Here is a 144,179-nt window from a genome sequence, read left to right as displayed (position 1 = left end):
AAACAATACTATATAGCTACTGAGATTAATACAGATTCCTAATGCAAAATAATTTGCGCGAAGACAAGTGTGAAAGCTGGCTCAAACATGGTCATCGGATGTTTTTACAGACCCTCAGCCTAAGAGGCAGTAGTGACGGAACATTAGAGGGGAAATTTGGAGAATATTTCAGGTAAATTTCCTAGTCATGTTCTAGTAATATTCACCAGTTACAGACTGAAAGATTCAATTGATTATGGCGGGTAGTAGGGGCAGGGATTCGTGTTTTAAATGCTTTATCTGAAAATTACCTTGAGCAATTAATCAGAAAAACGACTCGTGAAGGTAACTTTTCGATGCAGCGTACAACAGAGAATGAGTGATCATAAAGCTATTACAGCCTCACTGGATACTGGTGTAAATGAGATTAAAAAGAAAGGTACGAAGATCTTCCTGTTTAGCGACAGTGACAAGAAAAACATTTCAGTTTCAGATTACCTGGGCGATTAGTGAGAAAATTTAATATCCAGCACTAACTACGTTGAGTATAAATGGACAAAGATCAAGAGCCTTGTACAATAGTTTTAGACAGTTAAGTGCCGAGCAAAGTTGTGAGGGATGGAAAAGACGACGTGGTTCGACAGCCAAGTCAGAAAACTGTTACGAAGACGAAAAGAGCTTCACTGCAAATTTAAACGTAGCCAAAGCCCCACAGACAAATAGTAACCAAAGGAAGTCAAAATTAGCGTAAGGAAAGATATGGGTGAAGCATTCAACGAATTCGAAAGTAAATTCTGTCTGTCGACTTGACGGAAAATCCTAAGGTGTTTTGGCCTAATGTTAAATCTGTAAACGGATCGAAGCCATCTGTCCAGACACTCTGTGATCACAATCACTTGAAACGGAGGACAATACAGAAAAGAACGACATAGTGAATGTATTTTTCGGAAACTGTTTCACACAGGGGGATCGCACTGTAGTACCTCCTTTATATCGTCGCACGAACGACAACATGGCCGATATTGAAATAAGTGACTACGTAATAGAATAGCAACTGAAATCGCTCAGCGGGCGGGAGTCACTGAACCTGACGGGATACCAATGCGATTGTACACGGAGTCTGCCAAAGAACTTGTCCATCTTCTACCATCAGTGTACCATCGGTCTTTAGAGGAGCGAAGTGTTCCTGGTGATTGGAGAAAAGCAGCAGCCATTCCCGTTTTCAAGAAGGGTCGTCAAACAAACGCACAAAACTGTGGGTCTATATCTCTTACGACGGGCAGTTGTACAATTTTGGAATGTGTTTAATCCTCGTGCATTATGAAATTTCTGAAGACCGTAAATCATCTCTGCAGCAATCAAGATGGGCTCCGAAAACAACGGTCGTGTGAAACCTAGCTTGTCTGTTCGTCCACGGAACCCAGAAGGCGGTAAATACCGTCGTCCAGACAGATTCTGGGTTCCTTGACTTTCATACGGCATTCAATACGGGTCCTACTGCCACCTAATGAAGAAAAGACGAGCCTCCGAAATATCAGATCAACTGTGTGACTGGACAGAAGAGTTTCTGGCGAACAGTACAAAGCATGTTATTCTCAATAATAAGAAATCTTCATACATCAAGGTGGCTTTGAGCGTATCCCAAGGGAGTGTTATACGTCTCTTAGTTTTCACCATATATATAAATACCTAGGAGATAACGTCAGAAGTTGCATGAGGCTTTTCTCGGATGATGCTGTTGTATACAGAGAAGTTGCGACGCAATAAAATTGTAGCGAAATGCAGGAACACCTGCAGAGGATGGACATTCACTTATATTTACTCCAAGTCTCACATTTGTCGATTTAGTACTTTAACCAGTTTTCTGCATCTACTGTTACATAAACTCCGCTGTTTTTAGGAGTGCTTTCAGAATGGTCTTCATTTAGACCTGTGGAACACTGGATAATACTGTCGAAGACTGGACCACTTGTAGAGCTACCTATCATACAATGTATGAACGTCTACTTCGGACGGAATACTAATCCAAGAATTAGTACACCGATGCAAGATGGCGAACCATACGTTAAATTATATGCTTGGAGCTAGTTAGGTGGGTAGAAGATAATCAAGACGTACAAGGGACAAAGCAGTTAGCGTCCTCGTCTAAAAGTTTCCTCTCTTGCTTCGTTTTGTCAGGGTAACGGGGGAAGAAGTTCCAGCTGTATCAACCGTAGCAGACGATCACATTTGTCGACTTACTGTGACTCAAGTCACGTAAGTGAGACCACCGCAATGCAGGTGCGTTAATTTATTGACTATGACTGCCGACGATTATTCTTCATATGGAGGCTTACCAACAATGGTTCTTAAAGCGCATCATTCGCTATTGGAACAGTAAATGCGATCAGTGACAGTAGTACACAAAGTACCCTCCACCAAACACCATGAGGTGGCTTGCGGGCTGCACAAGATGTACCAAAAAGACACCGACAACGTTTAGCGTGGGGAAGGCAAACCTCGGTTTTCCAGCAGGAACCCATATCTGGAAACACCCGGTTTGGACGCTAGCGACCGTCGAAGGCTGAGAATGAGCGGCAGTGACGGTTTGTTCCAATTCGTTTTGACTCCTGAATACGGAAGATATGATCCCTTTAGTTATCTGTGAACTGCGGATGGACGAGCTGAGCCTAATGCCATTCCTGCGCATGAGCTTCATTCTTCCACACAGTCATTGTGGCACCCTTCAGCTGACCTTGTGTGGTCTGGCAGTGCAGTAAAGTTGCTGACAGCAGTGTGGCATGTACCAGCACACAGCTGCGGAAACGACCGACATGGTGTTCGCATATAGCAAAGCGGATTGCTATTGGAGACGTGCTACAAGACAATGTTGAACGTTTCCCAACATCATTCCACATTCGTGGCAGTCCAGAGACGCCTCAGAGAAGCCGGAAAGGAGTACGTAGGTATTTTCTGTCTGAGATGCGCCCCTTGCACAGTAAAGTAGCAGCACTTTGTGCATGGTACTTGCGATTAGCATCCCCAGTCTTTGCTAAGTGCCGAAACGTGATAAGAGATATCCACCCTCGGCTCGAACACTATAGCTGGAGGAGGACGGTCTGACAATGTTCAAACAGAACTCAGTCACCAGCTCTCGGCAGATACCACAGGCGGTGAACACGGATAAATGTGCCGTGTTGTCCATGAACATCGGCTCCATCCATACCATCTGCAGAAAGGCCAGGCATTACGGGAGGAGGACCCCTCACGACAGGTATAGTTTGCGCAGTGGTATTTACAACAGTGATGTCCTAGCCACAATTCTCGAGCTTGATGCTATTCACGGATGGACGCACGTTTACTAGAGATGTCGTATTAAACTTCGCAATAAGCAAGTTTGGGTTGACGAAAATTCGCGTGCTCAGGAGATTCGAAATCACTATATCTACTGCCAAACAGGTCAACAGGACCGATCTACCTCACATTTAACAGATGTTTTACCTACCCTATTGGATTTAGTGCCTCTAGATGTTTGGATGGACACGGGGGTGGAAAACGGCGGAGCTCCAGCACACCTTGATGTCGATGCGCGGAATCATCTCAACGTCGCATATTCCAATCGACTGGTAGAGATCTGCACCTCCCGATTATTTTATGTGGGGTAGTATGAAGAGTATGGTATATGGCACACCCGCAACATCAACAGAGGACCTTCTTGCTTGAGTCCACGGAGACAGCTAAATGCCGGCTGGAGTGGCCAAGCGGTTCTAGGCCCTACAGTCCGGAACCGCGCGACCACTACGGTCGCACATTCGAATCCTGCCACGGGCATTGAAGTGTGTGATGTCCTTAGGTTAGTTAGGTTTAAGTAGTTCTAAGTTCTAGGAGACTCATGACCTCAGACGTTAAGTCCCATAGTCCTCAAAACCATCTGAACTTTTTTTTTTTCAGCTAAATGTGTTGGCTCATGTGCATGAGACTCAGCACTGCCGATGCAGACTCTGCATTGATGTAGTGGAAATGTAGTTCGAAGCACTTCTGTAATGTAGACAGCATGATGCGCTACTCATGTTGGGTTTATTTACGTAATTTGGAACGCAAGCCATCTCAGACTTCGACGATCTGCAGTCCCCTATAACTTAGAACTACTTAAACCTAACTAACCTAAGGACACCATAAACATCCATGCCCGAGGCAGGATTCAAACCTGCGACCGTAGCGGTCGCTCGGGTCTAGACTGTAGGGCCTAGAGCCGCTCGGCCACCTCGGCCGGCTCAAATATATCCCGAGAGTCTCAGAGACGTGATAAGTTAAAAGTACTCACACAGGAATATACACTATCTGATCAGAAGTACCCGGATACCCCTATACAATGCGGAATTGACCACAAGATGTGACAAGAGGCGGAGCCGACGGAATAAAAGGAGATGGGGAGTATCGTGTTGTCAGTAGAAAAGCAGTAACAGCATAATGGGTCGGTCAGAAAAGCTCAGTGACTTGGAACGTGGACCCGTCATTGGATGTGACCTGAGCAACACATCCATCAGGGACATTTTAACACTTCCAGCGCTGCACACGTCGGTTGTTGGCGATGTTACTGTGAAGCACCTTCCCATAAGGCAGCATTTGTGAGGCAGTGGTTTATGGACGATAATAAATCCTGAAATTGTCTGCCTTGCCCACAGTTCTGAACTTAACCCAATGGAACACCTTCGGGATGACTTAGAAAGACGACCTCGCTCCAGACTCCAGCGCCTCACATCACTACCTTCTCCAGTTTCGGCTCCTGAGGAAGACTTCGCCAACAGAGTTCGAGCCGTCATAAAGATGTACGGTGGCTACTAATAAACGTCTGGTTACTTTTGATCGGATAGCGTAGCGCGAATGGCTGAGCATGAGAAACTGCCGTAGCTTCGGGAATCAGGGAAAACTACTGGAGAGCAGACTATTACAGTAACGACTCTTTTGGGAATAAGAAACTGTTGGAGCAAGAGCGAAGCATTGATTTGAATTAGTGATGACGTTGTTTGCAGAAGCGTTCACCGGAACGCTTACAAATCCCCGTTGACAGTGATGGAGAGGTTGTTTTTACCTGTGACCTATGCAGACAAGAAAAGATGGATTCTAAGGACGCACGTCGCCAGAGTTATCTCTGCCGATTTAAAAATGGATTCAGCTAGGCCGCTGGGAGCAGGTGGTTGAGCAATACTTGCAATATCATGAACGAAGGAGAATTGGTGGAGGCTAACAGCAGTTAATAGACTACCGGGAAGAAAAATTAGTACACCCTTGAAGAGGTTTGCATTTGGCTCAAGATTTATTGTGGTGACAGTGCTTATGGAATACATTAAATGATTTCATTTACAGATCCATAGCACAAGCGATTCAGAGGTATCAGGTATCACCCATACTGAAACACTCATAGTAGTACGTGCTGTAACCTCCATGGGCGGCAACGCTGGCTTTAACTCTGGCATTCAGTTGATAGTATAGATGGCGAATACTGCCCTAGTATACATTATTCCACGTCTACTCCACCTGTGCACGTAGTTCTGCAAGAGGAGTTAACTGACGAGTGGCACGAGTGGCTTTTCGTCCCATCATATTCCACGCGTGCTCGACTGGAGACAAGTGCGGGGATTGTACTGGCCAGGGAGGTTGCTGAGAGTCTCGCAGAACACGTAGAGTCTCACGGGCAGCAAGTGGGCGAGCATTGCCCTGTTGTAACAACCAAAAGACCTGCGGTGGTGCAAGTGTGTCTTGGACGAATGCAATCTACGTGACAGCGCTCAGCAGGTCCACGTCGTACGCACAAACGACCATCTCTTGTGTGCGGGCATAATCTGCTATCTTCGCTGAAGGCCGCGGCACGCCATTCCATCTTCCAAATGATCCACTGACGGCACCAAGCGAGCAGTGAGCAACGATGCTGCGGCGTGAATGGAAGACGGGTTACACGTCTACGCGCCCCTAGTCCCACTGCTAACAAACGGTTCGCAACAGTTCGTGTCGACACGTCTGGGCTCACAAGCCCTCTTACCTGAGCCCCTGTACCATCTGCCACTGCTGCCCTTACAATACCACGATCACGGGAGGCGTCTGTGGTGCGCAGACGTCTATAGGTGTGAGAATGCCCACGGGACCATTGATACCAGCATCGTTGCACAACTGACGCCGTACGCCCAGCTTGTGTGGAAATTCTACGAAAGAACGATCCCACCACTCGGAAGACCACAATTTGACCCCTTTCAGATGCTTTGGGTTGGCTATAGGAAGAACGAGTGCGTCTCCGTGCCATGGTTGCCTGGTTGCTTCACACGTCTGCACCACACTGAGCCTTCTGGCTTTTCCACTTCCTAATAAAGGCCAGACACATACGGCGCTCTGGTAGCTATATTTTCAACAACACGAAAACCTCTCTTGTTTATCATCCTCAGTGTCACAAGATTTTTTTTTTTGTCATAAGTCTTCTGACCTGTTTGATGCGTCCAGCCACGAATTCCTCCCCTGTGCTAACCTCTTCATCTCAGAGTAGCACTTGCAAACTAGGTCCTCAATTGGCTGCTGGATGTATTCCAATCTTTGTCTTCCTCTACAGTTTTTGCCCTCTACAGCTCCCTCTAGTACAATGGAAGTCATTCCATCATGTCTCAACAGATGTCCTATCATCCTGTCCCTTCTCCTTACCAATGTTTTCCATAAATTTCTTTCCTTTCCGATTCAGCGCAGAACGTCCTCATTCCTTACCTTATCAGTCCACCTAATTTTCAACATTCGTCTGTAGCAACACATCTTAAATGCTTCGATTCTCTTCTGTTCCGGTTTTCCCACAGTCCATGTTTCACTAACATACAATACTGTACTCCAGACGTACATTCTCAGAAATTTCTTCCTCAAATTAAGGCCGATATTTGACATTAGTAGGCTTCTCTTGGCGAGGAATGTCTTTTTGCCATTGCTAGTCTGCTTTTGATGTCCTTCATGTTCCATCCGTCATTGCTTACACTCCTGGAAATGGAAAAAAAGAACACATTGACACCGGTGTGTCAGACCCACCATACTTGCTCCGCACACTGCGAGAGGGCTGTACAAGCAATGATCACACGCACGGCACAGCGGACACACCAGGAACCGCGGTGTTGGCCGTCGAATGGCGCTAGCTGCGCAGCATTTGTGCACCGCCGCCGTCAGTGTCAGCCAGTTTGCCGTGGCATACGGAGCTCCATCGCAGTCTTTAACACTGGTAGCATGCCGCGACAGCGTGGACGTGAACCGTAAGTGCAGTTGACGGACTTTGAGCGAGGGCGTATAGTGGGCATGCGGGAGGCCGGGTGGACGTACCGCCGAATTGCTCAACACGTGGGGCGTGAGGTCTCCACAGTACATCGATGTTGTCGCCAGTGGTCGGCGGAAGGTCCACGTGCTCGTCGACCTGGGACCGGACCCCAGCGACGCACGGATGCACGCCAAGACCGTAGGATCCTACGCAGTGCCGCAGGGGACCTCACCGCCACTTCCCAGCAAATTAGGGACACTGTTGCTCCTGGGGTATCGGCGAGGACCATTCGCAACCGTCTCCATGAAGCTGGGCTACGGTCCCGCACACCGTTAGGCCGTCTTCCGCTCACGCCCCAACATCGTGCAGCCCGCCTCCAGTGGTGTCGCGACAGGCTTGAATGGAGGGACGAATGGAGACGTGTCGTCTTCAGCGATGAGAGTCGCTTCTGCCTTGGTGCCAATGTTGGTCGTATGCGTGTTTGGCGCCGTGCAAGTGAGCGCCACAATCAGGACTGCATACGACCGAGGCACACAGGGCCAACACCCGGCATCATGGTGTGGGGAGCGATCTCCTACACTGGCCGTACACCTCTGGTGATTGTCGAGGGGACACTGAACAGTGCACGGTACATCCAAACCGTCATGGAACCCATCGTTCTACCATTCCTTGACCGGCAAGGGAACTTGCTGTTCCAACAGGACAATGCACGTCCGCATGTATCCCGTGCCACCCAACGTGCTCTAGAAGGTGTAAGTCAACTACCCTGGCCAGCAAGATCTCCGGATCAGTCCCCCATTGAGCATGTTTGGGACTGGATGAAGCGTCGTCTCACGCGGTCTGCACGTCCAGCACGAATGTTGGTCCAACTGAGGCCCCAGGAGGAAATGGCATGGCAAGCCGTTCCACAGGACTACATCCAGCATCTCTACGATCGTCTCCATGGGAGAATAGCAGCCTGAATTGCTGCGAAAGGTGGATATACACTCTACTAGTGCCGACATTGTGCATGCTCTGTTGCCTGTGTCTATGTGCCTGTGGTTCTGTCAGTGTGATCATGTGATGTATCTGACCCCAGGAATGTGTCAATAATGTTTCCCCTTCCTGGGACAATGAATTCACGGTGTTCTTATTTCAATTTCCAGGAGTGTATTTTACTGCCTAGGTAACAGAATTGCTTAACTTCATCTACTTCGTGACCATCAGTCCTGATGTTAAATTTCTCGCCGTCCTCATTTCTACTACTACTCATTACCTTCGTCTTTCTTCGATTTACTCTCAATCCATACTCTGTACTCATTAGACTGTTCATTCCGTTCAGCACACCATGTAATTCTTCTTCACTTTCACTCAGGATAGCAATCAGCAAACCGTTTCACTGATACTTTGAATTTTAATTCCATTCCTAAACCCTTCTTTTATTTCCATCATTGCTTCCTCGATGTACAGATTGAACAGTAGGGGCGAAAGGCTACATCCTTGTCTTACACCCTTTCTAATAAGAGCACTTCGTTCTTGCTCGTCCACTCTTATTATTCCCTCTTCGCTGTTGTACATATTGCATATGACCCGTCTGTCCCCTACAGCTTACCCCCACTTTTCTCAGAATGTCGAACAACTTGCATCATTTTACATTGTCTAAAGCTTATTCCAAGTCGACAAATCCTATGAACGCGTCTTGATATGTTTTTAATCTTGCTTCTATTATTAACCGCAACGTCAGAATTGCCTCTCTCGTGCCTTTACCTTTCCTAAGGCCAAACTGATCATCTAGCGCATCCTCAATTTTCTTTTCCATTCTTCTGTATATTATTGTTGTAAGCAACTCGGATGCATGAGCTGTTAAGCTGATTCTGCGGTAATTCTCGCACTTATCAGCTCTTGCCGTCTTCGGCATTATGTAGATGATGCTTTTCCAAAAGTCAGATGGTATGTCGCCAGACTCATACATTCTATACACCAACGTGAATAGTAGTTTTGTTGCCACTTCCTCCAGTGCTCTTTTAAATTCTGATTCTAATACTGGATCCCCTATCTCTCCTCAATCGACTCCTGTTTCTTCTTCCCCCTCATAGAGGCTTTCAATGTAGTTATTCCACCTATCTACAGGTACTCTCCCCTTTGCATTTAACAGTGGAATTCCCGTTGTTCTCTTAATGTAATCATTCTTGCCTTAAATCTCACCGAAGGTTGTTTTGACTTTCCTGTATGCTGAGTATATCCTTCCGAGAATCATTTCTTTTTCGATGTCTTCACATTTTTCCTGGAGCCATTTCGTCTTAGCTTCCCTGCACTTCCAATTTATTTCATTCCTCAGCGACTTGTATTTCTGAGTTTCCAGGAACATTTTTGTACTTTCTCCTTTCATCAATCAACTGAAGTATTTCTTCTGTTACCCATGGTTTCTTCGCAGTTATCTTCTCTGTGCCTATATTTTCCTTTCCATCCTCAGTGATGAATCTTTTTACAGATATCCATTCCTCTTCAACTGTACAGCCTACTTAATTATTCCTTATTGCTGCATCTGTAGCCTTAGAGAACTTCAACCGTATCTCTTCATCCCTTAGTACTTCCGTATCCCATTTCTAGGCGTATAGATTCGTCCTTTACTAATGTCTTAAACTTCAGCCTACTCTTCATCACTGCCATATTGTGATCTAAGTCTATGCCTGCTCCTAGATAAGTCTTACAATCCAGTATCTGATTTCGGAATCTCTCTCTGATATCTTCCCTTACCATCCGGCATTTACCAAGTATACCGGTTCCTCTTGTGATTCCAGAACAGAGTATTCGCTATTACTGGCTAAGACTTGATACAGAACTCATTTAGTCTTTCTCCTCTCTCATTCTTTGCCCCAAGCACAAATTCTCCTGTAACTTTTCTTCTACTACTTCCCCTGCAACTGCATTCCAGTCTCCCATGACTATATTCAATCTTTCAGTAACCTATTACAATTTCTCTATCTTTTCATCTTCAGCTTTGCAACATCCGCATCTATACCTGAACTACCACTGTCGGTGTTGCTTTGCTGTCGATTCTGATAAGAACAACCCTATCACTGAACTTCTCACAGTAACACACTCTCTGCCCTACCTTCTTATTCGTAACAAGTCCTACTCTCGTTATACCATTTTCTGCTGCTGTTGATATTACCCCATACGCATGTGACCAGAAATCCTTGTCTTCCTTCCACTTCACTTCACTAACCCCTGCTATATCTAGATTGAGCATTTGCATTTCCCTTTTCAGATTTTCTAGTTTCTCTATCACGTTCAAGCTTCTGACATTCCAAGTTCCGACTCGTAGAACGTTATCCTTCCGTTGATTATTCAATCTTTTCCTCATGGAACTTCCCCCTTGGCAGACCCCTCCAGGAGATAGGAATGTGGGACTATTCCGGAATCTTTTGCCAATGGAGAGATCATCACGACGCTTCTTCAGTTACAGGCTACATGTCGTGTGGATACACGCTGCGTGTCTTTAATGTTGTGGTTTCCATTGCCTTCTGCATCCTCACGCCGTTCATCATTGCTGATACATCCGGCTTTAGGGGCAGTTTCCCATCCCTAGGACGAGAGTGTGCCGTGAACCTCTGTCCGCTTCTGCGCACTCTTTGACAAGGCCGTTGGCAGAATGAGAGGTGACTTCTTACGCTGGAAGTCTTCGGACGCCAGTACTGATTATTAATCAAAATATAAGCAGCTGCGAATTCGAACCCGGGACCGAAGACCTTTTGGTTATGAATCAAAGACGCTACCCCTTTTATTTTATGTCATTTTGTCATTATTGTTCGTTGCATTTGATGGTAGTGGACGTCCCATGACACCTGTTCAGATTCATCGTTGACCTGTTCACTCATTTTTTTATTACAGAAGGCAGCTAATCCTCTGAACGAACACGCTGAGCTACCGTGCCGGCTCCCATAGACCATGAGTGTATATTTATATTAATTATTTACTCTATATAGCCTTGGGTAAAATATTCCAGAGATAAAATATTCCACCATTCTGATCTCCGAGCGGAGGTTACTCGGAAGGATGCCGTCATCAAGAAAAACAAAATTGGCATTCCACTCGCTGGAGACGCTGAAGTCCGCAATGTTGAGAGCCCTAGCGATGCAACAATAACAAACCACTCGTTGCAGTGTAGAATGTTAGTTCCCTTAATCGGGCAGATAGGTTAGAGAAATTAAAAAGAAAAATGGAAACTTTGAAGTTAGATATAGTGGGAATAAGTGAAGTGTGGTAACAGGAAGAACAGGACTTCTCGTCAAATCAGTAGAGATTTATAAATGCAACAAATAGGGGTAACACATGAGTGGAACTAATCCTCTACTAATATTATAAGTGCAAAGTAACTCCATCTGTTAGGCTTTCACGACTAACACGCTTTGCGACTTTGATGAAATTTTGTACGAAGATAGTTTGAACGCTGAAGACTAACATAGTCTACTTTAAAAATTGCGCAGCTCAGCATATTTATTGATCTGAATAACATAACGCTAAGTATGGAATAGTAATTATGATATGAAAAAGCTGATTATTCTTTTACTTTTGAACTTCATTACGTTTGCGAAAATCCTTTTCTTCTTTGATATGGTCTACATAACACGATAATACGTTTCGACGTAATGAACACAATGCTTATACAATCCTCTAAGGGTTTCATGCCTAATATCAGTCGCAAGCTCTTCGCATTTTAGACACTGAGCGTCATGCGTCTCTTATAAATTCTAAAACGCGTTCAGATTTGTGCGATCTGCTCGTGATCATTCGGTTAGCTTTACTGCTTGTCGGTGTTCGTTTCCTGTCCTAGTCGATTTTTTTCCTCTCGTAGGTGGGTGTGTGTGAAGCCCTCATCGTAACTGTAACATCAGCGACGCGCAAGTCGGCGAAATGGCGTCAAATAAAAAGATTTGCACCAAGCTCAGCAACATCCCGATCAGGATTTCTTGGACATTTTCTGTTATGCGAGCGCGGCCGAAGATAACAGCTTAAGCCGGCCTGTGTGGCCGTTCGAATCCTGCCTCTGGCATGGATGTGTGTGATGTCCTTAGGTTAGTTAAGTTTAAGTAGTTCTAAGTTCTAGGGGACTGATGACCACAGATGTTAAGTCCCATAGTGCTCAGAGCCATTTGAACCATCTTTTTTTTTTTGGTAACAGCTTAAAATAGATCCTCAACGTGTTTAATCCATACCAGTCCATACTCCCATACTAATATTAAAAATGCGAATGTAATCCTTTCTGTTACGCTTTAACGACTAAACTGCCTGCTCGATATCCATGAAATTTGGTATGGAGATAGTTTGAACAGGGAGGAAGATCATAGGCTTCTTTAAAAAGTTTTATCTTTTTGAGCATAATTAACATTTTGAAATATGGAATGCGTGACTGGAATGCAGATACGCTGGGGCAATGATCGGCTACTCTGTGTTTATACACTTCAAATGGTTCAAATGGCTCTGACCACTATGGGACTTAGCATCTGACGTGAGCAGTCCCCTAGAGCTTAGAACTACTTAAACCTAACTAACCTAAGGACATCACACACATCCATGCCCGAGGCAGGATTCGAACCTGCGACCGTAGCGGTCGCGCGGTTCCAGACTGAAGTGCCTAGAACCGCTCGGCCACACGGCCGGCGTTTATACACTGAAGAACCAAAGAAACTGGCGCACCTGCCTAATATCGTCTACAGCCTCTGCGAGCACACAGAAGCAACACGACGTGGCATGGACTCGACTAGTGCTATGGGGGGCTGACTCCATGAATCCTACACGGCTGTCCATAAATCCGTAAGAGTACGAGGGAGTGGAGATCCCTTCCGAATAGCTAGTTGCAATGCATCCCAGATATGCTCGGTAATGTTCACGTCTGGGGAGTTTGGTGACCAGTGGAACTGTTACATTCAGAAGAGTATTCCTGGAGCCACTCTGTAGCAGTTCTGGACGAGTGAGGTGTCGTACTGGCCTGCTGGAATTGCCCAAGTCCGTCGGAATCCACAATGACCATCAATGGATGAAGGTGATCAGAGAGGGTGCTTACATACGTGTCACCTCTCAGAGTCGTATCGGGAGTCCCATACCACTCCGTATGCACACGCCTGACACCATTACAGAACCTCCACCAGTCTGAACAGTTCCCTATTGCCATGCAGCGTCCATGAATTCATGAGGTTGCCTCCATACCGGCACACGTCCATCCCGACGATACAATTTGAAACAAGACTCGTCCGACCAGGCAACATGTTTCCCGTCATCATCAGTCCAATGTCGGTGTTAAGGGGCCAGGTGAGGCATAAAGCTGTGTGTCGTACAATCATCAAGGGTACATGAGTGGGCTTCGGCTCCGAAAGACCATATCGCTGATGTTGCGTTAAATGGTTCGCACGCTGACACTTGTTGATAGCCCAGCATTCAAATCTGCAGAAGTTTGTGGAAGGGTTGCACTTCCGTCACGTTGAACAATTCTCTCCAGTTGTCGTTGGTTCCGGTCTTGTAGGGTCTTTTTCCGGCAGCAGAGATGTCGGAGATTCCTGATATTCACGGTACATAGGTGAAATGGTCGTGCGAGAAAACCCCCACCTCATAGCTACCTCGGAGATGCTGCTGCATTCTATCACTCGCGCACCGGCCATAACACGACGCTGAAACTCACTTAAATCTTGATAACCCCCCATTGTAGCGGCAGTAACCGATATAATAACTGCGCCAGACACTTGTTTTATATAGGTGTTGCCGACCGCAGCGCCTTATTCTGCCTGTTTACATATCTCTCTATTTGAATACTCATGCCTTTACCAGTTTCTTTGGCGTTGCAGTGTAGATTATTCGGCGACGTGCAAATCCAATGTTGTTATTCATGATATTGACTTGTTACACCACCTGGCATAGGTGGAGAGCTTTTTTTGTGGATATACGACAGCAACATGCAACGATAAGCCTGAGAACAATATTCAAAACTATTACGATACACTTCGCAAACGTAAGTCTGATTTAGCCCATAGTTTGTAAAGACATTGCTTTCCCCGAAAGTCGATAAATTTTTTTTCTTTTGTGCGTTACTTTGTCATAGTACGTATGTATAATTTATTTCAACTATTCTTTATTTGTTAATACGTCACATTGTTTCTTCATTCATTTTGCTACTGTTTGATATTTTATATTGTACGAATACGAATGTTCTGGTTTTATATGCTTTGTAAATCTTTGGTTCGGCTAGAAAAAGTACTGTATCAGAGAGAGAGAGAGAGAGTGAACGACTATCGATATAGAGCGTGCGAGTTGTTGTGGTATCGTGTCCGGTTCGTGGGTGGAGAAACGTTGCCAAGTTCGGCGTGAAAGACGGTGATACGCGGAGGAACAATTAATTACAGTGCATCCGCTATGTTAACTGGAGATTGTGCATTATTAAGTGAACAGATGATGTTCAGATGTGTGTGAAATCTTATGGCGCTTTACTGCTAAGGTCATCAGTCCCTAAGCTTACACACTACTTAACCTAAATTATCCTAAGGACAAACACACATACCCATGCACGAGGGAGGACTCGAACCTCCGCCGTCAATGACTGCAGCGCCTTCGACCGGTCGGCTAATCCCCCGCGACCATTAAGTGAACAGTAAAACCTGAAAAGTGTATCGAGTGTTTCGGTGACAATTTTACATACTGTGTGAACTTGTGACAACTAGCCGTGAACCAGACACCATTGTCGTGTGGAGACACTAACTGTTCGAATTGCATGAAAGTGGAACAAACCAAAATGTTAAGTAAAAGAACAGTGCTGTGATTTGATCAAGAAACATTTATCGTATCATCCAAACTCTGTTAAAGACGACGACGTAAATTGAACTGATGTTTAACGTACTGTTATAGTGATAAATACATGTGACTGTTTTCCTGTGGCAATACGGTGAAAGAACTGTGCGAAGTATTGGCATTAACCGGCTTTATATCGTAAATACTAAAGAATTGTATAATTCCGACCTACCCGCACAGCGTGATTAATAAACTTTTAATAATAAAACGTCGCCCTTGTAACGACAACGCACACACTGGAACTATTATTATCGCGCCAGTACTGCCAGCTGATTGGACTACAACTGAGACGTGGACCACGGCCGTAACTGGAATATTAATGAAACAGGAGGATCCGTCATTATCTTCGCGCAACGAACCAGGATTCACTTCACACATCGTCCGCGCGAACCACCGATGACGTCATCGCACTGCCTGCAGCAACAGTTAAGACATTAAAAGAAAATTATTAAGCTCTCTCTCATTTCAAAATTAAAGACAATTGCAGTTAAATTATTTATTTTAAAAATCCTGTCGCAATATCAAGGTTCAATTTTGATTAGTTCCAATAAATATGCTTTCCATTATTTCGTCTTGTTGACAGTGTTGAAAACCCGCCAAATTAAAGTTCAATTAACAATTTTCTTTCAAAATTCTTCTCAGACTTTTGCTGCTCATCATAATTTTATTTTTATGTATGTGTGTAACTTCTTTTGGAGGTAGTACATATTTTATTTTTTTGGAGTAAAATTAGCTACCATAAAATTACGTATATTAGCAGCTGATGCTGTCCGCCATTACATCTTGAAAACTGACCAATAGTATTTTTGCACCTACTTTCTCATTGGCTGTCAACTTCAAAAAAAAAAAAAAACGTATTTCGTGGGCATCTATCAGATGCGCGATGTCTATGTAGGCCCCCTACAATATTTTTTTCTTTTTTTTTTTTTTTACTTTTGCCGGTTTACTGGAAATATATTGACTTTAATTGTTCATTTGGCACCCGTTAAAGTGATTTATCCCATCTATATAATAATTGTACTGAATTACCTAATTTATTTTTAGTATGTAAACATTGGCTTACCATATTTAAATTAAAATTGATATCTTATTGGTCCCACATAATATACTGCACGTTCTGACAAAGACTATGCCAATTTTTTTTGTCCATGACTAACAGGGGTAGTCATATTCCTTGTATGGTCATGTTTTATTGTTTAAAAGGAGTTTTTTTTCAGAAGTAGAGAACCAGTTTCTTTACAAGTTCTAAGAAAGATCGAACACCGAAAGTTACTCAAATCCAACAAGCTTCGGAGCAATCTTAAGTCAGCCGGAAACTGGATGCAGAACTTTAGGTGACTTTAAGACCTACAAACCCATTAGAGCAGTGACAAGCCAGTCGAACTTTGATGCTGAGCGTTACACGTCTGTTATAGCTGCCGAAATACTTAAGACTCACAACGGCGGCGTCATCTAAAGCTGTACGACAAACATAAAGAGTTGTACCTCTGCATGTGAAACGTGGGAGGATTTTGGTGAGGCTTCATTTGATTATAATCTTTTAATTGACTATGTTAATCATAATGAGATTTTCACTCTGCAGCGGAGTGTGCGCTGATATGAAACTTCCTGGCAGATTAAAACTGTGTGCCCGACCGAGACTCGAACTCGGGACCTTTGCCTTTCGCGGGCAAGTGCTCTACCAACTGAGCTACCGAAGCACGACTCACGTCCGGTACTCACAGCTTTACTTCTGCCGGTATCCGTCTCCTACCTTCCAAACTTTACAGAAGCTCTTCTGCGAAACTTGCAGAACTAGCACTCCTGAAAGAAAGGATATTGCGGAGACATGGCTTAGCCACAGTCTGGGGGATGTTTCCAGAATGAGATTTTCACTCTGCAGCGGAGTGTGCGCTGATATGAAACTTCCTGGCAGATTAAAACTGTGTGCCCGACCGAGACTCGAACTCGGGACCTTTGCCAGGAAGTCCCGAGTTCGAGTCTCGGTCGGGCACACAGTTTTAATCTGCCAGGAAGTTTCATATCAGTGCACACTCCGCTGCAGAGTGAAAATCTCATTCTGGAAACATCCCCCAGGCTATGTTAATCATAAATTAGTCATCTTAGGGGGATGAGCCAAAGAGTAGGGATTAAACTGCATTGAAATGGAAGGAAGAAATGGTTGGCATATGTGTTTCTCTGTGGACAAAATCTTAAATCCACTATTAGGTGAACCAGAGGAACGGCTGTAAACGCTATTTCTGTGCGAATCTGATGAATAGAGATTTTTTTAAATATAATTAGAAAATACACTGAAGAGTCAAAGACAATCTGAAACGAGACTCATCCGACGAAACAACATGTTTCCAGTCACCAACAGTCCAATGTCTGTGTTGACGGGCCCAGGCTTCGCGTAAAGCTTTGTGTCGTGAAGTCATCACGGGTACACGAGTGGGGCTTCGGCTCCGACGTCTCGCTGAATGGTTCGCACGCTAATACTTCTTGATGGCCCAGCATTGAAATCTGCACCAATTTGCGGAATGGCTGCACTTCTGTCACGTTGAACGATACCATTCGGTCGTCGTTGGTCCCGTTCTTCCAGGATATTTCTCAGCAGGAGCGATGTCGGAGATGTGATGTTTTACCGGATTCCTGATGTTCACGGTACACTCGTAAAACGATCGTGCGGGAAAATCCCCACTTCATCGCTGCCTCGCAGATGACGTGCCCCATCGTTCGTGTTCTGACTATAAAACCACGTTGAAAGTTACTTAAATCTTAACCTGCCACTGTAGCAGCAGTAACCGATCTAACAATTGCGCCAGATTCTTGTTGTATTATATAGGCGTTGCCGACCGTAGCGCCGTATTCTGCCTATTTACATATCTCTGTATTTCAATACGTATGCCTATACCAAATTTTTTGGCGCTTCAGTGTGTAATGTTATCTTTCAGATTCGACATGCAGCAAACTAGTAGAAACACATTCATTATGTACCTGCAAACCGCCAGTGCATAACGTTTTTAATACAATCTCTACACCAATATATACCGAAACATACATAAACCACAGGCCAACGGCCTTGCTGCAGTGGTAACACCGATTCGCGTCAGATCACCGGAGATAAGCGCTCTCGGGCATGGCTGGTACTTGAATAGGTGACCATGAGGGTGTACTGAGCGCTGTTGGTAAGCCGGGTGCACTTAGTCATTATGAGGTAAATTGAGGAGCTACTTGCCTTGATGTAGCGGCTCGGGTCTCGTAATGGCCGCGAAAGTGGTGTGCTGGCCACATGCCCTCCAGTCCGCTTCCAGTGACTCCCATGACACAGCGGCCGGTCGGTGGCGTTGGGCCTTCCGAGACATCCTCGGACGGAATTTTTATATTACTACCATCACTCATCATAACTACTGACATGAGAGCGCAGCCGCAGTTAACAGTCAGTAATTAATAAGAAAATAGGAAAGCGGGTAAGCCACTATGAACAGCATTGTGGACGCATTATTGTAGTCAAAGACACGAAGCCAACACCCACCACTGTAGTACGCCAACTAGCTGCTCAGAAAATTAAGACACTGAAAGAATGGATCTTACTACACTCCTGGAAATGGAAAAAAGAACACATTGACACCGGTGTGTCAGAGGCACCATACTTGCTCCGGACACTGCGAGAGGGCTGTACAAGGAATGATCACACGCACGGCACAGCGGACACACCAGGAACCGCGGTGTTGGCCGTCGAATGGCGCTAGCTGCGCAGGATTTGTGCACCGCCGCCGTCAGTGTCAGCCAGTTTGCCGTAGCATACGGAGCTCCATCGCAGTCTTTAACACTGGTAGCATGCCGCGACAGCGTGGACGTGAACCGTATGTGCAGTTGACGGACTTTGAGCGAGGGCGTATAGTGGGCATGCGGGAGGCCGGGTGGACGTACCGCCGAATTGCTCAACACGTGGGGCGTGAGGTCTCCACATTACATCGATGTTGTCGCCAGTGGTCGGCGGAAGGTGCACGTGCCCGTCGACCTGGGACCGGACCGCAGCGACGCACGGATGCACGCCAAGACCGTAGGATCCTACGCAGTGCCGTAGGGGACCGCACCGCCACTTCCCAGCAAATTAGGGACACTGTTGCTCCTGGGGTATCGGCGAGGACCATTCGCAACCGTCTCCATGAAGCTGGGCTATGGTCCCGCACACCGTTAGGCCGTCTTCCGCTCACGCCCCAACATCGTGCAGCCCGCCTCCAGTGGTGTCGCGACAGGCTTGAATGGAGGGACGAATGGAGACGTGTCGTCTTCAGCGATGAGAGTCGCTTCTGCCTTGGTGCCAATGATGGTCGTATGCGTGTTTGACGCCGTGCAGGTGAGCGCCACAATCAGGACTGCATACGACCGAGGCACACAGGGCCAACACCCGGCATCATGGTGTGGGGAGCGATCTCCTACACTGGCCGTACACCTCTGGTGATCGTCGAGGGGACACTGAATAGTGCACGGTACATCCAAACCGTCATGGAACCCATCGTTCTACCATTCCTAGACCAGCAAGAGAACTCACTGTTCCAACAGGACAATGCACGTCCGCCATGTATCCCGTGCCACACAACGTGCTCTAGAAGGTGTAGGTCAACTACCCTGGCCAGCAAGATCTCCGGATCTGTCCCCCATTGAGCATGTTTGGGACTGGATGAAGCGTCGTCTCACGCGGTCTGCACGTCCAGCACGAACGCTGGTCCTACTGAGGCGCCAGGTGGAAATGGCATGGCAAGCCGTTCCACAGGACTACATCCAGCATCTCTACGATCGTCTCCATGGGAGAATAGCAGCCGGCATTGCTGCGAAAGGTGGATATACACTGTACTAGTGCCGACATTGTGCATGCTCTGTTGCCTGTGTCTATGTGGCTGTGGTTCTGTCAGTGTGATCATGTGATGTATCTGACCCCAGGAATGTGTCAATAAAGTTTCCCCTTCCTGGGACAATGAATTCACGGTGTTCTTATTTCAATTTCCAGGAGTGTATATAGAAAATTATGCATGTTGTTACCCCTCGTATGATTTTACACAAAACATGCTTCAAAAATCGTGAAAGGAGACTGTACACTTGGAAGAGTCCTGGAGAGACGGGTAGATTTCAGATTGAGCACATAATCGTAAAACTCAGATTTGGGAACTGGATTTTAAGCTTTTAGACATTTTCAGGGGGGAAATAGACTCTGATGACGATTTTTTGTTATGAACTGTACATTATAAATAAAGAAATTACAAAAAATGGGGAAATGAAGAGGCTTGGACCTGGATAGATAGAAAGAAACGGAGTATGTGGACAGTCTGAAAGGTAGCGCTAGGCAGCGATTACTGAAACGGGAGAAAAGAATCCACTAGAAGAGAAACAGAAGACAGGAATGCAGTAGCAGACTAATGGGTAGCTTTGAAAGATGAAGTAACAAAGGCAGCAGAAAGCGAAGTATGTAAAACGACAAAGTCTAGTAGAAATCCTTGGATATCATAGATATTAATTTATGAAAGTAAAAAATATTAAAATTTAGCAAATGAAGCAGGTGAAAGAGAATAGAGACATGTGAAAATGAGATTGGCAGAAGGTACAAAATGGTCTAGCAGGACCGGCTAGAGGACAACTGCAAGTCTATAAAAGCACCTTTTGCTGTGGAGAAGAAGAAACCGGTTGTAGGAAAATTTAAGAGATATTTGGAGAAAAGAGAAGCAGCTATATGAATATCAAGAGCTCGGAAGGAAAACCAGTTCTAAGCAAAGAAGGGAAAGCTGAAAGGTGGAAGGAATATTTAGAGGGGCTACACATGGAAAATGACCTTGAAGGTAATGTAATAGAAAGGGAAGGTGGAGTAGATGGAGATGATATGGGAGATACGATACTGCGAGAAGAGTTTGAGACAGCACTAAAAGACGTAAGGCACAGAAAGCCACCTGGACTAGACGAGACAGCTGATATCCTTGGAGAGCCAGATATGACAAAATTATTCCACCTGCTGTGCAAGGAGTATCAGAAAGGCAAAATATCCTCAGACTTCAAGATAAATGTAATAATTGCAAATCCAATGATGGCTGACGGGTTTAAATGCTACCGAACCGTCAGTTTAATGTCATAGTTGCAAAATATTGGAACGAATTATTTGCAGAAGAATAGAAAATCTATTTGAAGCCGACTTTGGGGAAGAGCAGTTTTTATTCCGGAGAACTGTAGCGTCAATCGAAGCAATACTGACCTTATGAGTGATCTTAGAAGATAGTTTCAAGAAAGGCAAATCTACTTTTATAGTGTATAAAGATCTAGAGAAAGCTTTTTTCAATGTTAACTGACCGACATTCTTCGAAATTTTTAAGACAACAGGTACAAAATATAGCGACCGAAAGATTATTTACAACTTGCAAAGAAACCGGCCGGCAGATATAAAAGTTGAAGGTCATGAAAGGGAAACCAGAGTTGTGAAGGAAGTGAGAGGTAATTATAGCGTATCCCCGACGTTATTCAATCCCTACACTGAACAACCTGTGAAGGAAACCCAGGAGAAACTTGAGAAGAGAATTGAAATTCATGAAAGGGAAATAAAAATTTTGCCGCTTCCAGTGACATTTTGTAAATCTGCCAGAGACTTCTAATGTGCTTAATCGAACTGGGGAGAACTAAATTTATGACGCAGCTTAGATAAAAGACAGGTTAGATAGAAGGTTGAATAAAATAAAGGACGCATCTTGAGACATCACGAAACTCTCAGTTTGGTAATAGAAGGAAATGTGGGGGATAAAAATTTAAGAGAGAGACCAAGGTGTGAATACCTGGAGCAGGTTCAAATGGATGTAGGTTGTGGTAGTTATGCGAATATGAAGAGGCTTCCACAGGATAGACTAGCATAGAGAGCTTTTCATTTATCGTGGCTTTTGCAGTCTGGTTTGAGAATATCAGAGAACAGACAAATAATAATAGATAATGACAGTATTATGTGATCAGAGTATGTTAATACAAACTTTGGGCGCTTGACAATGGCTTTTTGCGTAAGGTCCGTCCATTGTAAGTTTGACCGTGAGTGAATTTTCTGAAAATATTCCTTTATCGGACTTCATAGAATAATTCCAAAATTTTGGTTCGTGCTGGACCATTGATAATATATGTGACACGGAATCTTTAGCCATGCCAAGACGCCGTTAATTGGAATAATAGCTTGCAACGTAAATGAAACACAAGATTAAATAACATCACTGTATTCACAAAAATTATACTAAATTAAATTACATAGACACTTACATTAATTCTGTTGCTCTGTGTAACTATGAGTACGCCTACTGAGATTGCGTCTCAATAAAACAGAATAACGGCGTGACAAATAATTATCAGCAGCGATAGCAGAAATGCGTCCCTATAGACGGCTTCAAGAACAAAAAAGGTGCCGTCTTCTCGCAAAACAACTGAATTGCGGAATTATTCTAATGTTCCGGCGGTCACACGCCACAATCGACACAACCGCTTATAGTAATTCATGTCTTAAGTAATTCTTCATTTAATTCTGAACTTATATCTACGTTTTTGCAACATATCCATGCCCATGCTGCAAATATTCCTTTAACAACTGCATGAAACCAGGGTTCGGACTGAAGACCACAGCAACAACAACATTTGTATGATTTGTGTTTTATCGACTTTTTATCTTTGTTTTTCGAATTTATTTACTCTATTATTCATAAGTTATACATAACAAAAGACGTTCGTGGTCGCATTATTACGTAGCAAATGTCGATAAATGCGCTATTTGTATAAATACGGAGCATATAATCAACTTACTCAAAATTTCAATGACTACATGCTGCAGATGCTATTTGAAATGTAGCTTATTAACCGATCACTGACCAGCAGTCAAATTTTACGGTTGTTTTATGAAGAAAATAGTACACACTGTATAGATTAGCACAATTCGAAATACGTCAGCGTGTTGAGGAAATCATAACTCATGTTTTGGTTTCGATTATAGTTTATGAATCTTATACTCATTTTCCAGAAAGGAAGTTGAAACGTCCCCTTTTAACAATTATACAAGACTGTGCTTAAACTGACACACAATATTTTTAGCCCAACGCAATCTGACTTTCAAAAATACCTACAATAGAATGGCCCTGACTAACATTAACCTATACCTTGCACAAATCACTTACCTCATCAAAAATCTTCGTTACTCGAACTACTGCAGTACAGCGAGCGTCACTACTGCCAGCTAAATAAAAGATTCAAACTACTGAAGGCATTAACTACTGATAGGCATAGTTAGCAAATGAAAGATTTTGATAGAGAACAAACAATGTATTTACCTTAATAGTCATAATATATGTAGCAGTTCATGACATCCAGTCTTACAAACTTCAAAACTCCGCCATTCCTCTCCCCACATCAACCACTGCTGGCGGCTCACCTCCAACTGCGCAACGCTATGCGCTGTTAACATCCAGCTGCCCAACACTACAATGTCAGACAACAATGCAAACTAGCCACTGACTACACACAGCACAACCAGTGACTTTCATACTGAGCGCTACGTGGCGTCACCAATAAGAAAACCTAAATAGCCTACTTACATATCCCCCATGCTCCCCACAAAAAATTTTACAAATTGTTTTGGGCAGTGGCCTATACAGATTGGAAAAAATTTTTCATAATTACAATAGCAAAGAAATGAAATGCACACACTTATCGATATAGTGTTGGTCAAAAGCTAAAATTTTCTCACAGTGCATAAAGACAGTCCTGATCGTTCATCACAGTAAAATTTCATTGTTTTTCTCAAAATCTGAGCAGCAAAAGAAAATGCACACGGAAGTAGTGGATTTCCATGCAGTCTTGAAGAAGTAGTGTTGTCCTTCCAACGGAAAAACAGTGCTGACTCTTGACATGCAGACAGGTAATGGGCCACAACAGAGCAAACACAGAGCTTAGTCAGTCGAAGTTGAAGGATATTGGTAGGTAGGTCATCACAGAGCAGACCAACTGTAGTCCTGGTAGAGATTACGGTATTGGTGGGCCACCAGAGGTGCAGACCCACTGCAGTCCTTGTAGAAATAATGGTATTGGTTGGTCATCAAAGGTGCAGACCCACTGTAGACCTTGTAGAGACGGCGAACAGCCAACTGTTGCGACTGTGCAGGTGCACAATCACCATCGAAGAGTCTTGCGGAGAATATAGCAAGTCCATAAACCACCACTTGTGCACTCACAAAGTTTTTGGAATTGTCCTTAGAACCAGCAATGCTGTTAACCAGTCCCTTGCTGAACTATCAATACACGCCCAAATACTAACAGTCATCTTTTTTCACATATTGTGCATATACTAGGACCAACAGAAATGTGTGCAGTGAAATGAATGCTTACAAGTTACTTAATTTGATGAACTGGTGTCAATTATAATATTATAACATGAGAATACACTAACAAAGGTACAAAATACATCATTAAAGAACATAACAATGTAGATAACATTTGCAGTAACACGGGCTTTACAAAAGAATCGAAATAAATTATGACATAAGTAAATACATAAAAGATCAGAATAACTTTACATAAATTGTATTAGCTAAACACATACAGACAGGAAAAACACAAATACACAAGGGTATACAAACACATAGGGAGATAATAGAAAAGGAAAGGACAGGGTTTGTTTTACTGCAGTATTTTGTAAACAAAACTTTTTTTACTTCTTGGAGATCTCCCGTCATTCATCATTATTCCCAAAAAGTCCTATCTATACCTTCTTTCTGTATTCTATTCATATTTCTTTCAAAATAATTATTTCTCATTGTACAATACTCATTGTGGCCCAAATCTTTTTCATATAACTTCTCAATGCATTCTTTCCCTATTCTCCACATTCAGTTTCTTATACAGTCTACCCCCTCTCAAGCTTTCTTAAATCTACTGAGCTCAGATGCTAAACTAAGGGATGACACAATGCAGCAGCACAAAATAATTAACACAAACAGCAATGACAATAAAATGCAAATTGGCAAACCAAGCAGCAATATATATAAGTTATATCTAAGTTAGCAAAGCAAATGCAACATTATCACTAATATGAGCCAATGGGCAGCAAAAATAAGAATAAAGCAGTACTAAAGCTGGGTTAACAGAGTAATACAAAGTGAAATTCAGTAGCACTATGCCTGGCACACAGCAGCAGCAAATGCAATAACTTATACCTAAACATGACACAGCTCAAGCAGAAAAAATATTACAATAAAAATGGCCATATTTAATACCTATGTCACAACTGAATACTAGAGTGATGCATTACCTTAACTTAAACTACTAAAAAGTTGCCAGTCATTGACAAAAATTAAGTATGTAATTCCTGTGAAGGGAAATGTCGTTTTGTGCCCCCTCGTTTTTGTTTTTGTTTTTTTTTTTTTTTTTTTTTTTGGAAGTAGATCATAAAATTACTGTTTACTGGATCTGTAGGCATAAAATATCTATATTAGTACATCTATTAAATTTTATTTTAACCAATGCTGCAGTACACCTAGAAACTAGATATTAAACAAAATGAGCAATCCCTCAACTAGAAAGACAATAGATGTAAAATGTTTCTCATAATTTCATTAGGCATTTTAGTAAATATCATAAATTAAGAGCTCCACAGTATAATCATATGTTTTCTAGTTTGAGCGTGTCGTATTTGCGATGCTTTCTACAAACGAATGTTAAGAGCGAGGATAATGGCCTCTTTATTTTCTCCACCTGTGCCTCTGAAAGGCACACACTAACGCTTTTTTCCAGGCGACTGTCACGCAGCTGGATGCCCACGACGCATTACGTGCAGGTGGTCACTTAACTTCCTTACCGATATATTTACGACACCAGTTTGCACTACAGTGACAGTCTCATATAAAAAATTTCACAGGTCGAGAATTTGCATTGCAAATGTGTAGAATCAAAATCCTATAAATATAACAGTGTGCAAAAAATTTTCGGCGGCATTGTGATACATTCACACATTTACACACATTTCATAACTCTTAAAGTATGAGTCTTGGTTTCCAACATCCTTTTTCACAAGTCAGAGTCCCTAACCACTACTCATTATTCCTTGCTTTATTACACATATATATATTCGTTGACATTTCTTCAATATTTCATCATAACAGATACGTAGCATAATCAAATTCCTCATATAACATCAGCTTATTGATCATAAACATACCTCAACAGCATAATACACATTGTCATCGTAATAATAACATCATAAAAACTCAGCCAAATATCAAAAACGTCGTAGCCTCCTGCAATAATTTCAAAACCTAAAAAAAATTCTCTGCTCATGGCAAAAGCGTCATCTACCTCAAACGTACTTAAAAAATCATGATCCCATACCAAATACATCATTCAAAGCTCTCATAGTATCACAATGGTTCCGAAAAAATATGAACATTTCACAAAGTATAGACAAAATACAATTTCATAAGTGTGAAGTTATCCAACTGTTAATTACGTAAACATCTGTCACTGATGCAGTAAAATAAATATTTGTCTCTCTCAGTTAAATGATCAGATAGCTTTGTAATTCCGTGTTAGAGAAATATGGTATCGATGTCTAAAGTTGTATAAGCAAATACCATATTAGCTAAGGCTCCTGGTGCTTGCCATACATATGGTACACAAAGTAAACGTGTACCCCCCTGAGGAGTAATGTAATTATACCCTCAGGTGTTACAGATTACAGCAATGGAATGAAATGTATCATGGAAAACCTTTGTATCATTGTACTTCAAATATCTTTAAAAATAAATGTTTTAAGTACAAAATTACTCACTCAAATACGTGTACTGTAGCGCTAAACTGTGCGCCTTGTTGTGAGAGAATCTCTGTGGAAGTGTCATAGTTATCGTCCTCCGAAAGCTAAGTTCTGCAGAAGTCAATGTACTTACCTCATGATAAACAAAAGTGAAATGCTTTGCGTATAGATATCTTAGTTATTACGCTTATTGCCATGATGAAGAAAGTACTGTACTGTAACGTTTTGTTGCGCTACGAAAAAGGCTGTCTCCTTGTAGCTATACCACAATAGTTACTACTAAAACATGTTTTACTTTCCAGAATAATTCATAAAAACTGTGCAGATATAAAACAGATACACCGCAAAAGCAACAATGTAAATTGTGTCACATATTAGTAGCGTCGTGATATAATCGTGTAGCTGTCAAATAAACTAACCACTGTGTCATCTGGTATCTCTCAGAAAGTACTTTAAATCCAGAATGTATTTTCAAGTAAGCCAAAATGTTGCATTAAAATCTCGTTAGCAGTACTAGTAAATGTTCTAAGTATGTGAGCCTTAAAGTCGTTACGTAATCGTGCAACTAACAAGCAAGAATGTACACACACAATAACACTGTGTCGTCTGTTCACAATAACAATGCATTCGTAAATACTGTCTAAATATGTTCCCTAGGTTCTAGACTGGATAGTGAACTTGAAAACATTGTTGCATGTTAACAGTTTCTAAGTCTGACAAAGCATACTAGTAACGTGAAATGAAAAATTTTATGGCAAAGACTAAGTTATAAATCAGATTATCTTTCAATAAACGGTTTTACGTGTGAAATTTGGTGCAATCTTTTACCCTTTATAGTGCGCAAACCTTCAACTTCGAAGCAATTATCATGTGGTATACGTCGCTAAAGAATGCTAAAATTGTTCTCAAGGTTAGCGTCTATGTTATTTTTCTCTGAGCCAGTCGGCGCACGTGGCTGCCTGCGGTGCGAGTCATTGTCTCTTTGTTGGTGCGCGTCGTTATTGGGATTAGGACACCTAACTTCTACAAATTCACCTTGACGAGAAGGCCTTGCCCTGTTTGAAGCTCGCGAGTTCTGATGGAATTCAGGTCTGTCGCTTTGTCGGTAGTTTACATAGTTTCTTATTTGTCGGTCATGTGGTGGAGAATTTCTCCCGGAATCGTAACTGCCTGGTGGGCTGTTGCGTCTGAAGTTATTCTGTCTCCCGTGATAATAATAGTTCTGGTTGCCATATTGTCTGTTTCTATGATTGTCTCTGTCATATTCATTACTACGGAAATGCGATCTTTCTCTGTAACTATTACTACTCTGCCAGCGGTTGTCATACGGGTGGTGTCTGTTTTGGTCACGGTTTACGTTGTAAAAATAGCCTTGTCGTGTCCAGTTATTATTTCTTTCATCGCGGAATTGTGACGGATGTGATCTGTAAATGTTGTGCTCCTGTTTTCGCTTTCCGCGATTGTCAGTGTCAATTTCCAGTTCTTGTAAGAGTCCCTGAAAAGCTTCAATGTCGTCTTTGCAACGTCCTGCCAAAATAATATGTCGTCAATGTACAGGCAATTTGATTAAGCAAATGCGGATGAGTTCTGAGGGGCTGTATGGGTTTGACAGGTACTGATTCGTGTGCAACATGTCTTCAAAATATTTCACAAGACTGGAAAACTCAGATTGTTCGAAACGTTTCATCTATGCTATGTTTTACTCGGTCTTGTGTAGCTTGAGACCAATATGCTGAGACGAAGGCATGATAAAATTCTCCTTCACTGTGGCAATCGTGAATGACCTATCGCATTCTTACAGCTGGTTCATTCTCCAAATAGCCACACATAAATTCTAATCTGTGCTCTAATGACCAGTTGGGAGGAAAACAATGAGAGAATTGATGAAGCCACGCTTGTGGATGAATGAAGTTGCCGGAATTCTTAAATGTTTTGGATTTACGTGTAGTAATGAACAGCTTATAGTCAAAATCATCGTGTCGGCGAGTAGCATATCGGTCATTGTTACGTCGTGTTGGCGGTTCCATCTCAAAATTCGGTGCACCTTGCCAATTTCTTTCATAATTTCCGAAGTGTCCTGTGTTATTATTTTGCGGTTTTTCCGTATTTCTAAGTCCCTCTTCCCGTGTTGGAGCGCGAGTGTCCTCTGAAATATGTAATTCTTGCATTACTTGTGCCAACTGATCTTGTACTTCCCGGATTTCTCTTTTGTGTTGCGTATTAATTTGATTCTGATTTTGTTTGAATTTCCTAATTTGTTCGCACTCTTCTGTGTCATTCAGATTATCATCTACCTTTGCAGATAAGTTAGTGAACTGATCCCAAAGTTCGGCTACTTTCTCCGATAGTGGACTTATTTCCTCAGTGTGTTTCTCTGAACCAAATTTCAGAGTGTCCATTTGTGTTGAAATCGTATCTACTGTGTCCTTTAAGTTTTCCTGAGTTTTTGCAAATTGCGTAGCCGAATCGGTAGATGCAACTGAGTCAATTTTAGCTTACAAGGTCTCATGATTTTCATGAACAATAGTTTGCAGTTCTTTTATGGCTGATTTGTGATTCTGTAATGTATTTTCATGCCGCGAAAAAATAGGTTGGAAATGCTCACAAATTTGTGTTTTTACTTCATTACAGACTTTGTGACATTTCAATTCGATTTTATGTAACTCAATAGCTAAATCTTCACGTGTTTGTTCAAGCGTACGTTCCACTGAATCTAACTTTTGAAGCTTTTGCTGTGTTTGTCTCTGATTTTGTTCCATTGTGTCTAACTGTTGCTGTGTTTGTCTCTGGTGTTGTTCCATTGTGTCTAACTTTTGCAGCTTTTGTCCCATTTGTTGCATTAATTGTAATAACAATGCACTGGTGTCTGAAACATGTTCCTCAGTGCTATTCGGCAATGCATTTAAACCGGCAATACTCGCATTTTGAAAAGCAGAAAATGTGTCTTGACTTATTTGAGGAAACGGCGAGGACGCAAAACCTGAATCTACAGTATTTGCAAGATTGTGTCCTGTCATTTCGGATTCCTGAGGCAAGCTGTTGCCGACCGATCGATCGATAATGCTTCCCTGTTCACTAATTGTTTCACTGCCTACACCATTATTTGCAGCCCGCTCCATTTCCCTATGCATAATTACCAAATTACTACTTTCAACATTAGTTAATTCATTACATGGTGGCGCTAACACACTGCTTTCGTCTTCACTGTCATTTCTCAGTTTACTTTGGAGCCTAGTATTACGTTTTTCACACGCCATTATTGTCACAATATTTCACACGACAACACAGAAAAACACAATTTGAAGAGCAAAAATAAGAGAACACATTAACATAGCACTGAAAATAATATCTAGTTAATTGCAAGCGCAGCTGCGAAATACTTGGTGCAAATTTACATGTGTGCCACACCTGTTTTACTGTACAACAATGAAAGACTGCAACTACAAATGAGATTCTCTCTACAATTACGCGCTAGCAATAAACAAAAGCTACACTAATTACACAAACGACAAGAAAAAATCATAAGATTCCAGTGAGGTATCCTCGGCTAAGGGTTGACATATGAAACGTCCCCTTTGAACAATTATACAAGACTGTGCTTAAACTGACACACAGTATTTCTAGCCCAACGCAATCTGACTTTCAAAAATACCTACAATAGAATGGCCCTGACTGACATTAACCTATACCTTGCACAAATCACTTACCTCATCAAAAATCTTCGTTACTCGAACTACTGCAGTACAGCGATCGTCACTACTGCCAGCTAAATAAAAGATTCAAACTACTGAAGGCATTAACTACTGATAGGCATAGTTAGCAAATGAAGGATTTTGATAGAGAACACACAATGTATTTACCTTAATAGTCATAATATATATAGCAGTTTATGACATCCAGTCTTACAAACTTCAAAACTCCGCCATTCCTCTCCCCACATCCACCACTGCTGGCGGCTCACTTCCAACTGCGCAACGCTATGCGCTGTTAACATCCAGCTGCCCAACACTACAATGTCAGACAACAATACAAACTAGCCACAGACTACACACAGCACAGCCAGTGATTTTCATACAGAGCACTACGTGGCGTTACCAATAAGAAAACCTAAATAGCCTACTTACAAAGTTAATGAGAGACTATTGTTAAAATATGCTCAAACAATAAATTAGGGAAATCTATTCAAGCACAGTCATCCTGCAGTAACCAACCAGCCAGATTAAATTATCTAACTAGGAATTTCCTTTGTTTTGCTCACTGCCGTGCGCCTAGCTAGCAGCTTAGCTTCTAAGAGGCGGATCTGGCGGTGTGGTTGAAAATCTGGGTACACCGTTGGTCCTAATCTGTGCCGTGGCGACTGCACGACCAGGAATAGCTATTCGACTTGCAGTCGGCAGTGTGGCTTCAAATAGGATTGCGTGAAATTACTGTTAATGGCTGAAAAAGGGGGATTCCATGGTGGTGCGTTGATTCTAAACCGTGAACTTCACAAAAATACACTTCTCATTCTAACGAACATAATTAAACCAAAAAAATACTTAGATTATAGCGCAGACGAAGTATCTGTAGGATAAGGCCTAAGTACTGACTGACTGACTTACACGATACTCTACAAAATCTAATGTTCAACACCATACTGTTCCGTAAACACCGGGGTAACATTATCTCCGTCATTTATTTACCAAAACTCGAAGTTTATTGTACTGTGATAATGTCACAATTACGACCGGTGACTCATGGGTTTTTCTGACGTTGTGGTCATCATCATCATCGTCGTCATCATCTCATAGTACTAAGCTTTGCCGTTACGCCTCCTTATAACTACTAGTACTCCTGACTTCTTCTACCTGAAAACGAGTTATTGTTATTAATATTTGTTATTGAAAGTACAGCTGTCTGGTGCTTATCCTCGATTTATCTGTCAGCGTATCAGATATCTCCTCACGTAACGAGCTGCCCTCCACACGACGGACTTGCTGCAAGCATCGTAAGCAGAGACGTACTGTATGTGCTGCGCTACCTCTCCGGACGTGGAAACAGCTTTCCACTATATTCTTTACCTAAGTTATTGCTCAAGAAAATATTGTAATTTATGAGTCTTGGTAATCATTAAAACCTTAATTTCATAAAATATTAAGGACCCGATTATGACAATGTTCGTCGGACGCTCTCAAAGACATTCGTCAGCTCCTCACCCTAGCATAATCATCAGGTCTGTTCCGCAGAGCTCATACGTGCGGCATGACGGGGCGGAGCTGTGCCCGACCTACAATACCAACCTTCATTTCTTGGCATTGTGGAAGATGCAAACAACGCTACCTCCCAAGGTGACGTCTCTGAGCTTCATTAATGGAGCAGGCTATATAAGCTACTGAAATCATTGTTCAAGACAATCTGTTTGTATGTTCACCACCCTGCGACGGAAATGATCGCATGGCGCTAATGGCCGGAATAATCTGTCTGGAGTTGGTTGGCCGCCTGGTGCAAGTCTTTCTCTTTGGCGTCACTTAGGTGACTTACCACCTTTGTGATGAAAATGAGATGAAATGATTATGACAATACAAACATCCATTCCCTGAGCGAAGAAAATCTCCGACCCAGATGGGAATCGAAGCTGGGATCATCGATCAAGATGCAGCCACGATAACCACTATACCAAGATATGTGGATGACCCTGCGAATACGGTCGTACGCAGTGCACAACATTCAATTAAACCTCGGCGTAATTAAGGTCTTAGTTTCGGGACGTTTATTTTTCATTCTCCAGTGGTTAACATATTCTCTTCCTTTTCTCACACTTCCTGGTGTAGAAGAATGGCTCTGAGCAATATGGGACTTAACATCTATGGTCATCAGTCCCCTAGAACTTAGAACTAATTAAAACTAACTAACCTAAGGACAACACACAGCACCCAGCCATCAAGAGGCAGAGAAAGTCCTTGACCCCGCCGAGAATCGAACCCGGGAACCCGGGCGCGGGAAGCGAGAACGCTACCGTACGATCCTCGTGTCTATGGCTATGGGTTTTACTATGGTGTATGATCTGTCTCCGTAGTCCCAACACGAAAACAATACATTGTGGAATCACCAAATGTAAATCATTAAGCTCTGTCGAAATTAATACGTAGATAATGTGATGTCCGTAGTCCAAAGTGTGTGTGTGAGACATTTTTTGGGCCAGATTTAGTAGTGAATTGCTGTTTAAACATGCCCGAAAAAAAACGCAACACCAAGTAAGAGTTGTGTGATATAAACGGAAGTTAGCAGGCGTGTTTCTACAGGTGAAAAAATGGGGTCTATTCAGATTTGCATAATTATCATAAGAGTGGCTCTAGTAGCTTTAAATACGTTCTGTAAAGGTAGTGAGCGTTAGTTACCTTTGAGATTGGACGTGGAGAGTTGATGTCGGTCAAGAATGGCTTTTCCAACGCCTCACTGAGTTTGGACGTGGTCTTGGAATACGGCTACGAGAAGCTGGATGTTTCTTCTGCGATGCTCCAGCAACACTCGGCAGGAATGTAGCCAGTCTACACGATTGCTGGCAATGGTGGTCTCACGGCCACGTGACACTACCGAGAGGGAAAAAACCGTGTTTGGTGGATGGCACTGGTGCATCGTACTGCATCTGTAACAGCGATTTGAGCAGCAGTTGATACCACAGTGACACAACGAAGTATTACAGATAGGTTACCTCAAGGACATCTCCGAACCAGACGCCCTCTAGCGTGCATTCCACTGACTCCAAACAACCACAGTTTGCGACGTCATTGGTGTCACGCGAGAGCTCATTAACGGTACCAGTGATGGCAGTGTGTTGATTAGGAGGCCAGTTGAGGGCATTCAACCAATCTGTCTGCATCTTAGACTCACTGGGCCTACACCTGCAGTTATGGTCTAGGGTGAGATTTCGTAGGACAGCAGGAGACCCCAGCGGTTATCCCAAGCACCCTAACTGGAAATCTGTGCATCTGCCAAGTGACTCGATATGCTGTGCAGCACTTCAGGAGAACAGCAGTCCAGGGGGTGCTTTCCAACAGGATAACGCTCGCCCACATACCGCTCTACAAGTGTCGACATATTGCCTTTGACCTCCTTGATCACCAGATTTGTCTCCAGTCGAGTACGTATGGGATATTATGGGATGACAACTCCAGCGTCAGTCACAGACTGTCCCTGTATTAACCGACCAAGTGCAACAGGCATGGAATCCATCCCTGTCTCCATGATTGCATTCAGCATTCTGGTGACTACACTGGTTATTAATGTACCAGCATTTCCCATTTGTAGTTGCTTGTCTCGTGCTTACGTTAACCTGTGGTTTATAATGTTAATCACTTAAAATGATTCTGAAATTTTATTACTTTACATTATCTATTTTTGGTGTTGCTATTTGTTCTGCGTCAGTGTATCTGGTTTGTCATTTATCATTCTGACAATAGAAGTTACAAAATACATTCCACAGTTAACAACACTTCGTCACACTAAACAGGTTAAGGTGGTGGAACAGTGTGAGTGTACTTTGTTTCTAGCGCTAAAATGTATTTTTAGTGCTACAGGTGGAAAAAAAGGTTCACCAGTATTACAGCGAGAGTACTTGCATGAAACATAGGCACACACTTAAGTAATGTTCAAATGGCTCTGAGCACTATGGGACTTAACATCGGAGGTCATCAGTCTCCTAGAACTTAGAAGTACTTATACCTAACTAACCTAAGGACATCACACACATCCACGACCGAGGCAGGATTCGAACCTACGACTGTAGCAGTCGCGCGGTTCCGAACTGAAGCGCCTAGAACCGCTCGGCCACCGCTGAATATCAACAGCAATACGGAATTCCTACACCGATCCCTAAAGTTTGTTTCCTCTGAATGGGACTAATTTTGACTTTAATTATTGTTTGAGAAAATATTTTTCTATGTTTATTTTCATTCTTCTTTTTTTCTCTCTATTTCTGACGTAACACCAGGGCTAACTGCAGCATTTAACTGAAAAGTTTATTTGTTTCAAGTTTGCAGAGAAAAACATGAACGAAGTCGCGCTGTAGACGCAGTTATTTCCCTAAATAACATTACTACCAGGAACTGGTAACGTCAGCATTTTTCCGTGAAAATCTGTATCAGTTTTAATCTCGCGTAAGAGCCACCATTAGCCAATCACTTGAAGAGCACTCACTACTTACGGATCTGCTGATAAGATCTTCTGGTACACAGCTGTAATTTAGACAGATAGCAGCATGATAACACAAGATTATCGGACGCTCAGAAGAAAAAGTATAAAACGTCGGTCCGAACTGGTGGCAGTGTGGTAACTGCAAAGCCAACATCAGACCTCGCCATGACCATGTGGAGTTCGGTTGCCGCTCTCCTGCTTCTGGGGCTGACGGCGACAGCCTCGGCCAGTAAGTCTTTCATATTGTACTGACTTTTTTAAGCAGTTTATCTAACTTGCACGATTTTATTCACTTCTGGCGACTTACAACACCCCATATCCTCAGCAATCATCTGTATTGCCTGTCCTGACCTTAACTGCTCCTGCAATTCATCACCTCTACTGCTATTCCTCCTGTTAGGTTCCACATCTCCCACTAAGTTTACACTTCCTGCAGCAAAACTTCCCACAGACTTTGTGAGTTTGTTAGTTACCCGCGTGTTTGCCTGACTGTTTGTTGGTCGTCATATTGACACACAAGAGGTGGAGCCCCTCTACGCCCACACCGGCATGATGGCCAACACAATAGGTCTACTGCCATCTCTACATAAGGGTTAGTATTCACTAAAGTGAGGTGTCGCAGGGTGTGGGTACTGCGATGTTTGCGTACGTCTGATTAAGGTTAACCAGTAATACCCGCTCATCTGGAGATAGACGGGTCGAAATCGAACGAAGGGTAGCGGTTTGAAGGGCAGAGGAAAAAAAGTGCCAAGGCAAGAGCCAAGGGAAAAAAACCTCTGCGATAGTTAGGTCGGGTGGTAAGAGCAGTAGCGGTTGTCTTGCTGCCTGCGATAGGTCGTGCAAGGATAGGTTTTGTTAGTAGTGGGTATCATGCATGTCGATACCTTGGTGTCGTGCGGTTGTACTGCTCGGAGGCTGGCGCTGGGTGCTGGTGTAGAGTCCTTGTTCAGCATCAGCAACCTGCAACAGTTAGGTTTATTATCGTTCTTGTGTCCGATAGGTCATATATCGGAAGCACAGTGTGAGGGAATGTTGGCAGATTGTTTTTGCGTCTGTGGGCGAGCTCGTCGATGTCCCTGCTGTGGCCTGTTGGTCGGCCCTAATAGCAGCTGGTAATTACCAGTCAGTGTTGGTGATACGCAGGGGCTTGCCGACGTTTGTCGCTTGTTTGCGTATGTTAGTTTACCATAGATGGCTATGCCCTAGCTGGCAGTGTCTTCGGACGCTTGTGCTTCCACCTATGGTTTTCGGCGCAGGACTATTTATAGACAGCATTACAGTACGATCTTTTTTACTAGGAATATGTATCATTGTAATATCTTCCATAAATGTGTGCCTACATGACATGTGTCCGCTCAATCTGATCCTCCAATCTTCAGTATAAGAAATTTAATAAAGATATAATGTTAAAAAGGAATCTTGAGTTTAAACAATTTACGAAACACTCATCTTATTTCATGTAATTGTCATGAACATTTACATTACTCACATTTTCACTGTATTTAGCCATTGGCCTCTAAGATATCGTTCGGTCGCCGTAAATAAACATAAACTGGTTCGTACTGCACATTACTATCCATAAACAAATATGCTGAAGGAAAAGAATCGCAATACCATGAATGAGTTGTGTGGCAGGAACGAAAGTTGATAGGCATGTTTCTACATTTGAAACATGATCTCTATTCCAGTCGCATAGCAGTGGCGATACTGGCGCTTCTGTGAGGACGCAAATCAGGAGTGCGTCAAATACACGCTGTAACGGACGTGAGCGTTAGTTGCCTTTGAGATCGGACATTGTGTGTTGGTTAGCCAAGAATGCCTTTAACGCAATAAAGAAGCCATTATCAATATCTCACCGAGTTTGAACTGGGTCGCGTAATGAGGCTGCTAGAAGCTGGATGTTCCTTCTGTAATATTGGAGAAACACTTGGCAGGAATGTAGCCACCGTTCATGACCGCTGGAGCGGCGGCCAAGATAGTTTACGTTCAGAAGAACACCAACCTCCGACGATCACGTGGCACTATCTAGAGGGAATACCATCGCGTTTGGCGTATGGCTCTGGCGCATGGTACTGCGTCCGAAGTTGGAATTTGAGCAGCAGATGACACCACAGTGACGTAACGAACTCTTGACACGTTTGTTATCAAGGACAGTTCCGAGCCAGAAGCCCAGAACAGTGTATATCTTTGACAACAAACAGCCGCCATTTGCGATTTCAGTGGTGTTACGCCAAAGGTCATTAGAGTATAGAGTGGAGGGGATGTGTTTTCTGATGAAAGCTGGTTCTGCCTCGGTCTGTCGTGTGTTGGTTATATGGAGGCCTGTTGAAGGCCTACAACCAACCTGACTTCATGCAAGACACACTGGATCTACACGTGGAGTTATGGTCTGGGGTTGCTATTTCGCACGGCAGTAGGAGTACTCTCGTGATCATCCCACGCACTCTGACTGCAAATATGTACGTCAGTCTGATGATTCGACCTACTGTGCTGCCATTCATGAACAGCATTCCAGGGGATGTTTTCCAAGACGATAACATACAGCTGTTGTTAGCCAACATGCTCTAAAGAGTATCGCCATGTTACCTTCGCCTGCTAGATCACCAAATATGTCTCCAATCGAGTACGTATGGGACATCATCGGACGACAACTCCAGCGTCATCCACAAACAGCATTAACCGTCTATGTATTGACCGACCAAGTGCAACAGGCACGGAACTTCATCCCACAAAATGGCATTCGGCACCTGTACAACAGAATGAATGAACGTTTGCATTCAACATTCTGCTCGTTGAACTGCTTATTTATGAACGAGCGTTTCATTTTTGCAGTGGCTTTTACATTAACCCGTGATGTTGTAGGGTTAATCGCGTATATATATGTTACCTAGACAAATGTATTCCCGAAATTTCATTGTTCTACATTAATTATTTTTTGATGTTGCGATTTTTTTTCCATCAGTGTACTTTGCGCACATGTTCGCACTAACGTGGACGGTGATCCAATTCGGACTTGTTCACTTTTTAAGAGCCAGTCTCGTAGAGCCCAATCTTAGTTGTTAAGCTCTCCATTTAATTGTTTTCGTAATTCGGTTGCAGTCCTTATCAAATGTTTCCTTTTCTTCTCCGGTCTTCCCAGTCTCACAATTTCACTTCTATACGATTATTTCTCTATTGCGTGCTAATATTTTATGTTCTGTTAAAAAGCGTTTCTCTCTTGCACCAGCCGGCCGGTGTGGCTGAGCGGTTCTGGGCGCTTCAGTCTGGAACCGCGCGATCGCTACGGTCGCAGGTTCGAATCCTGCCTCGGGCATGGATGTGTGTGATGTTCTTGGGCTAGTTAAGTTTAAGTAGTTCTCAGTTCTAGGGGACTGATGACCTCAGATGTTAAGTCCCATAGCGCTTAGAGCCATTTTTCTCTTGCACCAACCGGTACCTGATATTTTCTTGCTATGCCCAGCTTGTACAAACTAATATAATAGGTAACATATTTTTCCACTTCTATTATAACATCTTCCATACTTCTCCTGTTTACTTGGTCGATCTCTCATTTATCTATAACTTCTCATCACTTTCAATCACAATCTAAATTTTTTTCTACGTGGTGCATTTTCTTCTCAAAAATCTGCAAGTTTTATTGATTTTAGCGCCGAATGTTATATCATGTTTTAGCTTAGCCCTTAGTGTCTTTTACTATTGCACACTTATCATGGTCTGAAATTTCCTCTTCAGCTTTCAAGAAAAAGCGGGGGTGATACGTTTCTGCGTTGACATACACCATGCTCAACATATACTTGTAACTGATTCAACTGTGGGTTCTTGGTGAAACGCTGTATTTGGTATCAGCTACGTACCAGAAAATCGTCTTATAACTCGTAATCTAGGTCGTGCAGTAACAACAGAGTTTGTGAGACAAAATCAAAAATGTGTTTCGTTTAGTCAGCACAATACAGTTCTTTTAATTTATTTTTCACTTTTGATGCTCTAGAAAGATATTATCTTCACATTGTTCTGAGAAAGTTTCACGGTAATCTGTTCATGGCTTCTGGTACGCGACTATTCTTCTGCCGTGCGGAGGACGAAACCATACAAAATGTAATTCCTGATTTTAGTAATTCCTTCGTAATTTAATCAACTAACAATGATTACCTATGTTCTGTTTCACTCAGTACACTGTCAAATTTTAATCACTTTACTTGGTCAACTGTTTTATCCACATAAAACTCCTCTTCTTATTCTAACTAACTTGCAGAAAACAATCCATTCCTTCCACGTACTGCTGTACGACACTTAATACAGACTTCCATTAGCACTTCTTATGTCAACACCCTGACGTTTTACTTCTGGAAATTAAGTAAATTTTGCATGTGTATAAGTCTACCGTTGAGCAACGTAGATGTATCGGAGATTTTTAAAAATATATGACTCCGTATAACTCGAGTTCTGAAGTGACGCACTTGTTCGCTGTTTTTAGAAAGACATATACGAAGGTGGTTCAGTAAGTAAGTTAACAGGAGCACTTACGAATGTATAAATATTCCGCGTGAATTAAACTCCGTATCTACATAGAAGAGGCTATCAAAGGTTTCATACACCTGTCCCACTGAGCTTCGAAATATAGTTTCATGATGGAACTGGTGACAGATACACGGGCGAAGATTGAAGTGCGAATTGTGATAAGGTTTTTTCTTTTAAAGAAAACATATCAGCTACAGGTCATTGTCAATTAGCAAAAGTTTACGGTAGTTACGTAAATAGATGTGGTTAAGGTGCCATGATCTGATAAAGGATTTTTTTTTTCAAAAAAACACCAATCTAACCTTTGTCTTGCAAATAAAAATTTTACATGCATGTAGTCCACGTACTTTAATCACAGCATAACCTCTCGAGTTGAGAACAGTGCCAGAAAGCTCTTCGTTTTCGTCTTGGTCTTCTTGCGAAGAAACGCTGTTTTTATTCTACCCACAAATTCCCGAAAGCGTAAACCTAAGTTTTCAATTACTCGAAAGAGAAATTGGATTAAAAGAAACTTTAAAAATGAATTTTTTGTTAATGATGCAGAACTGCAAATCTTTGAATGTTATTCGCATTTGTCATCCGACACGACAGCATAGAAGTCTTTTGGAAGTTTCGTTTCTATTCATCCCATTGTTTCCACTCACCACATTTACGGTACTCTAAATCCTTAGAGACAAGTACTCGCTACATCAACATTCAGCTAACAACCTTGATCAACCACTTTTTGTGAAACATTTCGGGTTCGTTCTGTTTTTCACATCAGTTTGTTTACATCGCACCAAACCGCAACCCCGAGATACAGCAGCGCTTTCCTCCGTGTGTAGACGCAATGAGACGCCAGTACAGTAGCTACGGTGCATGATATCCTCTGGCGACGTCCAGTATCTACTTTCGCTCATGAAAGGAATTGCTCGCCTCAGTCTCTAAAATGAAAGCCTAATAGAATCCTTTGCTGTCCGTCTGTTTATTCGACTGTCCGACAATTAAGAACCTTTTTTCTCAGGAGTGCGTAGGCACCTTACGTTCAAAAATCTATGGTTTCTTGGCGGTGTAAAAATTATAAGATTGTAAGTCATTTCAATTAAAAGATACGGCCATTTATGTCACCTATTTTACCGTCTGAAAATCACTCACCAAAACCTATAGAGTACTTCCTGTTGAGACAAAATCGTGAAATTCGGCAAGAAGCGAGATTTAACACTACAAGTAAAATAAAAAATCTGAAACTTTTTGACCCTTCCTCACCTGAATTTTTCTTTACTTTGTAATGCTCTTAGGGGTTTTTCAATGATTTTAGACGACAGATTTATACAAAAATATGTGCCCGTTTTCAAGCTTATATTTTTTACACTTGGCTTCTTTTTATGCACCAAAACAACTAATTTTGATATTCACGGTAAATGATAACAGCCAAGCAGTTGCAGGATTAAGGTTTATTGAAATCCTTGACCACGGTTTCGGTATATCTAAATATACCTTCATCAGAAGCAAAAATACGGTAAAATCACATCCTGTAGTGGAGATACATAAAACGGTCGGGCCAAAGGCGTCGTCAGTAGTTCAAATTGAAATATCACCTCCATCTCTAAGAATAATTTTCCATTCGATTGTTTTATGTATGCAGTCCACTTATGTAAGGGAATGAAACGCCTACAGCCATCCTTATGATGTCATTTATGTACGGTTGGAGAGACAGCATCGCGGTTACAGGCAGTCTGCGAAAACTAGTTATAGATGTTGGCCCCTGATGCATCGTGTATACGGATGATGTTAACCCCTTGCATCACCTAAGGCCTGAAGGTGGTGCACTGAAGCACGGAAACTGGTAGCGATACAATAAATGACATCATAAGGACAGTTGTAGGTGTTTCGTTTCTTTACACAATAATATTCAGTTATACAGTGAACTATAACTAACCAACCGCTTCCGTGCATTCTGGCTGTCACAAGCACCTGTGTGGTGTTGCATTGATTTGTTGATATTTTTACAGTGATGACCAACAGCTGACAGCACTTGTGCATGATGAAAAGACTACACATCCCCAAATGCGTACGTACATAAGATTTCCATTGGGGAAAAATACACTGAAGATCCAAAGAAACTGGTACATATGCCTAATATTGTCTAAGGCTCCAGCGATCATGCGAAACTGCCGCAACACGACGTGGTGTGGACTCGACTAATGTCTGAAGTAGTGATGGAGAGAACTGACACCATGATTCCTGCAGGGCTGTCCATAAATCCCTAAGAGTACGAGGGGCTGGGGATCTCTTCTGAACAGCACGTTGCAAGGCATCCCAGATATGCTCAATCATGTTCATGTCTGGTGAGTTTGGCGGCCAACGTAAGTGTTTAAACTCAGAAGAGAGTTCCTGGAGCCACTCTGTAGAAATTCTGGACGTACGGGGTGTCGCATTGTCCTGCTGGAATTGCCCAAATCCGTCGGAATGCACAATGGGTATGAATGTATGCAGATGATCAGACTGGATGCTTGCGTACGTGTCACCTGTCAGAGTCGTATCTGGACGTATCAGGTGCCCCATATCACTCCATCTGCACACGCCCCAGACCATTTCAGAGCCTCCACCAGCTCGAACAGTCCTCTGCTGACATGCAGGATCCATGGATTCATGTGGTTGTCTCCATATCTGCACACGTCCATCCGTTCGATGCAATTTGAAACGAGACTCATCTGACCAGGCAACATGTTTCCAGTGATCAACAGTCCAATGTCGGTGTTGACGGGATGCCTTCGGCTCCGAAAGCCTATATCGGTGATGTTCCGTTGAGTGGTTGGCACGCTGACACTTATTGATGGCCCAGCGTTTTGCGAAAGGGTTGCATTTCTGTCATGTCGAAAAATTCTCTTCGGTTGTTGTTCTTGAAGAATGTTTTTACGGCCGCAGCGATGTCGGAGTTTTGTTGTTTTACCGGCTTCCTGATATTCACGGTACGCTCGTGAAATGGTCGTACGGGAAAATTCCCACTTTATCGCTACCTCGGAGATGCTGTGTCCTAACGCTCGTGCGCCGACTATAACCCCACGTTCAGACTCACTGAAATCATGACAGCCTGCCACTGTAGCAGCAGTAACCGATCCACCAGTTGCGACAGACACATCTTCTCTTACATATGCGTTGCCGACCACGACGGCGTATTTGTCTGTTTACATATATCTGCATTTGAATACGAGTGCCCATACCAGTTTCTTTGATGCTTCAGTGTATTTCTGTTGCAGTTAAGACACATTAAAAGATTATATACGCAGTTGTAGCCAGAGCGTGTGAAAGGATTAAACTGTAACTGTATTACACAGATAATATCCGTCTCCCATTTGCATTCATCACTCTTCAAAATATAATAGACGAATATTACTGTACGTTAACATGAAATGTAAGTTGCAATCACGTTGAAGTAACTAAATAAAAAGTGTTTTATTATTTCTTCTCTCTCTCTCTCTCTCTCCTTCTCTCTCAAAATATATATATATATATATATATATATATATATATATATATATATATATATATATTCCTGGAAATTGAAATAAGAACACCGTGAATTCATTGTCCCAGGAAGGGGAAACTTTATTGACACATTCCTCGGGTCAGATACATCACATGATCACACTGACAGAACCACAGGCACAGGCAACAGAGCATGCACAATGTCGGCACTAGTACAGTGTATATCCACCTTTCGCAGCAATGCAGGCTGCTATTCTCCCATGGAGACGATCGTAGAGATGCTGGATGTAGTCCTGTGGAACGGCTTGCCATGCCATTTCCACCTGGCGCCTCAGTTGGATCAGCGTTCGTGCTGGACGTGCAGACCGCGTGAGACGACGCTTCATCCAGTCCCAAACATGCTCAATGGGGGACAGATCCGGAGATCTTGCTGGCCAGGGTAGTTGACTTACACCTTCTAGAGCACGTTGGGTGGCACGGGATACATGCGGACGTGCATTGTCCTGTTGGAACAGCAAGTTCCCTTGCCGGTCTAGGAATGGTAGAACGATGGGTTCGATGACGATTTGGATGCACCGTGCACTATTCAGTGTCCCCTCGACGATCACCAGAGGTGTACGGCCAGTGTAGGAGATCGCTCCCCACACCATGATGCCGGGTGTTGGCCCTGTGTGCCTCGGTCGTATGCAGTCCTGATTGTGGACGCTCACCTGCACGGCGCCAAACACGCATACAACCATCATTGGCACCAAGGCAGAAGCGACTCTCATCGCTGAAGACGACACGTCTCCATTCGTCCCTCCATTCACGCCTGTCGCGATACCACTGGAGGCGGGCTGCACGATGTTTGGGCGTGAGCGGAAAACGGCCTAACGGTGTGCGGGACCGTAGCCCAGCTTCATGGAGACGGTTGCGAATGGTCCTCGCCGATACCCCAGGAGCAACAGTGTCCCTGATTTGCTGGGAAGTGGCGGTGCGGTCCCCTACGGCACTGCGTAGGATCCTACGGTCTTGGCGTGCATCCGTGCGTCGCTGCGGTCCGGTCCCAGGTCGACGGGCACGTGCACCTTCCGCCGACCACTGGCGACAACATCGATGTACTGTGGAGACCTCACGCCCCACGTGTTGAGCAATTCGGTGGTACGTCCACCCGGCCTCCCGCATGCCCACTATACGCCCTCGCTCAAAGTCCGTCAACTGCACATACGGTTCACGTCCACGCTGTCGCGGCATGCTACCAGTGTTAAAGACTGCGATGGAGCTCCGTATGCCACGGCAAACTGGCTGACACTGACGGCGGCGGTGCACAAATGCTGCGCAGCTAGCGCCATTCGACGGCCAACACCGCGGTTCCTGGTGTGTCCGCTGTGCCGTGCGTGTGTTCATTGCTTGTACAGCCCTCTCGCAGTGTCCGGAGCAAGTATGGTGGGTCTGACACACCGGTGTCAATGTGTTCTTTTTTCCATTTCCAGGAGTGTATATACTGCACTCCCTTGATCGTTTCTTTTTGAATGTCCAGGCTACGTTGAGAAACTAATGTAGAGATTTTGATACGGTCTTGGAATTCCCGGGATCAATATTATGCCAATTTCGATATCAATAAATGTATGGGTAAACTATATATAAGGTGTCCCGTTTATCTTGCTCACCCGAAACAACTTTTATCTGATACGTCAAATGAAAAATTGCTTCAACCAAAGATTTTTGACATCATTGGGTAGTTCTTGCTGAGGGTATACGTTTTATGTATCTCCGTAGATGTAGGTGATATAGGGTAGACGTTAAATTTTTTGAATGCAACCATGTACATTTCATTCAAGATTACACACACTCTCTCCAAGAGTTATTGAAAAATATATGACTCAGTACAATTTTATCCGAAAGTAGTAGCTATAGAAATGATAAATAATACGTGTCTTCTCTACTTTAAATATCCCTTCAATGGATTTTATTAACTAAATCATTTGACCTCTTCAAGACACATTTGAAACTTTTACAAATTTTCAGTAAACATTGAATACGACAGTAATATAATGCACAGTAATTGGATCTTATTGTGTAGTATCTTATTACAGTACTTATGACAATGCAGAAGTAAAATGGCCCTTTGTAGTAACTTTTCCTGTGGTACTACCACTGCATGGAAAACAGATCATTTACATCACATGAGCAAAATAACGACCACTGGCTTTTATACATAGGGTCACTCTGCGGATGAAGGACGCACTACATCATGCTACAACTTCCTCTGTGATGTCTGTAAAAGCATTAATAATGCGTTACTGCATGTCGTCCGGTGTTGTTCGAACAGTTTGGTAGACAGCATCCTTGACAGCTACCCACAGAAAACAGTCCAACAGTGTAAGATCCGGAGATCGGGCAGGCCAAAATAGCTAGCCCGCCGCGTTTGGTCGACCTACCTGGGTATTTACGGTCCCGATTTTGTCGTGCTTGTAAGGCGTTAGGGGCAGGGACATATGCTGATACCACATGACTATCCTTTCATTCGGAGGTATGGCGTCCAAGAGAACAGGAAGTGTGTTTCTTAAAAATCGGGCATATTGTCTACTATTTTGGTTGCCACTTACATTAAAGAAAGATCCGGTAGTGGTATCTCCAATAATTCCGCACCAAACACTAACGTTCCATGGACGTTGATGCCCTACCTGTCGTAGCCATCGCCGGTTGTTGATGGATCAATAATGCATATTTGCCATATTGACAATTCGTTTGCTGGAGAATGGCACCTCGTCGTTAAAAAGAACATCTGAGAAGAAAATAAGATTAGTCAAAAGTTGTTGCTGAACACACTGCAAAACTGAATCCTTTTGTTGAAGTCATTCCCACGAAAATTTTGGTGTAAATGAACATGGTGAGGATGGAATTTATGACGTTGCAGAATGCGATGTGCGCTTGTTTTCGAGACACTAACTTCACGTTGAATTCGTCGTGTGCTGACTTAGGAGTCACGGCTACGGCAGCGAACACAGCGACCTCAGCAGCTTTGTCCGTTCGTGTTCTACGACGATTTCGAGGCCTTGCGTTTAAATTTCCCGTTTCACATCGGCGAGAAACGAGTCGACCAAACATCTACCGAGAAGGCGATAGCTTATCAGGGAATCGTCTGCGGTACAGTAGTTGTGCCTGAACATAATTTCGCGCGCCTACAGTAAATTATAGGACAGTAAAACAGAAGACAGACGTAATAATAATCAGAATGTTCTCTAACAGTCTGAACACAAAAATGCAAGTTACAAATTTAATTCATGTCGACGTACGATCTCCGTAGATCAGCAGCATCTCTACATTATCGTTACGCGTGTACTTTATACACCTTTAAACAACAAAAACTGTTTTCACTATGTGCACTACCGCCGTGCAGTTACTAAGTTTTTCTGATGCAGACTAATTGGTATGCAGAGCACTTTACACTAAAACAACAAGAAATGGGGTGCGCGCGGAGGGAGGGGGTGGAGAGGAGGCAGGAGAGATGAGTACGTCTGTTTACATGGGTCGGAAACCATAAACAAAACCCACACCTCCACTACAGCACCACATTGGGTACGTAATTTGTACACTCAAGACAGTAAACTGTTTGGTTTCTCCTTAAACTGTGTACTCTTCATCGTTTGCACATCTACGTTTTATTGATAAAAATGATACATTCTCGAAATGCTGTTGGAGAGGGCAAGTGCATTCTTGAATAAAATGTCCATGGCTCCACTTAAAAAATTTAACCTCTACCCCGTATCTCCTGCATCTGTGGGATACATGAAACATATACCCTGTGCAAGAACTACCCAGTGATCTTAAAAAAGTTGATTGAAACAATTTTACTTATAGTGCTTCAGAAAAAAGTTGTTTTGGGCGAGCATGGTAAATAGACACGCTCATAATTAAGTAGGTACGGGACCATCTCACAATTGGCCAATTTTTTTTTTTAACCTCCACCTCGCCCTATCATCTTTCCACGTCACGTCTACCCTGCTAACACGACCTTGACCTGCAGCATACCAAGCGCTGCGCGGCCGGATCGAAGGCTGTGCTATTAACCGGCCGTGGGCCGGCCTGTGTCTCTCTTTCCAACAGCGAGCGTGTCGTGCTATTGGGGCTCGTGGTCGACGTACCGCGCGGGCCCAGCTAACGTAGAGGTGGCCGACATCGACACCACGCTCTGCACGCAGGCGGTCTACGCCTTCGCTGGCCTCGACGAGACGACCAACAGCATCGTGTCCCTCGACCCCTACAACGACCTGGAGGAGAACTACGGCAAAGGCAACTACAAGAAATTCACCGCGCTCGCCGACCAGGGCGTCGTGCCGCTGCTCGGCGTCGGAGGATGGAACGAAGGCTCCGTCAAGTACTCCACGGTAAGTATCCACACACCGGCAGCAATGATTAGGACTTCACAGGAGCGTAGGCCCTCGGGACAGGAGAACACGCGGTGCGTGACTGCATCATATTTAAAAAGAAAACTTCCAACATTTTGGCTGTTATTGCAGAGGGCCTTCATCAGGGTGACCATTCTGGCATGTCGTAGCTGCTTTATGATTATTACTTGAAAATGGCTGCGCGTCTTGCCATCCTACATATTACACTCAAGTCATAAAAGTGGTGGGATACCTCCCAAAGTCATGTCGGACCTCCCTTTGCCCAGTGAATTGCATCAACTCGACGTGATATGGACTCAACTACTCGATGGAAGTCTCCTACAGAAGTACTGACCCATGCTGCCTCTTCAGTCGTCCAGAATTGTGCAAGTGGTTCAAATGGCTCTGAGCACTATGGGACTTAACATATATGGTCATCAGTCCCCTAGAACTTAGAACTACTTAAACCTAACTAACCTAAGGACAGCACACAACACCCAGCCATCACGAGGCAAAGAAAATCCCTGACCCCGCCGGGAGTCGAACCCGGAAACCCGGGCGTGGGAAGCGAGAACGCTACCGCACGACCATGAGATGCGGGCTTTTGCAAGTGTTACCGATGCAGGATTTTGAGCTCGAACTTAGCTGTCGATTATGTCCCAAAAATGTTCAAGGGGTTTCATGTCAGACGATCTCGATGGCTACGTCATTCTCTCGAAGTGTCCAGAATTTTCTTCAAACCTGACGCGAACAGTTGCGGCCCAGTGACGTGGCCTATTGTCATCCAAAAAAATGTCATTGTTGTTTTGGAAAGTGAAGTCCGTGGATAGCTAAAAATGGTCTCCAAGTAGTCGAACGTAGCCATTGCCAATAACGATCGGGTCGGTTGCACCAGAGGACCCAGTACATTCCATGTAAACACAGAACACACCATCATGGAGCCACCACCAGCTTTCACAGTGGCTTGTTGACAATTTGGGTCCATAGCTTCTTGGGGTTTGCGCCACTTTCGAACCATACCATAAATATAAAGCGGCAACAACAACTCAGCAGTAATCAGCTTGATACCGTGCAATAGCAGTCGAAACGTTGGTAGTTCTGTAATATACGACACGGTCACCCATACACGCACAAGTACTAAATTCAAATGGAGACTCTCTTAAGCAGTATAACTACTGTAAAGGCAAAATACTATAAGTGTGTTTCGTAGTCGTGCTTCTCAGCTGCAGCTTGATCACTTGTTTTCGTTCCTTCTACCTCTCTTCGATTTTACAACAGGTGTTAGATTAATAGTGGATGGAACTAAAAGGGGTTGAATGAGTGATGAAGTAAGAGGTTGGAAGCTTGGTCCTGAAACGTATATTAAACGACAGACTAAACTCTGAACCGTGAGCCGGCCGCGGTGGTCTCGCGGTTCTAGGCGCGCAGTCTGGAACCGTGCGACTGCTACGGTCGCAGGTTCGAATCCTGCCTCGGGCATGGATGTGTGTGATGTCCTTAGGTTAGTTAGGTTTAAGTAGTTCTAAGTTCTAGGGGACTGATGACCACAGCAGTTGAGTCCCATAGTGCTCAGAGCCATTTGAACCATTTTGAACCGTTGTCTACACCGATATTTCGTAATACGGAGTATGTCTTAAAATTTCGGAGAATGACAACATTTAAAAAAAAAGGAACATTTTTCTCCAGTTTGCAACGGACCCTTTGTTGGTCGGACGAGGCTTTCGGTCATAGCCTTGTTCGCAGAACAGATTCGAAACCTTCAGTGCCAAGATCGTTCTAATTATAACGTCAGAACTCCACTGGGTACCTAATGGCACAAAAAATTGACTTACAATAAATAAGTTTATGTAAAATACGTACTTTCGCGACGGAAACAAACGGGTTTACCTCTGCACGGATGGAGAAAGCTGCACGTGCGTGAATTCCATTAGAATCTTGCACATACAGGGATGCTATAACTCCAGTAAATGTAAGGGACATGTGATCTCATTCCTGACTCTTCTTCAGACACTACCTATGTGTTATTTTCCTAAACTGATTAAGTTACTCAAACAAATCATTCAAAATCATATTGTACCACCATAATCTGTTATGAATAACCTCTTTTGTAGCTACTATTGCGAATCGTCGTCAGACACAACAAGTTCTTCAGTCTTTGGCCTAATTACGATTTGTGTTATTCGAAATTGATAGCAAGACTCTCTACAGCAGCTGATGGTGGTACAACATGATTTTCGATAACTATCTATAAGCTGTAGGCCACGACCTACTGAAAATACATGAATTCCAATTAAAAACGAAAGTGCTTAACCAAAATATGGTGCAGCGCCTCTTCTTATTACAGGTGCAACAAAGGAGTGTATAGAACGTTACATTACTACTTGTTCCATAGATCATGAATACAACATTTCGTAATGAACTGGGACGTGTCAGTTTAACGTAAATGATATAGTAATCTTTTTTACAGTTACTGTCTCATGTCTAAAAATTTACCTATTGACTATAAGACGTCGTTCAGAAATTCTTTTAATAATTTGTTTTTAAAGGCTGGTTGGCTATCTGTCAGACTTTTAATGCTGTTTGGTAAATGACCAAGACTTTTGTAGCAGCATACTTCACCCCTTTCTATGCCAACTCATATTTAACCCGCAATAGTGAAGATTATGCTTTCTTCTAGTGTTGTAGCTACACACTTTGCTGTTATTTTTTAATTGGAATATCATAAGTGAATATATGTATTGTGAAGCAACTGTGAATATCCCTAATTTCTTAAATAAAAGTCTGCAAGGTGATCTTGAGTGGTCTCCAGCTATTATTCCAGTCCCCCACGCTTATTAGATTCTCATCTCCCTTTACATACTGAATTACCCGTTCAGTATCCTCATATACTTTCTCTATCTCTTCATCTTCTGCTTGCAATGTTGGCATGCGTAGCTGAACTGTTTATGTTGGTGATGGTTTACTGTTGGTTCTGATAAGAACAACTCCATCACAGAAATACCTGCAATAATTCACTGCCTGCGCTACCTCTGTGTTCGTAACAAATAATATTCTCTTTATAACATTTTCTGGTGTTGCTGATATTACACTATGCTCGTCTGGCCAGGACTACTTTTCTTCTTCCTACTTCACTTCACCGATCCCCACTGTATCTACACTTAACTATTTCGTTTCTCTTTTCACATTTTCTAGCTTCCCTACCAAGAAAAAACTTCTGGAATTTTACTCTCCGACTCGTAGAATGTTACCCTTCCGTTGTTTTTCAATATGTGGTTACTTCCTCCTCGACTGTCCTCTTCCAGAGATCGGAATGGGGAACTAATCCGGATCTTTTGCCAATATAGAGATCATCGTGACAATTATTCAAATACAGGGCACATGTCCTGTGGATATGCATTGTGTGTCTTTAATGCTGTGGTTTCCACTGCGTTATGCATCCTCATGCTGTTTATCATTGATATTTCTTCCGCATTTGGAGGCAGTTTCCCACAGAAGAGCAACAGGGCGCATTGAAACGCAGTCCGCTCCACCGCCCTATTTGCGAAGTCGTTGGCAGCACGAGGGTGATTACACCTGAAGTTTTCGGTCAACATCCTTTGCTTGTGACCATAAAACCTAACTCCACGTTTCCAAATATATTTCTTATTTCGATGATTATTATAATTTATTGTTTGGCAATCATTGGCTGAGAGAAAATTCCTTGATTAGCCATTCTATGGGAGCAACAGCCTTTGCTCGATAATTTCCAATTAAGCATAGACAGTGCATGTGTCTTGATAACAAACCTTTGAACCTTGGTCGTGTTTTCGATACCACAAAACTTTAGCCTGTATTGTGAAATGTGGTGGTCACTGACAAGTTACCGTTCACGTTAGTGACCTAATGTTTTTGTAGCAATATTCCGATAAAAAACTATATCGAAGAACTGACCCATCAACACTAACACAGTAATATGGGGGCAGTACAATTTAGAGACTTTGTAGCCATCTCTGTAGCACAGTATTCATGTTTCATCTACATGTCATCAATAAGTTACATGCTTTTTGTAACAGTAAGAAAATGGGATGAGCCCCATTACTACACAACAGTCCCATTGGAACTGCTATTCTATCTTGTTCCGGGATACAAAACAGGCAAAATACTGCTATTTTCTTTCTGGACACCTGGAACTTATTCACTGTTTTAATTGTATCTTTATTTAGGGCCCGTAACCACACATTATAGAAGAATTTCCAGAGTCAGAGCACGGAGAAAAGTAATAACATCCCATAAGCATCAAAATGTACGTATCTCAAGCTATACTACGTTTCTGTATCACTCGTGAGCAGAATCAATGCCGATATCTAAGAAAATTGAAATTTTATCCTAAATTATACAGCACTCCTGCCTTAGCGACAGCATTCGATTGTCTCACCCAGAACAAAGAAGACAACCGAACCCAGACCTGCTAAAGAACGTAAAGGCCATCAGTCTGCCGTCGTGGTTCAAAAGTATTTAATGGTAATGATAAAGTCGGACAAAGGAATATTATTGCTCGTAAGAATGTATATGCATCGTAATGCATTTCCATCAGTGCTGCTAATGCTACCTGCAAATACATACGAACAATGTTGCTATTGAAAAACTAAAGTTCGACAGCATGCAATGTGACAGCTATTGACCAGTTCGCTAGAAGACACAGCTCACAAAGAGCGTACAAGGAAAATGTTAGATTCATAGCAATGTATTTCCCATTTTCTCAGATCAAATCAGTTTTTAAAAGCTTCTGCGTTCTATACAATGGCAATATTTCAAGCGTTCTGGACAGCTTAAATACAAGGATTATGTTTTGGTAATATCAATTTCAGGTTACTTCTTCACAAACTTGAAGCTAGAATGAAACAACGTAAGAGATGTAAATTCATTTGGATAAATAATTCTTTATTTTCAACAAATAGCTACTATCTCAGGTTCACCATTCTAAATTGTTAAAGTTCATATACAGTACTAAAATAATGGAATTTCCGAAGTTGGTTACTGAATAGAGTCAACAGATCTTGAAGATATCAGCTGAAAGCTGAGCACGAGGCATCAGGAAGAAATATTTGTGTGTAATGCTCCCATTAAATCCGAAAACAATATTTTTCGTCAAAATCAACATTTCAAACTGTAACATCATATTTCCTCTTAGGAAGCCCATATTTCAGTCAGTAAAGTAAAACATTTATTTCGAGTAACTTCACTTCTAAAATCTAAGTTTAAGAATGGTGATAACCTTAAATTCCACAAAACAGTGAGTATGGTAGAATGCCGCACTAGTGTTTTTCAAAGACTGACGCAATTTACCCAAGTAAAGAAACCTTTTTTTCCAAGACGGACATTATGCAAGCATAACAGGAATGAAAACATTCTGATTCAAAAGTACACCATTAAAAAAGCTTTCAAATAACTACTGTGTTCGTGGTAGTAGGAAGTAGTGACTAACGCGATTATCACCACCAATGAAGAGAGTCCGCAGTTCTCCATGCTATTCTATTCCGCGCAATCCTCTTCATCTCCCAGTACTTACTGCAACCTACATCCTTCTGAATCGGCTTAGTGTATTCATCTCTTGGTCTACCTCTACGATTTTTATACTCCACGCTTCCCTCTAGTACTAAATTGGTGACCCCTTGATGCCTCAGAACGTGTCCTTCCAACCGATTCCTTCTTCTAGACAAGTTATGGCACAAATTCCTCTTTTCCCAATTCTGTTCAGTACCTCACCATTAGTTAAGCGATCTACCGATGTAATCTTCAGCATTTTTCTATAGGACCACATTTCATAAGTTTCTATTCTCTTCTTGTCTGCACTGTTTATCGTACATGTTTCACATCCGTAAATGGCAACACTCCATACAAATACTTTCACAAGAAACTTCCTGGCCCTTAAATCTATACGCCATGTTAACAAATTTCTCTTCTTCAGAAATGCTTTCCTTGACATCACCAGTCTACATTTTACATCCCCTCTACTTCGACCATCGTCAGTTATATCGGTGCCCAAATAGCAAAACTCGTCTACTACTTTAAGTGTCTCATTTCCTAATATAATTCCCTCAGCATCACCTGATTTAATTCGAATACATTCCATTATCCTCGTTTTGCTTTTGTTGATGTTCACCTTATATCTTCCTTTCAAGACACTGTCCATTCCGTTCAACTGTTCTTCCAAGTCCTTTGCTGTTCTAACAGAATTACAATGTCATCGCAAACCTCAAGGTTTTTATTTCTTCTCCCTGGATTTTAATGCCTATTCCATATTTTTCTTTTGCTTCCTTCACTGCTTGCTCAATACACAATTGTAAAGAGACTTTCGTCCGTATCACCTTTAGAATTTGAAAGAGTGTATTCCAGTCAACATTGTCAAACTCTTTCTCTAAGTCTACAAATGCTTTAACCGTAGGTTTGCCTTTTCTGAATCTAAGATACGTCGTAGGGTCAGTATTGCCTCGCATGTTCCTACATTTCTACGGAATCCAGATTGATCTTCCCCGAGGTTGGCTTCTACCAGTCTTTCCAATCGTCTGTGAAGAATTCGTGTTAGTATTTAGCAACCGTGACTTATTACACTGATAGTTCGGTAATTTTCTCACCTGTCAGAATCTGCTTTCTTTGGAATTGGAATTATTATATTCTTCTTGAAGTCTGAGGGTATTTGTCCTGTCTCATACATCTTGCTCACCAGATGGAAGAATTTTGTCATGGCTGGCTCTCCAAAGGCTATCAGTAGTTATAACGGAATGTCATTTACTCCCGGGGGTTTATTTCAACTTAGGTCATCCAGTGCTCTGTCAAATTCTTCGCGCAGTATCATATCTCCCATCTCATCTTATCTACGTCCCCTTCCTGTTCCATAACATTGCCCTCGAGTACATCGCTCTTGTACAGACCCCCTATATACTCTTTCCACCTCTCCGTTTTCCCTTCTTTGCTTAGGACTGGTTTTCCGTATGAGCTCCTGATATTCATACTGGTGGCTCCCTTTTCACCAAAGGTCTCTCTAACTTTCCTGTAGGCGGCATCTATCTTACCCCTTCTTCTTCCTTACATTTGTTCTCTAGCCATTCCCTCTTAGCCATTTTGCACTCCCTATCGATCACATTTTTGAGACGTTTGTATTCCTTTTCGCCTGCTTCGTTTACTGCATTTTTATATTTTCTCCTTTCATAAGTTAAATTCAGTATCTCTTGTGTTACCCAAAGATTTCTACTAGCCCCCGTCTTTTTACCTATTCGACCCACTGCTGCCTTCACTATTTCATCTCTTAAAGCTACACATTCTTCTGCCACTGTTTTCCTTTCGCCTGTTATTGTCAATCGTTCCCTAATGCTCCTTCTGAAACTCTCTACAACTTCTGGTTCTTTCTGTTTTTCTAGGTCCCATCGCCTACATTTTGGTAGTTTCTTCAGTTTTAATCTACAGTTCATAACCAACACATTGTGGCCAGAATCCACATCTGCCCGTGAAAATGTCTTACAATTTAAGACCTGTCTCCTAAATCTCTGTCTTACCATTACAAAATCTATCTGAAAACTTACGGTGTATCCATGTTTCTTCCCCGTATAAAACCTTCTTTCATGATTCTTAAACCAAGTGTTAGCAATGATTAAGTTATGCTCTGTGCAAAATTCTACAAGACAGCTTCCTCTTTCATTCCTTACGCCAGTTCATATTCACCTACTACGTTTCCTTCTCTACCTTTCCCTATCGAATTCCAGTCCCCCATGACTAATAAAATTTCGTCTCACTTAACTACCTGCATAATTTCTTCCATCGTATCATACATTTCTTCAATATTTTCATCATCTGCAGAGCTACTTGGGATATAAACTTGCCCTACTGTGGTAGGCGTGGGGTTCGTGTCTATCTTGGCTACAATAGTGCGTTCACTATGCTGTTCGTAGTAGCTTATCCGCGTTCGTATTTTTTTTATTCATCATTAAACCTACTCCTGCATTATCTCTATTTGATTTGTATTTATAACCCTGTATTCACCTGACCAGAAGACCTGTTCCTCCTGCCACCGAACTTCCCTAATTCCCACTATATCTAGCTTTGACCTATTCATTTCTCTGTTTAAATTTTCTAACCTCCCTGTCCTATTAATAAATCTGATATTCCACGCACCGATCCATAGAACGCCGGTTTTGTTTCTCCTGATAACGACGTCGTCATGAGTAGTCCACGACCAGGAATTCGAATGGGGACTATTTTACCTCCGGAATATTTTACCCAAGAGGACGCCATCATCATTTAACCATGCAGTAAAGCTTCATGCCCTCAGGAAAAATTACGGCTGTAGTTTCCCCTTGCACCAGCCGTTGTGACCGAGCGGTTCTAGGCGCTTCAGCCCGGAAACACGCTGCTGCTACGGTCGCAGGTTCGAATCCTGCCTCAGGCATGATTGTGTGCGATGTCCTTAGGTTAGTTAGGTTTAAGTAGTTCTAAGATGATTTCAGATGTTAAGTGCCATAGTGCTCAGAGCCATTTCAACCATTTTTCCCCCCTTGCTTTCAGCCGTTCGCAGTACCACCACAGTTATGTTGTATTGGTTGATATTACAAGGCCAGTTGAACCAGTCATCCAGACTGTTGCACCTACAACTAGTGAAAAGGCTGCTTCCCCTCTTCAGGAACCACACGTCTGTGTGGTCTCTCAACAGATACCTGTCCATTGTGGTTGCATCTACAGTACAGCTAACCGTATCGCTAAGCATGCAAGCCTCCCCATCAACGGCCAGATCCATGGTTCATGAGGGGCTGTCATCATTATCAGTGTATTATTCTATTTTTAATGCAGTTCAGTAGATTTTTCTTTCCTTTATCTTGAGTAGATGTTTGTAATAAAATGACAAGTGGGTTTAGTTGCACAAGTTGTGAACAAGGTTTATTACTTCCCACAGTGTGTAGAGCTGTTTTCACAACGTATCTCTCAAAAAGTCCCTGACAGATTTCGAGTGACAAACAAACAACTTTTCTGAAGTGTATGACATGTCAGATAAAAACCTTGTATCAGCATCTACAACTTTCATACTCACAGGAAGCGATCTTTGAGCTTTACTCGTTATCTTTTCGTGGGCAAGAGTGTTTTGACTTGTAATCAGTTCCATTGCATAGATTTCGTGAACCTTCTGGATAACACAGGCAGTGTCTGATAAAAGACGTGCAGGGAGATAATATAAAATCTTAAACACAGCCAAAGCACGAAGTGTCGCAGATGTAGGTAACTAGGTTCTTGATGCCGAAACAGCAGTAATAACGCATACATAAATTGGATATGTTCACAATTTATATATCTTCAAATTCCTCAGCTAAATGCACTTCTGTTTTCTCAGAGTATACAGAACATGTTATTTAAACAATATGTCGAATGTATAGGGTATGCTTCCGGCAATAAAATACAACAGGTCGCATAAGGCGGCGGTCCAAGAGTCAGGGAAGTGGTCCATTTAAAACGGAAAAACGATGGGGCGAAGAAGGAAGCATACAATAAAAGGCAAAGGAAAACCCAGTTAGGAGAGGTTTACTAGTTCCGGCGTGACCCTTTCCTCGTGGACCACGGACACGGTTGCCGCCAGCTAGACGTTACGATAATTGTACTTAGGGCGACGTTCGGTTTGCATGGAAACACGTCTCCTGCAGAGTCCCTTTTTCAACAATGTGCTCTGAACGGCGAGCTGCGAAAAACTTTACAGAGATGACGAGCGTGTGATTTTCATGTTCCGTGAGTGGACGACCAACAACTTATGATTTCGCCGTCCTGCAGTCATAACCCATAGGCACTCACGACCGCAGCACGCGAACAACCAAACAACTTCGTAGTTCCCGGAATGCCTGTTCCCAGGCGCGGAACCACAGCAATCTGCCCTTTGTCAAAGGCGCTTATGTATTTGCTGCCTGCGTCGTTAATATGATTCGTCGTCTTTGCTCCGCTCATACTCATCATTGTAGATGCAAACGGTGTGGCGAGTGGTTTAGTGCTGGTCTCTAAATCTGAAGCACTAAGGTTTCATTCCCAGTCGGTATTGGGATTCCTTTTCCCTGGCACATATCACTACTCTAGGTCTAGGGGTAGCTTCATTGACTAGCAATCAAAATGTCCCGGGTCTCGGGTTCCAGCCTCGCCACTGCTTAAATTCTGAATAAAAATCATCAGCATTGGTGGCAAGGGATAAGATGCCACCCTCGTTCTGCCAACCGCCTTGTCAAAGAGGGCAGAGCGGCAAACAGAAGTTCAAAGTAGTCCCTTGCCCTTGGGGTGGGAAACTAACCGTACAAAGTGGAAGAATCAGCAATGATAAGCAGTATTAGGATGCAGAAGGCAGTGGAAAGCACTACATTAAAGACACATAATGTGTATCCACCGGATATGTGGCCTGTAATTTAAAAAAGTGTCATGATGATTTCTCCATTAGCAAAAGATTCCGGTAGGGGGCTGCCAAGGAGGAGACGACCACGAGAAAGAGATTGAGTAACCAGTAAAAGTGTAGCGTTCTACGAATCGCCGCACGGAGTGTCAGGAGTTTGAACGAGGTAGAGAAACTATAAAATCTGAAAACTGAAATGCTTAGACTCAACATAGACATAGTGCGGGTCAGCGAAGTGAAATGGAATGTAGACAATGATTCTTGGTCACACAAGCATAGGCAATATTAACAGCAGCAGAAAATAACTTAACGGAAATAGCTTTCATTATGAATGAGAAGGTAGGGTAGAGAGTCAGTTACTGTGAACAGTTCAGTAATAGGCCTGTTATTACCAGAAACAACAGCAAACGAACACCGACAATAATAGCACAGATATACATGCCAACATCGCAAGCAGAAGACTAAGAGATAGAGAAATTATTTGAGTATCAAGACACAAGTCAGGAGGGTGGCCGAGCGGTTCTAGGCGCTACAGTCTGGAACTGCGCGATCGCTACGGTCGCAGGTTCGAATCCTGTCTCGGACATGAGTGTGTGATGTTCTTAGGTTAGTTAGGTTGAAGTAGTTCTAAGTTCTAGGGGACTGATCAACTCAGAAGTTAAGTCCCATAGTGCTCAGAGACATTTTGAACAAGTCAGGAGGAATCAATGCGCAAAGAAGTAAAATACGGAAGTGCTAAGGTATGAAGAGACGCTCTTGAAGCTCATTGAGACTATAGATGCTGCTGCAATGAATAGCTCAGTAGGCCGTTCAGTTGAAGAGCAATGGACGTATCTAATAAGGCAATTATAGAAGCTGGAAAAAAAACTTAGGCACGAAGAAGGTAACTGCGAAGAAACCATGGGTAACAGAAGAATTACTTCAGCTGATCAACGAAAGAAGGAAGTACGTAAACGTTCGGGGAAATTCAGGAATAGAGATATACAAGTCACGTAGGAACCAAATAAATAGGAAGGGCGGAGAAGCTAAGACGATGGCAGCATGAAAAATGAGGCGAAATCGAAAGACAAATGATTGTCGGAAGGACTGGCTCAGCATACAGAGAAGTCAAAACAACCTCCGGTGAAATTAAAAGCGTGTGCGGTATTGTTAACAGTGCAAAGGGAATTCCAGTGTTAAATGCAGAGGAGAGAAGGGTAAGAGTACAGCGAAGGCCTCTGTGAGTGGGAGGACTTGTGTGACAACGTGACGGAAGAAGAAACGGGAGTCAACAGGGAAAAGATAGGGATCCGGTATTAGAATCAGAATGTTAAAAATCTTTGATAGACTTCAGATCAAAAAAGGCAGAAAGGGTAAACTCAGAAGAGAGTTCCTGGAGCCACTCTGTAGCAAATTCTGGACTTGTGGGGTATCGCATTGTCCTGCTGGAATTTCCCAAGTCCGTCGGAATGCACAATGGACATGAATGGATGCAGGTGATCAGACAGGATGTTTACGTACCTGTCACCGGTCAGAGTCGTATCTAGACGTATCAGGGGTCCCATATCACTCCAACTGCACACGCCTGACACCATTATAGAGCCTCTACCAACTTGAACAGTATCCTGCTGATATGCAGAGTCCATGGATTCGTGAGGCTGTCTCCATACCCGTACAGGTCCATCCGCTCGATACAATTTTAAACGAGACTCGTCCGAACATGCAACATGGTTCCAGTCATCAATAGTCATCGAGGGTACACGAGTGGGCCTTCGGCTCCGGAAGCCCCTATCGATGATGGTTTGCACGCTGACACTTATTGATGGCCCAGCATTGAAATCTGCAGCAATTTGCGGAAGGGTTGCACTTCTGTCAATTTGAACGATTCTCTTCGGTCGTCGTTGGTCCCATTCTTGCAGAATCTTTTTCCAGCCGCAGCGATGCCGGAGATTTGATTTTTTTACCGGATTCCTGATATTCACCATAGACTCGTGAAATGGTCCTCCGGAAAAGTCCACACTTCATCGCTACCTCAGAGATTCTGTGTCCCATCGCTCGTGCGCCGACTATAACACCACTTTTAAACTCATTTAAATCTTAATACCCCGCAATTGTAGCAGTAGTAACCGATCTAACAACTGCTCCAACCACTTGTCTTATATAGGCGTTGCCGACCGCAGCGTCGTATTCTGCCTGTTTAATTATCTCTGTATCTGGATACGCATGCCTATACCAGTTTCTTTGGCGCTTCAGTGTATGTGGGCCACTGAAAGTTTGATGTCGGTGATATCAGAAGCTGACCATTGACTTCATCTCCTCTGTCAACCTCTTGGTCTCAGAGTAGTACTTACACACAACATCGCCAGTTACTTGCTGGACAGATTCCAAACTCAGTGTTCTCCTACAGTTTTTACGCTCTACAGCTCACTCTAGTACTATTTCCTGATGTCTTATCATTCTATCCCTACTTCTTGTTAGCGTTTTTCTCTTATTTCTTTCTGCGTAACTTCTGCCGAGAACGTCTTCATGTCTTACCTTATCAGTCCACCTAATTTCCAATATCCTTCTGTAACACCACTTCTCAAACGCTTACATTCCCTTTCTTTCAGTATTATCACAGTCGATTATTACTTCCATAGAGTGCTTTACTCCGACCGTTCGTTCTCCGAAATACGTTTCTCAAAGTAAGGCCAGTGCTAGATACTAGTGCATTCCTTTCGACCAGTCTATTTTTATGTCTTCCTTGATTTGTCTTTAAAGCGCAATTCTGTTTCCGCAATAGCAGAATTCTTTCGTTTCCTTTACGTCGTGGTCCCCAGTTTCAGTATTAAGTTTATATGGTCCCATGAAAAATCGCTAAGTGGGTCTAAGGCTTCTATCCGGTCACTCGTTGACCATGCTGGTGTGGCAGTCGAAGATAGCGGAACGAGAGCCAAAGTTCTGAATTTCGCATTTAAGAAATCGTTCACGCATAAGAATTGTACAAACATATGGTACTGACACTCTCATGGAAAACATAGTAATTGGCATCTCTGGCGTATAGAAACAAATGAAAAAGTTGAAAGCGAATAAGTCGTCGGATCCTGATGGAATTCCAGTTCAGTTTTACAAAGACTAGTGTGCGGCATTGTCCCCTTACTTAACTTAACATTTATCGCGGATCTCTCGCCCGGCGCCAAGTCCCAAGCGACTGGGACAGGCGTAGGTGACACCTGTATACAAGGAGGATGAAAGGAAAAAAAATGGTCCAAATGGCTCTGAGCACTATGGGACTCAACTGCTATGGTCATTAGTCCCCTAGAACTTAGAACTAATTAAACCTAACTAACCTAAGGACATCATACACATCCATGCCCGAGGCAGGATTCGAACCTGCGACCACAGCAGTCTCACGGTTCCGGACTGCGCGCCTAGAACCGCGAGACCACCGCGGCCGGCAGGATGAAAGAGTCGGCTTACAAAATTGACCGATATCTTCAACATCGGTTTGCTCCAGAATCCTTGAACATATTCTCAGTTCCAATACAATAAATTTCCTTGAGAGGGAAAAGCTTCTGTCAACAAATCGACTTGGTTTTAGTACGCATCGCTGGTGCGAACTCAGCTTGCCCTTTTCTCACACGATATTCTCAGAATCATGAATGAAGGGCAAAATGCGTATTCCATATTCCTAGATTTCATAAAGGTTATGACAAGGTGCTACACAGTCGACTGTTAACGAAAGCACAAGTATAGGTTCCAGGATACATGAGTGGCTAGAAGTCTTCGTAAGTAATAGAGCCCAGTATGTTGTCCTCGATGGTTAGGGTTCATCAGCGACAAGGGTATGGTCAGGAGAGCCTAAGGGAAGTGTACATAAATTGCCTTGCGGACACGGAAAGCAGCAGTCTGCGGCTGTTTGGTAATGATGCTGCGGTGTACGTGAAGCTGTCGTCGTTGAGTGACAATAGGAGGCCACAAGATGACCTAGACAAAATGTCTAGTTGATGTCATGAATGACAGCTAGATCTAAGTGCAGAAAAATGTAAGTTATGGAAATGATGAGTAGAAAATACAAACCCGTAGTCATTAGTAGTGTGCTGCAAGACACAGTCAAGTCGTTTGAATATTTGGGCATAACGTTTCAAAGCAACATGGAATGGAATGAGCGTATAAGGATTACAGTAGGCAAGACGAATGGTCGACTTCTGTTTATCGGGAGATTTTTTGGAAGTGTGGTTCACCTGTATAGGATACCGCATACAGAACACTTGTGCGACCCGTTGTTGAGTACTGTTAAAGTGTATGGGATTCACACCGGGTCGGATTAAAGAAAGAGATTGAAGCAATTCAGCGGCGGGCTGCTAGATTTGTTACCGGCAGTGTCGAAGAAGGTTCAAGTATTGTGGATGTGCTTCAGGAACTCAAATGGGAATCACTGCATGAAAGGCGGTGTTCTTTTCGAGGAACACAGACATTTGAGGCTGACTGCAGAACGATTGTATTGCCGTATATTTCGCACGAAGACAAGTTTAGAGGGATTAGGGCACGTAAAGAGGCATATGGGCATTCGTTTTTCCCTCTACCTGCGAGCGGAACAGGCGAGGAAAAGACTAGTAGTGGTGCAGGGTACCCTACGCCACGCACCATATGGTGGCTTGCGGAGTATGTAAGTAGATGTAGATGCAGGTGTAGATCGTTATCTCATTTTAGTTACTCGTCATCACTTTTGTCTGTTCTACTACCGATCCATATTCTGTGCTTATTATACTGTTCATTCCATTCAACTTTCTCACTTTCACTGAATGTAGCAATGGCACTAGTGAATCCTTTCATGATAAATTTTAATCCCGCTCTTAAACCTTTCTTTTACATCCACCATTGCTTCCTTAAAGCAAAGATTAAACACTAGGGTAAAAAGCCGGTATCCTTGTCTTACACCATTTTTAATCCGAGCATTTCTTTCTTGGTCTTCTTTCCTTATTGTTCGCTATGGTTTCCTACCTCTTTCTCAGACTAGCAAAGATGTTCGAGAGGTGGATGAAGACAGCTTTCTCATCAGGTGCACAATGTGGGCCAGAGAGGCTAATTTGATACGGAAAGCGAGGCGAAAGTGGTAGATATTCATAATGGAAAACTTTGAGCCAGGCAGGAAAAGGTTGAGGATGGGAGGAGACGAGAGAGTATTGACTGAAAGAAGCCTCCTCTTTGTGACCCTATACAGATGGCGTCCACGGCAACGTCGCGCAGCGCGTTCGCGACGAACGCGGTCTCGTTCCTGCAGCAGTACGGCTTCAAGGGCTTGCAGCTGGACTGGCAGTACCCGGGGCAGCGCGGCGGCAGCGCCGCGGACCGGGAGAACTTCGTACTACTGTGCCAGGAGCTGCACCAGCGCCTCGCCGACGCTGGGCTCTCCTTCGGCATCGCAGTTGGCGCCCTCCACGGCATGACAGAAACTTCCTACGACGTGCCCTCCCTCATCCCGTGAGTGCTGATGTGGTTTTTAAGTTCTAAGGCTGGTTTGGTGCCGCTCCTCACTCTAGCATGGGCAAGTCGCTTCAATTCTGCAACCTAGATCCATTTGAAATTGATCGCTACAGTCAAGCCGTCGAGCAGATACCACTATCCGACTCCTGGCTCCGGGCTTCCACTGCTCGGACAACATACAACAAACAGAATTAAATACACCTATCACAGCACACGACATGGAGCAAGCAGTTCACACACACAAAAAAAAACGCAACACCTCCTCTGGTCACGGCCGCCCTCCTTTCTTTTCACTCTTGCAAGCTTGACAACACGATCCTCTCACTGGTTACTATTCTAAACTGTATAAAACCACAAAACTCCGACATTTTCTCGAACTTCACTAACCCCCTACCGATATATCCTATTACCACACTGTGAGCCTCACCTCAGTGTTAGTAAGGTCCAACCACTCCCGATGTATCCATCACCACCTGAACCAACACTACTTCCTGTTAAGCATTATGGCTTCAGTCCCTCTTTTTTCCTTTGATGAGCAACTCCTGTACTTCACTCAACTTGTATCCCGAAAGTTCAACACCCAAAAATCCACATTTTCGCCTCCCTCGACCTGGAGAACGCATATGATTGTGTATCGCATTCCAGTCTCTTTACCAAACTCCACATGTACGCACTTCCAATTAACTCTCTCTGCCTTACAGCACCCTTTCAATCTAATCGCCCACTCTTTGTCACTATTAACGGTACCCACTCCCATACCTTCCAGCTCACTGCAGATGTACCCCAGGGCTCCGTCATTTCCCCTCTCCTTATCTCATCTACACTACTGATACACCCAAATCACCTCTAGTAGTCCACATCCTTCATTATACTGATAACACCACTTTCCTCGCCCTCCACCACGAACTCTAAAAATTCCATTGATCCCTCCAAATCCACCTCAATCAGTTTACCTCCTGGTTTAACCAATGGCTTCCCAAGATCAATCCATCCAAAACCATGAAGGTAATCCACACACGTATTATAAAAGCCTGCGTGTGGATTAATGCCATCATAATTCAGGCCTGGTGACCACTGCCATTAAATTTAGGACATGACAGCGGGAATAGTGCCCCATTGCCGCCATATTTTCCCCTACTTTAGTCTCTTCTGTAACTTATAACCATAACTTCATGAAGCTCAATCTGGCACGTACATAAGTTTGTTTTGGCTTGTTTCTGGCCCATCAGGTCAAGTATACTAATCTTGAATATTGGCTATTTTATATGGCCAGTGTTTCCGGCTGTTACAGATTAGATGTAGACTGTTGATAAGTTCATTCAGTACCATTTGTGTGCTAAATCAATAGGATGTTCATGCGTTGTAACTATAGATAAGCAAATGCTTAACCTTTACGTCTTAAAAATTATGCACCTAGGCATAATAATGACGATGTTGGCATTTTAATGTCCTTCCCACACCCATGTTCTTATTAGGTGATTAAACTTCGTGCTTAAGCACAATATTGTCCTAGACTGGTCACACATTGTAAACACGTGATGTCCTTTTCATATCAGGATCAAAGAATAATCAATAAATATTAAGACAGTAGTTCCAAATACGTTCTGCACGGGTTAATATATACGCCCTTTTCCTCACTTGCACCTTTATTTTATTTCATTTTTGGTAAATTCTAGTTTAAGAGCTAGGTTGCGTCTTGCCCCAAAAAGTACACATCACACAGTTTATGCGCAGGCGCGAGGTAATGCGTCCGCTTAGACGGGCCTCATGATGTTACTGTCAGTTCCAGTACAGCACTCGTGGCTGCCGCATCGCGGTCGGGAAGTGGGGCTGAGGCAGCTACAGTTAAGTTTTTAAAATATGACGACACTTGGTGTATTTGTAATTTTAGTTTGACAATGTCCATTATGGACAAACATTAGTAAGTGTAATTCTGAAGAAGGTTAGGTTATCCCAATTGAAACCTAGGTAAATCTAGGTAACTCCGCAACTGAGGCTGTTAATTTTGAATTTAATATTTAGACAGTTGCTGACAGGGCCGCGAGATGCTGAAAGTATTGTAGTTAGGTTTAAGTAGTTCTAAGTTCTAGGGGACTGATGACCACAGATGTTAAGTCCCATAGTGCTCAGAGCCATTTGATTAGCCGAGCGGTCTAAGGCGCTGCAGTCATGGACTGTGCGGTTGGTCCCGATGGAGGTTCGACTCCTCCTTCGGACATGAGTGTGTGTGTTTGTCCTTAGGATAATTTAGGTAAAGTAGTGTGTAAGCTTAGGGACTGATGACCTTAGCAGTTAAGTCCCATAAGATTTCACACCCATTTGAAAAGTACTGTAGGTGACATTATACGCAGATTCAAAAGAGGAGATAGAGTTGAAGACAAGCCAAAAACAGGGCGATCAAAGAAGCTGAGTAGAAAAGGGGAAACCGGAGTAATTAGAAAAATTAAAACAAATCCAAGATTGCCGGCAACGAAAATTGCTGCCGCAGTGCAGCAGGAATATGGGAAGGGCGCGCACCCTGAAACAGTCCGATGAATTATCAGACGAGAGGGGTACAATGGTCGAGTAAGCAGGAAGAAGCCTACGATAAATAAGAGGAGTAGAAAGAAACTACTGGACTTTGCGAAGCAGCACGTAAATAAAAGTGTCAGTTGGTGGGACCAAGTAATTTTTGTCGATGAATGTCAAGTGCAGGTGTTATCCTCAAACGGAAGGCCAGTGACTTGGAGAAAACGACGTGAAGTATTTCAAAAGAAGTATCTGCAACCCACATTTAAACACGGTGGTGGAGATGTCATATTTGCTGTTCCATGTCGTCATCTGGGGTAGGCGAATTGGCATTCATTGAAGGTACAATGGACAAGCATAAGTATCTGAACAACCTAAAAGAGAACTTACCGCAAAGTGCTACAAGTTTCGGGCTTTCGAGAACGTTCAAATTGTATCAAACAATGATCTGAAGCATAACGCGGATATTGTGAGACTATGGAAGCTGAATAATTGTCCTAAAGTTTTGGATATCCCTCCTCAGAGTCTAGACTTGAACCCAATAGAAAATCTTTGGAGTGAATTGAACCGAAAAGTACGACAAACGCCAGTGACATCAAAACAAGGTTTAAAGGAACGAATACTGGAAGAAAGGCGACAAATAAGCTCTGATTATACGCGTAAGCTCGTTCACGGCATGCCTAAACGCTTGGAACAAGTGATTAAGCAAAAAGAACTGCATACAAGGTATTAAAATGTACAAGGTTGTTATTCTTATACTTGTCGCACGAAAACTTTTGTAACTGTGATAGTGGGCATGTTTCTTTATGTATAGTTGTTTATGTTGTTTGAGTTAAGTTTGCAAATAAGAAAATGCTTTTCTGTTATTTATTACATAGTCACGTACCATTTCATGCTGAGACTGCTCCTATAATATGTAATGCCTCTATATTATGAAGTAAAAATAAAACATAACTCTAGTGGCCTAATACTTTTATGACTCACTGTAGGTGGATGAGACAGAGTGTTCGGGGGAGGACACTGCAGCAAAGACCTCGGGTGGTTTTTCCCTCACTTATTGCCTGGTTTCCTACAAGGACGACTAGAATAACCGCTGGCTATGCCAAGCAGTAATGTTGTTCAGGTGGAATTGAATGAAACAGGAACACAAGAGCTTAGCATTAAACGAAAACAAAATTCCCAAATCACGGGTTGAGGGCGATTGTTCATCATTAATGCATGGTAAAAATGCTAAATGAATTGAGTAAATGTCTTAGAATAGATGATGTGAAAATGAGTTTCAGGCTAATGAAGGTGCCAACACCCGCTGTTCTGCTTCAGATACGTGGACTGGGTGAACCTCATGTCCTACGACTACGCTACAGCGTCGACCGACAGGCTAACGGCCAATATGGCTCCCCTGTGGCCACGGCTCAACGTCACCAGCTACCTGAACGTGGTAAGCGCAACGCTACAGCTTAGCCCGCAAAATTCAGTTCATTGCTTCTCAACTGCGCTGTGCTGGGTTTCGGGAACACACTTTATATATTTCATACACCAATAGCAAACTTTGTGGCATATTTCACTGGCATGTCTATCGTCTCACATTCAGACTGAAGCTCCCGACAAATTACTTCCAGATATTCATTGTTCATTTAGACAGGGAAATTTGCGTCTAAGTGCTTTCTCGATATAATTCATGAAATCAGTCATTATTCGAAACCAGTCAGTTCCAGAACGCTACTCTGGTTAGTAACGCCAGGACTCTCCTAATTGTGAACTCTACACTTCTAGTGTGAGTTTGAATTCTCTAACTTTATCTTCGTGGTCTTTCAGCGAGATACACATAGAGGGAAGCAACATATTGTATTGGAAGGTAGGAGACGAGGTATTGGCAAAAGGAAAAAGCTGTGAGGACGGGGCGTGAGTCGTGCTTCGGTAGCTCAGTTGGTAGAGCACTTGCCCGCTGAAGGCAAAGGTCCCGAGTTCGAGTCTCAGTCCGGCATACAGTTTTAATCTGCCAGAAAGTTTCACCAAAATGAAAGGTCCAGAGACATTAACGCGACCCAAACCTATGTTTCATGGAATGGAAATGAGCGTTTGGCGTCATTGGCCGGGAGGCCCCTTACGAGGCAGATCCGGCCGCCTTGGTGGAGGTCTTACTACATTCGACGCCACATTGGGCGACCTGAGCGCCGGATGGGAGTGAAATGATGATGAAGACAACACAACACCCAGTCCCTGAGCAGAGCAAATCTCCGACCCAGCCGGGAATGGAACCCGGGCGCGTAGGACGGCAGTCCGTCACACTGACCACTCAGCTATCACGGCGGACACCTCCGTTTAATGTCAACCTGCAATAACCACTCTCGGACAGCAGACGGCATCATTACCAGCTGAGGGTATATAAAGTGCCCCATCAGGACCATCCGACCGCCGTGTCATCCTCACTGAGAATGCGGATAGGAGGGGCGTGTGGTCAGCACACCGCTCTCCTGGTCGTTATGATGGATTTCTTTGAACGGAGCCGCTACTATTCGGTCGAGTAGCTCCTCACTTGGCATCACGAGGCTGAGTGCCCCCGAAAAATGGCAACAGTGCATGGCGGCTGGATGGTCACCCATCCAAGTGCCGGCCACGCCCGACAGCGCTTAACTTCGGTGATCTCATGGGAACCGGTGTATCCACTGTGGCAAGGCCGTTGCCAAAGCGTGTTTTGGGGACACGAAAAACTGTGCAGACGTTGTTGTAATGCGGAAACGGGGCGATTATTTATCTGACGTCCAAAAGGGCATGTTCATTGGCTTTTGGGCCAAGGATAGAAGCATTTCAAAAAGGGTTAAGTTTGTGAACTGTTGGTGGGCCGCCGCAGTTAAAGTATACTATGCATGGCAAAATGGAACTACCCAAAACCAGCGTCGAGACAACTGTGGTGCACCACGGACTATAGATGACATGGATGGAAAACAGTTGCGGGAATAAGTACAGGTGAAGAGACGTGCAGCTGTTGAGCAACTGGACACCCAGATACACCAAAGGCTACCAACAGCGCCTCCTCAACGACAGTTTAGCCTTCCGCAGCAGGCGCGTGGTTCAAGCACCATTGCTGACTGCTGTTTATCGGCGACGAAGGCACTCCAGTGCCACAGTTGGACGTCCACTGAGTGGCGCGACAGGCTGCCTTTCCAGGTGAACCACATTTTATGCTACATCGGCCAGATGGCCGTTTGCACGACGTAGAACGTCTGAAAGCAACAATCGTCTGAGCGTTATGGTCTGGGGAATGTTTTCTTGGCATTCCCTGGGTGATCATGTCATTTTGGAAGCCACACTGGGTCAAAACAAATACTCATCTATCCTTGGGGACCATGTCCACTCCTACAAGCAGTTTGTTTCTCCTCGGCACGATGGCGTCTAGCAGCAGGACATTGCAAGGTGTCACACGGCTTTCAGTGTACGTGCGTTCTTCGAAGAGCACCAGCATGAGTTTTGCGCAATCCACTATGCACCAGACCCTCCGGATAAAACGCGATAGAGACTCAGAAGGCCATAGACACGGGTTCCCAGGTAGATACCGTGTTTGTAGCCTTCCGCAAGGCGTTCGATACAGTTCCCCACAGTCGTTTAATGAACAAAATAAGAGCATATGGACTATCAGACCAATTGTGTGATTGGATTGAGGAGTTCCTAGATAACAGAACGCAGCATGTCATTCACAATGGAGAGGAGTCTTCCGAAGTGAGAGTGATTTCAGGTGTGCCGCAGGGGAGTGTCGTGGGACCGTTGCTGTTCACAATATACATAAATGACCGTTTGGATGACACTGGAAGTTCACTGAGGCTTTTTGCGGATGATGCTGTGGTATATCGAGAGGCTGTAACGATGGAAAATTGTACTGAAATGCAGCAGGATCTGCAACGAATTGACGCATGGTGCAGGGAATGGCAACTGAAATTCAATGTAGACAAGTGTAATGTGCTGCGAATACATAGAAAGAAATATCCCTTATCATTTAGCTACAGTATAGCAGGTCAGCAACTGGAAGCAGTTAATTTCATAAATTATCTGGGAGTAGGCATTAGGAGTGATTTAAAATGGAATGATCATATAAAGTGGATCGTCGGTAAAGCAGATGCCAGACTGAGATTCATTGGAAGAATCCTAAGGAAATGCAATCCGAAAACAAAGGAAGTAGTTTACAGCACACTTGTTCGCCCACTGCTTGAATATTGTTCACCAGTGCGGGATCCGTCCCAGATAGGGTTGATAGAAGAGAGAGGGAAGATCTAACGGAGAGCAGCGCGCTTCGTTAAAGGATCATTTAGCAATCGCGAAAGCGTTACGGAGATGATAGATAAACTCCATTGGAAGACTCTGTAGAAGAGACGCTCAGTAGCTCGGTACGGTCTTTTGTTGAAGTTTCGAGAACATCCCTTCACGGAGGAGTCAAGCAGTATATTGCTCCCTCCTACGTGTATCTCGGGAAGAGACCATGAGGATAAAATCACAGAGATTAGAGCCCACAAAGAGGCATACCGACAATCTTTCTTTCCACGAACAATACGAGACTGGAATAGGAGGACGAACCGATAGAGGTACTCAAAGTACACTCCGCCACACACCGTCAAGTGGCTTGAGGAGTGTAGATGTAGATGTAAATGTAGATAGAGACTTTGGGACCAACTCGGTTGGGCAGTTCGCACCATGGATCCTCAACAGAGAAATCTGACCACAGCAATGGAGTCGACATAGTTCCACATCCCTGTCGGCACCTTCTAAAACCTCACTGGTTCCCATGCTGCACATCCACGCTGCAAAAGGTGATACTCAGGATTTTGACGAGTGCTCGCATTGATGTGACTGGACCGTGTAGCTGACTCTTCTGGGAAAGATCGTTCAGGGAATTGAAGTAGTAAGCCACACAGTGATGAACAACGTCTCTGTTGTAACGTCTACCTCTACAGTTAGACGAGCATCTCCGTTATGCTTTCGCACGTGCTATACGAAACTGTGGGAAACCGCGCTGTTCTTCATTTAATCTTCTCGATTTCCTCTATCAGTTTTTTTCTGGTACAGGTTCCAGACTGACAATCAATATTCAGTTATCGGTCGAACAAGGATTTGCAACCCACCACCTTCACGGATGGGCTAAACGTTCTATGGATCCTCCCAATGACTCTGGATCCAGCCTGTGCCTTTCCTTAGACTAGTCATATGTGGTCGGTCCACTTTAAACCGCTTTGTACGCAAACTCCACATATTCAATTGCCGTGACCGCATCCAATGCTTGTTCTGGAATAGCTTAATAATTCAATAACAGGTCTTCCCGTCCAAGAGCAATTAGCTAAATTTGTTTATATTGAGAGTCAGTTGTCAGTTCCTGCACTACGGATCGATCCTCTGGAGGTCTTCCCGCCTTTCGCTACACCTTTACAGGGTTGCGACTTCTATGTCGCTACAAATTACAAAGCTGGGCCATCACAATCTTCCCTCAGTCAAAATCAGATAGATCGCTCGTCTTCCCCGTTCTACACACGGACAGCACGCTTCCTGACCCTACTTGCACCGTGCGTGTGTCTGACTAGCAGTCATTCCTCGTCAGGTAACGCTGCTACCGCCTGGACGGGTTTATTTCGATAATAAGTCGGTACTGGCTGATCACTGTGTTTTCGTAATATACTAGGAAAGCTTCTGATACATCTACGTTCGTCACAAAACCAAAGACGGTGCGGAACAAGGCAGTGATAAAACATAGCTAAACATGGTTCGTTCAACAAGACCGAGGTGAAATATTGATATGTCGAAAGTAAAATCTTTGCCGCCGAAATAAATTTATGTATCAAAGCAAGTAATGATATAGAGTACAAAAAAAACCTGTGAGATGCTTATCATAATATGCGAGTACAGTTACAGATCTCTGACGGCTAGCAAAAAATTCAAACTTTGTACATAAATAAAATTGTATTATTTCTCAAAATATGCAAGAGTTCAACCACAATACATGTGGCAATGCTGTCGTAATTTAATTATTGTATATTTTTTTTAAATACACATGGCTTGCATATTGGTAACACTGGTAAAACTTTTAGGTTAAGCAGCACATGAAAGGCCAAATTTCGATTGTTGTACCACACTCTACAAGCACAACGGATCTTCTAATTAAATATTTCCACACCTAAATTTTCTTTCTAATTTATTAAAATCCATGTAGCTCACTTATTGTCACTACAGAAATAAATTGTAGGTTAGTAGATGACCACCGTTCGATTTTTTCCATGCATTAAATTCATTTAAATAAGCAAAATAAGTTTTTATGTTACAATGCAAAATACACTTGGGCAGTACTGCTGATATAACTTACAGCTTAAAGTGCACTTTTCAAAAAGAATTAACAAAGTAAACAGCTTTATTCACACATCTAAATTCACCAATAACTCGCTGAATATCAAGGTCAGTCAAACATTATAGTGACCCGTTACCAGGGTATCAGTTTCCTCAAGCAGTTTCAAACGTTGTCATCTTCTGTTATTACACAGTGGAAGCTTGGTGAAAACTGTATTCCTTCCATTCTCTCGGCAATCTATTACAAAAATATTGCCTAATTAAAGTAAGCATTACACAGAGAGAAGAAATTTACTGTGCTGTATAAATCAGAGAGATGAAGTCAGCTATTGTGTATGTCAATTACTGCTGGAGTGTCAGCTACTGAAGAAACCTGTATTCCTTTCTGTTCCACTGCAATACATTATGATGCTTCTTCATTAAATTAAACAGTACAATGACAGACACGAAATTACTGAACTGTATGAACCGGAGATATGAAATTTAATGATGATGTTGAAGAGGAAGAGGAGGAGGCAGATACGGCAACACTGTGCGTAATATTTTTATGCTGTTTGCATACATGTGAGACGAAATTTTATGAGAAGGCAATACAGTTTTTCAGAGATGGAGCACTATGCAATGTGTGTGTGTGTGTGTGTGTGTGTGTGTGTGTGTGTGTGTGTGTGTGTGTGTGTGTGTGTAAGAATGTGCCCGGGAAAAAGTAGCATCCTGCCCCACAACTGTATCAACTTGCTCTGAAACTGTAACATCTTGTTCCTGAAAGTGTATCAGCTTGCCCCAGAATTGTATCTACTTGCCCTAAAAACGTATCAGCTTTCCCTGAAACTGTATCAGTTTGCCCTGAAACTGTATTAGTTTGCCCCAAAACTGAATTAACTTGTCCCAAAAGTGTACCAACTTGCCCCATAACTGTAACAACCAACTTAAATCTGAAGTCCCTATGTGCTCAAAATATTTGTAATCAGATACTTTGACGTTCTTTCCCTTTGTTCAAGCCATTATCTTACATTTATAGACATTGAAAGAGATCTGCCCAACAATTGAGCCATTCCTGTAATTCCTCCCGACCGTGCAGCAGCGATACTCCCCAATATACCGGGTGATCAAAAAGTCCGTATAAATTTGAAAACTTAATAAGCCACGGAATAATGTAGATAGAGAGGTAACAATTGACACACACGCTTGGAATGACATGGGGTTTTATTAGAACCAAAAAAAAGTGCACAAAATATCCGGCAGATGGAGCTGGACAGCAAAAGGTCAGTGACTGCGCACGACAATCGTGTATAAAAGGAGCTGTAATGAGAGAGAGAATCAGATGTGCCAGCAGTCGCAGCATATTGACGTTACCTGAAAAGGCGCTTTTGGTGAAGCTGTATTACCAGAATGGAGAATGCGCTAGCTCAGCGTTACGATCCTATTGCCATAGGAAGGGGATTCGAACGGGTAAAGGTCCGTTGACAAATGCAGCTGTGGCGAGAATGATTTCGAAGTTCGAAACCACGGGTTGTTTAGACGGTAGACCCCGTAGTGGCCGACCGAGCACAAGTCGTAATGCTGCTGAGACAGTTCAGGAAGAAATGGAGACTGTAGCGGATTCGTCTATGCACGGGGAAGTCAGCGTTCGTGCAGTTGCACGTCGCACCGGCATTCCATACACTACTGTTTGGTTGGCACTTAGGCGTACCCTCCGATGCTATCCGGACAAAATCCATCGGCATCATGAACTGTCACCTGGCGATTTAGTGAAGCGGAGGGCATTTGCGGTGTGGGCGTTTCAAAAGATGGCGGAAGATGACGATTGGTTGAGCAACGTGTTGTGGGCCGACGAAGCTCATTTCACGCTCCGAGGGTCTGTCAACGCCCACAACTGCAGAATTCGGGCTACCGAAAATCCTAGAACTGTCGTGGAAACTACACTGCACGACGAGAAAGTCACGGTCTGGGTTGATTTACCACATCTACCGTTATCGGGCCTTTTTTCTCCGAGGAAATGCTTGATTCTGGTTTTCTTCCTGTAAAGAACATCATCTTTGCTTTGTCTTACTTTGTTATACTAATTATTACTATTCTGATCATTTTTTTAACTTTTTTTTTTTTTTTTTTTTTTTTTTTTTTTTTTTTTTTTTTTTTTTGTTCTACTAAAACCCATGTCATTCCAAGCATGAGTGTCAATTTGTACCTCTCCATCTACATTATTCCGTGATTTATTCAGTTTTCAAATTTATCCTGACTTTTTTATCACCCTGTACAACTCCCCCCGCAAACAATCTCCGAGTGGTGCTGGTGCCATCTGATAAATCATTTACGTCTACATGGAGAATATTAGAGGTTCTACTACACTTTCTCGGTGCATTCGTGCTTCCCTGTGTCTACAGGACGCAACAGTGCAGGAGTGGATCTCTGCGGGCGCGCCGGCGGCGAAGCTGCGTGTGGGCGCCCCGTTCTACGGGCGCACCTACACCCTGGCCAACCCCGACTCGCACGGCCTGGATGCGCCAGTAGTTGGTGCAGGCGTCGCCGGCGCCTACACCCAGGAGGCGGGGCTCCTCGCTTACTTTGAGGTACGTAGCCAGCAAGGCAGTTCAGTCTGCCTGGCGAAGCGAGCGACGCAGTTCTCACGAAATGGTCTTTAACTGACCAATATGTTGCAATAATTTTACTCTAGTCTCAGTCATTATACGAGGAGTAGTCGAACCATACGAGCCATTCTGTCTTGGAGATGCACTGGCGGGATTGAAATGGCCTCGAAGTTATTTGGAGCTATTATTAGTGAACGAAATTATTGATGCTGTTTTGTCCAAAATTGACATTCTGAGACCACTGTAGGCCAAAAACTGCTCAGATTTCGTCACTACTACGCCGTCTGTAACAGTATCAACACTAGCAAGCACAATGAATTACAACAATTACAAAAGTCAGCAAATTACAATAATACACTGACGGGGCAAAACACCGCAACGGGAAAAAAATAACTAATTTAGAGCAATGAATCGTCGGAAATACATTTGCCTAGGTAACATACACTACTGGCCATTAGAATTGCTACACCAAGAAGAAATGCAGACGATAAACGAGTATTCATTGGACAAATATATTATACTAGAACTGACATGTGATTACATTTTCGCGCAATTTGGGTGCATAGTTCCTGAGAAATCAGTACCCAGAACAACCACCTCTGGCCGTAATAACGGCCTTGATACGCCTGGGCATTGGGTCAAACAGAGCTTGGATGGCGTGTACAGGTACAGCTGCCATGCAGCTTCAACACGATACCACAGTTCACCAAGAGTAGTGACTGGCGTATTGTGACGAGCCAGTTGCTCGGCCACCATTGACCAGACATTTTCAGTTGGGAAGAGATCTGGAGAATGTGCTGGCCAGGGCAGCAGTCGAAGATTTTCTGTATCAAGAAAGGCCCGTACAGGACCTGCAACAATCAGTCGTGCATTATCCTGCTGAAATGTAGGGTTTCGCAGGGATCGAATGAAGGGTAGAGCCACGGGTCGTAACAGATCTGAAATGTAACGTCCACTGTTCAAAGTGCCGTCAATGCGAACAAGAGGTGACAGAGACGTGTAACCAGTGGCACCGCTTACCATCACGCCGAGTGATACGCCAACGTGGCGATGACGAACACACGATTCCAACGTGCGTTCACCGCGATGTCTCCAAACGCGGATGCGACCATCTTGATGCTGTAAACAGAACCTGGATTCATCCGAAAAAATGAAGTTCTGCAATTTGTGCACCCAGGTTCGTCATTGAGTACACCATCGCAGGTGCTCCTGTCTGTGATGCAGCGCCAAGGGTAATCGCAGCCATGGTCTCCGAGCTGATAGTCCATGCTGCTGCAAACGTCGTCGAATTGTTCGTGCAGATGATTGTTGTCTTGCAAACGTCCCCATCTGTTGACTCAGGGATCGAGACTGGCTACACGATCCGTTACAGCCATGCGGATAAGATGCCTGTCATCTCGACTGCTAGTGATACGAGGCCATTGGGATCCGGCACGGCGTTCCGTATTACCCTCCTGAACCCACCGATTCCATATTCTGCTAACAGTCATTGGATCTCGAGCAACGCGAGCAGCAATATCGCGATACGATAAACCGCAATCACGATAGACTACAATCCGACCTTTATCAAAGTCGGAAACGTGATGGTACGCATTTCTCCTCCTTACACGAGGCATCACAACATTTCACCAGGCAACGCCGGTCAACTGCTGAGAAATCCGTTGGAAACTTTCCTCTTGTCAGCACGTTGTAGGTGCCGCCACCGGCGCCAACCTCGTGTGAATGCTCTGAAAAGCTAATCATTTGCATAACACAGCATCTTCTTCCTGTCGGTTAAATTTCGAGTCTGTAGCACGTCATCTTCGTGGTGTAGCAATTTTAATGGCCAGTAGTGTATTTACGTGGTGACGCTGCAAAATTACAGGTTAATGTGAGCTCGGGATATGCCATTGCAAATGTGAAGTGCTGGTACATTAATAACCGGTGCTGCCGAAAGAATGTCGAATGCAACCATGGAAACGTTTGTGCACTGTGTGTACACCAAGGGTGTCAGTTTGCGGGTGAAGTTCTACGCCTGTCGTTCAATACAGTGACGGTTACTGCTATTTGTGGCTGACGCCGGAACTGTCGTCCGATTATGTCCCATAAGTGCTAGATTGTAGACAGATCTGGTGATTGAGCACCCCAAGGCAACATGTCGACACTCTTTAGAGCATGTTGGGTTACAACAGCAGTATGTCGGCGAGCGTTGTCGTATTGGAAAACACCCACTGGAATTCTGTTCATGAACAGTGGCAAACAGGTCGGATGACGAAAATGACGTACAAATTTGCGGTCAGATTGCTAGGCATAATCACGAAAGTACTCCTGCTGTGATATGAAATCACACACAAGGCCACCGCAGGTGTATGCCTAGTGCGTAGACAGGTTGGTTGCAGATCCCCAACTGGCCTCCTTCTAACCAACATGCGGTCTTCACGGCACGAAGGCAGAACCAGCTTTCATCAGTAAACACAACAGACTTCCACCCTGTCCTCGATTGAGCTCTCTCGACACCACTTAAGTCGCAGATGGCGTTGCTTTGGTCTCAGTGGAATGTCCACTACAGGGCGTCTGGTTCAGGTCTGTCCTAGAAGCAACCGATGTGTAACAGTTCGTTGTATCGCTGGGATGCTAGCTACTGTTCAAATTGCTGCTACAGATGCGGTATGATGCGCCAGAGCCATACGCCGAACGCAATGGTCTTCCCTCTCGGTAGAGCTACATGGCCGTCCAGAGCCCGGTCTTCTTGCGACCGTACATTCTCGTGACTGCCGCTGCAAGCAATCACATACAGTGGATACATTCCTGCAAAATCTTTTTGCAGTATTGCAAGAGGAACGTCCAGCTTCTCGTGGCTCTATTACACCACCTCCTTCAGACTCAGTGAGGTGTGTTAATGACGTCTTTCTCGCCTTAAAGGCATTCTTGGCTAACGTCAGCTCACCACGTCCAGTCTGAAAGGTAACTAATGTTCACGAAAGTTACAGCGCGTATTTAATGCAAACGTGATTTGTATACTCATATTGGAGCTACTAGCACCACTGTTATGTGACGGGCACAAAATTGGAATAGGCATCATCTTTCAGATGTAGAGCCACGCATACCACCTTTCGTTTATGTTGCACAATACGTTTTTGGTATAGCGATTATTTTCCGCCAGTGTATTTAGAACAATGCTGTAGTCACAGGCCGGCCGGAGTGGCCGAGCGGTTGTAGGCGCTACAGTCTGGAACCGCGCGACCGCTATGGTCGCAGGTTCGAATCCTGCCTCGGGCATGGATGTGTGTGATGTTCTTAGGTTAGTTAGGTTTAAGAAGTTCTAAGTTCTAGGGGACTGATGACCTCAGTAGTTAAGTCCCATAGTGCTCAGAGCCATTTGAACCATTTTGTAGTAACAGGAAAAACCGGTTCAAACAATAACAAAAAAATGTCACAACATGCGTGGGAAGAACTTAACTTATTACAATCACTGACTGCAAAACATACCAAGTTCTGACATTAAATACTGTAAGTGAATATGGGCTACGTTATTAAAACTGAGCTCTACTCCTTTGAAGCAATACATGATATGAAGTAACACTTTAGACAAACCAACACAGTGATAGCGCAAACGCCAAGAGACGATGTCGGTTTGAAAGCTAGAACTTGCAAAATTTATACGAAATCGAATTTCGACAAACTAACTCGCATCAACTCAAGTGCAAAATGAGAGCTGTGGAAGTGAATGGCTTAACTAAATCTCACTGATGAAGTTTCCAATCCTTTGGCCTTATTTATATTGAGGCTACCTGCGACCGGTTTCAGTGGGGAAGCGTATGAATACCTGGGGAAAAAAATATTTCGAATCAGCCCCGCAAACAGGGCGCGAGTCCTCTTACGTCACGTCATGGGACCCACAACAGAAGCCGGCCGTGGTGGCCGAGCGGTTCAAGGCGCTTCAGTCTGGAACCGCGTGACCGCTGCGCTCGCGGTTTCGAATCTTGCCTCGGGCATGGATGTGTGTGATGTCTCTATCTTAGTTAGGTTTAAGTAGTTCTAAGTTCTAGGGAACTGATGACCTCAGATGTTAAGTCCCATAGTGCTCAGAGCCATTAGAACCATTTTTGAACTACAACAGAACAAAGAAATTCCATCGAAGTGTTTGGGTTACCAATGCTCCATTTTTGTCCGACCTAGGATGTATCTGAGCTTCGCAGAGTGACGGAGCCACAGGCGCCCCAGGAGTGGTCAGTATTCAGGGATATGAGAGCAACGATCATTTGAAGCAAAGAATTTCATATGGACGTATTTCTAACACATTCACATCTCAGCTTTATCATACATGTCTCTTTACAGCTGTTATACAGTTCACAATAAATGTCAACTCCAATGCAGTTGTGCACTCTCGGGAGAACATGTCTGAGTGGCTCTGCACGTTCCCTAAGTAGAGCAGCAGCGTTCATGATGCGACCAAGCAGTTCAGCTCGCGTATTTACCTTCGTTTGTAAACCTCAAATTTCATTCAACTCCATAAAAAAGATGTAATATCATAAGGTACTCGTATAATCAAAAGGCTAATTCCATTACTAATATATCATGTATTTGAATTGTAACATTTTCATAGCGGTTTGAAGAAGCTACTGTACATTATCAAAATCTACTCAGACTTTTGTTTAGAAATTCACTGTTAATTTCCTTTTTTGTCTACATTAATCTTTTTCTGAGAAGTGGGAGGCGGTGATGTAAGTTTTCTTGCTTTTTTTTGGTGACGCGAGCCCTTTTTCATTCGATGTGTCATATTTTATATTTATATACTGGATATTTTTCAAGCAGAAGTCTTCAGTAGTCGATACGTTACGCTACAGAGATCGTGAGTACAAGTGACGTGATCTTTGGTTGTCGGTAGCGTTGTCGCTGCCGATGTAGCATTCAGCGAGAAGTGAGAGAATAGACTGTTGGCCACACTGATGAGTGGTCTGGAAATAACTAGCAGAACATTGAGAGGCAAACACTGCGGATGGTGCGTTTTGGAAATATGATTTTGTAAAGACTGATTTGAAAAGTGTGAACATACACAGGTAACATCGTCGCTGCATTGCTTGCTCTAGCGTAATTTGTCACGTGTTTAAGAAAGGCAAGTTTTTCTTATGAGTCTTCTTTACTGAGTTGGGTCAGTTTGCCGTCTTTGGAATAGGGAATATCTACATATCAGTTTTTGAATTTTTTTTTTGCTTCAAATGAGCGTTCCTGTTATGTTCCTGAATATTGAACCTTCTCTCTGGGACACCTTGTATGTCAAGCGATAGTCGACTGCAAGATGGCAGACAGAAAAACTATACTTTTAACACCGCTAATCGTGTGTTGTAAGGCAATCGTTCGTAAACATCGTAAGTTCTCTGATGGCAAAACGTTGCGGAAGATTCAGCCATCTTTTTAATTTCCAAGCACTTTTCGTAATGTTGCACTGGCTTCTTCTAAGGCTCTACATGGAAGTAGATAGGGATGTCGTGGGCACGCCCAACAGCAACATTTTAGCACCCATTGGAATAGACTTACATTCTCAAGAAATATAATTTTTTATTCCTCTCCTGCTTATCTTCACACCTGGCAGTTAACGAAAGGAATCGTTAGTTTTGCATCTGCGATGTATAGGTTAGAAAGAAATAAGAAGTTGAGTTTTATCTTCAGTAACACTGGTTACTTCGAGTTTCCACTCGAAGATAGTTTTAACCTACTGGGGTTGGACGTCAGCTTTCACCCGCGACATGATGTCGCTCGTTAGGCCCTATGTGCGTAAAGAGTGATATAACAGAATACTGACAGTTTTTCTACATTAGTTTTTAGTGCAAAGCTAGAAACAGTAGACATGTAATAATGTTTTACATTTTTTTATAAATATACTGGAAAAACTGATAGATGCGGACCTCGGGGAGGATCAGTTTGGATTCCGTCGAAATGTTGGAACACGTGAGGCAATACTGACCTTACGACTTATCTTAGAAGAAAGATTAAGAAAAGGCAAACCTACGTTTCTAGCATTTGTAGACTTAGAGAAAGCTTTTGACAATGTTGACTGGAATACTCTTTTTCAAATTCTAAAGGTGGCAGGGGTAAAATACAGGGAGCGAAAGGCTATTTACAATTTGTACAGAAACCAGATGGCAGTCATAAGAGTCGAGGGGCATGAAAGGGAAGCAGTGGTTGGGAAAGGAGTGAGACAGGGTTGTAGCCTCTCCCCGATGTTATTCAATCTGTATATCGAGCAAGCAGTAAAGGAAACAAAAGAAAAATTTGGAGTAGGTATTAAAATTCATGGAGACGAAGTAAAAACTTTGAGGTTCGCCGATGACATTGTAATTCTGTCAGAGACGGCAAAGGACTTGGAAGAGCAGTTGAACGGAATGGACAGCGTCTTGAAAGGAGGATATAAGATGAACATCAACAAAAGCAAAACGAGGATAATGGAATGTAGTCCAATTAAATCGGGTGATGCTGAGGGAATTAGATTAGGAAATGAGATACTTAAAGTAGTAAAGGAGTTTTGCTATTTAGGAAGTAAAATAACTGATGATGGTCGAAGTAGAGAGGATATAAAATGTAGACTGGCAATGGCAAGGAAAGCGTTTCTGAAGAAGAGAAATTTGTTAACATCGAATATAGATTTAAGTGTCAGGAAGTCATTTCTGAAAATATTTGTTTGGAGTGTAGCCATGTATGGAAGTGAAACATGGACGATAACTAGTTTGGACAAGAAGAGAATAGAAGCTTTCGAAATGTGGTGCTACAGAAGAATACTGAAGATAAGGTGGATAGATCACGTAACTAATGAGGAGGTATTGAATAGGATTGGGGAGAAGAGAAGTTTGTGGCACAACTTGACTAGAAGAAGGGATCGGTTGGTAGGACATGTTTTGAGGCATCAAGGGATCACAAATTTAGCGTTGGAGGGCAGTGTGGAGGGTAAAAATCGTAGAGGGAGACCGAGAGATGAGTACACTAAGCAGATTCAGAAGGATGTAGGTTGCAGTAGGTACTGGGAGATGAAGAAGCTTGCACAGGAGAGAGTAGCATGGAGAGCTGCATCAAACCAGTCTCAGGACTGAAGACCACAACAACAACAACATACTATTTCTGCATGTTTTAGAATCAAAGAAGCCACTGATAAGGCGTTATTTGTCGGTGAAACTACACTCCTGGAAATTGAAATAAGAACACCGTGAATTCATTGTCCCAGGAAGGGGAAACTTTATTCACACATTCCTGGGGTCAGATACATCACATGATCACACTGACAGAACTACAGGCACATAGACACAGGCAACAGAGCATGCACAATGTCGGCACTAGTACAGTGTATATCCACCTTTCGCAGCAATGCAGGCTGCTGTTCTCCCATGGAGACGATCGTAGAGATGCTGGATGTAGTCCTGTGGAACGGCTTGCCATGCCATTTCCACCTGGCGCCTCAGTTGGACCAGCGTTCGTGCTGGACATGCAGACCGCGTGAGACGACGCTTCATCCAGTCCCAAACATGCTCAATGGGGGACAGATCCGGAGATCTTGTTGGCCAGGGTAGTTGACTTACACCTTCTAGAGCACGTTGGGTGGCACGGGATACATGCGGACGTGCATTGTCCTGTTGGAACAGCAAGTTCCCTTGCCGGTCTAGGAATGGTAGAACGATGGGTTCGATGACGGTTTGGATGTACCGTGCACTATTCAGTGTCCCCTCGACGATCACCAGAGGTGTACGGCCAGTGTAGGAGATCGCTCCCCACACCATGATGCCGGGTGTTGGCCCTGTGTGCCTCGGTCGTATGCAGTCCTAATTGTGGCGCTCACCTGCACGGCGCCAAACACGCATACGACCATCATTGGCACCAAGGCAGAAGCGACTCTCATCGCTGAAGACGACACGTCTCCATTCGTCCCTCCATTCACGCCTGTCGCGACACCACTGGAGGCGGGCTGCACGATGTTGGGGCGTGAGCGGAAGACGGCCTAACGGTGTGCGGGACCGTAGCCCAGCTTCATGGAGACGGTTGGGAATGGTCCTCGCCGATACTCCAGGAGCAACAGTGTCCCTAATTTGCTGGGAAGTGGTGGTGCGGTCCCCTACGGCACTGTGTAGGATCCTACGGTCTTGGCGTGCATCCGTGCGTCGCTGCGGTCCGGTCCCAGGTCGACGGGCACGTGCACCTTCCGCCGACCACTGGCGACAACATCGATGTACTGTGGAGACCTCACGCCCCACGTGTTGAGCAATTCGGCGGTACGTCCACCCGGCCTCCCGCATGCCCACTATACGCCCTCGCTCAAAGTCCGTCAACTGCACATACGGTTGACGTCCACGCTGTCGCGGCATGCTACCAGTGTTAAAGACTGCGATGGAGCTCCATATGCCACGGCAAACTGGCTGACACTGACGCCGGCGGTGCACAAATGCTGCGCAGCTAGCGCCATTCGACGGCCAACACCGCGGTTCCTGGTGTGTCCGCTGTGCCGTGCGTGTGATCATTGCTTGTACAGCCCTCTCGCAGTGTCCGGAGCAAGTATGGTGGGTCTGACACAACGGTGTCAATGTGTTCTTTTTTCCATTTCCAGGAGTGTAGTTTGGGAATAAATAAATGAATAACGAAATGATTTGACCCTCAAACCCATGTTACCAGAAGTACAGGCATAGAAAGAAGTTTAGAGAAAACTGAGAAAAATATTTCTCAGAATGTACGTCTTGATGATTTGATAATACCCTTATTTACTATGCGTCACATCATTGTTTTACAATTGTTGCCGCTGTTTCCGGGATATTTTTGTGTTTTTTTTTTTTTTTTTTTTTTTTTTTTTTTTTGCATACATCATGTCATCTGCAGCTGTATGAGCGGCTGTTAGCAAAAAAGAAAATAATACAAAAACGTGGACTTAAGTATGTCAACGTTAAACAATTGCAATTGTGATAGTGCTATGGATACAGTTTTGGTGTGTACTAGATTGTAGTTCGTCTTCAGGTCCAGATTGTATACCGATTAGGTTCCTTTCAGATTACGCTGATACTATAGCTCCCTACTTAGCACTCATATACAACCGCTCGCTCACCGATAGATCTGTACCTACAGATTGGAAAATTGCGCAGGTCGCACCAGTGTTCAAGAAGGGTAGTAGGAGTAATCCATTTAACTACAGACCTGTATCATTGACGTCGGTTTGCAGTAGGGTTTTGGAGCATATACTGTATTCAAACATTATGAATCACCTCGAAGGGAACGATCTATTGACACGTAATCAGCATGGCTTCAGAAAACATCGCTCTTGTGCAACGCAGCTAGCTCTTTATTCGCACGAAGTAATGGCCGCTATCGACAGGGGATCTCAAGTTGATTCTGTATTTCTAGATTTCCGGAAAGCTTTTGACACCGTTCCTCACAAGCGACTTCTAATCAAGCTGCGGAGCTATGGGGTATCGTCTCAGTTGTGCGACTGGATTCGTGATTTCCTGTCAGGAAGGTCGCAGTTCGTAGGGACCTCTACTGTTCCTGATCTGAGCAGTTCTCTTAGACTGTTCGCAGATGATGCTGTAATTTACCGTCTAGTAAGGTCATCCGAAGACCAGTATCAGCTGCAAAGCGATTTAGAAAAGATTGCTGTATGGTGTGTCAGGTGGCAGTTGACGCTAAATAACGAAAAGTGTGAGATGATCCACATGAGTTCCAAAAGAAATCCGTTGGAATTCGATTACTCGATAAATAGTACAATTCTCAAGGCTGTCAATTCAACTAAGTACCTGGGTGTTAAAATTACGAACAACTTCAGTTGGAAGGACCACATAGACAATATTGTCGGGAAGGCGAGCCAAAGGTTGCGTTTCATTGGCAGGACACTTAGAAGATGCAACAAGTCCACTGAAGAGACAGCTTACACTACACTCGTTCGTCCTCTGTTAGAATATTGCTGCGCGGTGTGGGATCCTTACCAGGTGGGATTGACGGAGGACATCGAAAGGGTGCAAAAAAGGGCAGCTCGTTTTGTATTATCGCGTTATAGGGGAGAGAGTGTGGCAGATATGATACACGAGTTGGGATGGAAGTCATTACAGCATAGACGTTTTTCGTCGCGGCGAGACCTTTTTACGAAATTTCAGTCACCAACTTTCTCTTCCGAATGCGAAAATATTTTGTTGAGCCCAACCTACATAGGTAGGAATGATCATCAAAATAAAATAAGAGAAATCAGAGCTCGAACAGAAAGGTTTAGGTGTTCGTTTTTCCCGCTCGCTGTTCGGGAGTGGAATAGTAGAGAGATAGTATGATTGTGGTACGATGAACCCTCTGCCAAGCACTTAATTGTGAATTGCAGAGTAGTCATGTAGATGTAGATGTAGATGTAGATGCTCATGTTCGTTGGACGGCTTGCAGCTTGTTTTAGGCACAGAAAAAAAAACTTTCGCACCTTGTTATGTTTTTTCGTGTCTCAAAGTAGTCCAACGGACGTGAGCACATGACAAACTACGTAACAACCTAGCACACATCAAAACTGTATCCACAACACTACCACAATCCCAGTTGGGTAACGTTTATACACATAACTTCATGCGTTTGTTTTTGTTTACTAACAGCAATTCATACAGTTGCAGACGACATGATTTATACCGACAAAAACGGCAACAAGAAAAAGCAGAAAACATGCCGGAAACAGTGGCATCAATCGTAAAACTATGCTGTGGCATATAGTAAATAAGGTATTATGAAATTATTCACAGAAAACAATATTTGAAACGAAACAGTAGACATGTAATGATGGTTTAAATTGTTTTATAAATATACTATTCCTGCATGTTTTAGAATCAAAGAACCTACTGGCAAGGCGTTATTTGTTGCTGAAAATAGTTTGGGGATAAATAAATGAAGAACAAAGTGATTTGCATCAAGGCAGCCCCTCAAACCCATGTTGTTGTTTTTATATTCAAACACGGCCAATGGAAGAGTTTCAAGATAAAATTATTGACTTGAGTTTACATTCGACGTTAACAAATTCCTCTTTAAGAAAAACATTTTTCTCGCTATTGCTAGTCTACATTTCATATACTCTCTACTACACTTCGGAATAGCCCAGTAACTGCGAAAAATAGTACAGCCAGCAGTAATGTCAAATATAAATATTTTCTGACTCAAAGCCATTGCGTGCTGCCAAATGACTAACGTCGATCACGTGTGTAAATTGGTATGAGACAACACAATACACAAGCGATTTCAGAAAATAAAGCCTGCTGCACTCGTTTGGACCTTTCAGAAACTAAATTAAAAAGTATTTCCAGCTATCTGCGCCGTTCCCTTGTCAGAAGCCATCAAGGACATTAATGAATGCACCCACCTACTTTCGTTTCAGATATGCATGGCGACCTGGACAGAAACAGTTATTGAGGACGGCGAGGCTTATGCCTACAGCGGCAACCAGTGGGTCAGCTTCAAGAATCCCCAGACAATGCAAACCTTGGTGAGTGATGGTCAAATAATTGACATAACGAACTTCTAATTTGGAGACACAAATAATGTAAGTAACCAAGAAATATGGAGAAACATTTCACGTAAAAAAAGTACTCCATCCGAATATGCCTCGGAAGGCCCAACGGTACCGACCGGTAGCCGTGTCATCATCAGACGCTATGTGTCACAGGATACGGACAGTGGGGGGTTTCAGTTCTCAGTGAAGTAGCCCCTCAATTGGCTCACAAGGGCTGAGTGCAATTGCCAACAGCGATCGGTAGCTCGGACGGTTAACCATCCAGTTGCCAGCCAACTCGACAGCGCTTAACTTCGGTGATCTCACGCGAACTGGTGTTACCATTGCGGTAAAGCCTCTGTCAAAATAAGTAGCCTACGCATACCACAAAAAAATTCAATGAGAGAGAGGAAACAAGTCATCAAACCACTCGTGACAGAGTACAGAGAACATCGGATAGAGGCTTCCTACAACTTTAGAAATTTACTTCTTTTGAAAAACTGTTCCTCTATCGCAAATGACTAATATTACGAGATATTTCTGTAACAATTATTATTAATTGCGTTTCAACCGTTAAGTGCGAAATACTTCATTTGATGCCAGCTTCCGAAATACAGACAAATTCGTAAATGCCTTTTCCAATCTCCAGCCGTATATTTCTTCAAAACTTAAAGCCTTTAACGCCTGGAGAGTAACGATAAGTCAAATTTGTACTACCTGAGCGTAGTTTCCCTTTCAAATATATGTTAATCAAGAAGAATACCATATAATCAGTATGCTGATAATTTGAAGTTTTCTTCAGGCACAGTTTTAAAGCTTTCGGGTCGCGTGTTCCTGGATACGACATTTGAATTTCCCATCCTCTTAGCGGCTATACTTGTTTTGCCCAGCCTCAGAAATCTTATGCAAGTCTCTACATAGCTTCTCAGCTATCATTGGAACATGTATTCATGCGGCGGTTGGACAAACATAAGGAAACACCGCCTGGCATTCATGCTTGAACATAAATATAGGACCTAGCCAAGCCTGCACTATGCGCTGTTGTATTTGCCCACGATCGGCACCTTTGCAGTGTCCTCGATACGTTCCAAAAGTCAATCTTGATCAGAACACTGTTCTGCATAGTTGTGAGCGCATTGTGCCGGAGTTAAGTGAATTCGAAAGTGGTAAAACTGTTAATGATCGTATGGGTGGTGCTTACGTAACCAAGTGAGCTGAAGAGCTTGGTGATTAAGAGGCACCATATCGAAGATTTACACCACATATAGGGCAATCGGATAAAAATACCCGCTAAGCCACAACGCGGACGAAAGTGTGTGTTGAGTGATTGTGACGGACAGTCACTGAAGAGGATTCTGACGAAAACTAACAGGGCGACAGCTGGAAAAGTCAGCGCGAACCCAGTCAGCACCAAAACAACACGAGAGGAATTCCATAAGAAGAGAATTGCAAGGTGAGTTGGCATAATTGATGCAAATCCCCAACGTTGTAGCGAAGCCATAAAATCTGGACTATGAGGCAATGGAAGAAAGTCATTTGGTCCACTGTGACTTGTTTCACACCGTTTCCAACTTCTAGATATGTTTACGTGCCAAGAGTCAAATATGGCGGGAGTTAGATGACGATTTTGGCAGCCATATCATGTTATTCCATGGGTCCCATGGTTACTCTGCAAGGCAGCATTAGTGCGAAGGATTAGGTAATGACCATTTTGGCTGATCAGGTCCATCCCACGGTAAAATATTTTCCCCCGATAGTGATGCTGTGTTCCCTGAGGAAAGCGGCCCTGTGCACACGGCTCGCATCGTCCAAGTCTGGTTTTCTGAGCACGAGGATTAACTGTCGCACCTCCCGCAGCCACCACAGTCACCATATCTCAGTATTACTGAGTCTTTGTCGTCTACCTTGAAGAGCGCGTGATGGATCTCCACCTCCATCGTCGTTACCTAAACTTGCCCCTATTTTACAAAAAGAATGAGGTGATAGTCCCCTGGAAACCATTCATGACCCCATATTTATCTGTTCCGAGACGACTGGAAGCTATTTCGAATGCCAACGGATTTCCTACATCGTATTAGCCGTGGGAATGAGCTATGTTTCTGGCATTTCCATACTGTAGACTGTCAAAAAATTACCAGAACAAGAGCGGGACACGTATGAAAGACAACAAAATGGCAGCTACGAATATCAATTTCGTAATGTTGATGATTCGTTTCCAAACTCGCCACTGATCGCGAATGTAGCATTCTCATTGGGGATCTGCAAAAATTCCCTAGTAGTGGGCAACTTCGTAAGTAATGATAACACAACCTCTGTGAGCGTGTGAGTGCTATTCTGTCATTCTGCGCAGCGGATTAATCTGAGATGTATCCTTTACCCTGTGGCTCCTGCAAGATGCAATATCCACCCCCACGCTACTACAGAAGTTCTAAAGAGAAATGCCTGAAAAACTTTCAGCAATAAATAAATATCTTCTTGAGTCTTCCGCTGTAAGGAAATGACACAAAAATTCACAAAATTTCTTACGTAACTAGTGGGATACTTGGGTACTGGAGTGGTGCTAGTTACTGTAAGAAAAATATGAAACTAACGAAAATTATTACTTTTTTGCAAAAATCTAAGATTATCACAATGGCACTTTTAGTTATGAACTGAACAAGTTATTTCCGGGTTCTTTTCGGAATGTGGAGTTACCTCTTAAAGATAGGATTCGCTAATGAAATTTCTATACAAAGTTTAAGACTGTTATTGACTTGGCAGAATGGCTGAGAGCCGCGGCAGAATGGCTGAGAGCCGCACCTACTCAACTTGAATAATTATCTGTCAGAATGTTACTAGGTATAATCGAGACTGTCGCGTGTGAAATGCAGTGAAGTCTACTGTTGTGGAGGAAATATGGGGTTCACAAGAGCTGTAGCGCACAATACCGTAAGCTGCGATGAGTGCTGTCTGCGCCTCTCGCTACTGACAAATAAGATAACTCTCGTTCTATCTGGATTGACCTTCGCCAATCAGACTCTCCCTACTCCTTGATGAAGTCAAGGACTCCTATTCGCCCTTAATCTAGCTATTGGCGTGGTACACCGGTCAGATAACAAGTCCACAGCGATGCCACTCAAAAATTCGCTAACAGGCGTTTAACTATAACTCTGTCTGTTCACACCGCCCAATAAGTGTGGCAGCCAACACAGTGATCAACGCTTAATCGGCCAAATGGAGACCCGCAGTAAGGTCCAACTCCGTCAGGTGCTGATAACGGAGTCTCACTCAAGATGTGACGCTGTTCACGCCTGTTATCTACCCTACCAGGCCTGGTAATGACACTACAGAGGAACGACTCTAATGCGCTCTGGTGGCCGTTCTACCTGTCACAGAGAAATTCAAATCTAATCATTGACATATCCGCCAATAGCGTGTACCTGAACGAAGTTACATTGATGTCCAACCACTTCTTCTGGTTGTTTGACTGTTTTTCTTACACAATCTACTCCGTGCTTGCAATGTCACATGAAAAATATGTTAGCCTATACGCTTTGTCATGTTTCCAGTGTTGTCGTCTTGCTTTAACGTTGTATTAGACTTGTTAGCGAATCTAGTTTATTCTAATCTGTAAGTATGTCATTTGCGCACATTAACATTGTTTTACATGACTACAAGTTAGGAACCGTCAATGATGTTAGGAGGTTATTCTCATTTGATAGCACATAAAGTCCTGAAACAAGTATGAGTGAAAGGAAAATAAATTAATTGACTAAGGCATAATGTGGAAGTGTTCTCCAGTTTTTCATTGCAATAACAGAAATTAATCAGACTACAATATCCAGAGAGTAATTATCCTCAATGTGTTTCGAAAAATCTCCTTGCTGTGATCCGGAGATGCTGTGAGTGTTATCTTTCCAGTGAGCATAACCGTATCCAGAAGGTTCATGTTATTGAACCTGCTCTTACTGTGTGACAGCTGACTGTTTCTGGTTATTTGTCACTGTAATGTTTCTTGCGTTCAGTAATTAGTGTTTCTGGTTATTTGTCACTGTAATGTTTCTTGCGTTCAGTAATTAGAAGGACGTTTCATTATTTTGAAATGCAGCGTGGACAATTCAACTTGATTTTCGTACTAGTGATTCAAAAGTAGTTTTATTCGTGCATTCTGTTTACATACATCAAACACAGGCTGTCCCAGTCATCTGTACCACTCCAAATAATTTTTGCGCCCAGAAGCAAAACCCAAATTATCAAATAAACGCTGTTTAGCTACCACGAGGACATTAACCGCCATGATTGCCTACCCTGAAACTTCGTTCGTTGCAAAGATATGTACAGCCGTACTTCTTTAAAATAATAATATTAATAATAATAATAATAATAATAATAATAATAATAATAATAATAATAATCTTATATTTTTCATTCAGTACTCCATTTCCTCTTCTCAAGATCCATTCAGAAGCATATCAACACAGGGAACCATTCACGTAAACATTACGTTAGTAAGCATATAAAACAAAAGGGCCTATGACTCTCCTACACTAGCAAATAGTCCAAGTCGCCGGAGTAACGTAATTCATCCACTTGCTGGAGTTCACAGTAAACAAATGGAGACATAGAGAAAATATACAGTGGTCATTCTGTCAACCATCGTCAGTTCACGATTCGTTTGAGTACAATATACACCTAGGAAGAGAAGGTAAAACGCATGTAAGTTAGCGGAACAGTAACTGCAGCATCGTTTTCTTATTTACAATATAGGTACATATAACGCAGTACCATTGTACGAGGGGGGGGGGGGGGCTCAACAAGTAATGCAACATATTTTTTTTTCCGAAAGCGGGTTGGTTATATGGTTTTATTCGAGACTGCATGCAACGTATTATTCAGCACTCTCTTGGATACAAAACCCCATGTTTAACATAGACTCCGTTCTATGCGACGGCTTTACGCCCCCCCCCCCCTCCCCCGCCCGCATGATACCACTCTAATAGTCGACGTTAGAGTCAACGTCTTTCTGCATCACTAATCTCCCCGTAACCCACGTCCTATTTCCCCCGCAGTGCATCTTTCATTAGGCCAACAGCTAGAAGTAGGAAGGTGCGATGTCCGGACTGTAGGGTAGATGAGGGAGAACAGTCCAGTGAAGTGTTGTAAGCTCCTCTCTGGTGCGCCGACTTGTATGAGGCCTTGTGTTATCGTGGAGAAGAAGCATTTTCTTGTCGACGAAGACGCTGAAGTCGTTTCTTCAATTTCCTGAGGGTAGCACAACACACTTCAGTGTTGATGATGTACCCTGAGGGAGGACATCAAACATAATAACTCAATGAGAGTCCCAGAAGATCGTCGCCATGGCTTTACCAGCAGAGGGTGCGGCTTTGAACTTTTTCTTCCGAAGGGGAGTGGTGTAGGCGAAATGAGGAACCAATATTACATCGTTTGCGACGGTGTTCGATCGACAAAAAATTGACACGATCGGCTTGTAACGTACAAACCATTCCTCACAGAAGGCCGTTCGTTGTTGTTTATAGTCTCCTTTTAGGCCGCGAGGAACCCAGCGGGTACACACCTTTTTAGTACCCCATATGGCGGACGAGTCTGTCAGTACTACCAACAGAGATTCCCAATTGAGCAACGAAGTTTTTGATTCTGATTCGTCGTTCACCTCGAATGAGTGTGTCCGCACGTTCCAACATTGCACGAGTCACAGCTGTGTGCGGCGGCCGGCACGCGACAGAGAAGACGAGTTTGCGCGACCTTGTTGCGATTACAACAGACGCCTTGCCCAACGACTCACCGTGCTTTTGTTCACTGCCAGAGTTCCGTAGAGGTTCTGCAAGCGGCTGTGAATATCTACGATCCTCTCTGCATGTAATGTACGTTAGAGATGTCATTTTGAGGGCCATGTGCAGTCCAGGCACCTATCGGAACTATCTGAATCTTTGGGGCTGAAGCGGGAATGTTCTACTGTGTCCCACAAAAAATTTTGCATATTTTCAACCGCAATTTGCCGAGGAAAAAAATGTGTTGCATTACTTACCGATTTCAAACGATATTTTATCTACAACAAAGGCCGCCCTTGATTAAAGATTGCATCAATATCAGTTTTCTTTTATTATAGTCGAACATAATGCTTTTTATGTAGAGCAACTGTACAGATAGGAATATCCTGACAATAACCCACCTTGGCAACGTATGTTTTCTAGTCTTACTGTGACGCCTGAGCAAGTGGGAACTTTCAACTGAATGCAACGTAATGGTCAAAGAACATGCACAGACGAAGCCAATGCAGTTACTATTATCGCTTCTGCTGCAATGAATCCATACGTGTGCGCAAAATTGCTTGAACAGGAGATTTACATTCCTAAGTACCGCGTGTGTATCGCATTCCTGTACGCAACCAATTACACTCCTGGAAATTGAAATAAGAACATCGTGAATTCATTGTCCCAGGAAGGAGTACTTTATTGACACATTCCTGGGGTCAGATATATCACATGATCACACTGACAGAACCACAGGCACATAGACACAGGCAACAGAGCATGCACAATGTCGGCACTAGTACAGTGTATATCCACCTTTCGCAGCAATGCAGGCTGCTATTCTCCCATGGAGACGATCGTAGAGATGCTGGATGTAGTCCTGTGGAATGGCTTGCCATGCCATTTCCACCTGGCGCCTCAGTTGGACCAGCGTTCGTGCTGGACGTGCAGACCGCGTGAGACGACGCTTCATCCAGTCCCAAACATGCTCAATGGGGGACAGATCCGGAGATCTTGCTGGCCAGGGTAGTTGACTTACACCTTCTAGAGCACGTTTGGTGGCATGGGATACATGCGGACGTGCATTGTCCTGTTGGAACAGCAAGTTCCCTTGCCGGTTAGGAATGGTAGAACGATGGGTTCGATGACGGTTTGGATGTACCGTGCACTATTCAGTGTCCCCTCGACGATCACCAGAGGTGTATGGCCAGTGTAGGAGATCGCTCCCCACACCATGATGCCGGGTGTTGGCCCTATGTGCCTCGGTCGTATGCATTCCTGATTGTGGCGCTCACCTGCACGGCGCCAAACACGCATACGACCATCATTGGCACCAAGGCAGAAGCGACTCTCATCGCTGAAGACGACACGTCTCCATTCGTCCCTCCATTCACGCCTGTCGCGACACCACTGGAGGCGGGCTGCACGATGTTGGGGCGTGAGCGGAAGACGGCCTAACGGTGTGCGGGACCGTAGCCCAGCTCCATGGAGACGGTTGCAAATGGTCCTCGCCGATACCCCAGGAGCAACAGTGTCCCTAATTTGCTGGGAAGTGGCGGTGCGGTCCCCTACGGCACTGCGTAGGATCCTACGGTCTTGGCGTGCATCCGTGCGTCGCTGCGGTCCGGTCCCAGGTCGACGGGCACGTGCACCTTCCGCCGACCACTGGCGACAACATCGATGTACTGTGGAGACCTCACGCCCCACGTGTTGAACAATTCAGCGGGACGTCCACCAGGCCTCCCGCATGCCCACTGTACGCCCTCGCTCAAAGTCCGTCAACTGCACATACGGTTCACGTCCACGCTGTCGCGGCATGTTACCAGTGTTAAAGACTGCAATGGAGCTCCGTATGCCACGGCAAACTGGCTGACACTGACGGCGGCGGTGCACAAATGCTGCGCAGCTAGCGCCATTCGACGGCCAACACCGCGGTTCCTGGTGTGTCCACTGTGCCGTGCGTGTGATCATTGCTTGTACAGCCCTCTCGCAGTGTCCGGAGCAAGTATGGTGGGTCTGACATACCGGTGTCAATGTGTTCTTTTTTCCATTTCCAGGAGTGTATAACCTTATTATGTACACTTAAACCCAGAATTACATATGTGTATGTTCTCTCAGTGCATTTTCCGTGTTTTCATTTGTTTACCGTCATCTCCAGCAAGTGGACGAGTTATTTCATCCCAGGTACCTGCACTGTGTCCGAATACAGAAGAGTCATGGCCAGTTTTCCGTTACGTTTTTAATAAATTCATGTTTACCTGAATGGTACGCTGTGATATATTTTTGCAACAGCCCTTGAGGACTAGATGTGGATTACAGGATAAAAAATACAAGGTAGCTTTTGAAAAGCACATACTATTGTTCAGATCTTTGTAATGAACAAATTTTCAAGAACGGATATCATGGTGGTTTATGTTCCTCTGGAAGCTAACAACAACATCTGCTTGATACAATTTTTGTTTTGCTTATGGTAAAAACTTATTTTCGGAGCTCAAGATAATGGAGACACCTTGTATGTTATTACGTTTCTCTTTGCATTACAGACCAACAATGATTCCATTTTTATTTCATTTCACTTCACAGAAATAAGTCGACTCGCTTATTTAACTCCTTTACCTTGAATATGTAATTCACAGTGTACGAGACAGACTGAAAATGGTTGCTTACAATAAGTGATATTTAAAGAAAAACCACCACTTAAGAATATATTGCACATATAACTTACCAAATGAAATTGGTTTGGAAACGACAGTGATTTGAGATTGTCACACAAGGAACATTTTACAAATTCGTACATATTATAAAGATGGTTATATGTATGTGCTAGAGTGCTTTGATAAGTCTGGTAAAAAATAGCATGGAAAAATGTTTGTTTCGTAAACTACTCACTCTGTTTCTCGACATAGTCTACTTTGAGCGAAATGCACATTTTCCAGCGATCCTCCAGCATTTTCACCCCATCAGAAAAATAGGTTCTATCAAACTGCAAATTACGCATTCATAGCAACTACCACTTCCTCATTTCATTAAGATTTCTTCCCAGCAAGCCAAAGTTTCAAATTAGGGAACAGGAAAAAGGCATTTGGGACTAAGTCTGGTGATGAATATTGTGAGTGACGAACCAGTTCAAAGAAAATTATAGCTGGTGTGTGGAATTATACATTATCCTGGTGAAAGAGTACTTTTTTGCGTGCCAACCTTTGTTTTTTTTCAGCCAACGCAGGTTTCAAACGATCCAGCAATGAAGCATAATAGGATACAGTTATGGTTCTGACTTTTTCAAAGTAATCTATGAGGATTATTCCTTGGAATTCTCAAAAACCAGCGACCATCTCCTCACCAGCTGTCAAAAAGTCTTTGCCTTCTTTGGTGCAGTTTTAACAACCTTTGTGCATTGTTTTGACTGCCATTTTGACTGTGGTGTGTAATGAGGATCCAGGTTTCATCAATAGTCGCAGAGCAAAAAAGTTTTGTGGACTGCGATTAAACGTCGCCAAACCTTTTGTTGAACTGTTTTCTAGATCCACTTTTGGTCGATTGAGAGCAATCGCGGCATCCAACTCACACACAGCTTCTTCACAGTCAATTCTCCATGCGGAATATTATGCAGTCACTCATCGAGATGCTTTAAGTCTCAGTAATCTCACTAAATTTATTCGGTGGCCTTGCGTTACCGTGTCATGGATTTTGTTGATGGTTTCCTTTGTGGTAACTTCAATTGGACAGCCAGAGTGCACTTTGTCTTCAGTGTTCATCCAGTCACATTTCAATTCATTAATCGAAAATTAATGGTCTTCAATGATGATGCAGTGTTTAATAACAGCGCGAAACTCCGTTTTCGCTGTTTTCAATCTCAGTAGTTTCCCTGACCAATTCAGACGGCTGTCAACAACTGTAGGCCGTACTTTGTTGAAATTCTTTATAAGATCCTTGGAATCATCAAGCTTACCAACCATGGAGGCGCAACAAAACTATTCCATAGTGTCACAGAAACTTACCAGACTCATCAAACCATCACATGTGTGTGTGTGTGTGTGTGTGTGTGTGTGTGTGTGTGTGTGTGTTCCACGTCTCTTCCTAAATCATTGGACTGTTTCAACCAAACTAAGTACACATATCCTTTGTTGTCAGGCAACAGGCGCTGTGTGGGTAAGAACCAATCATAGTTCATGAGACATGAGGTCATAAATACTGAGATGCGTGACAAAGCGCCTCATCATGCATGAAGTTTTAATACATTCATTCTTTATGGCTAAGACCTTTCCACGTTGACACCTGGTAGCGCTATTGGCAGTTTTTAACTGCGAAGCGCGAACGTTTGTAATCGAGAACTATAGCCTTATATAAAATGACGAAGAGGCGTTGCTATAGAGACTTTCACAAAATCGCGTTGTAGACACCGAAGCAGCTGTGCCCAGCGTAAAGAAACCATCTGGACACTATACTTATACCCTTGTACATTATGCTTATTTCTTTGTATAGCTGTTTCATAATTTCAGAGTTGTTTTTACGAATACATGGAAAGGAATTTTTTCAGATGCTTCGCTACAGATGTAGTTCATTTTTTGTTTTATTTTCTAATAGAAAATTGGCAAAATGAATACTGGGCAAATACCGGGGTTTGTCAACTAGTACTTGATAATTTGCTTAGATAAACCAGTAAACTAAAAATTATAACCATGCGGTCAGAGATGTCTGAGATCACATGAGAAAAAAAGTGTTGATGTGCACCTTTCAAAATTGTAGGAGATATTGCACATGGCTGGTTTTTGTCACCGTCACTCCTTCGTCACGCTTTTCCTCTCTGGATATGTACATATAAGCGCGCATAGTGTGACGTGACAGCCGGGTGACACTTTTGTCTGCCGATTCGCGTACAAATCCGTGTAACTGTCACTGCAGCGTTATGTTTTTATAGCTGGGCGCGCACGGGTAACAAAATATCGCTCTCCGTGCATTCTCTCCGTTGATTTGATTTCCGATTATAGACACATGTATATATGGCAACAACGTCTTCGCACAATGTGACTGTGCGCAAAGACGATATCAATAATTATAATAAAAAGAGCAGCACTTTTCGGCAAAAGCAAAATAAGGGATGGAAGGAAATCAGTCGAATAATATTTTCAAGTGCTTGGAACAACTTGTGTTTATTTGTGACAGACAATATCATGTTCATATTTGTGTTTGTTAATGGAGGTAGAATGCGAAACAATTCACCAAAACTTTCAAAACTCATTCCAAAATAGCGAAAAATTCTTTTGTTGTTTTGTCGAAACATTGTTTAAAACTTTCCACTCATAAGCTTGTCACTATAAATGACGTGTACCCACTATTCTTTTTTATGATATTTTCTTTTACATCTCATGAATCTCAAATAATGATCTTTCTTCAAAATCCAATCGACAAATAACAATTAGTTTTCAGAAAAAGTTTAGTGACTGTCATTTTTCTTCTCTCCAATTCTATTCTTTACCTCCTCATTAGTTATGTGATCCACCCTTCTAAACATGTAAATCACACATATGTCTTATGTAAATTTGTTTTTATCTTACAGGGAGAGTATGCTGTTGAGAAAGGCCTGGACGGGGCACATATTTGGTCCATTGAATCTGACGACAACCACAACACTTGTGGAGGTGGTGCGAAGCCTCTTCTTAACAGCCTAAACAAAGGATTAGGTCTTCAGTGAGAGATTATTAGTTACATGTGATCTCTTCTCGCAATGAGGGAGGATAAAGACTGAAAACATTTGTATCTATCTGAACATAAACAAACAATAGAACATTATATATATAAAAGCACTTAAATATGAACACACCAAAGTATGAATGATTTTACAGTTTCATACTTGTGGTGTAACATAATGTGACATCTGAGAGTTAAAGTCTCTTTCAGTCAGAAGCTGATGAAGTAACATGAACACTAAGGATATACTGGCATTTACTGGATTATTCTGTCAAAACTTAAATCATCAGTTTATAAGTTGAACCATATCAGTTCAGATGTCACATGTCTACAACAGGAGGACTTTATTTCCAGAAATAATATATTTCACATACTAGCTGTTATCACATAATCTGTTGTCTATATAATAAGTAATAATAAAGGAAAATAGGGAAATTATACTCAGAATTGTTTTGATTGTGTTTTTCCTGTGATTTCATATACCATATATTATATCATACACCATGTATCATATACCATGATATCATATACCATAAGAAAACACTAAATCTTACTACCCTTTTATAGAGTTTGTGCATATTCTGAAGATACCAGAAAAAAGCATTGAAATTTAGGCAGTCTGATGGTATGCACAAGAGTAAACTGGAAAAGCGTGTGTTTTTCAAGTTTAAATCTGAGAGCAAAACCATAAGTTTTTCAGCTGCTGCCTTGTACAATTTTTGAAGAATTACAATGATTTCCTGTGCAGACAACACAAAATCGTAAAAGTAACTAAACTGCTGAAGAAATCTTGGTAAATAATGCAGTAATAAAGACGAATCTGAAAGTAGCATCTCTTCTGTTTTTGAGCATTTAATGCATTACCCATTACACTTTGCAATGAAAATAATATGAGATTTGGTCTTCTCACTGCCTTGATTTGAATAACAGTGTATGCGGTGATTTGCAACATCAAACTTTGCTGAAAGGCCACTCCTTCAAAAAAACTGAACTAACTTACAATGTCAGTTATTGTTGCAATTCAACAGCTTGCAGAAAACTATTTTATAATGTCTGTAACATCTACTTCAAGATATTTACAACTTGCTGCTAGAATTGCAGTTTGAGTGTTACAAGGCACCGTACTGACTAATTAACTTGGAAGCAGATTATTCAATTTCTGCAATTATTGGCCACCGAATATGGAAGCGATACCTCAGCATTAAAATTGCTGAAAATCAGGATAGTCACATGAAGCCAGGTCAGAACTGTGAGGCGGGTGTTTCAGTGTTGTCCATCCAAGTTTTGTGATTGCTTCCATGGTTTTTTGACTGACATGTGGCTGTGCATTGTCGTACAACAGCAAAACATCCTGCTTTTGCCAAAGTAGTTGAACACGACTCAGTCGAGCTTGAAGTTTCTTCAGTGTCGTCACATATGCATCAGAATTTATGGCAGTTCCACTTGGCATGTTGTCCACAAGCAAGAGTCCTTCAGAATTGAAAAACACAATAGCCATAACTTTTCCACCAGAAGGTGTGGTTTTGAATTTTTGTTTCTTGGGCGAATTTGCTTGATGCCACTCCATTGATTGTCTTTTCATCTCTGGTGAAAAATGATGGAGCCGTGTTTCATCACCTGTCACAATTCTTCCCAGAAATTCATCTCCACCTTTCTAAGTTTGCCGCATACCGTGTTTGTTTCCCCCCCCCCCTTTTTTTTTCCCTTGTCAACATCCTGGGGACCCATCTGGCACAAACCTTTTTTAACGCCAACACTTTGATTATTCTGCAAACACTTCCTCACCCTATCCCAACGTAGTGTGACAATTCGTTCATTGTGATGCGTCTGTCAGCAGTCACCAGTTCGTTAACACTCTGCACATTGTCTGGAGTGTGTGCAGTACGAGGCCTGCAGCTGCAAGGACAATCCTCAATATTGCTGTGCCTGCTTTCATCACATAACCTGCTTGCCCACAGACTAACTGTACTGCAATCGACAGCACCATTCCATACACCTTTTTCAACCTCTTGTGGATGTGTCCCACTGTCTTGCTTTCACAGCACAGGAATTCTATGACAGCACGTTGCTTCTGACGAACATCAAGTGTAGCATCCATCTTGAAGACATGCTGTGATGGTGGCACTCACGGGAACAGGTTGAACTAAGTTTGAAAACAAGCGGGAAAGATGAATCTACACACTGTAAAACTTTCACACATGCAGAATGAAAACTGTATTTTTACAAAAATAGTGTGCATTGCTGTTGGAGTGACCCTTGTATAATGGCAAGTCAGAGATTTAAGAACCAGATTTTAAATAGTAAAACATTTCCAGCTGCAGATGTGGACTCTGACCACAATTTATTGGTTATGAACTGCAGATTAAAACTGAAGACATTGCAAAAAGGTAGGAAATGAAGAAAATGGGACCTGGATAAGATGAAAGAACCAGAGCCTGTTGAGATTTTCAGAGGGAAAAATGGGCAATGGTTGACTAGAACTGGCGAAAGGAATACAGTAGAAGATTATTGGGTAGCTTTAAGAGGTGAAACAGTGAAGGCAACAAACGATCAAATAGGTAAAAAAAAAAAAAAAAAAAAAAAAAAAAAGCGAGAGAGAGAGAGAGAGACTAGAAAAAATCCTTGGATAACACAGGAGGTACTGAATTTAACTGATGAAAGGAGAAAATATAAAAATGCAGCAGGACTGACTAGAGGACAAATGTAAGTATTTTGAAGGATCTTTCACTACAGGAAAGACAGATACCACATATTAAAGAGGCATTTGCAGAAAAGAGAAGCAGCTTTATGAATATCAATAGCTCAGATGGAAAACCAGTCCTAAACAAAGAAGCAAAAACTGAAAGGTGAAAGGGGTATACTGAGGCCTATACAAAGGGGATTAACTTGAAGAAAATATTATAGATATTGAAGAGGATGTAGATGAAGATGAGATGGAAGATATGATACCATGAGAAGAATTTTACAGGACACTGAAAGAGCTTAGTCAAAACAGGCCCCCAGAATTAGACGATATTCTGTCTGAATTATTGATGGCCTTGGGAGAGCCAGCCATGACAAAACTGTATCATCCAGTGGGCAAGATGTATGAGACACGAAATACCCTCAGACTTGAAGAAAAATGTAACAATTCCAGTTCTGTACAAAGCCAGTGCTGACAGATGTGAATATTACTAAACAATGGGTTTAATGAGTCATGGTTGCAAAATACTAACAGACTTGAAGAAAAATGTAACAATTCCAGTTCTGTAGAAAGCCAGTGCTGACAGATGTGAATATTACTAAACAATGGGTTTAATGAGTCATGGTTGCAAAATACTAACAGTAATCCTTTACAGAAAAATGGGAAACTGGTAGAGACTGACCTTAGGGAAGATCAATCTGGATTCCAGAGAAACGTAGGAACATGTGAGATGATACTGACGCTATGACTTATCTAAAAAGATAGTTTCAGGAAGGGAAATCTACATTTATGGCAGTTGTAGGGTTTGAGTGTACCCATGGCCTTTGATTAGTAATCAAAACATCCTTGGGCCTGGATTCAATTCCCACCACTGCTTAAATTTTGATTAATAATCAGCACTGGCAGCCAAAGATTTCTGACATCAGAAGTCACCCTAATTTTGCCAATGGCCTGGTCAAAGATAGCAGAGGAGCGGACAGAGGTTATGGGCAGTATCTTGTCCTTGGGATGGGAAACTACATGCAAAGGTGGAAGAATCAGCAATGATCAATGACATGAGGATGCAGAAGGCAATGGAAATGACTGCATTAAAGATATGTAACCTGTATCCACAACACATGTGGCATATAAATGAAAAAGTTTCATGATGATCTCTCTATTGGCAAAAGATTCCAGACTAGTCCTCCATTTGGATCTCCAGGATGAGACTGCCAAAGGGGAGGTGGCCACGAGAAAAAGACTGAATAACAATGAAAGGGTAGATTCTATGAGTCAAGGCATGGAATGTCACAAGCATAGCATGGCAGGATAGCTAGAAAATCTGAAAAGGGAAATGCAAAGGTTCAATCTAGACATAGTGTGGGCCAGTGAAGTGAAATGGAAAGAAGACGAGGACTTCTGATCAGATGAGTACAGCAGAAAATGGTATGATAGGAGAAGAATTCGTTGTGGATAGGAAGGTAGGGCAGAGAGCATGTTACTGTGAACAGTTCAGTGCATAGGGTTGTTATTATCAGAACCGACAGAAAACCAACATTGAAAATGATAGTTCAGGTATACATGCTGACATTGCAAGCTGAAGAAGAAGAGATAGAGAAAGTATATGAGGATATTGAAAGGGTAATGCAGTATGTAATGGGGGAGATGAAAATCTAATAGTCATGGAATGCTCTTGTAGGGGAAGGCGTAGATGAAAAGCTTACAGAAGAATACGGGCTTGGGAAAATGAATGAGGAAGGGGAAATACTAATTGAGTTCTGTAATATATTTCAGCAAGAATACAGGCTTGGGAAAAGGACTGAGGAAGGAGAAATACTAATTGAGTTCTGTAATAAATTTCAGCTATGAATCAAAAGAGGAGGTCTTTGTCAGACACCCAGGAGCAGATATAGACTCAGATCACAATTTAGTAGTGATGAAGAGTAGGCTGAAACTTAAGAGATCAGTCAGTGGGATGCAGAAGTACTAAGGAAAAGATACGCTTGAAGTTCTCTAAGGTTATAGATAGAGCAATATGGAATAGCTCAATAGGTAGTATAGTCTGCAAATAGGGCAATCACAGAAGTTGGAAAGAAAATCATAGGTACAAAGAAGGTATCTGTAAAGAAACCATGGGTAACAGAAGAAATACTTCAGTTGATTGATGAAACAAAGATGTACAAAAATGTTAACGAAAATTCAGGAATACAGAAATAGAAATCACTTAGGAATGAAATAAATAGGAAGTGCAGGAAAGCTAAGATGAAATGGCTGCAGGAAAAATGTGAAGAAACGAAACAGAAATGATTGTCAGAAGGACTGACACAGCATATAGGAAAGTCAAAACAACATTTGGTGAAATTAAATGCAAAGGTGGTAACACTAAGAGTGCAGCAGGAATTCCATTGTTAAATGTGGAGGTGAGAGCACATAGGTGGGAAGAGTCCTCTGAAGGCCTCTATGAGGAGGAAGATTTGTTCAATGTTATAGAAGAAGAAACTGGAGTCGAATTAGAAGAGATAGGGGACCCAGTATTAGAATCAGAATTTAAGAGAGCTTTGGGGGACTGGAGATCAAATAAAGCAGAAGGGGCAGATAAAATTCCACCAATATCTCTAAAATCATTGGGGGAAGTGGCTACAAAATGACTCTTCATGTTGGTATACGGAATGTATGAGCCTGGCGACATACCATCTGACTTCTGAAAAAACATCATCCACACAATTATGAAGACTGAATGAGCTGACAAGTGTGAGAATTATCACACAATCAGATTAATAACTGATGCTCCAAGTTGCTGGCAAGAATAATATACAGAATAATGGAAAATAAAATTGAGGATGTGTTACACGACAACCAGTTTGGCTTTAGGAAAGGTAAAGGCACCAGAAAGGCAATGCTGATGTTTCAGTTAATAATGGAAGCAAGACTAAGGAAAAATCAAGACACTTTCATAGGATTTGTCAACTTGGATAAAGCATTTGACAATTTATGAGGGTGAGTCAAATGAAAACCTTAAATATTTTTTGTAAATATTATTCATTGTGCAGAAGTGGTACAAAGGTGTATCACTTTTCAACATAATCTCCTCCACACTCAATGCAAGTCCTCCAGCTCTTACAAAATGCATAAATTCCTTTAGAAAAAAATTCGTTTGGTAGTCTGCGCAACCACTCATGCACTGTGTGGCACACCTCTTGATCAGAACGGAATTTCTTTCCTCCCATTGCATCTTTGAGTGGTCAAAACATATGGAAATCACTTGGGGGCAAGGTCTGGTGAGTATGGTGGATGAGGAAGACACTCAAAATGCAGGTCTGTGATTGTTGCAACTGTTGTATGGCAGTTTGGGGCCTTGCAATGTCATGTTGCAAAAGGACGCCTGCTGACAGCAATCCACATCACTTTGATTTGATTGCAGGCTGCAAATGATTTTTTCGGAGAGCTGTGTGTGATGCACTTGTGACAGTGGTCCCTCTAGGCATGTAATGCTCCAAAATGACACCCTTTTGTCCCAAAAGAGAGTCAGCATAACCTTCCCTGCTGATGGTTCTGTTCGAAACTTCTTTGGTTTTGGTGATGAGGAATGGCGCCATTCCTTGCTCGCTCTCTTGGTTTCCAGTTGGTGGAAGCGAACCTAGGCTTCGTCCCCAGTAACGATTCTTGCAAGGAAGCCATCACCTTCTTGTTCAAAGTACCAAAGAAGTTCTTCACAAGCATCAACACATTGTTCTCTCATTTCAGGAGACAGCTGCCATGGCACCCATCTTGCAGGCACTTTGTGAAACTGGAGCACCTCATGCACAATGTGTTGTGCTGACCCATGACTAATCTGTAAACATGCTGCAATGTCATTCAGTGTCACTCAGTGGTTTTCCTTCACTATGTCTTTGACTGCTGCAATGTTCTGTGGAGTCACAACTTGTCGTGCCTGACCGGGATGAGGAGCATCTTCCAATGAAGTCACACCATTTGTAAACTTCCTACTCCATTCGTAGACTTGCTGCTGTGACAAACATGCATCACCATACTGAACCTTCATTCATCGATGACTTTCAATAGGTTTCACACCTTCACTAGACAAAAACTGAATAACAGAACTGTGTTCTTCCCTGGTGCAAGTCGCAAGTGGGGCAGCCATCTTTATACTGATACTGCGACGGTATGTGTGCATCTGCACTATGCTGCCACGTATAGGCCATTCTGCATGCTTTTTGCAGCATGCTTACCAACTTACAGGATAACAGCACGAAATTACGATTTGTTATTACAAATTTAAGGTTTTCGTTTGACTCACTCTCATCAAATGGTACTAGATGTTTGGAATTCTGAGAAAAATAGGGGTAAGCTATAGGGAGGGATGGGTAACATACAATATGTACAAGAGCCAAGAGGTAATAATAAGAGTGGATGATCAAGAACAAAGTGCTGAGATTAAAAAGTGTTTACGACAGGGATGTAATCTCTTGCGACTACTGTTCAATCTGTACACTGAAAAAGCAATGATGGAAATAAAAGAATGGCTCAGGAGTGGGATTAAAATTCAAGGTGAAAGGGTGTCACGATATGATTTGATGATGACATTGCTATCCTGAGTGAAAGTGAAAAAGGATTATATGACCTACTGAATTGAATAAACAATCTACAGAATATGGATTGAGAGTAAATTGAAGACAGAAAAAAGTAATGAGAAGTAACAGATATGAGAAAAGCAAGGAACTACACATCAGGATTGATGGTCAAGAACTAGATGAAGTTAAGGAATTCTGATATATAGGCAGCAAAATAACTAGTGATGGACGGAACAAGGAGGACATCGAAAGCTGACTAGCACTGGCAAAAAGGGCATTCCTGCACAACAGAAGTCCACTAGTGTCAAACATAGGCCTTAGTTTGAGGAAGAAGTCTCTGAGAATGTATCTTCTGGTAAACCTTCCGGGATGTAAGGTCGTGGTCCATGAAACTCTTCAGCTCCTAACATTTTGTCCAGAGCTGCGCTGGACATCTTCAGAGGGGTGTATCTCCTCCGGTGAGTCTTGCCGACTCGGCCGAGTCGACAAGACTCACCGGAGGAGATACACCCCTCTGAAGATGTCCAGCGCAGCTCTGGACAAAATGTTAGGAGCTGAAGAGTTTCATGGACCACGACCTTACATCCTGGGAGGTTTACCAGAAGATATGTCATCCGGTCATGAAAGCCTTCATACTATGATCTCTGAGAAAGAATGTTTGGGGCACAGCATCGTATGGAAGTGAAACATGGTCTGTGGGAAAGCTGGAACAGAAGATAATTGAAGCATTTCAGATGTGGTGCTACAGATGAATGTTGAAAATTAGGTGGACTGATAAGGTAAGGAATGAGGTTCTGCACAGAATTGGAGAGGAAAGGAATATCTGGAAAACACTGACAAGAAAAAGGCACAGGATGACAGAACATCTGTTAAGACGTGAAGGAATGACACTTGTGGTACTAGAGGGAGCTGTAGGGGTCAAAAACTGTAGAGGAAGATAGAGATTGAATTACATTCCACAAATAATAGAGGACATAGGTTGCAAGTGCTACTCTGAGATGAAGAGATTGGCACAGGAGTGATGATTTTAAATTTTTTTTCAAAAAGCAAGCTTGAAGAAGGGCTTAAAGATAGCTTTTGACAATGTTGGATGAAATGCTCTCTTTGAAATTCTGAAGGTAAGAGGGGTAAAATACAGGGAGCAAAAGCCTGTCTACAACCTGCACGCAAACCAGCAGGCAATTATAAAAGTCGAGGAGTGTGAAAACAAGGCAGTGGTTGAGAAGGGAGTGAGACAGGGTTTTAGCCCATCACTAATGTTATTCAATTTGTACATTGAGCAAGCAGTAAAGGAAAGTGAAGAAAAATTGGAAGAGGAATTAAAGTTCATGGATAAGAAATAAAAAAATTGAGGTTTGCTGAAAACATTGTAATTCTGTCTGAGATAGCAAAGGGCTTAGAAAAGCAGCTGAATGGAATGGACAATGTCTTGAAAGGAGGATATAAGATGAACATCATCAAAAGTAAAACAATGATAATGGAATGCAGTCAAATTAAATCATGCAATGCTGAGGGAATTAGATTTGGGAATGAGACACTTGAAGTAGTAGGTGAGTTCTGCTAGTTGGGCAGCAAAATAACTGATGAGGGATGAAGTGGAGAGGATATAGACTGGCAATAGAAAGAAAAGCGTTTCTGAAGAAGAGGAAACTGTTAATACCAAAAATAGATTGAAGTGTTAGGAAGTCTTTTCTGAAGGTACGTGTCTGCACTAGAAGTGAAACATGAATGATGAATAGTTTAAACGAAAAAAGAATAGAAACTTTATGAATGTGATGCTACAGAACAATGCTTCAGATTAGAAAGCTAAATGACTTAACTAATGAGGAGGTACTGAATGGAACTGGGGAGAAAAGATATATATGGCACAACTTGACTACAAGAAGGATACATTCTGAGACACCAAGGGATCACCAATTTAGTATTGAAGGGAAAAGTGGGGATCAAAACCACAGAGAAAAACCAAAAGAAGGATGTGGTTGCAGCAGTCGTTTGGAGATGAAAAGTCTTGCACTGGATAGAGTAGCATGGACAGCTGCATCAAACCAGTCTTCAAACTGGAAACCACAACAACAACAACTACAACTACTTCTACCACTACTACTTTTGTAGAATGATTGAATTTTCCTTATATTCTACCAAAGAACTGAAGGCTGCCACTTGTATTACTTACAAATGCGCATATGTAATCATTCCATTCTATATCCTACAAATTGTAACTCCCAAGTATTTTTGTGAATAAACTGCTTCCAGCTGTGACTCTGATTTTGTAGTCATAGGTCACTATTTTTTTTTCTCTCATTTCATGAAGTGCAAAATTTTCCAATTCTAAACATTTAAAGCATGTTGCCAATCTTTGCACTACTCTGAAATATTATCAAGATCTGACAGAATGCCTGCATAGCTTTTTCAGACAGAATTTTATTACATGTAACTGCATCTTCTGCAAAAAATTGGAGGTCGCTATTGATATTATCTGCAAGATTGTTACTATTTAACATGAACACACTTCCCTGTGGCACACCAACGTTACGCCTGCATCTTTGACTGACTCTCAAGCCAAAATAACATGCTGCATCCTCTACACCAAGAAATTCTCAATCCAGTATCAAATCCATTGTTTCCAGTACGTCATGTAAGAAAAACATGAGTTGTGTTTCACATCCAATTTTTTTCAGAATTCCTGCTGGTTAGCATGGTGAATGTTGTTCTTTTGAGTTGCTTCATTATGTTTGAGCTCAGAATATATTGTAAGATTTTACAACAAATGGATGAGAAGATTCTTGGATGTATTTCTCCAGGAGACTACTGTTGCCCTTCATGTAGAAGGATATGACCTGGGCTTTCTTACAACCACTGTTTATTGTTCAATGGATCTACAGTATATTATGGATAGACAAGTGGCAAACTCAGCCAGAAACACAATATAGAATTTGACAGGGATTCCAATCAGCAGTGGAGCTTTGGTCAGTTTTAACAATTTAGCTGTTTCTCAATGTCACTCATCTTTGCAGTCAAATAAGAATTAAATTGAGCAACACTTCTGAATCTTCCTTTGTAAAGGAACATTCCAAAAAGGTATTCAGAATTTCTGATTTTGCTTTTCTACCTTCAAAACACTGACTACTTGAGGCCACTGGGAGACAAATGCTCCACTATGTTTAGTACAATATATAATGCAGTACTGAATGTTAATTTTTATTTCTTGATGGATTTGATGCAAGTGTTCAGGAAATCAGACACAATACCAGTTTCAGTGTGGCAATCCTCAAAGAGGTCAGATCTATTTGTTATCATCAGATCCAGCATGTTTCCAACATGAGCCAGTTTTTGATCTATCTGTTCTAGATGGTTTTCAGAGAATTTTTGTATGTTACGAGTGTTGTGCATAATGTATTTCATAATAAGTCAGCATTTCAGATTAACAGTTACTATAAACAACTAATGTATCATTTCACATTAGTTTTCTCTTGTGACAGGAATGTGTATTGTCTATATTTATCATAAATTAATGCTATTGACATATTTGTTATTGACCATGATGTGCAGAACAATTCATAGAAACAGTAATTTTTGTACCAGATTTTCCTGTTTTCATAATACCTATCTCATTTGGCTGTTAATCACTTGAACTCTAGAAGTTACTCCATCTGAACAGGCCTTGAAGGCCCACCAGGACCAACAACTGCCATGTTACCCTCAGCTGAGAGGCGTCACTGGATGTAGATATGGAGTGGAATGAGGTCCGCTCACTGCTCTCCTGGCCATTGTCAGTTTTCATGACTGGAGCCTCTACTTCTCAATCAAGTAGCTCCTCAATTGGCTGCACAAGGGCTGAGTGCACCCTGGTTGCCAACAGCACTAAGCAAATTTAGACAGACACTCAGCCAAGCCCAACAGTGTTGAACTTCATGATCTGACAGGAACTGGTGTTACCACTGCATCAGTTCTAAAAGGCTACTGATAAATTTTGTAGCATATCACACTTATAAATTATCAGTTAACTTCTATTCTCTCCTGTGAATACTGTCTCTTTGGCAGGAAATAATAAATCTATAACTGCTTGTCCACTTGACTGTGAGTGGCTTGTCAATGGTAGGCCTAGGTGTCTTGTACATGGCAGACAGGGAACAGGAAGAACTCAGGTTGTTACATCCATCCCTTAACCTTCAAGTTCTAGGTGCTGTCTTCCACTGACACCAAAACTGACCCAGTGAGACTCATTTCACCTGTTGGGAAACGTTCTGTGTTCCATGTCAGGGCACTACAAACATGAGAAGGTAGGAGTCTAATGGTCAGCAGTCCAACCAAATGAATACTGGTACCCCTTAGGGAAATGCTATCAAGGGATGAAGAGGATCATCATGTGTACTCAGTGTGTACGACTGGGGACCTCATTCAAGATGTTGAAAAGGCTATTCCAGGAGCCACTGAGGGAACAGGGTGTTTGCATATAGACCAAGATAAACTTAATCAAATAAAAACATTTCCTGTTAAGAATGGTCTGTCTGATCATGATGCACAGCTAGTTATAGCATATGACACAGGTCCATACAGTAATGCAAAACATTCTTCCAAAATAAGGCATTCAATTAATGATTTAGCAATTGCAAATTTTAGGGAAAGCTTGTAACAGTTACACTGGGATTAGGAGTACAGAGAACCTGATGCTAATTTGAAATTTAACCTATTTCACGATACCTTTGGGAGTATATTTGAAAGCAGTTCCCCTAAGAAAATATAACTGTAAGAAAACATCTAAAGCCATCATTACTGAAGGGATAAAAATATCTTGCAAACAGAAAAAGGAAATGTCTCTTACAGCTAGAAGGCGTAATGATCCAGAAACAGTCAAACACTATAAAAACAATTGCACTGTGTTTAGAAAAGTTATTAAAAATCCTGAAGTACGTGCATTATGTCTGAGATTAGCACCTCTGATAATAAAATTAAAACAATTTGGAATATTGTTAAAAGAGAAACTGGGCAACTGAGAGTAAAGGAAAACTGTATTTCTATCAGACTTAATCAAAGGTTTGTTAACAAAAAGTCAGAAGTAGAAAATATTTTAATACTCATTTTTTAAGTGCTGTAGACCCAGCTATTCATTACAAAATGCAAGAGGCAATATCTACCCAGTATGATAAAACTGAAATTCAACCCACCTATCCTACTGAAATTAGGAAAATAATACATTCACTCAAAAGTAGAAGCTCACATGGAATTGATGGCATTTCCAAGAGAGCACTAAAAGCTTGTTCCCAACAAATATGTAGGATTCTCAGGCACATGTGCAGTAGGTTACTGAAACAGGGCATTTTTCTAGATAGACTGAAATATTATATTGATAAACCATTGCATAGAAAAGGGGATAGGTCTGATGCTAACAATTACCACCCAGTCTCACTTCTGACAGTTTTATCCAAATTTTTTGAAAAGGTAATGTATTCAACATGTAATCTTACCCTCTCACACATCAGAATTAAAATTCTCTGCCTATGAAAGTTTCAAAAGCTTCAAGAGGCATAAGATATACAAATGAAGAACTTTTTACTTATCTTCATTTTCTCTTCTTGATGTTGTTGGCTCTAATTCTTGTCTCTAGGAGTACAGTCTTGCAGTTGATATTTTGATTTATAATGTTGTGGTTTCCTGTTGACTGAATAAGTGACGAAAATTTGCCTGTATATTTCTTTTATTTTATCCCATTCTTCTATATCACACTGACTTCATAAGCTCCACATTCGTAAAACCTTCAATTATGTTGATGTTGGCAAGATCAGCAAAATACATGTGTTTCCACCAGCGGCATGCCCACTACCCCCATCATTCTGCGGTATTCACAATATTCAAAAGAGTTTACAAAGTAAACGAGTTTACAGACTTTCTTGACAAAAGAAGAATCTTTGCTAAAATATATCATTATTTTGTAAATGAATCCAGAAATAAATTTAATAATTAGTGTTAGATTGTGCAATTAATAATATGAATATGTCAGAATTTCTAATTTCAAATATTTCTAAAAAAAAAGAATAATTTTTAATAGTTAAACAAATCAATTTTAACAAATTAATTTCCTTTTATACATTTTAGCCTGAAATATAATACATTGTATACAAAATCATATGAATTCTTTTGGGAAACAGCTGAGAATGTTCACCTATATTAGAACTGATAGTATACATGGTATCGGTTATTTCTACATAAAAAGGGTGTCCCATTACAATAACCCCCGCCCCTCACAATGTTTTGAAACAGATTGTTTGCTATATTTTGTGACAGATTCCAGGGTTTGCAAATAGTATACAAAATGATGCCCAGGATAGCAGATTGGTGTATAGGAGTATCTGATACAGAACATATTACAGACAACACAAGAAAAATACCTACTATACAAATCATAATCTATGCATATATCAGGATACGGCATTCAGATTTTCAGATCTGTGGAGCATACTATCACAAGACAAATAATACAAGGTCAAAACTATAACATTACACCACTAAACTATAGAAATAATTACAGAGACAATGTAAATTACTAGAATTACAAATTTTAAGTTAACATCCATACAATCAAACCTTCAAAAGTGAAGAGAAAAAATTTCAGAGCCTAAGTGTATGACGAGTGAGCCAACTCGAAAAACTCACAAGGATGGGTACAGACCAGAAGAATATACTCAATCACGAGTAGGCATCAATAAGGCATATAAACCAGAGTATTCAAGGATATGTTGACTCATAAAAGAACAAAATAATGGAAAAATATTAGGGACTAAGTTTACAATATAGGGATCGACCCATGTATCCGAACCACACCAGTTATAAACCAGCAAAAAAGTTTCAACAGAACAAAATGAATAAAGTTCATATCACATCAATAAGTTCAATTATATGCAACGAGTAATTGTAAGAAGCATCTAGCCTCAATAAATGGCTGTACGCTCACCTTGAATGCGCACACAGTCATGATGACCAGTGGTACCCAAAACACAGCTAAGCATAAGTCTGTCCACAACTAAAGATCCAATCAGACACAATATTGCAATACTCAGGATAGATTCAAGTAAACACAGCCATAAATAGCTTTGAATGATGACACAATTGAGTAGCTTGAGAACCAAAATCAGAGTATGAAAGCAGACATGTAAACATCCTGTTATATTGTCTACACTAGTAAATGTCTTCCACACTTTTTGCTAGCTGTCCATACAAAATAACCTACATATATAAAAACCTGGAAGATTCACTTACAAATGATTAAAAAAATACATACTGATTTAAAGTTACACAATGTATTGTACTTGAAAAAAAAAAACATGCATTTATGCTGAATAGCACTGTCTTTAGCAGTCTTGGCTGACAATTCACAAATATCAGTTACAACACAGGTGCACCCAACAGATGCTCAAGTACATTACCCAGCACCCACAACCTCTTGCAAGTTGACTGGTCCAGCCGGGTACAGCCATACAGCAGTATGGGGAGTGGACCCACCCACATCTTTCAGTTTCCTCCTTACAGTCCTCATCACATGCTCTATCAGATAGATAACTTCCTGTCTAGCAATCACACCAAATCGTGAAACATTGTTTGTGTACTAAATATACCATTCAATACTTTTTTCACATCACACGAGATACGTTCTCCTTAGCAGCTTTTCAAAATCAATTATATGGGATTTATGCCAGGTGAAATTAAAAAATGTTCACATATGAAACATTAATAAACAGCGTTAAATGTGAGTAAAAAGAAAGTGGACTGTCAAGGTATTACACACAGATATACTAACATACTAATCCTAACTTTTGCAGTACAAATTACGAATATTTGCATTTCAAAATTGCAAAAATATCTACTCATATAGTCTCATAGCATATATGTATCAAATTTTAAAGCACAAATCTATTACAGAACATATTATGTAATGTATCATAGGTATTAACTCAGTCAATAGGTAAGGCAGAACTTTAAAAATCACATCATCTTACATATTACTTTCCAGACAAACAAAACACAATTATATAGTTTTATGAATCTACAGATAGATTTAAACCCTGTCAATGGACAAGATAGAACTCAAAAAATCGCATCATCTTCATACTAAATTTATGACAATGGAAAAAGAATAAACAAACAAAAAATTAGATACTTATAGATAATGTCTATACACTTTCCGTTCAGTGATATTGATTAATCCAAACAACTGCTTAGGTTTTGGATACGCAAGTCTGTATGCAATAGGATGTGGATTTTCATGAATTTCGAATGGTCCAATATAAATATCAATAAATTTCTTTATCTCACATGTCAACACTTTACATTTATCTTTGGCTTTCACCAGAACAAGACCCCCTACTTCAAACTTTGAAAATCTAGCTTTACCATCATGTCTCTGCTTTCTCCTGTCCCCCTGTTTTTGTATCATCTACCTAACACCTTCTTCCATCTCTTTTGATGACAGAATTTTGCATGGTGGAAACTCAACATTTCAGAAATAAAGTTAGCTGGTTCGCAATTAAATATGATTTCAAATGGCGAAAAACCTGTTGGAGAATGTTGTAAGCTGTTCATAATATCCTCAAAATCACTGACATAATCTATTCAACTGATATGATTCTTTTTACAATATGTTCTAAATAGTCTTCCAATCTCTCTCATATATCTCTCTGCAGGGTTACTTGAAGGATGGTACACTCTGCAGGGTTACTTGAAGTATGGTACACTGAGGTCAGAATATGTCTTATTTTTGTGTGATCTACAAAATCTTTCCAAGCTTGTGAGAATGATTATCAGATAAAATTGTTTGAGGAATACCCACCTGATGAAAATATGTCTTTTCAAACTTAGAGATGCTTTGCTTACTGGTAGCTTTCTTAAGAGGAAACAGCTTTATGAACTTGGAAAATACATCAACCACCACAAAAACATAACAAAATCCATTCTTAGACTTAGTTAAAGATCCTTAAACATCCACAGACATGAGATCAAGGTTACAATTAGGCAGTTTGTTTTGCACTTGGCCTCTATTTGTTTTATTACTTACCTTCACTCTTTGACATCTGTCACAGCTAGCAATCTTCTTCTTGACTCTTCTGCCTATGTTATAAAAACAGATGTTTTCCTGAATCTTTTGTGCAATTGGTTGATCCACAGTGATGAAAACACTCATGTGTATAAGTAATTAAAGTATCAATACTGTGTTCTGGCCAACACATTTTCCAATCCTCTGAGTCAGTCTTACATATCCTGAATAAAATACATGTGTGTACTTTATAATACTGTTCTGCCTTTTTTCCTTCTTTCTTACCTAACATGCTCTTAACCAATTTCCATTTTGACCATGATTTTGATACCTTGCAAATTTTCAGTATCTCTTTTTCCTCTTCCACACCTTTCAAGTACAGCATTTTAAACTCTTCTTCTCCTTATCCAGAGTTGTTATGTAATTCACTTCTTAAAGGTAGCCTAGATAAAGCATCATCAACTACATTGTCTGTGTCCTTGAAAACATATCTCTTAACAGATTCAAATATTGTTCCCAAGTCTTTTCTGTTACCAGAATGCCATCAACACACACCATTAATTTTGAACTCACTTCACCTCCTAAGACAGAATCCAGAGCTCTTATGAATTCAGCTACAGACACATTTAGTCCAAATGGCACCACACAACATTGAAAACACTTACCTCCACACAAAAATGCTGCATACTTTCTTGAATTAATTTCAAGTGGGATCTGGTGAAATCCAGAGGCCAAATCCAAACCACTCAAATATTTTACATAATTAAATTTGTGTAACATCTCATTCATGTTCTCAGAAACGTCATTTTCTCTGATAAGAAATTTACTAAGATGTCTAGAGTCCAAAACAGTTCTCACTTCACCATTTCTCTTACTTACCACAAGTAAAGGATTACTGTAAGCACTCCTACTTCTGTCTATTACAACCTATGTTTCCATTTTCTGAATTTCTTTCTCTACATTGTTCCTTTTTGAAAATGGTATATTATATAGCTTTAAGAAAAAAAGTTTGATGACCTCTAAGGTAAAGTATGCACTGATAATCTTTCACTTTCCCTTGTTTCTGGTTTCTCACAAAATACATTTCTAAACCCCAATAGCAAATTCCTAAGTTGTTCATTTTGTATGTCTTTAAGAGTTGTAGCTTCCCTTTCTTTACAGCCTACTGCACTTTCAAAATCTTGATCCTCAGTCTCGTCAAAATCCATATCATCAAACACCTGGTACTCACCTTGGTTCACAATGTTTTGCAAATAATTACAACTTTTCCCACAGTTTAAGATACAGAAATCAGTTTTCACAAAAGTATTACTTTTAGGTCCCAAAATAAACAATATTTTAGCATTCCATCCTAAATAAGCCTCAACTTTCAATATACAATGCATAACGAGAATTATATTTTCCTCAGGACCAGTGATCACTAAGCATCCATGTTCAAAGGTTTTGCCTTCTGTACTAAACATCAAAAGTACCTGAGATTTTACCAATTTGCTTTGCTTACCTGTAACTCCTTTTATCTTTACACCTAAAATGAGCATTTCCACAAAGTTCTTACTGTATTTGATCTTGTCTCTAAATTGACCAGGTATACAAAAAACTGAGCTACCTGTATCAATCAAACAGTTCCCTTCCCACTGATCAGTCTTAATCTTAATGTACGGGCATCAAAAATCTGAATCATCATCTCTGTTATTGGGTACTTCATGTAAAAGGTTACTTTCAATTTCATAAAATGCTATATATACACATTTTTTGCAGGGTTTTATCAACCTTACTGGTGTCATAGCACTACTTTGGTTACCGATGTTGTCAGGTAAAGACTGAGCACACTGAATTGGTTCCATAGCGCAACTGACATCACTTATTACAGAAAGAACACAAAATATATTACTGTCAAAATAGCGTTTCCTACTTAGATCTTGTTTCACTTCAGTCCACCAATTTGGATACCAATTTTGACTATCAACAGCTAACTTACTCCAGAATGCACATTTATCTATGTTATCATCAATTTGGATCAAAACAAATTTCAAAAAGTTTTCACCTTTATTCTCTAAACTTACAAATAACTCATCTTTAGTGTTTGGACAATTACTCTTCAGGATATTTATGAAAAACTTCTTTGACTGGACTGGTATCCCATGACTCTCACTTATATCATCACATTCACACTTACCTTATCTGTATTCACAAATAACTCTGAAAGTTAATTTTTCTTAAACTCCACAAATACCTGATACTCGTCATCATTATCATAATATTCTTCCAAAATTACTTCATGAATAACATCATTAACAACACAAGTCCCATCACCATCAAAGTCACACACCTCACCTACATTCATTTCTAATTAGCTACCGGTCTCAGACTTATCAACCTCTGTCATTTCACAGCTCACATTCACATCTCCATTAAAAATACCACCCAATTCACATCCAATACCATCATCACCTGTTTAATATACATCAATAACACTGTTTCCAGACCAAGAAAAGAAATCTTTAGTGTACACTACATTCAAATTCTCATTACTCTCACATTCTCATTTGTGATTAGTATCTACATTACTGTAATTAAACATAGTATTCCAAAGCTTTTGATCAAAACATAAATGAGATATCTGATGTTCAGATACCTGTGCCACATTATTAATACTGGGACTATTGTCTAAATGTAAGTGTAAATTGGGGATCCTATACTTGATGTGCCCCCCCCCCCCCCCCCCCCCCCCATGAACCATGGACCTTGCCGTTGGTGGGGAGGCTTGCGTGCCTCAGCGATACAGATGGCCGTACCGTAGATGCAACCACAATGGAGGGGTATCTGTTGAGAGGCCAGACAAACGTGTGGTTCCTGAAGAGGAGCAGCAGCCTTTTCAGTAGTTGCAGGGGCAACAGTCTGGATGATTGACTGATCTGGCCTTGCAACATTAACCAAAACGGCCTTGCTGTGCTGATACTGCGAACGGCTGAAAGCAAGGGGAAACTACAGCCGTAATTTTTCCCGAGGACATGCAGCTTTACTGTATGATTAAATGATGATGGCATCCTCTTGGGTAAAATATTCCGGAGGTAAAATAGTCCCCCATTCGGATCTCCGGGCGGGGACTACTCAGGAGGATGTCGTTATCAGGAGAAAGAAAACTGGCATTCTACGTATCGGAGCATGGAATGTCAGATCCCTTAATCAGGCAGGTAGGTTAGAAAATTTAAAAAGGGAAATGGATAGGTTAAAGTTAGATATAGTGGGAATTAGTGAAGTTCGGTGGCAGGAGGAACAAGACTTCTGGTCAGGTGACTACAGGGTTATAAACACAAAATCAAATAGGGGTAATGCAGGAGTAGGTTTAATACTGAATAGGAAAATAGGAATGCGGGTAAGCTACTACAAACAGCATAGTGAACGCATTATTGTGGCCAAGATAGATACGAAGCCCACACCTACTACAGTAGTACAAGTTTATATGCCAACTAGCTCTGCAGATGATGAAGAAATTGAAGAAATGTACGATGAAATAAAAGAAATTATTCAGATAGTGAAGGGAGACGAAAATTTAATAGTAATGGGTGACTGGAATTCGAGTGTAGAAAAAGGGGAGAGAAGGAAACATAGTAGGTGAATATGGATTGGGGCTAAGAAATGAAAGAGGAAGCTGCCTAGTAGAATTTTGCACAGAGCACAACTTAATCATAGGTAACACTTGGTTTAAGAATCATGAAAGAAGGTTGTATACATGGAAGAACCCTGGAGATACTAAAAGGTATCAGATAGATTATATAATGGTAAGACAGAGATTTAGGAACCAGGTTTTAAGTTGTAAAACATTTCCAGGGGCAGATGTGGACTCTGACCACAATCTATTGGTTATGACCTGTAGATTAAAACTGAAGAAACTGCAAAAATGTGGGAAATTAAGGAGATGGGACCTGGATAAACTGAAAGAACCAGAGGTTGTACAGAGTTTCAGAGAGAGCATAAGGGAACAATTGACAGGAATAGGGGAAAGAAATACAGTAGAAGAAGAATGGGTAGCTCTGAGGGATGTAGTAGTGAAGGCAGCAGAGGATAAAGTAGGTACAAAGACGAGGGCTGCTAGAAATCCTTGGGTAACAGAAGAAATATTGAATTTAATTGATGAAAGGAGAAAATATAAAAATGCAGTAAATGAAGCAGGCAAAAAGGAATACAAACGTCTCAAAAATGAGATCGACAGGAAGTGCAAGATGGCTAAGCAGGGATGGCTAGAGGACAAATGTAAGGATATAGAAGCTTATCTCACTAGGGGTAAGATAGATACTGCCTACAGTACAATTAAAGAGACCTTTGGAGAGAAGAGAACCACGTGTATGAATATCAAGAGCTCAGATGGCAGCCCAGTTCTAAGCAAAGAAGGGAAGGCAGAAAGGTGGAAGGAGTATATAGAAGGTTTATACAAGGGCGATGTACTTGAGGACAATATTATGGAAATAGAAGAGGATGTAGATGAAGACAAAATGGGAGATACGATACTGCGTGAAGAGTTTGACAGAGCACTGAAAGGCCTGAGTCAAAACAAGGCCCCCGGAGTAGACAACATTCCATTAGAACTACTGACGGCCTCGGGAGAGCCAGTCATGACAAAACTCTACCAGCTGGTGAGCAAGATGTATGAGACAGGCCAAATACCCTCAGACTTCAAGAAGAATATAATAATTCCAATCCCAAAGAAAGCAGGTGCTGACAGATGTGAAAATTACCGAACTATCAGTTTAATAAGCCACGGCTGCAAAATACTAATGCGAATTCTTTACAGACGAATGGAAAAACTGGTAGATGCAGACCTCAGGGAGGATCAGTTTGGATTCCGTCGAAATGTTGGAACACGTGAGGCAATACTGACCTTACGACTTATCTTAGAAGAAAGATTAAGAAAAGGCAAACCTACGTTTCTAGCATTTGTAGACTTAGAGAAAGCTTTTGACAATGTTGACTGGAATACTCTTTTTCAAATTCTAAAGGTGGCAGGGGTAAAATACAGGGAGCGAAAGGCTATTTATAATTTGTACAGAAACCAGATGGCAGTCATAAGAGTCGAGGGGCATGAAAGGGAAGCAGTGGTTGGGAAAGGAGTGAGACAGGGTTGTAGCCTCTCCCCAATGTTATTCAATCTGTATATTGAGCAAGCAGTAAAGGAAACAAAAGAAAACTTTGGAGTAGGTATTAAAATTCATGGAGACGAAGTAAAAACTTTGAGGTTCGCTGATGACATTGTAATTCTGTCAGAGACGGCAAAGGACTTGGAAGAGCAGTTGAAAGGAATGGACAGTGTCTTGAAAGGAAGATATAAGATGAACATTAACAAAAGCAAAACGAGGATAATGGAAGGTAGTCAAATTAAATCGGGTGATGCTGAGGGAATTAGATTAGGAAATGAGACACTTAAAGTAGTAAAGGAGTTTTGCTATTTAGGAAGTGAAATAACTGATGATGGTCGAAGTAGAGAGGATATAAAATGTAGACTGGCAATGGCAAGGAAAGCGTTTCTGAAGAAGAGAAATTTGTTAACATCGAATATAGATTTATGTATCAGGAAGTCGTTTCTGAAAGTATTTGTTTGGAGTGTAGCCATGTATGGAAGTGAAACATGGACGATAACTAGTTTGGACAAGAAGAGAATAGAAGCTTTCGAAATGTGGTGCTACAGAAGAATACTGAAGATAAGGTGGATAGATCACGTAACTAATGAGGAGGTATTGAATAGGATTGGGGAGAAGAGAAGTTTGTGGCACAACTTGACTAGAAGAAGGGATCGGTTGGTAGGACATGTTTTGAGGCATCAAGGGATCACAAATTTAGCATTGGAGTGCAGCGTGGAGGGTAAAAATCGTAGAGGGAGACCGAGAGATGAGTACACTAAGCAGATTCAGAAGGATGTAGGTTGCAGTAGGTACTGGGAGATGAAGCAGCTTGCACAGGATAGAGTAGCATGGAGAGCTGCATCAAACCAGTCTCAGCACTGAAGACAACAACAACATACTTGATGTGCTTCCTCGTCCCAAAACTGTGGATCTGCGTTGAGGCAGACTGCCGTTTCCTGAATAGTTGACTCTATGATTGTTTCTCCAATTAAATTGCACTTAGTTATCCCCATTGTTCCTATTCTGCTGATGTTCAAAATTTCTGTCTCTATTACCATTATGACCATGATAGAAGTTCCCATCATCTCTGTTTCTGTAGTTATTGTGGTATCGATAGCTATGATGCCACAATGTAGGTGTGCTCTGCTAGGTTGGCACTGCAACAATGTCACTGATGACAATGCCCTCTAGCCGGCACTGTGCAGCTCTGTGAGTGCTGCTCGAGGTTCTATCCAGTTGATTCCGAGGAGACGACCAAGTAAAATTGTTTCTATTTCATAGTGGGTGAGCCACTTCAAATTTTGTCTGTTCATCTGTCAGCCAAAGTTAAGTAAAAGAGATATAACCCATACACAGTATCGAAGCATTTCACCTTTTCCTGCTCCTACTCACTTCCAACATTCGGCCTACCCTTCAGTTTACAGGAACAGACCCACGTGCTGCCAACCAGGTGGGATACAAAAAGTGCCGACGACTATGCCACTTTTTTTTTTCTCTTCTTTCTTTTTTCCTTGGTACTGCTTTAGCTTTGTCAATTTGCCTTTTTGCATCAGTGTATGAATGCTTCCCCCATTCGCTATAAGATTTTCTTTTGTGTAAACCATGGCTTCACCACAGGAACAGGCTTCGCTGTCTGATCTTGTATGTTTTCAGGCTCAGCAAATGTCGCAGCTGCTTGCTGCCATAAATGGACTGGTCACACTACAAATTCCAGATACTTCAGCACCTCCGATGCCATCACCTGTACTGTACTGATGCCAATGACGCCTCCAGCACTTCCGTTTCATGCTTTCAATCCTGATGTTGAACACTGGCCAGAATACATTGCCCAGCTTGAGGCATACTTCGCAGCATACAACATACCAGGTACAGAGTGGCTTGCCTTTTTCATTGCCAACATGGGTGTTGTGTTGTACCTTGTGCTCGTGAAATTGTTTTCCACCACCCACCAAGAAACTAAGGTAGACAAGATACATTAGACATGGCTACTTCCATGTTTGACGTGACCCTGGGTGTGTGTACTGTTGGCACGGTGTAACATGTGCCCTCCCAATTGGCCCCAGCACAGCCAGCCTTACTGCGCCGCTCGTGCATATGTAAACAAGTTACAAACCAGGCACCTACTCAGAAACTGAAATCACGTCCAAACTGTTTTCGTGCCCACCCACGGGACAGTTGCCCATCTCGTCATGCACAGTGTTATTTTTATAATAAGAAAGGACATGTGCAAGCTATGTGTAGTGCGAGAAACTCTAATTCTCAACTTGTCTCCCATTCATGTGACTTGAGTGGGCATCATCACAACGGAAACTGCTGTGATCATGATTCACATCAGCCTATGGACATTAATGCCATTTATTCAAAGCCTTCTGCTTCGTGTGCATCAACATCTCATCGTGTGACTCAAGTTTTGCCAGACAGTTAGTCTGGCATTCAGCATGATGTGAAGAAACTTTTTGTGACTTTGAACATTTGTGGACATTCTGTTTGCATGCAGCTGGACACTGGTGCATCAGTTTGTTTACTGAACAAATCAACATATGACTTGCTTGGTTTGTACCCACTTCGTCATTCACATTCCATGCTGACTGCATTTACTGGACAGGAAATCTCAGTGCTCAGCATGTGTAGTTTTCAAGCCACGTACGGTGCAATGACACGTACAGTGTCTTTCTATGTGTTCCTCTCTAGTGATGCTACAAACATTTTTGGCATGAATGCATTTGAACATTTTGGCCTTGCAATTCAGGACAATGTACTTTACATCAACGCTAGTGACCATGCAGACAGCGTTGCCGCCATATGCAGTGATTTTGCTGAACTCTTTTCTGATAGCCTTGGTTGCACCACAGAGTTTGCAGGGCATGTTGTAGTTAAAGACAATACCATGCCTGTTTTCCGATGTGCATACCCGTTACCACACACACTGCACGACACTGTAGCCACTGAACTCATGCATTTGCAAGACAGTGGTGTCATTGAATCTGTTTCCGCTTCACCCATAGTGTGTGTGAAGAAATCAAACAGTTGTCTGACTTTACATACAGTGATAGCTGTGTTTCCCTTACTGCGTCCTGAAGACATTTTGGATAAGCTTGGTGCAGGAAAATTCTTTTCCACGATTGACTTGCGGGACGCATATTTTCAGATTCCACTCGATTAACAGTCGCACTGCTGTTTTGTGATCAACACCCACCTTAGATTGTTCAAGTTTCACCGTCTTCCATTCAGTTGTGCTTCAGCTCCTGCTATCTTTCAGTCTTACCTGCAGCCGTTGTGTGCCATTGTCCCTGGTTATTCCAATTATCTGGACGGTATTGTCGTATCAGGTCGTATCCCTGATGAACATTTGCAGAATTCGCATGCCTTATTTACTGCACTTTTGCAGGCAGGACTAAAGTGTAACAGAGACAAGTGCAATTTTTTTGAAACAGAGATTCAGTATTTAAGACATATGATTAACGGACATGATATCCACCCCTGCCGTCACATCTCAGTGCGATCAGAGACTTGCCAGCACCCAGGAACTTGACAGAAATTCAATCTGTGTTGAGCAAAATTACATATTATATTCAGTTTATACCAAATGCAGTGCAGACTGCAGCACCTTTGCAGCACCTTCGGCGTAAGAAAGTTCCTTTTGTTTGGTCTTTGGAATGCAATGCTGCTTGCCACAAGCTGAAATCTGCTTTGTTGAGTGATCGCTGTTTGATTCCTTTCGATCCCTCCAAACCAGTTATTTTGGCTGTTGATGCATCTTCTCATGGCATCGAAGAGGTTCTCTCACACCGCATTAATTCTGTCGATCGTATTTGCGTCTAAGTTGCTCAGTTCTGCCCAGAAAAACTATTCTCAAATCGAGAAAGAAGCTTTGGATATTGTATATGGAGTGACAAAGTTTCATGATTTTTTTGTATGGTCGCAAGTTCTATTTGGTCACTGACCATAAGCCTTTGATGTCATTGTTCCACCCATCAAAGCCAGTTATGCCCCTTACTGCACAAAAGTTGCAACATTGGTCTTTGTTTCTGTCTAACTACAATTAAGAAACCTCGTTCCGGCGTACAGTCCAGCATGGCAATGCTGATGCTTTTTCTCATCTGCCTATCAGTCCTAACGAAGTGCTTGATTCTTCCGAACTATCATGCATGTTTATTGATTCACAAGATAAGGAATCAGCTGATGGTTTTCCAGTGTATTTTTGTCGCATTGCTTCTGCGACAGCTGCCAATGCTTCTTTGCAGTTTCTTTTGCAGTATATTCATACTCAATGGCCTCAATCTGTTACCCAGATTAGTGATCCTCTTGTAAGGCATTACTTTGCGCAACATCACAACTTGTCTGTACACCTCAGTGTTATCTTGTTACGAACTGACTACAATCAGTCTCGTGTGGTTGTACCTCATTTGTTGCAGTCAGAAATCCTCCGATTTCTGAATCCTGGTCATTGGGGAATTGTGCAAACAAAGCAATTAGCGCATCGTCACTGCACTTGGGTCAGCATTGATACACCAATTGAGAATTTGCTTGCTAATTGTCGCTCTTGCACGGACCATCAATCCGCTCCCCACCAGTGCTTCTTTGTGTGGCCGACTCCTTCTGCACCTTGGCAGTGTGTTCATATTTATTTTGCTCGTCCTTTTAGCAACACCCATTGGTTGATAGTCATTGATGCGTACAGAAACTTTCCTTTTGTTGTGCCTATGTCTTCTACTACATCTGCCAGAACCATTTGGGCTCTGACGTCTATTTTCTGCATTGAGCGCCTTTCTGAAGTTATTGTCTCCGGCAATGGCCCCCAATTTGTGTCCTCAGAGTTTGAAGCATTCCGTGCTGCTAATGGCATTCATCTTCTGACCTCAGCCCCATTCTACCTCCAGTTGAATGGCGAGGCTGAATGTTTTGTGCATATGTTTAAGTCACAGATGAAGAAGTTGTGCACCACACACTCTTGCGAGCGCACTCTAAGGACTACCCTCGCTTCATATCACTCCCAGCTGCACGGCACCCGTTCCCCAGCACCCATCATTCACTCCTGCAGCTTTTGCACCCACCGCCGTGGGCTGCTGCTGCTTCAACTCGTTATGGCTTGGAGCCGCATGATTTGGTGTTATATCACATTTTCTCTGGCAAGCAGCGCTGAGAGCAGGGGCGCATTCTTTGCCTGCTTGGCCGCACCTTATTTGTCATTTCTGGTCCAAGTGTCAAGTGACACTGCAACCAGATACATCTGTGCCGTCCCCAGTTTCCTGCCACTGGTTGTTTTCCGGCAGAATAGGAGGCTTCATGGCTTCTACTGCCTCAGCCCACAACTCCACCGATGGCGCCTCTGCCGCAGGCGCTCGTGCTGACACCGCCACTGCCGATTCAGTCACCTGCACCAGACGGAAGGCTCTTGCTGCCACCACAGCCCCACCTCCAGCCACTGACGTGTTCCACTAAGGTGCCAGAACATATGGACAATGAGGCTTCCATCCCGCCACCGCTGCCATCGCTCATGGAGGTCGTTGCTCCGCCTCCTCATCTGAGCATACCCAGTGGTGGTGCATGGCCTGGGCAGGTTTTTCATGGGGCGTTTTCCTCGCCCCCTCACGGGCAAATTGGGGACTCTGGTGGACAGCGAACCACAGTTACGATGCCACAACGTAGGTGCGCTCTGCTGGTTTGGCACTACAACAATGACACCAACAACAGTACGCTCTAGCCGGCACTGTGCAGCTCTATGAGTGCCACTCCAGATTCTATCCAGTTGATTCCGAGGAGATGACCAAGTAACACTGCTTCTATTTCATAGTGGGTCAGCCACTTCAGATTTTGTCTTTGCACCTTCTAGCTGATGTTTGATTGATGTACAGCTTCACAGCTACCTGCTCATCTGTCAGCAAAAGTTAAGTAAAACAGTTATAGTCCAAACACAGTACTGAAGCATTTCACCTTTTCCTGCACCTACTCACTTCCAACATTCAGCCTGCCCTTCAGTTTACAGAAGCTGACTCATGCGCTGCCATCCAGGCAAGATACAAAAGTTATTACCATTGTGATCTCTATTATTTCAATTGTTATGGTACATGCTTCTTCCTGCTGCCCTATCCAGTCTGTCAACATATCGTGAAAATTGTTCAAGGAAATGGTCAGGTCCATTGCAACCTCTCTGGTAATCACATTTTTAGTGCATCAGTCAATGTATTTCATCAAATGACCTGTCAAGGTGTGCTAATTTCTTAAGTTAATTCTTACAAAACTCTTTCAGTGTACTGTGCCTATTCCTGTAATTAGGACCATTCAAAAATTCACTTTTAATTTTACCTTGTTCAGCTTCCAATCGTGATTTATTTAAAAAGCTTTTCTGAAACTTTGGTATGTTTCCAGCTGACTTAAATTTAGATTCACCCAATACAGAGCTTCACCTTCAAGACATCTTTTAACAAATTTGATACCTGACACAGAACTATCTCTATAGTGGTGCAGAAAATCCACTGGATGTAAATTGTCTGATAGAAAACTTTTGATTGGGATGTTGGACCATGCAGTACCATTATTTGAATATAGATTGTTGTGAAAGCAATTTTCCTGAACTACTGAAATTTTTTGATCTAAGTTCTGTTCCATTTTTTCCTCTATGGACTTCTGTTGAACTTTGACATCATTAACATTCTTCTCCTGATTTGCAGATTGTGCAACTAACTCATTTTCCAAAGCAATAAATTTATTTCCTAAGACATCAACTTTTTCATTCACACTTTTAATCCATCTGACAACCTATTTTTTAGCTCCAAAACCTGATTATTATGTTAGCCTATTTGGTATTGTACCCTGCCCATTTCATTGTCATCTACAGTTTGTATTTCCATTGACCGATGATTGACTGCACTAAATTTGCTATTTTTACATCGTATACAAAATCATATGAATACTTTCAGGGAAACAGCCAAGAATGTTCAGCTACACAAGAATCAATAGTATTTATGGTATTGGTTATTTCTACAAAAAGGAAAAGGTAAATTGGAGGAGGGTGTCCCATTACAATATCCCCCTTACAAAATTTGGAAACAGATTGTTCACATTATTTTGTGACAGACCTCAAGGTTTGCCAAATGGTGTACCAAATGATGCCCAGGATAGCAGATTGATGTACAGGAGTATCTGATACATAACATATTACAGAAAACATAAGAAAAATATCTACTACACAAGTCACAATCTTTGAACAGAAGTCTGTTGCTAAGGCATAATATTAAAAATTTCTGGGTGTGTGCATTGATGATAAATTGAATTGGAAATTTTGGAAATTTGTGGTGAGGTCTTATGGGACCAAACTGCTGAGGTCATCAGTCCCTAAGCCTATACACTACTTAATCTAACTTAAACTAACTTACACTATGAACAACACACACATCCACGCCCGAGGCAGAACTTGAACCTCTGATGGGGAAGCCGCACGGACTGTGACAAGGTGCCCTACCCTGCACGGCTACCACATGCGGTGATAAATTGAATTCAAATAAGGTTTAGCTCCTTATGTTATTAGCATTACTGGAAATTTTGGTGACAAACATATCAATAAATTAACCTACTATGCCTATTTTCATTCACTGCTTTCATGTGACATCGTATTTTGGGGTAATTCATCATTAAGAGAAAAAGTATTCATTGCACAATAGCTTGTAATCAGAATAATAGCTGGAGCCCACCCAACATCTCCTTGCAGACATTTATTTAAGGAAGTAAGGATATCCACAGTATGTTCACAGTACATATATTCACTTACGAAATTTCTTATTAATAATCCACCTCAGTTAAAAGATAATAGCGAAGTGCATAGCTACAACACTAGGAGAAAGGATGATCTTCACTACTCTGAGTTAAATATGACTTTGGCACTGAAAGGGGTAAATTATGCTGCCACAAAAATCTTTGATCATTTGCCAAATAGCATTAAAAGTCTGACAGACAACCAAATAACATTTAAAAACAAATTAAAAGAATCTATGAATGACAGCTCCTTCTACTCAATAGATGAATTTTTAGATATGAAATAGCAACTGTAAAGAAAAAATACACATTTTGTAAAGAAAACTTATGTTAAACTCACACATTCTACTTCTTTACGAAATGTTATATTGTGACCTATGCAACAAAAATCAGCTGCAGACTGGGTCACATGTTGAGACAAACAATGTCTGTCATCTGGGCTCTGAGGTCATATTTGCATCATTCCAGTGACTAATAAAGGGAGTTGAGAATAACAGCCTTCCTCTAAAGGTTTCAATGAAGCTCTTTGTCTGCAGCATTGTCTCCAGAACAGATTGTGACATCGTGCTTCTGAGGCAGGTGGAAGGTCTGAACCACAGGTTCTGTGCCAACCTAGACTATGACTTCCTAAACCTGCACCATAAGGCCGAGAATGGTAGGGTTCCCCTGAATGAATCAGGTGTGCAGTACACATAAGAGGTTTCTATCCAGATAGCTGACTGTGTGGGGAGCACGAGATTTTTTAGACGTCTAGTCCAGATAATGATATCTATGGGAGCTGGGAAGTATCAGTGTAAGACCCAAAGAAATGCCCCCCTCCCCAGGCAAGAGTATTAAAATCCTAGGGGTTAATGGCTGAAGCATTCATAAAATGTGGCAGAGTTTGAAGCAGTCCTAAGAAGCAGCATAATTCACATAATACTAGAGAGAAAATGCTGGTTCTGAAGTTGACAGCAGTGAGATTTTTGCAGAAAACTTAAGGATATGTCAAAAGGATAGATTAATGGGAAATGGAAGTTGTCTGTTTGTCATAGTAGACAAGAAACTCAAATCCACTGAGACATAAACTGAGGCCAAATGAAATATTATTTGAGTAGGAATTAATATCAGGCTTGGGCATAAAATTATAACTGTATCCATCTATCATCCACCAGACTCACCTCCTGACGTAACTGAAAACTCTAGAAAAAACCTCATTTCATCAGTATGTAAGTTCCCTATTAATTCAGTACCATCAGTGGAGACTTTAATCACCGAACAAACATTGGGATAGTTACAGTTTTGTTAGTGAAGGGTGTGACAAGACATCCTGTGAACTATTTCTAAATGCCTTCTCTGAAAATTATCTAGAACTCATAGTTTGGAGCACCATTCATGACAGGAGTATATTCGGTCTAATGGAATTGAACAGACCTGAGCTCTTTGAGAATGTTCTCTTCAAAACTGATATCAGGACCATGAGTCAGTTGTAGCAACAATGATTACCAAAATACAAAGGAAAAATAAAACAAGTACAAATATTTATGTGTTGAGTAAACAAGGTAATGAAGTGTCATATCTTAGTGTGTAGGTTGAAGCTTTTAGCTCAGAACAGGAGCATGTAGAGGAACTATAACTCAAGCTCGAAAGAATATTTGTCCATTCATTGGACAGATATGTACCCAGTAGAACAGCTTTTGATAGGAGGCATCCTATGGGGTATTCAATCATTGTGAAGAAACTTGTAAGAAACTGGGACTACTGTGTAATAAATGTAAAACTTGACTGTCAAGAGAGAAATGTGCGAAGCCTTCAATGACTACCATAGAAGACCAATTTCACTTTTGCTGGCTTTCGCAAAAATATTTGAAAAGGTTGTATTCAAGCATCTCCTTAAGCATCTGAGTTCAAATAATATATTGTCCAAGTCACAATAGGGATTTCTTAAGGTTTCTGATGCAGAGAAAGCTATTTACACTTACAGTGAGAGTGTACTTAATTTATCAGATAATAAATTAGAGGCTACAGGCATTTTCTGTGACCTGTCAAAAGCCTTTGACTGTGTGAACCACACCATTCTCTAAGTAAATTAGAATATTATGGTGTCATTGGCAGTGCTATGAAATGGTTTGAGTCTTATCTGACTGACAGTAAACAAAGAGTGTCATTGTGAAATATGTGTGCAGTAAGCAGACAGTCTTCCTCTCATTGGTAATTAATTACATGTGGTGTTCCTCAAGGTTCCATCGTGCGTCCATTGCTTTTTATTTTGTACGTTAATGACCTCTCATGTGTTACATTACCAGATGCTAAGTGTGTTGTGTTTGCAGATGACACAAACATTGCAATAAGTAGTAAGTCAAGTACAGATTTAGAAACAGCTGCTAATCAAATTTTCACTGACATTAATAAATGGTTTAAAGTTAATTCACTGTCATTAAACTTTGAAAAGACTCACTATATGCTGTTCAGAGCCATGCGTAGAGCATACGAAGACATGCAGGTTGAAGAGGTTGACAGTGTTAACTTTTTGGGATTACAACTTGATAAGAAATTCAGTTGGGAAGGGCATGCCACAGAATTGCTTAAGCTCATAAACAAGAAGGTATTTGCAGTGAGAATGATGTCAGATGTAGGATATATAGATATAAAAAACTTGCATACTTTGCTTCCTTTCATTCTATTATGTCATACAAGATCATATTCTAGGGCAACTCATCAAACAGAGTAAATGTTTTCAGCATGCAAAAGCAATAATAAGACTGATTTGTGATGTAAATTCAAGAACATCATATTTACACCTGTTCAAGTAACTTTCTATTCTAATCATAGCTTCTCAGTATATTTATTCCTTAATGAAATTTGTTGTAAGTAATATATCTCTATTTCCAACCAATAAATCAATACATATTATCAATACTAGAAATAACAACATTCTACATAAAGAGCTAAAATCACTTACCTTGGTCCAAAAAGGAGTCCAGTATTCAGGAACACACATTTTCAATAAATTGCCAGCAACCATTAAAAACTTGATTTCAGATAAAGCATGGTTTGAACAGAGTTTGAAATACTTTTTGATAGGCAACTCCTTCTACTCTATAGATGAATATCTTAACAGAGACTGTTAGGCCAGCTTAAGTAAAAATGTCTGTTATATTTCAATTTTGACAGTGCTTGGTCACTACAGTCAAATTTATTAACAGTGCATAACAATGTATCATGCTGACAGAGCATTAATTCTGTAAATATTAGTTGTTCCAGTTTACTATGTTGTATTCATCTATTTTGATGATCTCCTGACAAATGATCAGGGTAGTAATTATTATACTCAAATGTTTTATGTTTTTTATGTTCTACTTTCTGACTTGTTCCAAAACCATGAGAATCATCTCATTTTTTAGATCTATGGAATGAAAACTGAACCTAATCTAATCTAATACTGTCAAAAGATCTTTCATAAAACCCAATGAAATTCTGGTCATATGTAAAGGCTGTCAGCAGTACCAAAGTTAGTGCGCAGACAATCATGTTTGAGATAGGAAAAGAAATTGTGGGTAGCAAACACAAAGCAGAAATGTTTAACTAGATTTTAAAATTTTCCTCAAAAGGAAAACCCAGGAATATTGCCCCAGTTTCATTCTTGTACAACTTAAAAGATGAGTGAAATAGATATTAGAGTCAATGGAACTGAGAAACACCTGAAATCATTAAAACTGAAAAATTGAATAAAACTCCACGGCCCAACAGGGACCCTATCAGGTTCTATACTGAATTCTGACGAGCTACCCTTCTTTTAACTGCACTCGAACTGTGCCCAGTAGCTGAAAGAAGGCAAGGGCAGTACCTATTTATAAGAAGGGTAGCAGAAGTGAACCAAAAAATTACCATCCAATGTCATTAACATACATTTTAGACTGTCATAGAATCTTAGAACATATTCTGAGCCCAAATTTAATGAGTTACTTCAAACATAATGATCTCTCTTATGCCACGCAGCACGGATTTAAAAAACATCGATCATGTGAAACTATACTTGCACTTGTCTTACATGATATACTGAAAGCTATGGACCAAGGCAGTCAAGTATACGCAGTAGTTCTTGTTTTCCAAAAAGAGTGTGACTCAGTACCAAACACATTTTTATTGTCAAAAGTATCATCTTATGTGGTATCAAGTGAAATTTGTGACTGGAATGATGACTTTTTGGTGTGGAAGATGCAGCAAGTTATCTTGGCTTGAGAGTCACTGACAGATGTAGAAGTAACTTTGATTTTACCTTAGGGAAGTGTGCTATGACCCTTGCTATTCAAGTTGCTTATTAATGGTGTTGCAGGCAATGTTTATAAGTATAAATAGCAACCTCAGGCTTTTTGGAGATGATGCAGTTATCTACAATGAAGTACTGTCTGAACAGAGTTGCACCAGTATTCAGTCAGATTTTGATAATATTTAAAGTGATGCAAAGACTGGCAACTTGCTTCAAATGTTCAGGAAAGTAAAATTGTGTCTTTCAGGGAACAAAAAAGTAGTATCCTGTGAATATAATATCAATGAATAACAGTTGGACTTGGTCATTTGATATATATACCTGGGTGTAACTATTTGAAGGGATATGACGTGATATTATTAAATATTCTTAGCCATAGGTAATGGAAGTGGGAAACTACAGTTCATTGGTTGAATATTATAGGAATGCAATCAGTCTACAAAGCAGACTACATACAAAATACTAATACAACCTCACCTAGAATATTGCTCACGTGTTTGGGACCCATACCAAATAGGACTGACAGGGAGCATTGAACAGATACAAAGAAGGGCAACAGAAATGGTCAAATGTTTGTATGAACCATGGAAGAGTGTCATGATGATGTTGAAAGAACTGAGCTGGCAGATTTTTGAGGATAGATGTAAACGGTCCCATGCACACCTACACAAAAGTTTTTAGAATCAGCTCTAGATGTTGAATCTAGAAATACACTCTAAGACAAAAAGACATACCAATAAGGAATTATCTGAATGGGATGGAAATCAGTAGATATGATGTACATGTGCAAATAAATAAAATAATCACAACTTCAGAAAAATTGCATGATTGATTTAAGGAAAAGAGCAAGTCAATAACATACTGCTCTACCTCTGGCTCTTATGTAAACAGTTACTCTGCTTGGCACTGATTGATACAGCTGTTGGACATCTTCCTGAGTGATATCATGCAAAATTATGTCCAGTTGGTACATTAGATAACCAAAATCCTGATCTTGTTGGAGGGATCTGCCCACAATGCTCCAAACATTCCCATTTGGGGAGAGGTCTGATAATGTTTATGACCAAGGTAGGGTTTGGCAAGCAGGAAGAAAAGAAGTGGGAACTCTTATCACAAGTGGGTGGCCATCTTCTTGCTGAAATGTAAGCCCAGGATGACTTGCCATGAAGGGCAACAAAAAATAGGGCATAGAATATTGTCAACATACCACTGTCCTGTAATGGCGCTGTGGATAACAACCTAAGGGGTCCAGCTGTGTAACGAAATGGCACCCCGAACCATCACTCCTGTTGGTTGGACCACATGAGCAACAGTCAGGCTGGTATCCCACCACTGCCCGTGACAATGCCAGACATGTCTTCCCTTGTATCAGAGTTCAATTCAGAGTGGGATTCATCACTGAGATATGATGCTGATTACTTCTCTGGAGATGCCCCAGACAATGGTGGGATACCATCCTGGCTGTCATCCTCCGTAGAAATGACAGCCCAGAGTGATTGTCTGGGGTACCATTTCTTTTCACAGCAGGACTCCTTTGATTGTCATACGTGGCACCCTTACAGCATAGTGGTACATCAACAGTATCCTATGCCCCGTTTTATTTCCCTTCTGGGCAAGGCATCCTGGGCTTATTTTGCAGCAAGATAATGCCCCTTCACATATGGCAAGAGTTTCTGCTGTTTATCTTCAGGTTTGCCAGGTGCCCATGATCAGTTTTGGTCACAATGTTGCAGATTGTGAGCTTCATTGAAACTCGTTCAGCAAGGTTGGTCCTCTCGACCTTCTCTGACAGTCTCTGGAATGAGTATGACTACAAAGCCCAGATGACCAATGCTGTTTGTTCCTGTGTGCTCCACAATCCACAGCTGATTGCACATGTTCCCTCAGTGTCTACAAGAACAGCCACTTAAACATGCAACATTTTAAATGAGCCCAAAGGCATACACATTGAATGCATCTGGTGGTTCCTAACATTCCTTACCATCATTTCCATAAAGGTTTGATTATTCATCACACATTTGAACTGCTGATGATTAATAGACCCTAACATTTTACATTTGCCTCCCATTGACACAGGACACTGAACATTCCTTAACAGGTTATACTATATTTAACCCTAATATTTAGACACTATCTATGTAGTTTCCGAAATTCCTTCACCAGGGAAGATGAATGGAATATGCCAGAATTTGAAACACGAACAGCTGCTAGCATGAGTTTCTTAAAAGTAGTTACCTTAGGGGTTGCAAAGCAACTCAAATCGCTTGATACGGCAAGTCTGCAGGTCCAGATTGTAAACCGATTAGGTTCCTCTCAGATTACACTGATAAAATAGCTCCCTACTAGATCTGTACCTGCAGATTGGAAAATTGCGCAGGTCGCACCAGTGTTTAAGAAGGGTAGCAGAAGTAATCCATCGAACTACAGACCTATATCCTTGACGTCAGTTTGCAGTAGGGTTTTGGAGCATATACTGCATTCAAACATTATGAATCACCTCAAAGGCTACGATCTATTGATACGTAATCAGCATGGTTTCAGAAAACGTCGTTCTTGTGCAATGCAGCTAGCTCTTTATTCGCATGAAGTAATGGCTGCTATCGACAGGGGATCTCAAGTTGATTCCGTATTTCTAGATTTCCGGAAAGCATTTGACACTGTTCCTCACAAGCGACTTCTAATCAAGCTGTGGGCCTATGGGGTATCATCTCAGTTGTGCGACTGGATTCGTGATTTCCTGTCAGGAAGGTCGCAGTTTGTAGTAATAGACAGCAAATCATCGAGTAAAACTGAAGTGATATCAGGTGTTCCCCAGGGAAGTGTCCTGGGACCTCTGCTGTTCCTGATCTATATAAATGACCTGAGTGACAATCTGAGCAGTTCTCTTAGGTTGTTTGCAGACGATGCTGTAATTTACCGTCCAGTAAGGTCATCTGAAGACCAGTATCAGTTGCAAAGCGATTTAGAAAAGATTCCTGTATGGTGTGGCAGGTGGCAGTTGACGCTAAATAACGAAAAGTGTGAGCTAATCCTCATGAGTTCCAAAAGAAATCTGTTGGAATTCAATTACTCAGTAAACAGTACAATTTTCAAGGCTTTCAATTCAACTAAGTACATGGGTGTAAAAATTATGAACAACTGTAGTTGGAAAGACCACATAGATAATATTGTAGGGAACATGAGCCAAAGGTTGCGTTTCATTGGCAGGACACTTAGAAGATGCAACAAGTCCACTAAAGTGACAGCTTACACTACACTCGTTCGTCCTCTGTTAGAATATTGCTGCGTGGTGTGGGATCCTTACCAGGTGGGATTGACGGAGGACATCGAAAGGGTGCAAAAATGGGCAGCTCGTTTTGTATTATCACGTAATAGGGAAGAGAGTGTGGCAGATATGATACGCGAGTTGGGATGGAAGTCATTAAAGCAAAGACGTTTTTCGTCGCGGCGAGATCTACTTACGAAATTTCTGTCACCAACTTTCTCTTCCGAATGCAAAAATATTTTGTTGGGCCCAACCTACATAGGTAGGAATGGTCATCAAAATAAAATAAGAGAAATCAGAGCTCGAACAGAAAGGTTTAGGTGTTCGTTTTTCCCGTGCGCTGTTCGGGAGTGGAATGGTAGGGAGATAGTATGATCATGGTTCAATGAACCCTCTGACAAGCACTTAAATGTGAATTGCAGAGTAACCATGTAGATGTAGATGAATGGAATGTCTATAAAGATTGCTGGTCTAGTTGGAATTTATGTTTATGGTCTATCAGATATGAAGCAGATTAAATTGAATTAACAATATTTGTTAACTGTGACTAGGTATTTTCCTTTTTCAAAAAATAATTTCATGTCTGCATTGTGCACCTAGTGTTGAATCTTTTTTCCTAAAGATAAAAAAATACAAATATCATTAGCTCTTGTATACAGAAAAACCCACCACTGCATAATAGACCTGCCAAAGAAACCTGAAAGGCTTTGCTGAAATTATTCATCAGTGAATGACTGTGCCTGCTGTGAAAAGCTGAGTCTGATCTAAAAATCAGGGAATTTGTCTAATGTGCTATGATGAAGCTCAGTGTGGAGGATGATCAGATATTCTGGCTATGCTGTACATTAACATGCCATTCCATTTCTTAAAAGCTTACATAAATCACTACGAGCATGCTTCAAGATTTGATCAACCCATTAACCTTCACAAGTCCCTGGGTCTTACATAGATAGTTCCTGGTACATTCACTGAACATAATAATAAATGATTAATATGGATAATTATATATTCCTTGAATTTTCACAGTTCACAGCTTCTTGATTATGTAACTTAATGAGTAGATTCTTGTTCCACTGCAGACATACTTCGATAAATTACAACTTTTACTTTAACAGTATCCAACAAAGTAGCTTAATTAAAACAGTGTGATGCAATCCCTTTCAATCTGTACATAGTCTAAAAAATAAGTCATTCAAATAAAAGCTCTCAAGTTTATATTGATATTGCGCGGAGTAAGCATCACTTGTTCCAGAGAATACACAGTTAACTCACATCAGTCACTTCTCTATCATTGCTGGCCCCACTCAGTCATGCAGCAAAATCTCCCATAATATATGCTGTACACAGATACTGAGAAGTTCATAGAGGGATGGGGATACCATTTGGTTCCCCATGGTAGATACTGAGTCTTTTACACTGATTACAAGTATCCTTTTTGAAATTAGTGATTAACTTTGAAGTTTAAATTCTTTGAATTTCAGAAATTACCTTACTTGAAATATCTTGCATTTGAATTTAAAGTGAGCATTATTGATTAGCATTGATCAGTTGATTCTGGTTTTCTGGTACATGACACTGAGCTACCTTACAGTTTGACCAAGGTTGAGTTTCGAAAGGTCAGCTGGGTTTAATTTACTTTAGCTGCTATCATACCTGTCAAATTACCAGTTTAGTTCTAGGGTTTCCATTCAGAAGGTAGGTCAAAGGGAAATCACAGTAAAACCTCAACCATACCAAGGCCAACACTGATTTACATGAGTTTATCAAAACATAAGTTCTCAAAGAATTTGACTATAATTCTGATAGTTTTAAAAACTGACAGTGAACCAGGAGCTATGGAATAAAATTTCTTTAGAGAATAGCATGAATAGAAGAATTGCTTAACAAGGATGGTGAGCCAGAACAGGATGGGAGTTGATCTTGGAGGGTTGATCTGGAATGTGGTGGCTATAGGCATCCTTCAGGGTGTTGGTCAGGTGTGGTAAATATAGGAACAAGTGCCGCCACTGGGATGACCTTGAGCCTCACAGCATTGTATCACAATGGTTACAGGAATACATGTAACATAATTACGAACCAATAATAATATCACTTTGCAGTTAGAGCTGTAAAGAAACAGATTAGACACTCACATGAATATTTTATTTAAGTAGGCTGACCTGAATTCATTTGCTACAGAAATGGCGTTTTAACAAGTCTGAAGATGTTTTACTTAAGAATTGTAAAGATGTTCATTGCATTGGTTTCAAATAAATCCTCAAATGATTGAGGTATACAACACTTTATGATCTGATACATTCAATAACATGATTACAGTCAGTATTTGTGTTAAAGTCACTTGTGTTACATGTAAGTTCATAAACATGCATGCCCACAGGATATCGTGATAACAATAACACAAACCTGCCAATTCTTGTGCTGCATTTTATCCATTAATTTGATATTTAGTATGGATTTGACATATCAAATAAATTAAAATTCTCCTAATCATCACTGTACACATAAAATAGTCATTACAAGTTCACTATTATTCACTGAATAGTTCTCACAACAACAGTATCATACTTCAGTGAATCTCTGTGTACATGGAGAGGAACATCATTCCAAAACAAACTACATTCTGTTTTGCACTAACCCTTTCCAATAACCACACCCATGTTCTACCAACAAAAGGGATTAAGCAGTTTCATAAGGATGCAGACGGTGCAAGCCCTGTGCATCTGTTAATGGAGTTTGCTCATTCACATCATCTCATGTTTTAAACTCAATTTTTACTTTTTGATCCATATAACTGAACTCATTCTTATTCATGTACCATTAATCCATAAAATTTCAGAATATTCAATAGCTGTGAACCTGTGCAAAAGGATTAAAACCGAATTCATTCAGCTGACTAAGCTAGTGCAATTAAAAGTGAAAAACAAGAAATTCAATGAAACAGTCAGAAGACTGGCACTAATTTTCAGGATCTGCTTTACACAACAAAAACAGAAGGTTACTATCTACAATCTTATTTATATATGAATTAATATTTTGGAAAAAAAATTGTGTGCCATTCATATGAAATAAGAGTAAAATCTATGCTACAAGTTGAAAAACTCATATTCTGCTCAATTAGCATACCCTTGGATGATGACCTTCATCTTGATATACTTCTCACTATACCAAAACAAATGTTATTAGTACTTAAGTAACATGTAATTATTATTTATCAATGATGTTGGAGTCTCTAGTTTCCACACATGAACAATATTTACATAAAACTTGTCCTATTCTAGCATCCTCTTAATTTCATCAACAGCTTTCTGTAGAGACCAGGGAAGTTGATAAATGCTATATCAAAACATATAGCGAGTAAACACCAATAAACAATATGTATATCCTTTCAAAAACATCCAATAATTGCAATAATGTGTCTGTCAATTGACACTTTTGTAATGAATCAAGGTGCTGGGCTTCCTCTAATTTTTTGTTGGACTTCCATGTCTAGAGGAAATTTTTTTCACACTACTTAATCTAACTTAAACTAACTTACCCCAAGGAGTAAGGAGGATTCAAACCTCCAAAGGAGGGAACCACACGAACCATAACAAGGTGCCTCAGAATGCATGGCTACCATGCATGGTGCTAGTGGAAGCACATGCATTTTACAGACCAGTTAATTCTCCATGTAATGGCATTTCGCGTACACAAGACATAGCTAATTCTGCCTACTATATATTCTGTGACTCACTTCTTGTTTAATAAGCTCTAATTGGGTTACTGATCCGTTGATCTGAAATGAAACATGACCCTCTAAATAGTCAAACTTCATGTTCTTTTCATGAATAATGTCCATGCTCAGGATGCAGTCAACTATTAATTCTTCAGTGACTAATAATATACATAGATTCACTACATTTCCTATGCAATTATTGGTCAAGTCTGCATCCTTAAATTCCAAAATTTCATGCCAACAGCACTGACAATCTAAAACTTTCTCAATGGAAATGAGAGCAGCTACTTCTGTTCCACTATCTTGTCAAAAAAATTCACCAAGACAAATTTTACAGAAGCACCTGTGTCTAAAATTATATTTAATGGTTCACCTCCTACTGTAGCTCTGATCATTTGCTGTGGTGCTATCAGACACTTCTTGTCACATTTTTTAGTATCATCAGTTAACTCTTCTCTGATATCTTTTCCTTCATTGTATCTTGATCCGATGGATCAGCTGCTTGTCCGGTTAGAGGCAGTTGGTCCTAGTATATCAGACTTGCATTCTGCAGACAGTTCCCTCATCAATCATTTCTGTAATTACACATGGTCAATTTCACCAATCACTGTAACTAATATGTTGCACTGAATCTGGATTCATTGCTGACTATTTTGATTATCATGGTACAGTGGGCTATAACGGAGGTTATTACAGTTTCAATTTAGTCTAAAATTATTCCTGTTATAGCTCTGTAACCAATGACTTATGAAACTGGAGACATTGTTGCCTGCTTGCTGATTAACATTTGTCTCACACACCAGCTAACTGCTATTTCTTGAATTTATAGGCCTTGTGCCATTTGATCTATACTCATTATTTGTCTATCTCACTCAAGCAATTTCTTGGATTATCTATATTTGTCCTCCACCTTGTATGTATCCCGAGACCTAGTTTACTTTCCACTTACCATTCCATGATCTAGGCAGAATATTTCTGACTACCAGGTTAACCAACTATTTATCAGTATGAACATCTGGAACAGTCTACGCTTCAGGAGTTTCCCATAAGCATCACTGCATAGACATTCATAGTGAGAATCTGCTCAGGATGTGAACTCATATTGTTTACTGACTTCGGATTACTGTCATATGCATTTCCACAATATGAATCAGTTCTCAAGGTTTGTGGTGTACTGAATCACATACCACTGTATTACTATCTTCTATTGCCCACTGCTCCTTGTAATCTTATCCTCCCTCAAATCATTTGTTGCTTGTCACTCTTCAAAATTATTCACTTTGTCGGGTTCAGCTAAACTGGTGGCTGTCTGACCTTTGCTTAACGTGATTCAGAAGAATAAAGATCTTCAGTTCAGCAACAACAACTTTATTGAGAACGTGTATCTGATGATGCCTGGCATGCATGGACTGATTGGAGTTACAAAATTTGCTTTCGGCCTCTACAGAAGGATCCTTAATCCTCGGAAAACTTCCATAGTTATTTGAGAGAAAACAGTACTCATCCACATAAGCCAGGAGGCACGGAACAACTAATAACTCAAAAACAAGGAATAATAATAATAAACAGAACGTATATAAAAGTTAGAAAACACAGCGCCCCTAGAGGTTGGGCGTGGAACTACACTGACGTCGTGTACAGTAATTAAAGACCACACAGCACTGCACTGACACACGCAGACACACGACACACACACACACACACACACACACCAGCAAACTTGAATTAGCACGCAGCAGCGTCGCTACATCAGCCCCCCATGCGGAAGCGGAGTGTTGGCGTCGAGATACAGTGTCGGAAAGTGCACCCGATGTCCAGAATGGGTATTCCGGGTCACAGGAGGAGGAGGAGGAGGAGGAGGAGGAGGAGGAGGAGGAGGAGGAACAGCGTCAGGAGGCAGATGGTGTGCTGCTTTGGGTGGCGGATGTTGAAGAGCCAGCGCCGGAGATGTGACGTCAGTGCCTGGAACAGCGGTTGGTGGATGCCTACGACGTGGTGCCACTAGTAGGGTGTCAGGAAAAACATACACAGGTTTAACCCGATTCAACGCAACAGCTGTGGTTTTGCCGTTCACAAGGATATCCATGGTGTGGGCACTGCGCCGTAGCACTTCATATGGACCAGAATATGGATCTTGTAGAGGCAGTTTAACGCCCTCAGTGCGGAGCATGACGTGACGATATTGTTCCAGGTCCTGGTGCACGAAAGTGGGCAGCTTGCTATGACGTGTGGCTTTCAGAGGGCGAATCTTTGATACATGGTCCCTCAAGCATTGCAAGAAATCCAGCTGGCCAGTAGCAACTGTCTCTGTGGCATCAGCGTCTACAAAGTCACCAGGAAGGCGCAGTGTTTCTCCATAAACCAGTTCCGTCGCTGATGAGCCCAGGTCTGGATTGAAAGTCATCTGTAAGCCTAACAAGATCACTGGTAGTGTGGTTGTCCAGGTTTCTTCGTGACAGATCAGCGTGGCCTTCAGACAACTGTGCCAGCGTTCGATCATACCATTGCTTGGTGGGTGATAATTTGTGGTCTTATGGTGGGTATAACCACAGAACTTGGCCAGCTCTGAGAACAGGTCTGATTCAAATTGCCGTCCGCGGTCAGTGGTAATATGTAGTGGGCACCCAAATCTTGCCAACCAAGTCATTGCAAAAGCGGAAGCTAATGTGTCTGCTGTGATATTAGCCACCGGCACTGCCTCCAGCCAACGTGTAAAACGGTGGATCATTGTAAACAGATATCTTTGTCCGTTCGAAGGTGTAAATGGTCCAACTACATCCAAATGAACGTGGGCAAAGCGGACGGTGGTATCAGGAAAATTGCTGATCGGTGCATGTACATGGTGGTTAATCTTGCAGCGTTGGCACTGAAGACAAGATCTGACCCACTTGCGGCAATCTTTTTGCATGCACGGCCACACGAAACGTTGTGATACTAGGCAGAATGTCGGGCGTACCCCTGTATGGCACAATCGCTTTACTGTATCAAAGGCTTGTCTTCTAAAAGCAGGCGTCAGAAAGGGACGAGGTCGGCCATGGGAAACATTGCAGTATAGCTGTGTATCTTCCCCCAGAACACCAACGAGTTTCAGTTGCAATGTGGAAGCCGTATCTTTAACATAGGCTTCATCATCTCTCTGTGCCTGTGCCAGTGCGGGAAAGTCTATGGTACTGGAAACACTTCTGATCCGTGACAGGCAATCCGCAATAGTGTTGTCAATCCCAGAAATATGTCTGATGTCGGCAGTAACCTGGGCCATGAACTCAAGGTGGTGAAACTGACAGGGGGAGGAGTTGACACTATTCCGCCGGAAGGCAAACGTGAGTCGCTTGTGGTCTGTATATACCGTGAAAGTTTTCGCTTCCACTTGGGGGCGGAAATATTTCACTGCTTGGTATACCACCAAGAGCTCACGGTCATATGTGCTCCATTTTCTCTGTGCAGGCGAAAACTTGTGGGAATAATACACCAGTGGCTGCCATGCGTTGTCGGACCATTGTTGTAACACGGCTCCGATCGCCATCTGGCTCACGTCTACGACACATGCTAATGGCATGTTGAGCCATGGGTGTGCGAGAAGTGCCACGTCGGCCATGCTCTTCTTCGTTGCCTCAAATGCAGAACACATGTCCTCTATCCACTGTATCAGAGACTTTACTTTAGGGCCTGATAATGCCGCCATCAAAGGTTCCTGCAGCTCCGCAGCACAGGGAAGGTGTCGTCTATAAAAATTGAGCATCCCAAAAAACGACGTAATTCTTTTATCGTAGTTGGTCAGGGTAGCTGCAAGATAGCGTCCACCTTCTCGGACAGAGGAACAGAGCCTTTAGCAGAAATCTTATGGCCAAGAAATGTAACCTCCGACTGCCCAAAAACACACTTGTCCATGTTCAAGACAACATCGTAATGCTCCAATCGCTCAAAAATCTCTCGCAGACGTTGTCGGTGTTGTTCATGGTCAGCAGTGAACACTAACACATCGCCCAGCTAGCGAAACAAAATGGCAGCCCCTGGAGAACCGAGTCTATAAACCTTTGCCAGGTCTGAGCGGCATTGCGTAAACTAAAAGTCATAAATTTGCTTTCAAATAATCCGAAAGGCATTATTATTGCAGTCTTTGGAATGTTGTCATTGGCCACCGGAATCTGTGTATACACTTTAGCGCAGTCCAGAACTGTGAACACTGTGTCACCATGTAAAGCGTGATTATAATCCCTCGGTAATGGAACAGGATATCTGTCCGGCACTGTTCGCATGTTAAGCGCATGGTAGTCACCGGATGGGCGCCAAGCTCCACCCTTCTTCGGAACAAGATGTAATGCAGAGGATCACGGGCTATTAGATGGCCGCATTATGCCCTCGCGAATCATGGCGTCAAATTCTGCCTTTGCTATCTTCAATCGGTCCGGAGCGAGATGCCTAGGTCGGCATGCTACTGGGGGACCATCAGTCATTTGAATGTGATGCACCGTGTCTTGTGGTGTGAACCTGGGAGAACCAGGCGGCCTGGTCAAGTTCGGATAGTTAAGCAGTAATTCAGTGTACTCACCCTCCGTAGCATGGACCAACTTGCCACTGTGCATTGCAGTGTTGCGATGGAAACCCATGACTGCTAAGCCAGTGACGCTGTCTACCAAGCGTGCGTTCGTGACGTCCGGCAGCAGGTGGTAGTGCGCCAGGAGGTCAGCCTCGACGATTGCCTCCGTGACGTCAGCCACTGTAAAATTCCACTCGTACGTGCGACATAGGCTGAGATTAAGCTCCATCCTCTGTGTGCCATATGTTGCGATGGAAGAATTGTTGGCAGCCGTCAGACGGAAGGCAGTTGGTGGCCGGCAATGATGCATGGCTGTTTGTGGTATGATACTCAGGTCCGACCTAGTGTCAATTAAAAACTTTATACCAGAACTCCTATCGGTAATGAACATGGGCTTGGAGGATAACTGGCAGTCAGTTGCGCCTATTGTCGACTGCTGGTGGCATTTGGGTGCGAGCATGGTGATGTGCACTTCCTTGCCTGATAGCCGAATCGTCGGTGGTACCAGCACAATGGTACCTCGCCTTGTGGAGTGGTAGTACCGCTGGAAAATCTGCTTCTCTAACGCCGCCATCTGTATCGGCTTCTTCTATTGTTGTCGTCATCACGTGCCAGCAGCACACTGACCTGGGTGCACAAATGTTCAACCTTGGCCGCGAGTGAATCACGGTTGGCCCATGCTACAGACGCGGTACTGTTTGTACTGTTGTCCAAAGCCGCGACTGGGCTGACCTGAGCCGGTGTGATCGCGTCCTGAATCCGGTCTGCTAGCTGCACCACATCATCCAGCGGCATGTCCATTTGAAAGGTTATTATGGCTTTTATTTGCGGCGGCAACCTACTGTTCCACAGCGTTCTGAGCAGACTGTGTGGCACAGTAACGGTGTCGACTTTATTGCGTAGATGTCTCAGGTATTGAGAAGGCTTCCTGTCACCAACTTCTTCCTGTGTCAGAACCTGACGTATCTGGTCCTCTTGTGACGTGGCCACCCATTGAATCAACTCTGATTTTAGCCTGGCATAAGCTCCAGCCTCGAGCGGTGCTGTGATTATGTTCTCCACCTCAGCTGCATAACGTTGGTCGAGTTGGCTCACAATCAGTGCAAATTTAGTTGCTTCGACCGTTATTCCAGCGCAGCTAAAACTTGCCTCTGCCTGCATGAATCAGAGTACCGGGTTGTCAGGCCAGAACGGCAGCAAACGGACTGCAATCCTGGAGATGGCCTGCTGTTCGGTCATTATGTTCTCGTTACTTACGTAGATCACGCGTGCTTCTTCTTAATCATGTCGGTTTCTGCTTGAATCACATTGGGGTCACCACTTGTCAGGTTCAGCTAAACTGGTGGCTGTCTGACCTTTGCTTAACGTGATTCAGAAGAATAAAGATCTTCAGTTCAGCGACAACAACTTTATTGAGAGCGTGTATCTGACAACGCCCGGCATGCATGGACTGATCGGAGTTACAAAATTTGCTTCCGGCCTCTACAGAAGGATCCTCAATCCTCAGAAAACTTCTATAGTTATTCAAGAGAATACAGTACTCATCCACACAAGCCAGGAGGCACGGAACTACTAACAACTCAAAAATAAGGAATAATAATAATAAGAAACAGAACGTATATAAAAATTAGAAAACACAGCGCCCCTAGAGGACACACACACACACTTCTTGAATTAGCACGTGCCAGCGTCGCTACAACTTCTTTTAATAACCTTCGAGAGGAGTATGATTAACAAATAAACTTTTTTACTTGTCTTCTTTTCTCATAGTTGCCTCCA

At 42.1% G+C, this 144,179-nt stretch overlaps 1 protein-coding gene and 1 pseudogene across 1 annotated transcript; one reads left to right on the top strand and one right to left on the bottom strand.

Moving 5' to 3' along the window:
* Positions 1-35,064: 35,064 nt before the first annotated feature.
* LOC126360029 (chitotriosidase-1-like) lies at positions 35,065-97,947 on the top strand. Its single transcript, XM_050007675.1, has 7 exons — positions 35,065-35,241; positions 47,088-47,368; positions 62,938-63,197; positions 67,029-67,146; positions 74,411-74,596; positions 85,956-86,063; positions 97,377-97,947. The coding sequence occupies exons 1-7, from the start codon at positions 35,178-35,180 to the stop codon at positions 97,509-97,511; spliced, it is 1,152 nt and encodes a 383-aa protein (XP_049863632.1). The 5' UTR covers positions 35,065-35,177; the 3' UTR covers positions 97,512-97,947.
* Positions 68,277-68,393, bottom strand: LOC126291302 (5S ribosomal RNA; annotated as a pseudogene).
* Positions 97,948-144,179: the final 46,232 nt, after the last annotated feature.

Source organism: Schistocerca gregaria, chromosome 1, assembly GCF_023897955.1.
Source record: "Schistocerca gregaria isolate iqSchGreg1 chromosome 1, iqSchGreg1.2, whole genome shotgun sequence".
NCBI lineage: Eukaryota > Metazoa > Arthropoda > Insecta > Orthoptera > Acrididae > Schistocerca > Schistocerca gregaria.
The sequence above is the reverse complement of the archived record's forward strand: the minus strand, read 5'-3'. Positions and strand labels throughout refer to the sequence as shown.

Excerpts from the sequence above, each read along its gene's own strand:
- LOC126360029 (XM_050007675.1), top strand. The coding sequence starts at position 35,178 with ATGACCATGTGGAGTTCGGTTGCCGCTCTCCTGCTTCTGGGGCTGACG. Across the intron at positions 63,198-67,028 it reads GACGTGCCCTCCCTCATCCC|ATACGTGGACTGGGTGAACC; the intron begins GTGAGTGCTGAT and ends GTTCTGCTTCAG. Across the intron at positions 74,597-85,955 it reads GGCTCCTCGCTTACTTTGAG|ATATGCATGGCGACCTGGAC; the intron begins GTACGTAGCCAG and ends CTTTCGTTTCAG.